A 121,896-nucleotide genomic window follows, 5' to 3' on the forward strand; every position below is an offset into this window, starting at 1 on the left:
AACCATCATCTTTCCTTGTTTTCGCCTGGTTTAGTTTGGTTGAGGAAAAGGAGAGTCTGCCTTTCCAAGGATCTGGTTTGGGTTTTTTCCCTCATCAATATTCTGGAATGAAAGAGTTTCATTGCACATTACTGATGTCTCATCATGGTCTTTTTCTATTCAGGGAAAAATCTGTGACTTCTGGACAGCCTAGGACAGCTAATAATCAAAGAGTTGTGTATTTACTTGTTCTGTTTGTTTAATGTGATATAAAAGTATTTATACTGTAGTACTTTTATTTATATTATTTATATTATTTATATTTATATTTATACCATGGCAGACATGACGGAGAAGGCGATCACAGCCTACTCAAGTCTGTATATACTTTACACATAAAACCTGTCAAAGCCAATAAGAATCAGTAAATCCCCTCTCAAAGCATCCATTACTGACACACATTGCAGTTGTATTTAAAATTGAGACACACTAGATATCAAAGGGTGCCAAAAATAATGGTTATTCTTCAAGTTTCTTATATTTTTGATGTATAAAACCTGAAAGCATTTGCCATGCCACAAGGTAAATTCTGACAAAAATCAGTCAGAAACACAAGGCCTCACCTGAAGTTTAGTTATCTCCTATCAAGGCACTTTATAAATAAAGGTAACTTTTAAACAAATCACAGTAACAGAAATGAAACCACATTTCACAGCAAAAGCTTACTGCAGTGATTCTTGAGAAACCCTTGAATATACATGTCTGCTCATACTTGGCACCTTTCAGCACCAATAACAGCAATCATCATGCTAACTTTAAAGAAGCCAGCTCAGGAACCTGTGACAGTCTAGACAGTCACACAGCTCAGCAGGACCTCACTTTCTTAAACATTGCTCCCTTAAAGCTTTTAGAAACTACATAATTACTGTACTTTAGCAAACACATTGCCACCACATGACACTGCTACTAACAGTGGACTCCTGGCCAATAAATAAAGTTTGTAAGTTGATATACAAGTCAACATACAAAACAAGCAATAACATCCACCTTCATCTTTTTACACTACAAGTTATTTTCAAGGTAAATACTACTGGTAGCGAGTTAACAGATAATTATGCCAAATATACAATGGTGTTTATAGAAACTGTAACAGCGAATGATACACCCAAGATACTTTAGGTGAATGTCTAGAACAATGCATGCCAGAGCAAGGAAGGCTCTCTGAGAAGGAGTAATGGGGAAATAACACCTCTGTCAAAGGAATACTTATTTTTACTAGTAGTAGTTGCTCTTTGTAAGATCTAATTATAAATACAAAGTTTCCCCATTTCTTTCAGTAGGTTCCAATCTCTCTTGAAGCCTGCCAAAAGCATCTACAAATTATAAATTATTAATCCCGAGAAAAAACAATGTGCCAGTCGTTTTGACTGTTCTGTTATTGCAAATCTGATGCTCTTTTGAAAATATACTAAAAGTTGAGTACGTCATTTCCAGTCAATTTGCATTAGTAATCTCTTTCACTTCTCTTTCATTGGAAAAAATATCTCCAGAATACAAGTAATACCAGGTGAACTTTATATTTTGAAGCATATTGGGGAGACAGTTTGATCTGGGACAGTTTGATCTGAGACAATGGTAGGAGTTAACATACATCATTAAAGTGTCACTGATATATCTCACATAAAAAAAAAAAATTTCATCTGCCTTGGTCTTATTCTCACAAATACTTAAGCCATTTATAACATGATATTGGAATTTTTTCTGCAGTCTCATGATGTCTCTTTTTAAAGAAGATGGGCCTTCTGAAACATTGCTTGATTTTTTTCTGATCACATCAGTCAAAGACAAGCTATTAACCCTCCCTAGAAACGTGTCCCCCCAAATAGAAGGAACTACCTCAAATTAAAAAAAAAAAAAAATCATAAAAATTGCACTTGCTAGAAAAATACTTCTGAACACTCAGTATGTCGGAAATACTCCTTCCTATATTCATATATCACATCATGTCTTTCAAAACCCATATCTATATTAACAATTCAGAAGAACTGTCTTCCTTAATTCTAGATAAAAATAATCACAGCAGCTAGAGCCAAAACCAGCTAGTGGGTCACCAACTAATCATGTCCCTGACAATACTTAAGTTTGTTCTTGTGGATGTTACCTGTTGACCAGACTCAGTAACATAACATAGAAATCTTTATGTTAATCTTCATGTTCTTTTGACTGTATGCCAAAGCATACAGTCTTTCCCATCTCCTAATACTTCAGTTTCAGTTTTTCACTGCTAACAACTTCAGTCTCCCTTATCTTTTGAAATTTTAATTTTCTGTTAAGATCTGAATTACATGTATTCTAGTCAAGAAAAATAAATTAAGATGAAAACATTACCTGTTATCACCTCCCTTTCTGAGGACAATACAAATTTGGCTGATGTTATTAAACTGCTAATTCTGAGTCTTACTTTCAGTGTGCAACAGTGTTAAAATAAACCACAGGTGTCCATCATTTGATTTAATGCTTCTATTTCATTAGATGATAATACCTGTAGAATTTTGCTTATTAATGCTTCCCATCTTGAGATGGGATTATTAGAAGAAGCATTTTGTCTCAATATGGTACCAAGCACAATAGGCCTCCCTCCATAATCTGTGGCTACTGTGAAATTACTACAGTCTTTTTTAATTAATTATGGTGAGCAAGATGTTTGTGTATTCTCCCTTTGAATGTTATTACTAGATATCCTTAAAGTAGCTCCTAATGACCAAAGCCAGGCTGAGTTCTATTGTGGCAGGTGCTGAACAAGTAAGTAATTAAGCAATTTTCAGATGGATTTGCTGGGGGTTCCAGCTTCTTTGTATTGAATTCTAGAAGTATTTCCCTGTATTAAGTGATTAATTTATGTGCACAATTTATAATACAGTTTTGCTATATTGAGAAAATGCTATCAGAACAAAGTAATCCCCCTCAACAAAGTGAAATATCCTTTCATTACCTGTCTCAATGATAATAATCTAGGTAAATATTATTTTGGCATTTGTCATGACCTAAAGATCAATAACAGCGTCCTTACTTCACCCAAGGTTCAACAAATCTGTACGTATTACAGGTTGGATTACTTACCCAGAACTCCACTGGTGGTGTTTTAGGTTGTGATTTAGTATTGGTTATTGTTAATAAACTTTGTTACAGTGTGCTTTCTGAAAACTACATACTATTCTATAATTTCCTTTTATCTTGTGCTTTGATCTAAAATGGCATCCTAGAACATTGCCAATTCATAAATTAAAATGTTATTTGAATCATTAACAAGGCACATTGAATGATACTGTTCCTAATATCGACTTTTTGTTGAATCCTGACACTTACTTCCCCACAATTAGATTGAATAATTATTCTTTAGCTTATCATAATGAAGCCCATTAACTTTGTTTCTAATATAGAAGCAGAAGAGGGCTGTTGCCCAGCAGCCCTATTTTTAATAAAACTGAAAATTAATTTCAGTAAACTGTGGAAGGAAGAGAGGATACCAAACATAATTGCAAGCTGTTTTGGGTCAGTTTAATTGCTGAGCTGCTATTCAGGTCACTCAACTATGTCTGTATCTCATCTCTATTCACCCTTCTCTGTTTTCAGTAAAAATTGAGAGAAACCAATAGCTAAATACTTCAGCACAGTCCACGTCTTTCTTAGAACTCATTACACCTAGACATAAATGATTGCTTGCAAATTGCTGATGGCTCATGGATAAGTCAACCTGCCTTTCTTATTCACTCCCAGGAAGGTACTTCAGGAAAACCTTTAGAATCATTAAGAACAAACATTCTGCAAAAACATCTAGATTTTTACCTTGTTACTCGCTCAGAACACACTGAAAATGAGATTCATAATGTTCCAGGCACTACCAGTGAATTAATTACTCATTACATAGGTCAGCTTTTATGAGTTGTTTGTTTTTATCATTTGATTACACCATTTCCTTAGTTAGTGGTAAAATTTTTGTTAACCAATAAGCATTTCAGCAAGAAGATGTATCATTTCAGTTTACACTCTAATGAACTGATATGAAAAATTACATGTTCCAGTAATAAAATAAATTTCCATAGTGAAGACTTAATCTCACTTCATCAATACTTGATTTGTAGCAATCACAAGGATAAATATCACCATCATTAATTAAAATTATTTCCTCAGCAATGTCTCACACTTCTAGTCCGCTAACCATTATTATGTAAGAATTGCAGCCATTTCAAGGTGGTGCTTTCTGTCTAGGCAGTTCTGCTTCAGCCATCTCTTTTTGTTACACACATCACAACCTCAATGCCTGTGCCTCTTGCTGGCACTCTGGTGCTCGCTTCTTGGGGCTGGAGTCGGCATCCCGAACACGGGGTATTGGCTGTGGAAATCGCTCCCTCTCCTGGTCACTCGGCCCTCCTGCTTCCACAGTTCACAATTCCGCATTTTCCAGGTGGATCTAATCTACGTTTTTCTCCCTTCCTATCTGTTCGGTGGCCCACTGTCTGGAAGTCTAGTCAGTACTTTCGCTTTACATAAAGCAGCCTCATACATATTTTCATCGTGAGCAAGAGATATTGTCCGCATGTTTCTGCTGAGCTCAGAAAATTAAGAGAGATTTAATGGAAAGAGGAGATAGTTGGTAAAAAAAAAAAAAAAAAAAAAAAAAAAAAAAAAAAAAAAGAAAGAAAAGAAGAAAAGCCATGGCAGATAAACAAAATACTGAATGCAATAAGGAAAGGGTAGATAAAAAACGGAATACAAGAATATTAGTGCATTGACAAGATAAGACGTACAAAAGATTGCAAAGGGGACAAAGGAAATGTTTTAAAAATATTACTACAAAAAAACCACAGAGGCTAAAGAGGTATCAAAATGTGCATAAACACATTCAGTTAGGATAAACATGGAAAATACAAAAAAAAAAGCAGATACCTAGAACTGGATTCTGTGACTACACCAAGCATGTGCTTTCTACAAGGCAGTGTGAGAAATGTATGCATCCTGTGTAGTACAGGATCGTAACTGCAGGACCATCAGTTTAGATTAGGGCTGTACTGCTCCTGACCACTGACAGTTCAACCTCTCGGAAGATTACGGATAGCTGAAAATATAATTTTCCTGACATTTCTACTTTATTTCAAAAATGCTACATTAAAAAAATGCCAAAGCACACATCTGATTTCTCAGGTTAGATGTGTGAACACAGTTATGGGCACAAGTCTGCTAATGACATCTAGTTGTTCCTTCCCTTCAACACAGAAACAGTATCTTTGGCTCTTTTGTTCAGTGATGTGACACTTTAATGCCACACCACAGGTGGGTTGGTTCATGACATGCCTGTGTCCCAGGACCATTCAGAAGCATCCAGAGCCCTGACAGATGTGCTGCCTGTATACAGTCACCGATCAGGAACAGAAAACTGAAGGGCAAGTGTGTGCCTAGAAGGGACAAATCCAGTCCACAAATCTCTCCAGCTGTTCTCCTGGAGCTCTCCAAGCCTTAGCCCAGGCAGGCTCTCACTGCCTACCTTGACACGGGCAATACTCCAGGTGGGGAACGTGACTCTTTGACCCATCACTTAGCTTCTCCTTGGCACATTGCCTGGCTGTGAGAACATGCAGACCACAGAGGACTTTCTGACAGTAGTTAGATTCTTTTAGCCATCTGTTTAGATGCTTTAAATACACAATTTTACCAATGTTTTAAATGAATCCCTGTTTTCGATACAATACGAAAATATTTTCTTTCTCCTTTTTATTAATGCAGAATTACACTTTCAAGAATTCAGCTTTAAAGGACAGTAAAATGTTACAACATGCATTTCTATAGCTTTATTAACTGGACAGAGACTGTTGTAGCAAACTAAATTAGCTTGAAAAGTATAAACAGCTCTTACCACTTCACCTCACCTTACAATTGATAAGAATAATTAAATATTGTTGTGGGAGCATATAAGGATTTTACTACTTACTATTAAAATTAAAGAACAGCTTTTTATAATATTTATTATTTATACTGCATATTCATTTACAATGATTTTGCTGTGCTGCACTTTGCAAAAGGAACCACAGGTTCTTTTGTAAAGTATGAGATTGTTAATACAGAAATCAACAAATATTGTTTCTCATATGTCATTAATATTAATAATCTAACCAAAGAGGAAAAAAAAAATACATTAAAAAAAACCCTGAAACTTACACTTTCAGATCTTAGATTTCTACATCAGACAAAAAGAGTTGCTGAAGCAAGTATTTGGCACATTCTAAAACAGTGGTATCATGGACCAAAGGACAAAGCATTGGCCATTTAATATAAAATTATGATTACATGCCAACTGTTTATAGCATTGCCACTGTTATACAGTAGGATTATTTAAGAGTTACAGTCAGAGATCCAGTCACTGTCACACTCATCCCTGAAAATACACTCAAAAAAATATCACTGCACCTGCCCTGAGGATTTTCATAATATTATGTGATAAAGAGTGTACAGATCATGTTGATTGTGAAGACTATGTTGTGAAGATCTTGTTTCATGTTATTTTTGCTATATCTTGACTGACTGGACATCTACTGTGACAAAAAAAAAATATATCTATCATTTTTAGTTTGGTTGAAATAAGACAACTCAACAGAAAATTTAAGAGGGAAAAAAAATGGAAACAATTAAAAGGAAGAAAATATCCTTTTAATTAACAGGCTAACCTCTGATGCTTTCTGTGTGAATGAACAATTCTTTTAAGCTTGATAATTTTAATAAATTGAAATTAATAATGAGAAAAAAATGCAGTTTCCCACCATTTATTTGTATCTGGTATTTATGAACTCAAATATTTCTGGACGCATTTAATCTGTCTAAATCATAAAATCATAGAATCATAGAATAGTTTGGGTTGGAAGGAACCTTTAAACATCATCTAGTCCAGCCCTCTTGCAATGAGCAGGGACATCTTCAACTAGATCAGGTTGCTCAGAGCCCCGTCCAACCTGACCTTGAATCTTTCCAAGGATGGGGCATCTACCACCTCTCTGGGAAACCTGTTCCAGTGTTTCACCACCCCAATCAGAAAAAATTTCTTACTTATATCTAGTCTGAATCTACCTTCGTTTAGCTTAAAATCATTGCTCTACCATTACAGGTCCTGCTAAAAAGTTTTTCCCCGTCTTTCTTATAAACCCCTTTTAAGTACTGAAAGACCACAATAAGGTCTCACCGGAGCCTTCTCTTCCCCAGACTGAACAACCCCAGCATTTTCACCCTGTCCTCATAGCAGCAGTGGTCCGTCCCTCTGGTCATTTTTGTGACACTCCTCTGGACCCACTCCAACAGATCCATGTCCTTGCTATGTTGAGGACTCCAGAGCTGGACATAACACTGCAGGGGGGTCTCACAAGAGCAGAGTAGGGGGGCAGAATCCCCTCCCTCAACCTGCTGGCCCCGCTTCTCTTGATGCAGCCCAGGATATGGTCGACTTTTGGAGCTGTGAGTGCATACTGACAGCTCATGTCCAGCTTTTCATCTACCAGTACCCCCAAATTCAATCCCTTCATCCCCCAACCTGTACTGATACCAGGGTTGGCCATAACTCAGGTGCAGGACCTTGCACTTGGCCTTGTTAAACCTCATGGGGTCCAAATGGACCCACTTCTCAAGTTTGACCAGGTCCCTCTGGATGGCAACCTGTCCCTCAGGCGTGTTGTTGGCAAACTTGCTGAGGGTCCACTCAATCCCACTATGTCACCAATGAAGATATGAAACAGTATTGATCCCAATACAGACTCCTGAGGGACATCACTCATCACCGATCTCCATCTGTACATTGAGCCATTGACCATTACCCTCTGGATGCAATCATCCAGCCAGTTCCTCATTCATTGAACAGTCCACCCATCAAATCCATATCTCTTGAATTTAGAGAGAAGGATGTTGTGGGGGACCATATCAAAGGCCTTGCAGAAATTCAGATAGATGGCATCTGTAGCTCTTCTCTTGTTCACTGAGGCAGTCACTCTATCATAGAAGGCTACTAGGTTGGTCAGGCAGAACTTGCCCTTGGTAAAGCCATGCTGGCTGTCTCAAATCACCTCCCTGTCCTCCACGTGCCTTAGCACAGATTCTAGGAGAATCCGTTCCATGATCTTCCCAGGCACAGAGGTGAGGTTGACTGGTCAGTAGTTCCCAGTGTCCTCCTTTCTGCCCTTTTTAAAAATGGGTGCAATTCTTTTCTGTCACCTGACTGCCATGACTTTTCAAATATCACAGAGAGTGGCTTGGCAACTTCATCAGCCAATTCCCTCAGGAGTCTGGGGTGCATCTTGTTCAAGTCTCATAGAATTCTGTATGTTCAGGTTCCTCAGGTGATCACAAATCTGATCTTGTCTTACAGTGGGAGGGACTTTTCTCCCAGAGTCCCTGTCTCACAGTCCATCCACTCATGAGGTGTGGGACAAGAGGTTGCCAGTGAAGACTGAGGCAAAGAAGTTGCGTACCTCAGCCTACTCCTCCTCCATTGTTACCAGATGTGCTAACACATGTTTCCCTGGTGGATTTGTTTTCCCATGGTAGAATTCAGTAAGGTCTTTGGCTGATTATTGTGAAGTCTTTTTTAGAAATACAGAGTTGTCATAAACAAGACTCTGAGTTTAAATACTCTTTTTTTTCCAGTAGAAAATTCAAATGTAAAAGCCAAGATTATTTTTTAAAATAATGAGCATCTCTCTGCTATTTAGGTTTGAGAAATACAGTAATTTGTTAAGGAAGCTAGAGTGCCTGGATATTTGTTTTGTACCAAAGTTCATCTCTCTGTAGCAGTTTCCATATTTCAAAGTTCAAAAAATTGCTCTTTGTCCCCATACAAAACACATACAAAAACATTTTATATTTCAGGATGTGAGAATATGACTTGCTACCTTGTATAGAGATTGTAGAAATTGTTTCCTTTTAATTTTTCCTTCCCCTCCTCCTTCTTCCTTTCCTTTGTCTTCTCCTTTTCCTTCTTTTCCTTTTCTTCCTTTACATTTTTTGAATTCATTTATTTTAAAGTAACCATGATAATTAGGTCAAGTTTCACACAGAATGGGGAAAGACAGGCAAGATTTCTTGAAATTCAGTCTGCTATATCTTTTCTACCTCACACCTTTTAAAGATTCTTCTGAACAATGTCAAATATTTATCACCTGATCAGCTTGCTATAAACCCTGACATTTTTTTTGTATTTGGAAAGTCTTGTGTTTAAACCATTATAACTGAATACTATTTATTTTGGGCTCATTCAACAGTACCTGTGTCCTGAGAGACTGACAGGAAAGCACATTTATCACACTGTGGAACATAAATGACGCATATGGATAGTCAGTCAACTCTACTGGGCTAATGAAAGCTGTTTAATATCAGGATGCTGAGTACATTTTAAGTCTGGGTTTGGCAAAGCAACCAGCAGTCGGGGGAGTGAAGGCAGATGGAAATAAAACTTAACTGCAGGCAACTGTTATCTTACAGAACAGTGTGCTGCATGATCACACTCTCATTATCTTCTGTGGAATGATTTTTATCTGCAGATTTTTTCCTCACTATTAACAGCACTTATATTTTCAGTGTCTTGTTACTCATTAGAATTTTTGACACTAAGCAAAGTTCATAGCCTCAGCATAATTTAAGTTTCATGATTCAATTCATGGGCTTATTTTTTATTATATACACAGAGGAAGGAAGTTACATATGATACCAAACTGTATTACAAATTCTGCATCACCTTTGCAACTGCAGGAAGCTGTCTCTGGGAATAAGAATCCCAGGAAAGAACTTATGTTGTTCCCAGCTAGATCCTGACATACTTGGCTACTTAGTGACTTAAGTTTTAATACAGCAGTTCTTACTGATTTATTGATCTGAAGGTGGATCTTTGTCACTTTCTTCCTGAAATTATGTAATAGTCAATAGCTCTGAAGTGGGGAAGACAGTGTTCCTGTGCTTTCAGTCCTGATGAGAAGGCAGGCAGGGGAGACATCAGGCCTTTGGGAGACAGCACGGGGGACAGACCAGATCACAGTACAGTTCAAGTTCCATCTCTTTTGTGAACTGAGCAGTTTTTTCACTGTCAGGTCAGAACAAGCTTCCAGCCATGTAATTTCTGGCTGTAGGCTTCTGGGGCTACTGTAATTCCACTTTCCACTCCCTCCCCTCACCTTTTATCTTCTGCTTGCCATCGGTGTTTCATGCCAGTCACCAAGGCTTCCACCATGTCCTTCCAGAGTCCCATCAGGTCAGTCTGGCCATGGTGCTCATTTCTGACAAAGATGAGTCACAAGTTTATTTAGCTCTAAAAGGTCTCACTTTCCAGAAAGTGATATATCCCACAACATATAAAAAGCAGCTTGTTTTTTATCCATTGCCCCTGAAACATGTCAGGTCTTAGGAAAATTACAGTATTTAAAAGGTCCGTTTTTAGTTGAAGTTTTCTGTTCACACTTGGTGAGTTAAATAGAGACTCAGCAGAAAGAAAGCTTTAATGTGATGATTGAAAAGGCACTAACAGCACCACCAGCCCCTTACTCAGCAAGGCACTGGTGAAGTCACCAGGAGAAATCCCAGTGTGAGAGAATCACCTTCGAAAGCACCCTGAGCAACACACCTTGCACACCACTCTCTGTTCAGAACTGTACCTACAGCTGGCTGTGCATTTTCATCAGCAAGGATGGTCTATGTTATTCTGACCTAAGCAGATAAAGTTTTCAAAGGGATAAAACTTCATGATAAGTCTCAAGCCAATCCTTCACAGAAAATATGATGAACTATGTGTAGGAATGAAGATGCTTTCACTTCTGGTTGTTCTTATGCCTTCAGGCCCTGGCTAGAGCTACGCTCTGAAGGAATGTGGGACTTTCTCACCGTGACGGACAAGACCATCACAATCTTTTTTTTACACCAATTACAAAGAGGCAGAGAATTCTAAGACAGCTTAATTACAGTGAGATATTTCCTCATAATGTGTAAGGGTAAGACAAGTCTCAGTAACTAGTATAGGAAATCTCAAAATAACTATTTCATGATTCTTTCAGTTTCCAAAAAGTGAGGCATAAAGTGGGCTTTCTCAAAGGAATATTATTTGTATTAAGTAAAATCTAAACCCCTAGGTTTATGTTTAGCTCCTGCAGTACTTACCTAGTGCAATCTTACGGAATGACTGAAAAACAGCTGTCAAAGAGTGCTGAATACAACGTGATGTTACCATATTTTCCAATTCATGCATAAGGCTCGAAGACAAACACCATAAGGTACATGGAGACAGATTAAAAATGTAATAGTCCCATATTTCTTGAACCCAGAAACTAGCCACTCTCCTATGTCCTGAACGTGTTTGATTGCAAACAGAAGTTGTCTATAGATGACACAGATGAAACATGACAGATGAAAAGCCATCAGTAATCTTTACTGCATAAGAAGCCATGTTAGGAAGCTCAAAAGCAAAAGCACAGTTTGCACAGAAAATGCCCTGTGGATGGCAGAAGCACAAATCTCACTTTCAGAGATTTGCACAGAGTTGTTCACTACAGGAAACTGATGCCCAAAAAACTTTTTTCTGACTTTCTTTTCCTACTCATCATACTTAAAAACTGATATACTTGGCCAAATAAGAATAGCTACTTCTGCATCATTTCAGATACACTTCAGTGGAATATTAGGACTTCATTCAGTGGCCAGTGAATAAGTTCCTAGAGCCATTTGAGATGCCCTCAGGTACTGAATGTGGCTTCCAGCTGCTGCTCCAGAGGGCCATGCCATATCTGCCAGTATCATAAATATGTGAACATTTTAAGTAGCACCGAAGACATATGTGTGGGTATCTCAATCAAGACTTATATCAAAATCATGAAAAAGATGCAGAACATCAGTTTCCATGGCCAAGCAGCTATTAAAGCGCCTGCAGTTTATAATGTCCACATTATGAATCACAGAATTTTCCAAATGTTTAAGTCTAGTGCCTTGCTCAGAAACTGTGGGCACACACCTTTGCCCGTAAGCCTGCTGTGGCTTAAGCCTGAAGCGGAGATGTGTCTAAACCACATCAAAGGTGGTAAAATCGACTGCTCGGGTAGTTTGTAACATCAGTACTTCTACCTAATAAGATCATCATGATTACACAGGTGCAAATTCTTATTCACTAGCTCTGGAGGCATCCTGCTCAGTTCTGGACCAGAGAACTGTCCTTTAAGGGATCTCATTCTTCAGTGACTGCAGGGCACATAGCTGCCCTGAATCACCTCACTAAAGCAGGGAGTTTCAGCCCATCAGTTCTTAGTTTTAGGAAACCAAAACCTGTTAAAAGGGACTTTAACAGGTCCCTTTGTTGGGATAAGCCAAAAATTACATTTTAAGGATTACAGAAGGGCTTCCATGGCAAAAGCAGTGAGGTAACACTCAATTTATATAGAATCTGGTAACAGATAAATAACAAAAGTGAAAACATTGTTTACTGTAGTGTCTTATTATAGTACACATTTTAGATGACTACCTGATAAGAAGAGAGTTTCTGGATCTCTGTGAGATCTGGCAGGAAAATTCATAGGCATCATATTTCAGTAAGAGTAAAAATATTATGCATAATATAGCATGACTGTAGGAGGTTCTTTTGACTACAAGAGTATTTGAAGACAGTATAATGTTAGAAAAATAAAGCTTCAAAGTCCTCTATTTTGCTTTTGTATTGCTATCAAATTGCAAATACCAAGTACAACATAGCATTTGTCACACCACAATTCTAAATTCAGAAACTGAAATATAAATAATTAATTTTCCAAAAAGTAAAGCTAGAAATTACCTCCAAATTATTTATATTCTCAACTGAAACTGATATCTGAATGAAGATATTATCCTCTGAGCCCATGACAAGTAAGTTTTTCATAACTGAATATCTTAATTACTTAACTTAAACTGGAACATGTATGTAAACAAGCTAATTACAAAGTAATATAGAGATTAATTTATTGCCCATTGATTTATTATATACCAAGTTTTTTAGTTGCTAAATTCCAGCAATTTAATAGGCTAAAAATGGTTCAAAATGTTATTAAAAGAAAATTTAAAAATCATTTAATATAACTGCAAAATCTTTGTAAATCTTCGTTCATTCAAAAATACCTTGTTCATAGTATATGTCCACTTAAACAGGTTTTATAAAATTAATATTTTGATCTGTTCTCAAGGACAATGAGATACTTCAACCCAGAGTGTCTTCTAAAATGAAAAACAGATTACAATGTTTTTTTCAGTGGTCAGACAAGTTGCTTATTCTCTCTACCTTCTCTCTATTTAATATTTGTAAAATATAAGATTAAATATATCAGGCGTACATATGTTTATATAAAATAAAAATGTTGGTAAAGGCTAGACCTATTTAACGATCCTATACACTAAGCAAAATTTTCAGTTTAACAGCATAATTAATTTATTTGTATCTCAGCCTGAGAACAAGACAGTTACAGGCAGGCATTAGCACTAATGAGTGAAAGAAACTTTCACTGCTTTCCACCAATTCCTACTGAAAAAGTGAAATTGATAATTCTAGAGCGGGAATTAATTTCAGGTTGCTCTCATAAACTATGTAACACTGGAATAAAAAAATATTTGCAAAGATTTAATTTAGACAATGGTAAAACAGCAGATGATGCTGGAGTCTTATGAAAGCTGAAACATCATCAAATAGAAATTACTGTGCAGAGATTTTCAGAATGTTTGAATGACAGCAGCACTGAAAAAGACAAACTTCTTTATACCCTTTCTGAAGAATACAAAAGATATTTTTACACTTATTAGGAAATCTTATTTTTATATATATATTAAGCACTGACAAATCAGTGCCTCTCATGGGCAGGAAAATCAGGACTAATCACACAGAGATAAACTCAGTCACACCGTAGGAAATTAACAAGGATAATCTAATTTTCCCAAAAAGTGTAAGATTAAAGAAAACCCACCCCAAAAACAGCTGGGAGTGCAGTAAGACAGGACTGGAAAGAAGCTTCCAGATCTTCAAGTCCCACCACCAACTGCTGTAAGCTTCATATCATACAGCTGTACTTCAAGTTAGTTGGTGATTTTCTCCAATACTTAGGAAGCTCTTCCAGTAATCTCTCTGGTGGAACAACTACAACTTTTTAATTTCCACCCTAAATTTCTTAATGGCAAATTCATACCAATTTTTTTTACATACATCTTCTAGGCTGTAAAACTGTCATAATCTTTTATTGCCTCACAGAACACCTATCAAGAAAAACTTTTCTCAGCATTTGTTTTGCTGAACTGAGTAAGCAAAGCTCTTTCTGTCTTCCCATAAGGCAGGCTCTATCCATTTTGATCACCACAGTATTACTTCTTGGTGCTCACTGTAGCCCAAATTTATTTCTTGAAAAAAAAAAAAAAAAAAAAAAAAAGGATTACTACAACTATCTGTATTATTTCAAGTAAAGAATTACCAGAGCACCGATATTCCCCTGTATGTACTGGAAATACACCCATAGTCCAAGTCACAAGTTGTCTTTTCAGAGCTACATCACACTGACAATGCACAAACATCCTGTGACCAATTAGTATACTCCAATACTTCTCCTCTTTATTGCTTCCATTTGATGAGTCCTCAGCTGATAGCAGAAATTCTTAGCAGCAGTCTCCAAGTGCATAACCTTGCACATTATTCATCTGAATCGCATTAGTTTTCCACTTCCCTAATAACCAACGTTGTAAAGTTCTTTCTTAATATTCTTTGCAAATTCAGCCTCAATTTAAACAGTTTTTATTCCTGCTCTACATTCTAAGAAATAATTTTATTTGCTGATCGGTATGTTTTAATTCATTTCTGTTCTTTTCTATTCCTTTTAGCTATTAATGTATTTCTAAAATTCTTCTATGAGTAACTATCCATTTAGGTCTGGCATTATTTCTGGAAGTCTTTTCCTCCTTAGTTATAAATTCTTGGTATGTTAAACAAATGTAAATTCCATTTCAGTTATCCACTCCATTCAAATTTCTGACCAGTTCAGACTGGTTGAGTTATCACTGCAGTTTCTCTAGCTTATCTAAGCTCACTTTTCAAGTCAAGCACTTTACTTGAAGACATACTTTTATTTGTCTTTCCATTTAATCTAAACGGAATCAACTTAATCAAAATCCCTGATCAAAATTTACAATGACTGACTTAACTGTAATGTCCTTATTATTTACCCAAACTAAATATAAAATAGTACAAAACCCTCTTCAAAGGGTTGTCGATGTATTTTTACATCTCTGCTTAGTGTAAAATACTCGTTGGTCCTTGAAGATCCCTGAAATTCCCTTTCCCATGCGATTTGTACAATTCTTTGTGTACACGCATGTTCTCTTCCATCCCTTTTAGTCCTACAGATCATAAATTCTTTGAAACTGGGCCACTGTGGAGAAAAAGAAAATGTGCTTTTCCCTTTAGCTAGGTAAATAGTATGTTCTCCTAAGTTATGGGAAATGTGAGATGAATAAGCGAGTTTTACAGAGATGTGACCTTAGGTCTCTTTTCTGTATTAGTACTCTTTTAGGAACTAGTTCCTAACAGGTGATAAACAGAACACATCTAATAAACTTCACTGACCTTACTCATTTGTAGAACGTGGCTTTTTTATAGTGTTTCTTTTATCCTACCTCAAGGTAGCGGGATTCCTTGATCAGCAGGATTTTGAAGCACAGAGAGGATCCCTGCATGCAAAACAGTTCTGGGTTCCACTCCAGGGAACGAGTACCCACAAGTTAAGAAAATTATATTAAGAATTACTTTATTAGATCTAGTGCCAAGTGGCTTAAAAAATGTTTTGCCTATGTCTAATACAGCTTATGACCACACACAGCAATTTTAGACTGATTGGATAATTTTTAAAAAAGGAGCAAAAGGGAAGTAAATGATTAGTGAACTGATGGATATTCTGTATAGGCTTTAGATTTCTTATTGGAGTATGACAAGCTTTACAAACCAGATTTGAAACCTTAAGCGAAAATAAAAAACATTATCTCGAAGGGAAAGGGGAAGAAATGTAGCTTTCTTTCAATTATTTTGTAATAGGAAAAGATCTTCAGTGATAAGTTAAATTGAAAAACAGGGTGTATTTCTGAAAGGAAAATAAAATGCAAAAAGGTTATCATCTCCATATAGTGAAATGTTATGCTTTACGGTTATTGTAATGCCTAGTGTTAGCAAAGCTTTTCCAACAATGAATCCTACAGTTGTGCTGGGTTTGTGTGGTGACGTTCTGGTCATGGGGGAGGGGGCTACAGCAGTGGCCCCCTTGTGAGAAGCTTCTCGAAGCTCCCCAGGCTCCAAGTCAGACCCACCTCTGGCCAGGGCCGAGCCAGTCAGCGGCGATGGCTGCGCCTCTTTGAAAATGTACTGAAGAAGGGGAGCCTGGGAGGGGGTTGGGGGCTTGTGAGGAGTTACGAGAAGGACACCTATGTGAACACCCAGGTCAGTAGAAGGAAGGAGGAGGAAAGGGGAAAGGTTTGCTGAAGCAGAGACCCCTCTATCCTGTGATGAGATGGCAGAGCTGCCCACCTTGACACCCATGAAGGTCACCAGTGGAATTTGATCTGAAGCCTGCAGAGGACCCCATGCCACAACAGGCATCTCCGCTTAAAGGAGGCCGCAACTCTGAGGAAAGAAGCAGCCCCCGCTGTTGTGGTTCGGCACTGGGAGGACTGCAACATGCAGGGGTGACCCGAGCTGGATCAGCTGGATAACGGCTGCATCCCGTGGGGAAGGCTCACGCTGAAGAAGGTTCATGGAAGACAGTCTTCTGTGAGAGGGGAGCCCCATGGAGCAGGGGAGGGATGTGCGGCGTTCACCCCACCTCCTGAGCAGGAAGGAGCGGCGAGCTGACTGTAACCCCCATCCCCTGCCCCTGCGCTGCTGGGGGAGGAGGGAGAGAGATGGGGAGCAGAGCTGAGCCCGGGAAGAAGGGAGGGGTGGGGAGAGGTGTTTTTTTGGATGTGGTGGCTCTTCTCACCATCCTACCTTGTCTGTTAAGTGTTGTCTTTGCTAGTGTTTGGATCAGTGATTGTTTTCTTCCCCCCAATCAGCCTGTCTTTTGCCTGTAATGGGTGAGCCATACCTCCCTGTCCTTATCTCGATTCTGAGCCTTTTTGCTTCCTTTTCTCCTTCCCAGAGCTATGGAGGATGGAATGATTGGAAGGCTGGGTGTTGCTCAGTTGCCTTCTGGGCTCAAACTATGACCACAGTGAAGGGTAAAACATGCCAGTGTAGCTCACTGGGCTTCTCCTAACACAATGCTCTTCAGGTATGCAAGCTGCTTAGAAAACAAATGGGTAATAGCAACAATAAATTTCTCCCTGTGCTCAGCATCCAGTCCTGAAAGTTCCAGCCAATGGCATTGATTTCTTCACTCATTTCTCCTAATGCTCCCTCTCTGGCCATTTTCTAAGGTACATTTCTGCAGCACAGATGACCAAATAATAGTTATGCAGGTCTTGGAGACAGCCCCAGCTGATGGGGACAGCCCAGTGTGTCAGAAGACCAGGGATTATGGAACTGGGATAATGCCTAGGGCAGTCATTAGTGCACTATGGAGTATCTGGAGAAAATGTAATGTCTTTTATTGGAGATGTGTTTTGGTAAAGAAAGAAACTCTACAGGAGTGAAAGTCACGTCATCCATTTTCCTAGGATTATCTTAAGAATTTCCTAAGGATTATTTTTTCCAGCTTCATCAACACTATTGGCAAGGAAAATGGCATGTCCCTGCTGTGGCTATTGCAATACACCACCACCTGTTAGAAGTGTTCAGAGAGCACCTGTGAGCTGGATATACTATCCGTGTGCCATGGTCATAAAAATATTATGTGCCACTGCCCATGCACAAATCATACCACCACTGCAGTGTGTTTCGATGTTCACTGTTGCACTGCATACAGCCTTCGATATAGAATTTCTGCTATACCATACTTGTCTCACAACAGCAAGTCAAAAATACTCTCTGATTTACTGTGTGTCGCTTTGGTACTTCCCCTTGGACTACTCACCATAGTCTCAAGGGACTATCCCAGTAAAAAGCACTGCACAGATATTCTGCCTTGGAATTAACTTCTGCACCAGGCTGTCATGTATCCGAAAGCAACGGCACAAGCAATATCCATTTACCTTCTTAGTGATCACTTTACCCACTCTTAACCTTGCACTGGCCAGCTGCGCTATCCTCATCCTGTGACTTACAAACACTCTCCATTAGACAATGTTACAGTTATTTAAACTGTTGGCATCACACTCTTGTTTGAAAACTTTTCACATGAATAGGACTCCAAATAGTAGCAACTGAATAAACCTATGATTCCTCCGAAGAAACAACAGATTAAGTAATTCTACCATTATAAGGCAGTCTGTTAGAATAACAGGGTAGTGAAGAGCAAAAATTAGCAAAAAATTCAGGTAACAGCACTGACAAAAAAAATTGCAGTAGTGTACTTCCGCATCCATGAGAGCGCAAATCCTGCAGTGAGTCCTACATCATCCAAAATAGCTGCCCGATGGCAAAACCTTCTCTTGACCTACAGAAAACATATGTTGACATGCAAGAAAAATCACAGAAATTAGATATCATAATTGTAGGAGAGACTGTGAAATGGAGGCTTCAGTGTTTCAAACCACGTCCACAGACCAAAAAGTGGGAAGACTCTTAATTTTTTTTTCCTCAGCCTTTCTTATATTCACAGTGCTGTAATCACCTGGTCGCCTCCTGTGTTTGAGGTGGAGCAACTATTATTAGTTGATTGTCAGCTAGAAGCACGTTAGCTCCTGATCAAGTCAGAGTGTCATCACAAAAGGTCAAAAGACTACTGAGGTGGAAACACAACCCATCTAGTTGACCATCTTTTATTCACCACCTAGGTGTAGATGCTCACCAGTAAGGGACCTGCGATGCTGCTCTTTGCTCTCTGTTGCCCAGTCTTCAAAGTCTGCCCTGCCTTTTCTCCTATTCAGCCCTGCATGATATGCAGCAATTCCCTACAGAGGTTTAAGAGTTTACTTCATTCACCCCCCCTCACAACTCACACACCCCTCACACAACCCCACCCCCAATTTAATTTAGAGCTTCCTCTTCGCTCTTGCTGCCTACTAAAATACTCAGGGGCTCCTGATGACGCCCTGCCCTGTATGCGACTGCTCACCGACGCTTGTCGGTCCCTCTGATATCCCTGGCCCCAGTCTTTGACCGTGAGCTCTCTGGGTCCGGGCTTGTTCCTCGGGCCTGGAGGAACATATTTTTTTTTGTCCCAACTGGTATTGAAAAGTTTCCATTCAGTTCCCTGTGATGCAGCCCCGCGCCCCCTCACCCTTCTCACAGCTTCCCTCCGGGGCCGACCCCCCCCCCCCCCCCCCCCCCGGCTACATCTCTGCCAGTCAGGAGGGGCCGTGCCACCCTCAGGCCTCGCCACGGCGCAGGCTGGCGCGGCCGCTGCCCCCTTCCCCGGCGGCAGGCGGGCCGGCCCGCAGCGGCGGCGGGGCCCAGCCTCCCGCGGGGACGAGGGACGCGGCGGCCGCCCGGCAGGACCGGGCTGCCCCCGCCTGACTTCCGCGGCCGGCCGGGCCGGCGCGTCGCTAGCGCAGCGCTTTCCGCCGCCGTTTGTCTCCCGTCTCTTCCCGTTCGCGGGAGCAGCTGCTGCTGCGCAACCCCCCCCTTCCCCGCCCGCCCGCCCCAGCGGCGTCGCCTCCTCCTCTCAGCCTCTCGCGGCGCGGCCCGGTAAGCCGAGCGGGGCTGGGGGGGGGGGGCGCGGAGGGAGTCGCCGCCGCCGCCCGTTGGGCCGCCCCGGGCCCTGGGGCTGGGGTGCCGCCGGGCAGCGGGGCGTCGGGGGGCGGTGGCGGGGAGCGCTGAGGTGCGGACACCTGCCTGGAGCTGGGGGCTGGGGGCGGCGGGTCAGCCAGTCCCGGGGCGCCCCCGGCGCCTGCCTGAGGGGGCGCCGAAGCGCGGCGGCGGCCCCGGCTTCTCCTCAGAGTTAACTTGGCGGTGCCGCCGCCGGCGGCTGTCAGCAGCCGCAACGCCCCGGGAGCCCGCCGGCGGGCGGCTGCCGGGCCCCGCCCCGGCGGCGGGTGCCCGGCCACCGAACGGAGCCGCCCCGGCGGCGGGTGCCCGGCCACCGAACGGAGCCGGGAGGTCCCCGGGCAGCGGCGGCGGCAGCTGTGCTGCCTGGTGAGCTGCCGTCAGGAGCTCGCGTGTAGGCTGGGTCTGGGACACCGTATTCCTGCTTGTTTAGTCCTTGATTTTGTGGGACAGCTAATGTTTGTACGTGCAGGAGCGTGAAACAGGCGGTGCTGGTCTGCGCGATCTCATGCAAGGAAGAGCATACGCGCTGATCTACGGTTCTCCATTGGCCTGTTAGGTCAACGCAATCTAAACGCTCCACGCTCTCTTGCGGTATCTTGTAGACCTGTTGACTTCAGCAGCATGTAGTTGATTTTTTAGCAAGTAATACGTTGCAAGTAATATTCTTTCCCATTTTTATGTTAACTGCCTTTTAATTACATGGACTACTCCTGCTACAAGAGAAAGAGTATCACACGCTGGCCACCCTCTCTTGTCAATGAGTGGGCTGCGACAGGGAGACCGATCACACAGCTGAACTGGTAGAACAGTTCATAATCGAGCAGGAGCTGGCACAGGAGCAGATGGCACAGCCCTTCACACGTCTTACTGCTTTGCTTCTCTGGCAGCCTGGAGGCAGTTCTTTAAACTTTCTTTTCCCTCTTCCAGTCTAAATTGTTACTTTATTGAGCCACACTGGTTAAGTATCCTTTTAAAAGTGTCTCTTTAAGCAGAAAAACTTTGTGGAGATCAGAAGCTAGCAGAAAGTTTTTATGTGTACCTGAATGCCTTCCATGATTGTTTCTCTGATGAGCAAACTGTCAGCTCCTCTCTGGGAGCAGGAACTTGTGGTATGGACACTTGTTGGCTAGGACAGCTCATCCAGCTTCTCTCCACCATCCTCCTTCGAAGCTGCCACTCATCTAGTATTTTTTCAGGACTTCCAGTAACGAATACTTAAGTTTCTGTGCCCTAATTTCTCACTACAACCTAATTAGTATTGAAATCTTTATGGCTGCAGTGTTCTGAAGTGATCACATGTGACTTTTGAACAAAAACTCATTGAGAACCACCTGTCCTGCTGTACTCATTTTCTTACTGTTACGCATTTGTGAATAAGGGGCAAGCTAGTTGAAAAGAAATTCTAGACCAGGTTTTCAACAGAAATTTAGGGGTTTGTGTTTAGTTCTTCACTTTGAACATTTAAGAATTTTTTCTTAGGGTTTTACTTAATGTTTTCTAGCAGTCTTTTTGAAATAGAATTGGCCAAAACTTAATACATTTTACAGTTTGGATTATATAAGAAACTTAGATATACGCATCAAAGGGGACACGTGAGGGGATGCCAGAAGTGTCCAAAGAGTGATGAATGAACAGAAAGCTGATCAGCTCTATACCATTTCTCTGGCTGCTATGTCTGCTGCTTGATCCTTCAACTATTTTCTGTTGTTTTCTTTGTGAATAGTTCCACTAGCTTTGTGGGGTGTTGCTCATAGGTTTTCCAGACAGCGTGGGAGGAGGGGAAAAAATACAATTCCTGTTTTCTCTTCCTTTAACATACTGATGGGCATGGTAGAATATTAAAATCTTAAGGATCTCATACTGAAATTACTTAAAAATTGTTTGCTGGTGCGGAGTTGTTATTTAATCTTCCAGTGTTTCCTGCCCTTATAAATGTAAGAAACAACATTTTCAAATGTATCTAGTGAATTTTGTGTTAGTTTCCACCTTAGTAAGGCATTCCTCATTATTTTTTTTCCCTTTAAAATTTATATAATTTGTCTGGTCTACTCAGTGCTGGTAAAACCTCATTTTGAGTTCTGCGTTCAGGTTTGAACTTCGCTGTGCGAGAATAGCTGGCCCATTTGAAAGAGTTCACAAAATAGCAGTGACAGCTGAAGATCAAGAAAGCATGATCTGTGAGGACAGAGGGAAAGAACTGGATTTATTTAGCCCAAAGACAAGTCTGAAAGGGAGGTAATATGTAGTAAGTATTTAAAGTTGTAAACGTTCTTGCACAGAGGAAAAGGAGCCATTTTGTTGTCTTATTCACATCAAATAAGGGAAATTGCAAGATAATTCAGGTTAGATGTTAGGGGAAAATTTAAAATAATAGAAGATAAGGTAATTAAGTAGTCTGGGAAGGCGGTGAAATCTCCGTCAAAGGTTAGACAAATGTCTTTCAAGAAAGGGAACTGAGACTCTGACTTGGGAAGGAAGCCTTAGGACCCTCTGCTCCTGGCTTTCTGAGACTGAATCATAGAAAAATGTTTGAAGGACATAAAACAAGAGCCACAGAGGAACACAGGCTTTTTAACACTCAGAAATGTCAACATCCTATTTTAGAGGCAAACATGAGCTCACACAAAGCAACTGATCTGAAAGCAGTACAGCCACAACAAACACGGCCCAGTGCCAAACTGAAAAGGCCCACCGAGAGTGACACTATCTGGTTTCTGAGTGCCAAATTGGAATCTTTCATCTTTATGTTGGCATTTTTTTGCCGAAAGACAAAGCAAGGTGAAAACAAGATACCTTTAAATACTTTTAGATACAAAACACGACAAATAAAAACTTATTAAACTATATCCAGAACACTATGGTTTAACTGGATTTAACTATAAAAACACTTCAGAATCCTGTGCTTGTATGCTTTTGAGTTCTAGTTGAAGTTATGTACAAAACAAAATAAAAATTAATGTTTATGTGACAAATCAGAAGTGTCTCATTTGTTGTTTTCTAGCATGACACATGGAAACCTCTGAAATGTATTAGTGTGCATTTGTAGCATTTCTTCTGCCCTCTGTAAGAACTGCAAAAAGCACATACCTGCAGAATTTTAATAGACCTACAGAAGTCTTCATTTTTAAATTCTGCTAGGCCCGAAGAACTCTTCAGCCTACAGTAATATAATCTTAAAAAATATTTGCACTTTGAGGTGCTTTTTTCCATGTAGTTCACTCTCAGCATTCTAGGTTACACAAAATACAACCTATGCTTTGCAGGTTATTACATATATATTATACATTCATTTCTCTTGTGGATGTGTATTTTTAAATGAAAAGTACTTGCAAAACTAAGAAGAAACTTTTGAAGTATAGAAATAAATTTTTAAAAGCTTTTATTTTGCAGTAAAACAGTGCTTGCTTGTTAGATATTTTTCAAGCAAGGGGGATGTTTACATCCCTTCAAATGCCAGTGATCCTTAGGCTTTGTTTGCATGACTTGAACCATGTCTTTTAAATGCAGCCAGTGCCTTTATCCATCAGTTCTTTATCTGTTGGTTCAGAGGTCTATCACCAGTTGTTTTATACCCTACTCTAGAATCGTCAGCCTCAAATGAAGCAGCTGTTGAACACATAGCAAAACAGCTTTTTTCTATAACAGCATAAGGGGAACAGAATGTATACAGAGACATAAACATTTGCCATTTGAATATACAGATACAGCATATAAGGTGTGCAAGATGTGTATCACTAACTAGTATTTTAGAAAATGGGGATATGGGTGTACCTGAAAAGCACATCCAGGCTAGCCTTATGCAAGAAGTCTTTCAGTAGTTCCTGGTTGGTCTTAGATTTGAGGTTCTCACCGAGCTGTTGTAAGATTAAATTAATCCTAGAAGTGTGTTATGAAAATGCAAAGAATAAATCAATTAGAACAACTTTAAGGTGTTTGAGTGATAGAAACAAAGTCGTTACTGGTAATCATTCTTTCAGTATCCTGCGAAGTCTAATACTGCATTTGTCACAGCAAAGTGGTACACACTGCTTATAAAAATCTTTCAGAGTTAAAACAAAAAAAAAAAGTTATTTATAGAAAGGTCCAGCATTTTTATACATTCCACTTTTGAAATGTGTCTGGTACAGAAAGGAGCAGCATTGACATAGTGAGGTTAATAAAAACTTGAGAGAGATTCTGCTTAAATCAAAGCATTTGAATTGCCACATTTTTCTCATGAACAAGACAGGTTTCCAGTGTAAATTCTGCCTTTTCTGCAAGTATGTCTTCCATCATCTTTTGACTGGCCATCTTAACTTACTTTAAAATATGTTAATGGAATCTTAACAGAAGTTCATTTTAATTTATTGTGACATTGCAAGAAGAGATTTAATGTTTGCCTTAATTTCACTTTATAATCTTAGTGTGGATCTGGTTATTAAAAGCTTCATGTACACTTCAGCTAGGAGTCTAATGTATGCATACATTGTTTCTATTCTTCCTTGTCAAACTGTGTTTCAGACTCTTTACAAATATAGAAAAAGTAGGAAATCTGCGAAAGAATACCTCAGATATAAATGAAAAATAATTAATAACCTCTCTGTGTGTTTCATAGTCTTTGATTCATTCAGAAAACAAGGCAGAAAAGGCAAAGGTAGAAATGGGGAAGATGCGGAAGTCTGTATGGCTCAATAAACCAAACTGCTCTTCACACAGCCTACACTGAGGACCTCAGAGTTTATTTAGTTAGTGAAAACTAAATAAAAATTAAATTGTTGAAATAATTGCAAAATCAGATTTTTGGACTGTGGAAGAACAGAGATTCTTTTAATACTGGTTTTAAGTGTTACACCCTAGCCTCCCTTTCACTTTACCACTGTGAGTAGACATAACCCTAGCAGAGTGCTTGAGTTAAGTGTGTAGATGTAAAAAATTTTCTTATTTGTTTCATGGAGCTATCACGAGAGTAAAAACAGAAGCAGGTGGAAAGAAGAGTTGGAGGACCTTTGGAGAAAGTGTGATAAAAAGGGAAGACTTTGGAAACAGGTCAGGGAAGACTAGAGAGACATGAGAACACAGCAAGGCACAAAGGAAAATACTTGTCCTCTTCTGGTTGTCTTAATTCAGGTCTCTGTTTTACAAGGAAGTCCATTCAGGTCTGTGAAAAGCTCTGTTGCACTAGTAGTACTGATCCTCCTGCACAAAATAATGTAAGGGAGCAAGCCTCCAGGGGCACATTGAGAAAACAGTCTTTGACTTACATTGTTTTATGTTGGTGTTCATTTTTGTTATGTGGCATCATATATGTGTGTGTGTGTGTGTGTGTATTTATTGTGTAGGATAGCAATGACTTATTTCTACGGACATATTCTAGGAAAACTGGAGTTCTCTTTTGTCTAAACATTGAGGAAGTTGTGGTGTGTTTTTTTTTGTTTGTTTGTTTGTTTGTTTTTGTTGTTTTTTGTTTTGTTTTGTTTTGTTTTGTTTTTTATTTGTTGTTGTTGCTTTTGAGTTCTATATGCAACCTGGAAATAAAAACAACTGTTTTGCTTTGCTATTTAAAATGTCTAGGTGGCATGCTCAGAAAATGTTTGTAAATGAAAGTATTCATCTCCTCTGTAGTGAAGAGATTACTGATAGACTCCTGGGTTGCAAGTGGAAGGCATGCGTGGTTTCAACAAGTGACTGAATTGTGTTTTGTGATCTTTATGGATAGGCATACAGATCTGAAGAATCACAAGTTGCAATGAGCAACCAAGAGGCTGGTGTTCTACGTTGCTGGAGATGTAGAAAATATATAGCAAATTCTGTTTGCCTTGCAAAATGTCATGGAAGAGAACCGTCTGAAGTAAGTGTAGCATCTGGAGGGAGTCTGTAACTTTTTCCAGTGCCATTGACTTTAAATAAGGAGAAGTACAAGACTTGCCCTCACTTAGTAATTAACTGCCTGTGGAGATAAATACTAAAATACAACCAATTCCATAGAGAGTAATGTAAACAGTAATGCTAGAAAAGCCAAGTACACAGTGATCACCTTTATGTTCTGTGACATGAAGGCTGTTATTCATGATACATTAACCTACTAGCTTGTGTATAGTATATAGTGTTACCATTTTTCATATAAAAATGGATTCTGTTTATGACAGTTCTAATGTGGTTGTTTTTTGTTTTAATGTCTCTTGACAGAGAACTTTTTGTTTCTCAAGTGTGTTTTAAATACTAATTGCCACTGTGGTAGTTAACTGTGAATCAGATATTCCTACATCAGAAACTTTTCCTCTTCACTTTGAAAAAGTGGGGGCTAGTCTGTGCACAAAAGTAGTTCAGAAGATTATCCTGCCCTAAGTGGGGGGTTGCCCTGCCAGGCTAAAATACCACTGAGTAATTTACATCAACTTCATTAAAATAAACTGAAAAATAATCATACAGAATAAGACAATGGCAGAGTATTTCCTGCTGCTTTATAATGGCAGTTAGTAATCATAAAGAGTTAAAGTCTTTCCAGGTATGCGAAGAAGACTGTGCTTACATCTTATGATCTCGAATCAAAGCAAAAAAGCAAACAGAAGGGAAGGTCTTGACCTTTTTTATTAATGCACTAGAAATGCAACAACATTCTTTTTGGCACTGGAGAATGGTATAATCAGTAGAGGTAGAAACAAAGTGGGATTTGTTTTGAGATCCTGCTATAATTAGTATTATTAATAAACCCCATTTTAATCACTCTGCTTGCAGACCTTGAGGTTCTGGAATATTTTTCATGCTTTATACTTGAGGAATTTTTATTCTGTGCATGGTTTGAAGCAGTTTTTTGGGGTGGGGAAACTTCAACTCCTTTAATGGAAAAAAAGCAGTGAAAAGAAGGAGGTATCTCTGCCTGGACCCCATGGTGGAGCTTTTAATTGCCAGTGGAGATCCACCATCATTGTGCACAAGACTGAAGTAGCTGCTTCTCAAATTATGTAGATAGCAGATAGAAAAACATAATTATATGCTACTTCCTGATCACTGGGAGGCAAAGTTTGTACTGTGATGAGAAGAATAACGTTTTCAGTATGTTAGCTTTCCCTTATGAATTTTAGACCTTCAGTCAAAGATGTAGCTGAAATATGAGTAAAAGAGGGAAATCTCAGAACAAATCTTAAAACCAAATGTTGAAGTTACAAATGCAGTGTGAACACTTTATGTCAGAATTATATCCAAGTTGAAGTACAGGTACTCTCCACAGTTAGGAGGAAGATGATAGCATCTTGTCTGCTGTCATTACCTGGAGAATTTCTAAAAGCTTCTGTCTTCTGTGTATAGCCCCACTTTCAATTTTCAGCATAATGCACCTTATTGCTGTGAGTTTCATAACATAGGAGTCAGTGATTTTCCATATTCATAAATTTGAATAACTGATTTTAAGACTTTAACACTCACCAGAGTTTCCTTATATTTTTAGTCATCTTTATAACTTCACTGACATTCTAAACCATATTAAAATATTTATTACACTTGTATCACTTCTGTACTAAAAGATGGCTAGGTAGTTATTTTATTATCAGTTAGTGAAATGCTAGAGTTTTTTAGATTTTATTTTTTCTTCAGTTGGTCATATCATTGCAGTAAAAACTCAGAAGTTGCTAAGAGTCCCTGGTTTCTCTGCTATTTATTCTAACAAGCGTTAGAAAATGAATTTAAAACTATTTGTGTCATAATTGTACAGTGCTGACCACAGTCTTCATATAAGCTAGAACTTAAATTTTCTTGTCTTTACTAGAAAATTGTACCATCTGATAGTGCTTCTGAAATCAATTTCCGAATATAGTTGGAAGATCAGCAATTACAGACTTTCTGTTCTTGTAAACAAAACAAAACCACCTCCAAACGCCTCCGTCTTCACAGTAGAGTCTGTCCAATGTCCTTAAATTCAGAAATAGAAAATTATTGACAGCATCTACCTGATTTTTAGCTTAGAGAATGCACCAACATCTTTATCATTTGTTAATTAAATATTTACTGAATTTGGAAAGCTGACTTCTGGCTATATTAAAACAAAAAAAAACCTTACATGAATGTTGAATATCAAAACAATAATTATTTTTTTAACAGTCATCGCAACCTTCAGCTGCTGCTCAGGGGTCTTGCAATGTATGGCATGTGAACTTAGGAGCCATTCCAGAGTGGGTGAAGTGTATCATTGAAAAGGTACATCTTTTTTTGTTTGCATCTTTATCATTCAAAATGTGTAATAAGTAAGGGGAACAAATTTCAAGGGCACTTTTCTGTCAAGGTCCACATATATTACAGATATCTTCTAACTGACAGAATTTTTCTCAGTAACTTCTACCATTACCATTTACAGAGGCTTTTTTCCCTCTTAAATGTTTGGTTTTTTTTTTTTTTTTTACGTATGCCTAAAACCTACAATGATAAATTATGTTCCTGCCCATTTATAGATGAATATATTTATGTTTGTCCAAATAACTGTCATGGTCACCTCTGAGTATTTTGTCAATGCTTAAAATTATATGTATTATCTAGGCTTTGGGTTTTGGTTTGTCTTAATCATCGTATCCTGCAGTACTAACACATATGTTGGCAGTGACAGTAAGAAGCATGTTTCTCCATAAAACTGGACTGCGTTTTTTTTAAGAGATCAGTTGTTGGACTATGATGTGATGTCTTTTATATTTAATGTGCTATTATGTCATATGAGTAGAAAGTTACCTTCCTACAAATTCAAAGGTCTGATGACAAGCCAGTGTCACTACTTTTGATTACAAACCATCTTGTAACTTTCCTGTTGTTCTGATTGCTTCTCTTTGAGTTATTTTGGGTCTAGAAGTTAATGTTGTTGCATAGGTATAGTAAGCAGAAACAGTGCTTCACTTTTACCCTGTGGTTTTTCTCTGATGAGACTTTGATTTTGAGAGGCAAATGATATCTGCATTTCTTTCTGCTTAGACTTCAGTGTCTGAGTTTTAGTATATTGCAAGTAACTTCTGATCTAAGCAAATATACCCTGAAAATTATGCACAAAGAAAAAAATTATGACTGTAAAACTAAACATTAAGAAATTAAGAAAATTTGTTTAATCTTCCTTCATTGTTTTTCTCTATGTTTTATTTTGTTAAACATTCAATAAACTCTTTTAAAAATTAATGATCTCTTATACTTAAGTAGTCCATGACAGAATGGTGTATCTGTTTCAGAAACATTAATCTGGGGGGGTGAGGGGGGTGGGGTGGTGTGTGTGTGAAAATTAGGAGTGATGAGGTATTTACTCATTTTACAAAATTGCCTAATCTTGAATGCCTGATCATAAGGATGCAGTCTTTTACAGTACTTTGCACTTTACATTATTTCAGTAAAATTGGATTCAGTAGTGATACTAATATTATTCTTTTCACCTTTAGCTGTAAATGGCCAGTCTTCTGCAAAACCTAGAAGCTCAGGTTGGAAACCCGGGAAATACAAAACCCATAGACTGCTCAGAAAAGGTTTAACATACTTGCTAAAGATTGCAGAGGAGCAATGATCCTCTGGTGGCAGAGGCAGAGAATTTAGTTCTCTATGAAGACCTTCAATATCTTAGCGTTCATTTTGTCCTTTAATATCCTGGGAACTCTTGCTTTGTTCGCTTCTGACTTCTCTGTAAAGATCCTATGGGTTTATGTATAAATGTGTGGGTTTTTTAAACAATTCTGACTTATCCCCAGATCCTCCTGGGCTCTGAATAATTTTGTGATCATGTGCTATTTTCTCCTGTGTGACTCCTGAATCAAAGGCTAAATCATTTTATATAAGCACAAAGTCTATTTGCAGGCTGTAAAAACCCACTGCTTCCCAGCCAGTTCTTTTCTGCCATCTGTCCCTGTTCTTAACCAATCTCATTGGGTTTCTTGCACACATTAATGTATAGATAATCGTCAATAATCATAAATATCTAGCTGGTGCTGCTAGTGACCTTTATGACCTACATTTTTTTTTCCCCTTCACTTATCACTTGTTTTAGCCTCTTTGACTAACCCTTCCCAGTTTTTCCTCTCTATGCAGTCCATCATTAAATCTGTGTACCCTCAGCTCCTTTTCAGATCTTGTTGATTTTCCCCCTACCACCTCCTCCACTAGTAGGCTGTTACTTCTACTGAGTCAATGCTTCCACAGCCCGTTGCCAAACTCATGCTAAATCAGTTCCCAACTGCCTTGTCCTGCATCACTTCTCCCAATCTGTGTGCACACAGGACCAAAGATGTCCTTTTTCTTCCCTACCATCTCTTGCATTCCTATTTTTGCCAGGTTCCCAGCCTTCTTACCTAACCATCATGATTCTCTCCTCCTCTACATTTGGAGATCCGGGTTACTATTCAATAGTGCCTGAGTGCCAGAAAGACTCACTGAAGGTACTTTTCCCTGAATTTTAGTGCCTAGCTCATGGCATCTGAGAGATGGGAGCGTGGGAAACTTACAGTAAGTCTCTGAACCAGCTGAATTATTTGGGAATGGCATGTACACGTGTTGGTCTGCCTTATAAACAGAAAGACTGTGCATGTTCAAGGAATTTTAAGAGATTTGAAAGCCTTTGGGCATAGGTAAACCGAGATATTTTTTCTCTTAAATTAAAATCATGTCCAGATTTAAACAGATTCTCATAGATGCAATGAAAGGCACATCTTTGATACTTTTGAAATTTTGAGGTTTTAACCCATAAGGCTGAAGTAAGTTTCTCAAAGAAGTGTTTTCAGAACTTTTTCTAGCATTTCATATAAAAGATAACCTTTTTTTCTGCAGGAGTTTTTTTTCTGAAACTGCAACACTATTTTTTTTTTTACTGAAACTTTTTGAAGCTTTCAATCAAACATCAGTCATGGTATCCTCTTCCCAAACTACCTTGGACATTTACAGCTGAAAGCAATGTTTTAAAAAGAAATGTTGGGCAGCTTTTGTATTCCTGGCTCAACCCAACTTAAGGCACACTAGTGAGTAATGTGTGACTGGAGTTGATAATGCTTCTCATCTGAGCTTTGATCCTACAAACTTTAATCCTCAAAAATGTTTTTGCTGACAGATGAACATATTTACTGAAAATACTAATAGTTGTGCAAATATGTAGGAGTTTATAGATCTTTGATATGTATTTTCTTTTGAAAAAGTACTTTTAGGATTGAAATGAAATTCATAGAATTACAAATAATGAAAATAACTCACTCCTTATAGGTAGAGTATTAAGGATTTGTCATGGTATCTGCACACAGATTATGTTGTAATACTACATACACAACATACAAGTACTATTTCAAGCTTTCATGGAGTAAGCAAAGTAAAAAGCTATATTCTCTTTTTAAGAAATCTGCTTCCACTGTAGTTAGTATGCAAGAAATGTATCAGCACTCAGAAGACTCAGCTGAGAAACTGTGCTTGCCAATTCCAGATTAACATGGTAAACTGATTTCACTGCTTTAAACGCTCTAATGTTTTTGTTGGTGTTGCGACATTATTCTATCTATGTACAAACTGTAAGCATATTTCAAAGCCCCTACTTTTTGAAACATGTATTCTAGATTTCTTAGAATTAGTTACTACTGCAGCAAGAAGTTCTGGCCAGAACATTATTTATGGTGGATATTCTTTCTGCTGTGAAGTCTCTTTTATTGTGTTTGAAAAACAAAAAGTAAACCCTTTTATTCAAGGAGAAAAAGTAACTCTAGTAATGATTTCTTAATATTTTATTTACAATTAATGTGTTTGGTGTTGTTTTTTTTTTTTTATTTTCTTGTCAATAGGCACAGTGGACAATTGGAAAACTGGACTGTCTGTTCTGTGAGGCCTGCTTAGGGGGCTTTAACTTTGTTTGCAACACAAAGTGTTCCTGTGGACAGTTAGTAAATATACATTTCTGCAAAAGTTGCACTGACTATCAGCCAGCTTTCTCTGTTAAATTAGCAAAATCATCAGGAAAACACTTACCTCTCCTCAAAATTCAGGCTGGTTTTAGCAAGGAAGCCTGCCATGAAGTGGTAACTGCAACTTTGGAAATCAAAAATCAAGCACTTTCATACATGGCCAGAAATAATAATGGTACTGGCAGATTAACAGAAGCACTTTGTCTAGAAGTAAGAGCTCCCAGATTTGAGATGAAAAGTAAAAAACTTCCCTTAAAGGCGTTAAATCAAAAAAGAAATCTTTCTGCTTCCTATCCTGTGAATGATGCATGCACTGTAAAACCTTTTCAAAGAAGATCACGTAGCTTGGACTTAAATATCAGAGAGCGACTTGTTTTGTTACCTGCCTTATATGAAACTTGCAGTATGGGGACAATTTACCACAGACAAAATGAAAATCCACCTGTTTACACACGACGTGGCTTGCAATTAGAGTCCAATGTGAAAGAAGTTAGTTCTTTTCAGGACCTATATAGTTCCAGTGCTGACAAACTACAAAAAAGTTTTCGAGTTACTTCCTTTACCACATTACTACATAGAGAAAGAGAAAGTGACTGTGATTTTGAAGCTACTGGACAATCTTCTGGGAGTGCCATTGCTGATGGGTCAACTTTTGTGATGAACCTTTCTTCACCTACACGTGCTGCAGAAGAGGAACAGTACATCACACCTGTTGGTCTTGTGCATCCTGCGAGTATTTCCTTCAACCAAAAGCTGAATAAAAGAGAAAGAAACAAGTTGAAAAGCTTGAGGAGAAAACAAAGAAGGCGAGAACGGTGGCTACAGAAGCAAGTAGGTGTTTAAAATTAATTATGCTACCTTTTTGGTAAAGCTTGGCTTGCTTTTATAAATCATTCTGACTTTTTTTTAAATGCTGTCTTTTAATACTGGTTTAATGTGGTACTGTCTGGAGTCAGGTGCCCAGCAAAGAAGGATTTATGACCTCTTCCTAAATGTAGTTCAACCCAATCAGTTTTTTTCTGTGTAAAATTATACTTTGGTGGGTATATATAACTAGTTTCTGTTGGCCTTCTTATTATTTTAATAATAAATTTGAAGTGGGAAAAATGCAGTAAAATTTAATCAGTGTGATTAAAGGAAAACTAAGCATTCAAACCTTCTAAATGAGAAACCCTTGCATTTCAGGTTTTCCTAACTTTTAAGTAATGGCATTTTGAGTTAACTTCACAGTTAAGAAAAATTATGTTTTAAAAGATGTTTGCATTTATTATTTATTGTAACACAGATATTTTTCTTTGAGTAAAGAATTGATTGTTGCTATTTAAGATATTAGTCATTAGTAGGTAAATATTTTGTCTACAAATGTAACAGAAGTGTTACATATTCTTATCAGTTATACAACTATGGCTTCCTTCTTCAAACCATCCAAAGCAGAACAGAATTAAAAACCATAGATGGTCATGCAATTTTTTGGGGGGGGGGGAGGAGAGAAAAACCAAGACTGTATCTAGAAATTAGTAACACAGTTTTTGTTTGCTCTTGAAATTCAGTAGAAAGACTAATGATATGTATGCCTTTAAAAGAAAATTTCTCGTCATAAAATTCCTGCTACAAAATACTGTGCAGCCGGCAAGAGCAAGTATACTAACTCTCATCAGAGTAGCTTGTAATCAAGAAATCATTCCTACTTTGTGTAGGCATGTCATTGTGATAATCTTGGAATATTGCACAGATGAAGTGTAGTGACATGTAAAGCTCGTGTAAGCCTTATTTCATATTTTTTTTTAATGTCATTGCTTTACATTTTATAGTAGTGAAGTCTACTTTAATATTTATGCCTTATAGAGAAATACTAAACTTGTTTAAATGGACTGTGCTTAGGTTGGCTATTAAATTGTTTTCACTGATTTGTATTTAGTGCAGTAGGGTATATAGGACCAATAGTTCATGTATGGCTCTTTCATTAGTGCTTTGTACCAAAATGATTTCTACCCTTAGTATTCTGATGTCCTTATACAGTTCCACTCTGGTCAGGTACCAAATGACTTCAAGCTATTTCCTACATACGGTCTACAGAGACTTTAGAATATAGTACAGAATTGAAGCAGAGCAGTGAATTGAGGATTGAGAGAGAGTCTGTCTCTGATTTAAATGTAAGAACCAGCTTGAAAATGCGATGGGTCTAGCACATATTATGAGAATTTTTGGTATGGCGTGCATATATTCTTTTGTCTTGGGGAATGTTTTTTCTTTTGTTTAAAGGAAGATTTAAATTGACATAGTGATATTTTGAAAACTTATTTTGTAACATGCTTCTCTGAAACTGAGAGGAAATAACCTTTCTGAATCTGAATGTCTTAATATTGAATACTTGTTTTCTAATAAGTCTAAAGATTCTTAGGTGTCTGAGTCCCTAAAATCGCTTCAAAAATTCCAGGCCTCATTGTTTCTGTTAAATGAAATGATGATGAAAAAGCACAGTATATATGAACATCTGCATAGTCATGTCATCTGCAGTCTCTCCAGCCACTTTAATCTTTGTTAGATGTTACTTTCAAGAATTAAATGTTGTACAAATATTCCGAATTTTTGATAGCTAAGAAAGAAAAATATACTTTCAGATCTTTTTTGTGTTAAACCATGCTTAATCAGTTCCTACGTTATTTTTAAGTTTCATATAACAAATGATACACAGTTGTTAAATATGGTACGTCTAATCAGTAAGCATACAGTTTGCAAAGTACAAAAAATTTAAAAATATGTAAAATAAATCATCTGGTTTCAAGTAGTAGTTTTGAGGGGAAGACATTTTGGTTTTGCATTAATTTCTTTAACTTTGGTCAAAGTCTGTGATCATGGTGTGGAATATTTAAACAGGACTACTTCTCAGACTCTGTCAAGCAGCACATGTGGCTAGTGCAGCTGTGTTTCCCACTGCTGTAGTATCCTGACATGAAAATGTGGGTCTAGAAAAATGCATCCTTTGTACAGCCTGACATGCTGCAAAAGGGGATGCTCCTCTGCCACACACTCCTTTTTGTGGTTACTCCCCTCCCATGTGCCAGTCTAGGTATCCTTCCTTTTCTTGCAAGTTCCACTTGCTGGCCTTTTTCTTCAGTGTTCTGACACCCCTCTTTGTAAATGTGCATTTTATTACAGTGGTACTTACAATAGGAAGCTGATCATGGTACTTTGTATCCATGAATTCCAGCATACTTACCATGTATGCTTAATCAGTCAAGTAGCAAAACTTAAGAAAGAGAAAAAGCATAAACCTCTGAGCAAATAGAGTGAAAGAATTTTGATAAATGACAATGGGAAGTATTTAATTTAAGTGCTCTTTTAAGAAGTACTTCCATGCAACAGAACCCTGATGTGAAGTGAATCTCTTCCAAGCTCTCTCTGTTAATGGTACTGTGCATCTCATTTTTATCTTTAATTAAAGCTTTTCTGGAGAGCTCTCTGACAGAGCAGACCTGTTCAGACTCCAATTGCTCTGTAAATGCATAAGCTGCTTCTCTAAGTTTGTCAAACGTTTTTTCTGTCTTGCATTAAGCCAAAATGTGCCCATAAGCATTGTGTTACGGCGGAATGCACTCTTATTAGTTAAATTATATAAACCTTGGATTGTAAATTGGAGCAATCCTGTGAGCTCCTGGTCCACACTTGCTGCCAGAGGCCAGTGCTGCTGCAGGCTCTGTGGTGTCGGTGCGGGACTGAGCTGGCCAGCTAACAGTAGAGGGACCCAAGGTTCCTCTCTCTGCTCTGCATGGGAAAGATCTTAATGCCTGTGAGGGGGATACTTGCATTTTGTGTATGTGTGCATGCACACTTTTGTTTGGGGGATATTTTTAGGTTTCTGGTATATTGTTAGGGTGTAATAATAACTGCATAAGTTTAGGAATTGCCAATATTAATAATAGTTCTTGTTATTGTTGCTATAGCTAAGAAGATTAAGTATTTCCGTTATAAATTCCCTTTTGTGTATATCTTTCTGTATGTTTGAATTGTTTGCTAATGTCTGAAGCTTGTAATAATTTCTGACAGATCTCAGACGTAAGTACCACTTGAGGTTCCATTAGTTTTGTTTTATTTAATTTCTCTTCACAAATATTTTACACAGAAGACTATGTAGCCAGCTTCAGAACTGCAGTATCCTCTTGGAAATTATCCTGATCCATCAGAAAAAAATACTGCTGGCTTTTTTGCTTCATTTTGTAGCTTGACACTTCAACAGTTCTTCTGTATTTGTCTCACAAAGGTGACTAGTGGTCATTTTCCATGAAGTGAGTTTGCTTTCATGCTCCCAGTGTTAATCTGAACTACAGATAAACAGGCTTGCTGCAGGGTGTTACACCTGCATCTTGTTTATGGGCAAAGAAGAAACACACATTGTGCATATAAAGCAAATAATTTATTTTTCATGTAACTGAAATCTTAAGAGTGTGATTATTGTTAGTCCAGATTTAATTGTTAAAGAAAAGAGAAATGTATTATTGTCATTGAGACTGTTACATGCACTCATTTGTTTCTCTCCACTTCCTGCAATTCTGCCCATGACCCTCCACCTTGGGATCTGAGGGCTGGCAGCAGCCCTTGGGGTCTGGTGGGGGGGCATGTTACTACAGCTTGCCAGCCTCTGGAGTCCTTTGCTGGGAGTAATATGATGTTCATGTTGATGGTTTCTTTTTCTTTACTCCAGAATACCTTTGCTCTTTCTTCACTGGTTTGCAGCTTCATGCTACATCCAAATTACCTTATGTGGTGCCTTTTATATATATAAGATGCAGTTTCTTTGTTCTCTTACCCTTAAAACCAATTCTGTTCAGGCCCAAGTCTGCATTTCTGTAACAGACCCCTGGGAAGTTGCACATAACTGTTGTGGTCGCCAGTGCCAACCCAGTGCCCCATCTGATGTGAGCCCATGCTTGTACTCCTCTGTGTTGCATCCTGGGTCTCCATTTGTCAAGGCCTCTCTTATCTTTAGTAGGCCTGTATTTCTTTGCACTACATCATTGTATTAGAGTTGTAAATATGCCATTCTACATGGAATAACCGCTGTCAGTAGTTGTACATCTGGTCAAATTGAGAAGTTGCTGTCATAGCTGAACCAAGTCAAACCAAGCAGCAGGCTGGGCGAGGGAAGTTCAGCCTGAGCAACCATGGCCAGCCTCAGCCCTGAGGCCTGGCAAGTTTAGTGCAAGTGTTGCAACTGTTCCTAGCAGCAGCAATACTGCATTACAGGGCTACGTGGTTACAAGAAGCAGTAATCTTTTTTAACTAGCTAATACAAGGAGGGGAGGAATTTTGGCCATGAGAAGCTTCTGGGCCAAAGCTTGTATATCTTTGCTTTTGCTTTGGCTGTAACTATTGTTACTACATGGTGAATTTTGTAATTAGGGGATTAATTCTGTCACTGATTATAAACTGGATTAACAAGAAGTTATTAAGAATGATGGATTCATGCCCAAATGCATGACTTACCTTTGTTAAATCTGCTACTTCATGTGCCATGCCACAATTGGTAGTTAGTATGCTAAGAAGAGGCAATGGTTTTCACTTTTTGTGCTTTTCTAGCATCCTGGTAATGTGTAGTTTTTCTGAATAGAGACACACAAAGTCTCAAAATGCAACCACCTCTACCTGAAATAGTAATGTTGTACTGGTAATGCTACAACCCTGAGGATCAACAGCTGGTATAAGGTGCCATGCCATGGATAAGCTCCTGATCCATCCTTGCAGAGATTGTATCTTGCTGGACAAAAGCAACACAAGAAAAGCTGAGCCCAGTGAAGTGAGTTACATAATTTATTGTTGACTGACAAAAAAAGTGTTTTTTTTTTAATAAATAACATACTATCGTTGCTGTTGTTCCAAGGTTATATTGATTGCTATTCCAATAAATTATTGATGAACAGCCTAGAACTATAAACTGTAAGTATTAGAAACTATTTTTTTAGATTTTCTAGACCACAGACAACTTAGATCATAACAATTTTTGAGACTTCCTGTCCCTCAGCTAAGACAGACAGTGACGGGTTCACATGTTAGTGGTTGCAATCACAAATAGAACTTTCCTGCACAAAGCAGATAAGCAGGCACTTATTTATTCCAGTGCTGGGGAGCATGGGCGATAGCTCCACCAAAGACGTGTTCCCCGACAGGTACAAAGCACAGCATATTTATACACTTTCTCAGCAGTCATGGTTACATAACATCAACAACATTCATAAAGTTTAATTTGACCTTAATAATGATTGGCTTTCAGTTATCTCACGTTACATATATTCCTATTCTACATAAATCATTGGTCATCTCTACCGATTGATTTGAATAGAATGAGGGGAGGGTAATGATTAGCATATTCATGTTATTTCCTGGAAATCATTATCATATGCAGGTGTCTCTAACACATGCGTGGTTACACTGGACGGGGGTCCTCTGGTGGTGGTCAATAGTCTTCATTACTGTGTCCACTGACTGAGCTCCATCCTTGCACATGCTCATTTCATCTTTGGCCAATACTTCTTCTTTGGCCAGTCTTCCCAACCAAACCCAGTCTCTTCTGGTACCTATTGTTTCAACTCAAGATCCATAACCAGTACCCATTGTTTTGATTCAGAGCCCATGGCAATTCTTATAGTGTTCAAGGCACACACCATAGTAGCTACCTATTCCTAAGTGTCTTATTGTGCTTTATATTCTCATAGCTGCTATAACTCCATTTTAAAATCAAAGTTGTATTCTCAACTACAATCAGAATAATATTCTAGGATTCAAGCTATTTTATTAAGGTCACTGCAACACACGGGTGTAGGTTGCAAAGCTGTGCAGTCAGTTGCATCCCATAATTTCGGCGTGGTTTCTTATTACACAGATAGAGTGGAGACCAGTCTAAATTGCAGTTATATGAGATGACTCGTGGCAGATAAACATCAAAGTTCAACAATGGTTGAGCAATGAGCAAGAATACAAGAGTACTTTGTATTTATGAGATGTACTGTTTATTATCAGAACAACCTCATCAAATACACAGTAAGAGATTTTAAGATGAGACTTTACATAAGAAAAGCATGTGTTATAAATTTTACAGAATTTTATGCTCCAGGACAGTAGTCCTTCACTTCTACAAATTGTTACTGATTCAGTGACTATAAGAATTTGAGTAAGTTTTATATTTCTAATTGGTTTTCATAGTACTAAACTCTCTGAATACATATAAACTGAGGTAGATTAAATGCTGATGCATGGAAATTTAATTAGAGTGCAGGCATTTTTTTCAGGAAAAAATAAATTTCTAACATCTGGGAGAATTAAAGCTCCATGTATCTATGAATGTTTCTCATCCGTGACCCCCCTTTAAAGTTTATGATATCCACCTTCTAAGCATTTTTTTTTTCCTCATGTCTGCATTTGGGAGAAAATAATGCTATCTGAAAATATTTTTTTTTCTTTACACTTCTGCTATTTTAAGTAAAGCTACAGGCAGTCACTGAGAAGTAGAAGTCACTGTACGCATCAAAAAGATGTCACACAGAATAGATTTCATACAAACTTACTGTTTCTGAAGTTGATAAGCCATCAGTGATTCTAGCAGAAAATGGGAAAATTAAATTAGCAAATTAGTGGAATGAATTATTATATGTAATACTGCAAAATACTGAAAAGGTGTTGTATAGTAGCTGCATTTCAGAATTAAATGCAAGGAAAGCTAGCCTCTACTGTTACAGCTGAAGAAGCTGGCAGTTTTTTGGGCATATGAATGTCTTTCTCACATCCAAAGTACAAACCTATACCAATAAGTAAAATAAAACAAAAGTTTCCTATGTTATGATCTAACACCTTTATGGCTGTAAAGCTGTGACAACATGTATTTTTTAAAGCTAGCTATTGCCAAGATTTCATTTGATACAGTGATTTTTCTGATATTATGTGCTTCCCTAATGTTTTCTATCAACACCTAAATTGAAATTATTACACATCAGAAGGGAGAGGTTTCCTTTATAGATGACTTAGCTAAAAACATGCTTCACATTTAATACAGTTTAGAATTATGGGGGATGGGAAGTTTGTGTGTTTTCTTTTTTAATTTTCTTTCCAGAGTATATCTGATTTTTGTAAAGACTGTTAGAAATCTGTCAGTTTCCATTACTGGTAATTTGCAGTGAAGCTTCTAATTTTTTCATGTTTCATTTGAGCGTTAGATCTGATGTGTTCTTTCTAAGACTGAAGACTGAAGTATGAACAAGAAAACGTTTGGACATAGTGAACATGAAGAAAAGAAACATTCTGATTCAGTAACACTGTCACATTTTTGAAAATGCAATCGGTCAGAAAGAAACATACTCATCTTCATTAAGTAAGGCTTCTTCCCCACAGTCTTTACAAAAGAAATCCAACAGTTTGAAAAAAGGTTAATCAAATCTTAATCTTTTGTAGCACAGTAAGTTGAAAAATTTTACATGATCTTATTTTCATATTTTGTACATCTCATGTACAGAGGCCTTGTGCTAGTTTTACTAATCAATTTTGTATGATTAATAAAACTATGTAGAATCAAATAAATATTTGACATTATGAACACTTACCCAAAGAAATAAATCATTTGGTACTTCTCCCAAATTTTAATGTCATTATCTATTTCATTTATATTTTGTTCAGTAGCTTTTAAAAGCTGTTTTGAGTTTTGATTGTGATTTAGTCTTTTTGCTAAAGTGCATTGCTAATACAGATTCTGAAGCAAATTGCAAATAATTAGCTAGAAGCTTGAGAACTAAAATGTAATCTTAGCTAAGGGGACTGAGAGGAAGCAACTGGTGAAGAAAGGTGATTCTCTAATTCTTCCATAAGTGCAAAAATTTAAATTCATGGTTTGGTAAAAACTGTATAGAAATGAAGAAATATCTAAGAAAAAAAAATGGGGTAAGAAAAAACAGTTCCGTAGACTTCTTAAAAAAGTAAAATTATAAGATCCAAATAGATCTAATTTAGAATATCTCAGCGTCCATTTGCAGATTAGAATTATTATGTCTCAGGAAGAGGCGAGCTAGAATTACAGTGCAACTTTGAAATGCACTTTACTGGAAAAACAAAACTCCAACTGTGCTTACTCCACTATTATTCTTGTCATGTTAGTTTTCATGCAAAGCAATCCCTGGTTTAAGAAAATAAGTCATTGAAAGCTATTTATTTCATAAGAAACAAAGGAAAGAATGTTCATTAAAACATGAAAAAAGGCTTGACTTGCAAACATGGTGAAAAAACATTAAATAGTGAAAGAAACTGCAATGTGGAGTGTTACATTCAGTGGGCTTCCTGAATTGGAATAGATAATTAGATAATTTTTGAGCGTTCTGACTGTTTTCCAGTTGGATATAGCAAGTTTTTTGTAAAAAAAAAAAAAAAAAGTATATGATTAGAACAAAACCTTACAGCTGAGATTCTGGAAAAAGGTAAAGACTGGTCGCCAGTCATTAACAGGGAAACAAGTTTACATTTTTCCTTTTTGTATGTTTCCTCAATGTTTTTTACTCTGTTTGTTCCTTTCAGTCACAATTTATGGTGTGGTAAGTTTTATCTTTATGTAACTGATCATATTTAGGAAATTTTAGGAAGCTAGGTAAACACAGGAGTTTCTTAAGTTCTCTAATATGGGAAATGCTGCATATGAACTTTGCAAAAAGAAGAAATACCAGTCATAAAAACAAAAATCCGTTGAAACCAAGCCCCATGGTAGCAGACCTGCCAGCACTGGCACATCCAGAAGCAGCATGTCATAGATAGGACCTCATGTTCTTCAGTCAGATTAATTTGTTTATATTCCTCAAGTGTGTTGCATATCAAATATACTTAATTTATGATACCTGTTAAGATCACAGAGACTTAAATTTGCACCTTACAGAAGCAGATACTATTAAGTATATTCTTCCCTGTTAGCAGCAGAGTTGGCAGATTTTCTGTGGTTTAGAGAACTACTTCTTTGTTTTATTGACAACATCAGAAAAGTAGAGTTCTAGAATTGCAAAGAGAAAAATGTAGCATTGCGTATAAACAATTGTATATGGTTTTTATTTTTCGCATTTTTTCCAGGTGTTAGGTGGGTTCAGTGCTCAATCTTACTTGTTACAAAATAGGTGAGGTTGTATGAAAAGATATGTATTGTTTGAAGGTTAGATACAGGCAGACATGGTAGTTCCTTTTGCCTGCGTAATGACACAGCTTGTACTGTTAAGTAGTGCTCTCGTTGATGTAAATCCAAAATCCAGACTGAAATTAAAATGTTAATTATGTTACAGTAAAGAGAAATACTGATTTTGGTATACCAGCAAACTGAATTTTGGTTTTATACATTACAAAAAATGCAGAACAGAAACAGATTCCTTCCGGATGATCAAATCTCTTCTACAGGGAACTACTAAACTGAAAAGCAGAACACCATTTTTGTAGTTGCTCTGACAATATGTTGTTGTTTCCCTCTGCAGCACAGCACAAGAGACCAATCTGGTTTCTAAAAGTAAGCTGTTTTAGGGGGATATAAATAATGCATTAGAAATACTACTAGATAAGTCTTTCTGGATTGAAATCTATTAATCTATGGAATATATCCGTATTTAGAATGGCATTAACTCTGTGGATGTCTGTCTCCTGGATTTCCTTTGTTTTTAGAGTATCCCATTTCCTTTTAGCTTAAAGTATAAATGTAGCATTGACTGGTGCACTGAAACTATTTTTATACAAATGTGTGAGCAGTACTGAATTTTAGTGACATATGATGGAAACTACAGTATGTGACCCACCACAGTGGGGACAGAATGTGATGAGGATCTCCTGGGATTTACTTGATCCACTATTAGTAAAATATAATCTCGAGCCACGGCAGGAGGTGGTTGCTCAGCCAGAGCACTGGGATGGGCTCACAGTTGTTCTCCACATACTCTCTAGATTAAACTTCTGTAAAACCTGTCTTGGGAAATACAGTGGAAGATCTTACTGAATTTTATCTCTAACAGCACGTTATATGAATTCTCTGTTTCACTTTATCTATACCCCTATTTCATCACCGTCAGCTACAAAGATACATTTTTCTCTTGCTACTAACACAGATTTTGTTCAGCATTTTGTATCTCAACTAATCCAGTGATCTTGTTAGATGAGATTCCGAGTATCTGTTTAACTGTCATAAGTTTCTCTACCAAATTGTCCCCCGGTGCTCTTGGCAGCAGTTTGCCTCTTTTTGCCCTTCTATGCACCACACATGGTACAATAACAAAAGGCTTTGGACTACTGCAGTCACTTTTTTGAAGTCTTGTGCGTTTTTTCATCATCTTATCTTCAATTTCTTGTTTGTGCTCTAAGACAAATTTTCTTCCTACTTGTCTTACATCAGTCTTCAGTCATTTTTCAGATATGGGTGTGCATGTTTTGTGGGCTTTATTTTTGCATGCAGTATGCTTTTTATCATAATGTATTGCAGGTAGAGTTCAATTGCTCAAATAATTTTTCATTAAAAGCAGGCAGAAAGTGGGATTTTGAGCACAATGGAAGAAAACAATTGTTACACCTCAAAATGTATACTGTAAAAACTGTTGGTCAGTGTTTTCCTAGCCGTATAGATTATACACAGAATATGTACTAAAATGGTACATTTTAGTGCCATAGGTATTGAAATCTCTGCAGCAAGACGCCTCAACTAGTAAACTATGGCCCAAATGTAGCTCACATGTCACCTTCTGAAGTCCTTTGTGCCCCAGAGCCTAGTTTGTAAGAGGTACTTTCTGTGTGGTGAGGGAAGAGACCTGACACAGACAAAGCTGGAAGTTTGCTGTCAGACTCTGGATTTTGAGTCCAAAAGTGAGACTGCTTAGCCTAAGAAAGTAGAGGAAATACACGTCTTTTTCTTCAGCTGTCTGTTGTCATGCTCCTGCTGTGTTGGATAGAACTGCAGCTGGAGGTGGAAGAAGAACAAAAGGTAGTGAAGCCAGAGTGCAAATGCATATACCTTCCCTGCATCTACTGTGCTTTGTTTTGAAGCTGAACTGCAAAGAAAGGGGAGTGGGATGAAGCAGAGCAGGCTCTCTGGCGGCTACAACTTCTTACATACACACAAGTGAAATCTAAGAAGTAGGAAATAGAGACAGAGTGGTGCCTGTCAACTCACTCTTAGATTTGGATGTTGAAGAAAGAGGCCAGGAACTTGGGGGGGCGGTGGGGTGAGGGAGTGGGGGGGAGTGGTGTAACACAGAATGGAGAGCATATTGTATTCACTTGGCTCTATGTTTCTACTTTTAAGAAAGAGGTAAGTTAAGACATATTAGTTAAAAACCAATTGTGGCCATTTCCATGGTTTATCCATGAACATCTTCTGTATTTTCCTGTGATCTTAGGAATTCTCTAAGGAAAGCCCCCTAGTTTAGTATGGAGCAATAATGTTGAACTTTTTTGTGCTTATGAAATTTTTGTGGTTAGTGTCAAATTTATTCAGAAAAACCTGGTGCTTTGACAAAATTTTGTTTCCACAAAAATTCGTTCTGAAGTGCAAGTTTTTTATCAGTGCTAAATTTAGAGTGCTGATTTAGAGCCTGCTGTTGTCTCTATGGGACATTCTTCTAGAAGCTCACTAAGAGCTCAAGGTCCCTGATACTTTATGGGATGATCCTTTTGACAAGTTTACAAACCAAGCTAGATTTTTGGCACAAGACAGAGCAAAAGGTATGATGTCTGTACTATCCTAGATCTTGTTCTGCAAGGTTTCTACTAGTGACTTTGTTTAGGCTGTCCTGTCAGAATTGTGCAGTGGACTTCTGACTGAACCAGAACTTTTCAGGAATTAGGTTTTGCTTTTTCCAAGTAAGAGCAGCAAGGAATGTATATGACTCAGTCATATGCTATTGCAGCATAGTTTTATGAATGACTTTCTGGTCAATTTGCACAGTTCTTTGTTCAAAATACCAACACAGAACCACATGGCAGTGCCAAAATATGTCGGTATCTAATTATCTTTTTAGTTTAAATGGTAGTGTGAGTAGGCAGTGTACACAGTGGTTTCGTGTTACAATGGGTGAAGAGGAATCCCCATACAATTCTGGCCACAATGGTCTACTTCCCTTGTCTTATCTGACTCCACAGTGCCCCAGTCTGGAGAGGAAAAAAAGGCAAAAACTAAATAGTTCTTTATTGATTTTTCTGCCACATCAGCTCATGCTGGGCTCAGTAGGTTGCTGCAGCCAGCATAAGAGTATAGTTGGAACTGTGTAGTTGGAGGTAAAGAACTGTTAGCAGATAGATCAGCTGAGCTGTAATGTGAAAGCATGGCTTTGTACTTGTTATTTTTGCTGACTATTCATTTGTTTCATATTTTAACAATCCTGCTAGAAAATGTGCCAATTCTAGCATTCTGGTCATTTGCAGTCATACTGTTTCATATCAGTAAATCATTTTCACTTGATGGATGTTTCTTATGATGACTATAACAAAGTAATTTTTTTCAGTGGAAATGTATGAGACATTATCCAGAACTGATTTGCTGCACGTAATCACAGTGTATTGATACCATGATTCTATAATGTGAAAATAAAAACTGATCCAACTTTATCTTCATAATATTTTAAGATGGACTTTTGTATCTGCTTTGGAGCTTTTGTAGCCTTACATATTTAATGTATTTAATAATCCATACTTAAATCATTAATTATTCTGACCTAACACATCCACTGATATATTGCTTTACGGTATAGTCAGGGAATTTGTATTTTGGTTCTGTAGCACCCTGTAACTTCTATGTGAGTAACTCCTATAGGAATTACTGGGTTTAGGGTTTTTTTTTGAGAAGGACTGCTTTTTCAGCAGCAGAATCTGAAACATCATTCAAAAAATTAAGAACTTTGAAAGTAAATGTTCTCCTATGTGATATACAAAATCTTAAAATATTTGGGTGGGCTGGGATGGGGAGGACCAGTACTGTGTAAAGAAGCATGTACTGATTCTTATTTAAGTAGGATCAGTCTCAGTAATTATGCAGTGCCATTTACATGGGGGAATTTGTAAGAGATATTAATAAATTATTTCTTTTTTTTTTAAATTCTGAATGGGCAAATGTGAAACCTCAGTTCATATTTCTGTTCCACTTCTGTACTGAAAAGTAATTGACAGTGATCATTTTACAAAGCAAGAACAGCCTGCCAATCTAGTTATGTACAGCCCTCTTTCCATAAAGTACTAAGCCTATTCTTGGGTTAAAAAATAGACGTGGTAACAGATAGCAAAAGTGCAGTGCAAACTATGTATCTGGTGACTCTAGTGTTTTCTAAGAAGCTAACGTATCTAATTTTGTGGGGTACATTTTAATTTCCTCCCAGTAATGCAAGGACAATGAATAGGAGCATCCTACCTAGTAATTGTGCCTGTGTGGCCTCTGTGCTGATAACATTGGATAACCAAAGTCTGATGATATACCCTGAAGTTGAACTTAGTCCTCAATTGGTTCTAGGAAGGGTATATATTCATGCTTATGTTTGTCTCTACTTGTGTGCTAATTGTAGCCTGAGTGGACATGGCAGTACATCATAAACATACTTTCAATTAACTACTCTCTACAAGTATTTTTAAAACTAACATGAGATTACAGAAGTTACTGTGTTTTTATCATCTGGTAGGAGAAAAAGGTCCAGCCATGTGTTAGAGAACTTCAGTCAGTGGCATTTTAATTTTATCTCTGCAGAAAATTTATAATGCCATGTCAGAATTTCTGAAAATTAAAAATATGCTCTGAAAAAGATAATGTGTTCTGGGAATACTAGCATAGCTTTAGCTATTGCACTGCCTCATTAATAACAATTTTGTTACATGGTAACATGCTGTACTCTTGTATTCTAGCAAGCAATGAGAGTGTTTTTCCTGCTGTTGTTTTTTTTCTTAGGAATAAAAGGTTTCCAAAACATGATCCACTGCAGTAAGCACATTGATAAATTAGCAAAAGGTATTTTTCAACACTGCAGAGTTACCATAAAATATTGCTCTAGCAATGATGCCAAATATGTGGATACCAACAATTACACGATTGAAAGTAAAAGTTTTCCCAGTATATTAAGGCTAATTCTTGTGCTTGATTCATTCTCTCCCTAAGGAGGACTTGGTTTAGCTTTGCTCCATCATACTGCATTAGATATTCCTATACAAATTATTTTATAGTCTTCTTTCCAGTAGTGTTGTTTTGGAAAAGACTGCTCTATATCTAAACAATAACCATCATCAGAAATGATTTGGACCCAACAAATTATATTACTTCTTGAGGTACATAAGCTTGCTTATTCTAGTCACAAATTGGAAGAAAGAACATCACATTCTGGAAGGACAGAAATGAAGTTAGGTGTAGAAATGTACCAGTGTACATTCACACTAAATACACAGTCATGGTGCCTAAGAGCGTAAGAACTGTAAGAGCTCCCTATAAAAACTGCTATACTGTTTGTTTTAAATATTGCTAAATTCATGCCAAACCATTTGGTTTGTAAGCAACATTCTGTTTAGTGTGTAGCTTTTCTGTAGAAGTGATTTATAGCATTTTCAATGAAAGCTTTAGAAGGTGGAGTATCTTAGCATCTTTATTTGTTTTAGAGAACTTCAGAAGGGTTAGATGTTTTTCTGTGTAGGTAAGCTCAATAATCCCTGCCTCAAGGGCATGCAGTTTACTTTCAGTAATGATTCAGTGGAAGAGAGCAGCCAACTAGAATGGTGAAGATCAGCTGAAGGAAAGAATAAAAACTGGAGAAATAAAATTAAATGCTCAACAACACCTTGCATACGAAGAAGCACATGACCAACTGAATTTAGTTAACAAAATTAGAAATAAATAGTGTATTATTTACTCACTGTGGCTGAAATAGGTGCTATGGAGACTAATGGTTAGACAGTCCAGGAAGGTTACAGTAGGAGAAAATGTTTTCAGTGACTTGTGGGAGAAAAAAGACACGCTATGGGGAGGCTAGAAACACTGACAGACCAGAAGCTGTAAGATAAAATATCTGCCTGTGAGATAAGGTAGATTAGGTGTGCTAATTCAAATTCAGATTTGATTTGATGCAAAACTAAGCATGTCACATATTCCAGGCAGAGTTTTTCCTTTGAGAATGCTGGGCACAGCATAGGTACTTCTTCTAGAGCACTAAGAATACAGGGATACTTCAAGGGATGGAAATGATGAAAAATCCAAGTAAATGGATTCTTTAACCATGCTGAAAGGGATCTTCAGTTGTTGCATAGTTGATCATTCTGGATCTGGCCTGGCCAATGCTGAACTTGTGTCGTATAAGCTTGTTTCGAGGAGCAAACTGAGTTGTACAGGTGTTCCTGAGTTCTTTTTGCTGTCCTCTCCAGCATCACAGGACGACTAGTGTGAACACACTGAGGGCTACATACAAGTTGATTCCACAGTTTGCACTGTCAAGAAAGAGCATGACAGAGTAAAAACAGATGTCCCAGAAACAGATAGCTGCCCATGAAGAATGCAAGATTAGTCCATATCAGAATGGTAGCAGACTGTGGCTAGTGATTTTTCATTATATATTTCCAGTATTACAGTGTTATAAAAGCCTAAATTTCAACCAGCAATGATATGTTTGCTTTGCAAGGCATTTGGGATATTCTTGTTTTCTTAAATGACCACCTTAACCAATTGCAAGAATTTCCTTTTGTATAAAAATATGTATGTATATATGTAAGTATATGCCTGATGAAAATCACAAATCATCTCTGATTTGAAAGATCACGATCTTACATACTATTTTTCTCAGTTGGGTTAAAAGCTGCTGCATTGATTGTGGTATTATGGAGCAGTCTGAAGTACTTAGTTTCATTTGGCAGGTAAAATAGTTTTTAATTGATTATGTACAAAAAGTTACAGATGATTTCACAGAGCTGTTATCTGCATTTTAAAGATGCTAATGAATATTTAATGCTGAGTATGCATAAATTAGTATGCTCGAAAACAGAGCATAATCTGAAACTAAAAATACACATTTGACAAAAGGACAGTTCTGTGAAAACAGTCTTTTATAAAAATCAGAAGTAGTTAAGGGGCTCTAGTTCAGGTAACAGATTTCACATTTTAAGAGATGAGTTGTTTGCTGGCTAACTGTTGAAAATGGCTTTGGAATAAGGTGTTTTGTTTGAAGCGTTAATTAATTGGCAAATAACATTTGTCAAGGTGGGTAGAATGGATTCACACTTTACAGTAGCTGTCTAGAAATGCAGTTTCTATTGGTAACATAAATTGTTCTGATGTGCTGAAAACTGAGGTTAAACCAGGTATGCTTAGACCTGGAGAGTAGATGTAGTAATTGTGTCCTCTGAATACTTTTTCTGGATTTTTGACCAGAATATCTTGATGATCAAGAATTCCAGCTCTATCACAAGGAAATATGTTAGATTGCCATATGAAAATTTTAATGTGTACAGCTACACATTTTGTGAAATCGATATCTGAGGGTTTTTTCCATTATAAAGTTCAGGATCTTGACCTCTAATCTCATTTGATACAAGCGAAATGCTGAACGGTGGTATCTGTTCTGTAAATGAGTGTGGTGAAAAAATGAGATGCCAGCATCTGTTTCAAGTTAGGGTGTATACCTTTTAAACTTCTGGAAAATTGTCCTTTTGAAATAGCTAGAAAAGTGTAGTATTCAGGTTGTCAGATGATGTGCTTACCCTGTAAATGCAGAAAATTAAATGTTCTTCTTTTGAAAAATAAGGCCAAAGTTATATTCTAAAGAAACTATTTGTCAAAGGCAATGTCTTGGCTCCTTTCTTTTCAAAGTAGCATTCCTACCATGACAGAGGTAGGAAAGATTTGGTTTTTATACCATCAGATTTGAGTTTCGTTTGTACTGCATTTAGGCACTTAGAAAGTCACCAGTCATTGGAGACCTATGACACCTAGAGATGAAGTCGGAAGAATGTTTTGGCATTAATTTCTCAGATTCTGGTTTGATGGGTCATCTTTGCCTTTCAGGATGTCGTGGTTTAGGCCTGGTTGGCAGCCAACCACAATGCAGCAGCTCTCTCTCCCTTCCCCTCCGGCAATGCGAAGGGACAGAGAGCCAGGTTTGGGGTTCAAGATAGGACTGGGATGGGGAAAAATTCCCCTTTATGATCATGAGCAGAGGGCAGACTCGTTAGGGGAAGAAAAAAAGAACATACATTTATTACAGACACTAACAACACATATCAGAGTAGGACAGTGAGAAGCATTGCCACATCTTGAGAACACCTTCCCCCCACCCATCCCTTCTTCCCGGGCTCAGCTCTGCTCCCGATATCTCTACCTCCTCCCCCAGTGGCACAGGGGCAGGGAATGGGGGGTGCAGTCATCTTTGGTGAGGGGAGTGTCCGGAACTTGTTCCTCCTGCTCCATCATGGTCCCCCTCTCACAGGAGACAGTCCTCCACAAACTTTCTCCAACATGAGTCCCTCCCACGGGCCACAGCGTTCCCCACACTTCTCCGTCATGGGTCACCAACTTCCTCCGACTGGATTCCCTCCCACGGGCTGCAGCCCTTCCCGAGCTGCTCCGGCATGGGACTCCCCCGCATGCTGCAATCCTCCCAGCTCTGAATTACAGCAGTGGGACTACTTTTTCCCATGAGACCCCGGCCTTCTTTGGGCACAGAATCTTGATCATGCAAGCAGAAGCAACAGGCCATAAATCACTGTCTGCTCCACCGTAGATCTTCATGGGTGTCAGGGGGGGCCGCCCTGCCGTCTCCCCACAGGATACAGGGGGGTCTCTGCTCTGGCACACCTCCCCCCTCCTTTCTTCCTCCGTTCCTCCACTGACCTTGGTGTTCACGCAGCTGCAGCAACTCCTCCTCACAAGTCCGACTGCCCGTCACCACGTCCCTTCTTAAATACGTTATCGCAGAGGCGCAGCTGATGGGCTCAATTTCCCAAACAGAGGCGGAGCTGACGTGGAGCTGGGGGAGCTTCGAGAAGCTTCTCACAGGGGTCTGCCCCTATAGCCCCCTCCCCTGCCACCAAAAAACTCCACCACTCACTCAACCCAGGACACAGGAGTAGCCTAATGACTAGATTTGGTGTCAGGAAGAAATTTTTCACACAGGTTGAACTAGTGAAATCATGTATGCATTACAGAACTCTGGATGAGTTCATAGTTTCCTTCCCAGTATTATCTGTCATTGATTTTCTTCCTCTTAGTTTGCTAGGTTGTTAGTTTTGCTTTTGCATTTCAGTACAAATCTAAAACTTGTTTCAGGATGCTGGAATGGGGTTTAGGTTTTGTGGCTGTGGAGAAGGCACAGCCTCCTGTCCTTTAAGCACAATTTTTACAATACTGGGCTCAGTGATCAGGATAGTCTTTTGGTGTCATTTTGTATTATTCTGAGACCTTCAGCCACTGCAATTTCCACATTGCGCTAGTTTGAATATACCTGGGTCAGGCACTGAGACATACTGAGTACCTTTGTAATTGCTGAAAGAGGGCCAAGGAGTCATCCTCTGACATGAAGCCTCATGGCCCTGGTCCTCTCAGTCTGCTTAGAGCTCACTCCCCCCAGAGCACACCAGTTGTGTCCATCCTGCAAATCAATCACTTGGCTCTGGATCAGAGCCCCAGATGGTTCTCTGCAGTCTGAAGATGTAATCAGGTCTTGGATATCTCCCTTGTCAGGTTGAAGTGGCTGTATACGCTACAGCATAACAACATGGTGATTTTTACAGCATAAAACTATGAGTAGGTATTGCATGTCTAAGAGTATGGTCTGAGCATACAGGATAATATTTGGGTTGCAAAACCTGAAGATGTATAAAGATGTATGCAAAACCTTGTATAAAGGAAGATGTGTCATTCTCCCCTTTCCCATATACCACAGTTCCTCCTACAAAAAATATTTTTTTTTGCTTAGCTATTCTTTATTGCTATCTGTTCTTCTACTTGTAAGCTAATCCTGGCATAAGTAATATATGTATGCAGAATGTAGTGCTTCTAAGCACTTCTCACGTGTGTAAGATACAATATAATTTCATCGAATCATAGAATGGTTTGGGTTGGAAGGGACCTTAAGGACCATCTAGTCCCAACCCCCTGCCATGGGCAGGGACACCTGCCACTAGACCAGGTCACTCAAAGTCCAGCCTGGCCTTGAACAGGCAGGGGGCAGCCACAGCTTCTCTGGGCAACCTGTGCCAGTGCCTCACCACCCTCACAGGAAAGAATTTCTTCCTTATATCTAATCTAAATATGCCCTCTTTCAGTTTAAAACTGTTGCCCTCATCCTATCGCTACACTCCTTGACAAGGAGTCCCTCCCTATCGTTCCTGTAGGCCCCCCCATAAGTACTGGAAGGCTGCTATAATGTCTTCCCAGAGCCTTCTCTTCTCCAGACTGAACAACCTCAACTCTCTTAGCTTGTCTTCAGAGGAGAGATGCTGCAGCCCCTGATCATCTTTGTGGCCTCCTCTGGATGCGCTCAAGCAGGTTATTCTTATGTTGGGGGCCCCAGTGCTGGACACAGCACTGCAGGGGGGGTCTCACTAGAGCAGAGTAGAGGGGCAGAATCATCTCCCTCAACCTGCTGGCCACACTGCTCTTGAAGCAGCTCAGGATAAGGTTGCATTTCTGGACTGTGAGTGCACATTGCCAGCACATGTCCAGCTTTTCATCTGCCATCACCCCCAAGTCCTTTTCCTCAGAGCTGCTCTCAGTCCACTCATTGCCCAGCTGGTATCCATGTTTGGGATTGCCCAGACCTTGCACTTGGCCTTGTTGAACTTCATGAGGTTTGCACTGGTCCACCTCTACAGTCTGTCAAGGTCCCCCTGAATGGCATCCCTTCCCTCCAGCATGTTGACCACACCACACAGCCTGGTGTCATCTGCGAACTTGCTTAATCCCACTGTCCATGTTCCTGACAAAGTTGTTAAACAGCACTGGTCCCAACACCAACCCCTGAGGAACACCACTTGTCACTGCTCTCCACTTGGACATCGAGCCATTGACCACAACTCTCTGAGTGCAGCCACCCAGACAATTCCTTATCCATTGAGTGGTCCATCTGTCAAATCCATGTCACTCCAGTTTAGAGACAAGGATGTCATGCAGCAGGACAGTGTCAAATGCTTCGACTTTTTTAGAACTAGTAATAACTTCAAAGTAATATTTTGATTTTGCAAAAACTAAAAAACCTAACTTTGCATTTTTCAGTAACTTTCTTAGAAGCTGTCTAATATTTTCAAAAACTAATGTGAATGTTGTCTGTTGACTTCTTTATGCTGACATTTTATACTGATTATATAAAGTTATCTGGTAAGCTTGTATATTTTGAAATGGGAGCACACTGTATAAAATGAGGTTATATGGACTTCTTTTTTGTTTAGCAAACTAATACTCGGTTGATGGATAGTTTCACTACTCTGAGATTATTTTAGAAATACTTGGAAATAATAAATCATTCTTTATACATAGGAGTTTACACATGCTGCTTTCTAACACTTATCAAAATTACTTTTGTAGTATATAGTATTTCATTTCAGTCTGCCTCTCCCAGAATGTGGAAGTACAGTTTAACTCTGTAGATTTTACTGCAAATATTATGTTAAAAGATAGTTTTCACAATTTCTTGTTGTTTTTAAAGGTGGATGATTATGTTTATGAGATACTGAATTAAGAACAACATTTAGGGGGGCTTATGTTGTTTTATGTAAAAATTATAGAAGTAAAATCTAACTGGGTTTTATTACATTTTAGTATTGGTTTAGGCTGCTTATAAGATTTTTTAAAATAAAATTTTAAAGTGCTTAATATGAAGTGGTCTCTTCTGGCATTTTAAAAATAACTGTTGAATCTCCAAGTTTACATATGGTAAAGTAAGGAGCAGTGTGAATGCACTGTTATTGTAGGCTGAAGAACTAGTAAAAGCTTGTGTACATCTTTTACATTAGTACACAGAGAAAAATATATAATGTTTTCTTATATTCTTTAATTGTATACTTATCCTCCACAGTTATGTAACAGGTGACTTGGTTTTTTTTTTTTTTTTTTTTCTTTTTAAATAAAGTTATTTTGTAATCTGTATGTTTCTTTATTCCTGACAATGTACAGTCTTTGGAAGAATAATTAATCACTTTCTTAGTAATACCTGCTCAGTACCTTCAGGGCTGTGGTGGGCTGACCCCAGCCCACAGCCAAACACCCACCCAGCCTCTCGCTCACTTGTCTCGCCCACAGGTTCGGGGAGAAATAGAAGGAAGGCGAGAAGACTCATGGATTGAGATAGTGAGAGTTTAATGGGGAAAGTAAAAGCTGTCTGTGCAAGCAAAGCAAAGAGCGGAATTTATTCACTCCTTCCTATCAGCAGGCAGACGTTCAGCTGCTTTCTGGGAAGCAGGGTCTCGGCACACATAATGGTTGCTTGCACAGGGAAGTGTCGTGACCACAGACATCCCACCTTCCTTCTCATCTCCCTGAGGATTTATTGCAGAGTGTGACATCCTGTCGTATGGGGCAGCTGTCTTGGCTATATCCGCTCCCAACCTCAAGCCCACCTGCAGCCTGCTTGTGGTGGTGGGGAGAAAGGAAGCATTGACACTGTGCAAGCACTGTTCAGCCATAGCCAAAACACTGGTGTGTTACCAGCACTGCTTCGGTCACAGATATAAAGCACAGCCAGATACTGGCTGCTGTGAAGGACTTTCTTGTCTCTCTCATTGGTAGTTGTTTATTGACACATCTTTGTGCTTTTCTCTGCATTTTCATCCCAGCAGCATCTCCAGTTCCCAGCTGTGTCTGTTTCACTGCCATTTCATACTCAATGTATCCATTAAATGATCTGTGGTTGAATGACTAAAGTTGACAGTGATGGACTTCAGAGCTAAGACTGCACTCAGGCTTAAGAAGGGCAGAGTTTGCATCACTGAGTTTTTCTTCCAGGTTGTCTCCATCAGTTAAATTTTATTACTTTTGAAGGTTTGTCTGCAGAATGAAGGCTAAGAACTTCTTTTTAGTAACAAAATGTTGGGTGCTAGAGGATTTGAATTTGCCATGTGCAGTCTAAGTATTTGTGCTGGTTGTACCCTTCACAAAGACTTTATGTCAGATCTTCTGCTTGAGGACTTTATCTTGCATCCTTTAAGACCCAAAATAAAGTCCTAGACTCCCACTGAATGCACTGTGAAAGCCATAACATGAGAATTATGTAGCCTAACAAGTTTTAGTCTTTTTAAGATAGGCAGGTCCTTGAACAATGTAAAAGTTAGCTTTGTTGCTCCAAACATGCCCTGCTTTTGCCTGAGTTATTGACATAAATAATACATCTAACAATGATCACATTTTATCAGCTACAGACTTACATTAAGGAGGCAGCCAACCCAACACAATCAAACTAAATGGCATTGGTTCTTTGTGTTCTTCACTGTATTGGGTCTTTTGTCTTTGCATGTAACATTTCCTCATTAGAAAATACTTTCTCCGTTCTGCTAAACTAGGACATAGGATGCTGCCCACATTAAGGAAATTAAAATTAGTAGCTAACATTGGAAAGTTTCCAAGAACTAACTTGAGAGTCCTGAATTACAGAGGGTGCTCTTGTGTGAGATCTGTCCTCTGCTGAAGTCCAGTGAGATTATTTTGATAGTTTCTCCTTTTTCCACCCCCCACTGTTTTACTAGATGCAAAGTAGGAATTAGTGTTCTTTCTTACTGTCAGCATAGATAATGAAAGATAAATCCATCTTAATCTAACATGTTAATAGTAGTGGGCAGTGTTAGAAATCTATTGAATTTTTTAAAAAGGGGATATATATACAGAATACAGTGCTTTAACAGGAAAATAATTTGCAGTTCATTTTGCATCATTTAGAGCACTGAGTCTGAAATAACCCATTCAGATGTCCATTTTTTCCGTGTGTATATTTTGAACTGTTCTTTACATGAAAACACTGTAAACTATATGTTCCAGTGTTGTTCATATTTCTGTAAATTTCCAAACTTTTATACCGTTTTAATGTCAGTCTTGCAAGGACTTTCAGGCTGTCACCAGTGAAATTTTTGAGATGCCTCATCTACGGATGATTAATTGATTTGTATGTTGGCTACCACAGTCAGATCTGAGTATTCATTTTGTCATATATCTGAGTTGGTTCAAATGCAGAAAGTATACTTAGCAGTGTACTCACTTCTGTAAATGCAGTTCTCTTGAGACTTTTAATGAGTGCATATGTCAGTTTTGCTGCATGAGCAGTTAAACTTTTTAGATAAGGTGTACCAGTGCTAAGATAAATTCAAAAGTTTGAGACCTATTTTAGATATGAGAAGATGATCATGTTTAAGGGCTTTTTTTCTGGACTACTTTTTGAAAAAAATATTAACCCTTAATTACAAATTTTGCCTGCATCAAAGGATCACAAATAATATTTTATGGTAAAGTTGCTTTTGTTGAAAGACAAATAACTGCTAAGACTTACCTATACCTCCCTTTATATCATAAAATTTGTAACTACAACAGTACATTTTTAAATACAAATTTTTTAGGGTAGTGGTTCTGAATGAATGCATGCTATATTGCTGCAATAAATTCCTGGTAGCCTGCTTAGTCTTCTTATCTAATGCTGCAAAGCAAAGTCATGTCCAGGTGACTTCAGTGGGATATTGACTTCACCCTATTGTTTACCAAAGCACCAGAAGTACAGTGGCTTTAAAATGCACTGTTACAATTACAGAAGGTTTTGTGCATTTTATAAATTTATACTTTCTGTTTGGTGGAGTTAAATCGCTTTGTTTCCTGTAGTCTCATCCTATACTGTATTTCAGTTCTTCAGTAAAATAAATTAATTCTGTCCTATTGACTTATTCCCTTCATATCCTCTTGGGTCTTGAAAGATATGGGCCAACAAGCTTTTGGAATTAGTGAAGAATCCCAGTGGGCATTGTTTGTGCTTCTTAACACTGAAAATTTTCATATGTAACATGGCTTCGAAGTGAATTCTTCCTATCAGAAGTTGTCCTAATGTCTGAGTATGATTCTTTTGGTTGACCCTAAAAAGTACTGTTTGACTGAAGCAGTATATTCCCAGTAAATTCAGTAACAAAAAAAAACAGTGTGAAGTTTATTTCACTATACCAAGTATACTTTTTTTTAACCTAGTCTTTATTTGGCTACTGATTCTGTTTGACTAGTGAATTCTTCAGATACTGGCTAATTGGTTAGTTAAATATCAAAATTATTTGCTTTAATTCTCTGTCTCTATGTGCTCAGTGTTGCAGCCAAAAGTATGAGCATTGTTTTAAAATTCTATTTCTTATTATTTTATGTCTGCTATACTTTGTTGGAGTGCTAAAATTATGTTTGAACATTTCCTTCTTACTCTTTTTTTAGCAGTTTCAGATATCCAGACACTACAGCTGTGCTTGAGAATTCGTTGCTTTCTTTATTAGTAGTTAGAAAATCGTGCTCCCTGTATGTTCTAGTTGACCATAATTTTCTGTAAATCTTAGGGAAGTCAGTAGGTGAAATGGGAGCCCCTGAACACCCTTGTAAAGGACCTTCAAGAAAACTGACCTAACCAATCTGAATGATAGCTTCAGTAAAAGCTGATGAAGATTTCCATGGCAATTTAGCTATAGAGATTGTCACTATTCTAGGACCAAATTTGTCCATTGAGGTTTTTCCCCTTTTTTATAGGTGATCTTTTATTAGCCACTGTCATTTACCAAAGTATTTTTGTTCTTTTTGTAAGGAAGCTTTATAATTTTAATTATTTGTGCATATAAGCAGAATGGTAAGGAACAAAGTTAGATGGAGCTCTGTTTGGAGGTGAACATAGATTAAATGTATTTGCCGCATAAAATTACCAAGAAATTGGAATTCTTCAATTATAACAGAATGTGTTGGAGTAGTTTCAGCTTCTGAAGATGATGTGATTAAAATACTGCAATAAAGTTTATGTTACAGTGTAATCTATTCACAAGGTTAGAAGCACAATTTCTTTTTACAAATATTTTATCAAAAGAAAAATTTGTAGGTAAAAATGAGAACACAAAGAGCAATTCTGTACAGATCCCTTAATGAAATATATTGCTGTTTTATATTTTGCTAATGATAGAAAGATAATTCCAGGTTACTGTACAGTATGAATGCCAATGCTACAAGAAAGACACAAAATATACCCAAATAAAAGAACACCCATGGTAGCAGAATCATAATTTAGGTGCATTTTCTCAGAAATAAACTTTTGTTTCCACTGTCCTACACAGCTAATCAGAATGTTTATTCATTTGATTAGGGCAAGAAGACCAATTCTCCACCCACCCACCAAAACAGTAATTTCTTTTGGTTGAGCTTTGCAACAGCAGTGCTCTATGGTGGCCCTTCCCCTGACTTGTCTTTGTGTCCTCACATACCCTCTGAAGAGAGAAACGTGGGCACCTGCCTCCCGGCAGGTCCTTTGTCGCTTACCCCCTGGGTCAGAGAAGACAAACTATGTTCAGTCACATCATCTTGCAACAGTGGATCTTGTCAAGAGTGAGGCTAATGTTACAGGGATTGGATCACAGCTTAGTAACTGGCAATGAGGCTGCATTGGAAGATTGTTGTCTAGGTTGTTCTAAGCAAGAAGTCTAATTCTGCTTCCTAAATGTTGCCTATATCAAAGTACTCTGAAATGCTGAGCAGAAGACAAGTTCTGTTATGTCCTCATACAGCTCATTCTTCACAGAACTTTTTCTGCCACTTCTGTCGTCTGCAGGACTGTATTCCCTTTACACAAAGACAAGAGAAATTTTGAAATAAATTCCTGTGCAAATATAGTCAAGTGCTTATTTCTTAATAATACACTTCAATAAAATTTCATCAGCAATGCAATTAGAAAAGAAAATCTTCTAGATTTGCTGTTCTTTTGATTTTTCTGATCCAAAATTCTAGTCTTGTAGCAACATGTTGTTTAAACAGAAACTTAGGACATAATAATTATCAGAGTAGCATATGTATATATCTATAACAACTTCATGACAGTTAAAGTGGTGTCACATATCATGCCTATCCCACCGCCAGTAGGTGAAGAGATTTCTGTACAGGAGAAGGGGACAGCTAGCAGAGCTTATCAAAAGATACTGTTATCAGTTTGCTGCTTAAAATTCGTAAAGCTTCAATTTGTGGACCATCTAGATGCTTTGTAAGGTTTATGTTTTAAACAAGCTATTGCAAAGGAAATGGTGTTTAAGAAGTCATGGTCAAGGGTGAATGATCTGGGATTTTTTTTGTCTGTATGTTCTCTGTTACATGGTTACCAATTATGTTGTGGTTGCTTGCTTTTTGCTACTAATTATATTTATAGTCAGTTACAGACTTCAGCACAGTAATTGTTGTTACAGACTTCAGCACAGTTTTTCTGTTGGTGAGTATGTCGCACCAACATTAATAGTTGCATCCTACTTTTTTAATCCAGGCAGAGAAATGTGAAATAGTAGATGTTCAGCTCAATTTTTCTATTTCAGCATCCTGTCATTCCAAAGAAAAGCTTTAAAATCTCTGATTTTTTGGGGGGGATGGATTTTCATATTTGGTTTCTGGTTTGTGAGACACTTCACTGAAGGAAAATCTGCAGTACTAAACTGTAGCAGAGAGAAAAGATTGAAATTGTCAGAGGTCATTATTCAGACCCCTCAAGGCTTTTGTAGGAAGGCGCATGAGAAGTGTTGCCGCCCTAAAATTTAAAATGGCCTCACCATCTTCATAAATAACTTCTGGGAAAAATGAAATAGAATGCAATATGCTGCTTATACAACACAGAAAATTCATATCTTGCATTAAATAAATTCTGACTGTTGTAATACCTGTTCAGGGAATGGTTTGCTCTGTGTGAAATATTAATGGAAGTGTATATGAAATTACTAGTTAATACAGAAATGTTCGTGCATGCATACAAGATTTTTCACTTATACCAAGAAATAAAAAATAAGCAATAATTTCTGCTCTCCTTATTGGACAGAAAAGATTTGGGTAACAGCAGCTTATATCAGATATCTGGAAAGAGGATTTATTTAAGTATCAGTGTACTGACAGCTGACCCCTTTGAAGCCATCCATGTTCAGCACTTTCAGACCTAGGCATCCACTGGTTAAATTTGAGGAAAAGAAGCTTTTGCAGTTTGGATGACTTCAGATATGACTGAATAAAATGCCAAAGAAAGAAAGTAGTGCTTATTGCTGACAGCTGCCGTCACAGAACCATAATTTGTAATAATATTTCAGATAAATTTTCTGATAAAATATCATAAATAATAAGAGTTGAGAGATTTGTTGACCAAACTGAGCATCTAGATATTTGTCAGAAAAGCAATATATGGAATGGTTGGATTGCATTTTGTTACTGCAGATCCACCTGGATTTTTTTTTTTAAACAATGCAGGATCGAATTTCAATGTCACTCACCAAAGGTTGCATGAAAATAAGAAAAAAAAGGGACTTATTTTTTATTGTTGCTCCATGAAGGCATCTGAAGCACTTTTGTATCTTGATGGTTTATTATAATTTTGCATTACAATATCTACTACAGATGGATTACAAACTGCAAGTTTTACTGAGTCAGAGTAACTATGTAATCAAAATGGAGAAAAAGATTTTCTTCTTGTTGATGACTCATTGAGTCTTAACCTTAAATAATTTTTTATTTCCAAAGTGTCATTTACAACTTATAGAAAATCTCCAGAAAGGCAGTAACAGTTCTGTAGGAAATCAAACAAATTTGGACTTCTTGCAAATTTGTAGTAATGGAAAATCTGCCATAATTTTCCTCACTTTGTGAAGTAAAAACATAGATTTATATACTACAGTGATTTGTTTGTTTGCATTTTATGGAAAAAATGTATATGATTTTTTCAAGTAATCCCAGAACTGCATAAGAAGTGAATTCAAATATTTGATTCTGATGAATTTAGGATTGTTCAGTAGTGATCTTACCAGATATTAAAAAATTAAGCAACAGTGATGAAATCCGATTACCTAAGTTTCTTAGATATAGTCTTCTTTGGAACCCTTTACTTTTCTTTATTTTCCTTCAGTGTAAGTAAATGTTGCACTTTAAACACTGCTTAGAGATGGAGTCTATTTATGTAATGAATAATTAAAATGGAGTTTATGAAACTTGGCCAAGACCCTTTAAATAGGTGGCCTGATTGTTCAGAGCAAGGTGATCACTCAGTTGCTCCATCCAGATAAGGAAACTTTTGAAAACTGGGACAATCATTTAATTGTCTAAATATAGTTTTAGGTTCCTAATTTTAGGGAAACTTATTTTAAAGCAATTCATCTCACTAGGTGAATCCTTTTTTTACTGTAATATGTCACAAATTATGCCTTGAATGTGGAAGCAGAGGGTACTTGCAGTTTCTTAAATCTAGGACCTCCTGTTTGTATCTTGATTTTGGGGTGAGAGGTAGGCGTGTCCCAGCCTAATGAAAAGGACAATCTGGGCACCCAGCCCAGACAGAAGGATATCACGTTCAACAAGTTCCCAGCTGAAGGGTCAGAGTTGGGCATATTATAATGTGCATGCAGGTGAATACAGATAGAGGCGCAGTTAATTTGTTTGTGTTAAATACCTCCCTTGAGTCATAGTTGTGATGATCTTATCTAAATTACCTTCTATCTGATGAATAAAAAGCAAGAACTTTCTCACTTTTGCCCCAGCCTGTATTGGAAATCTGTTATTATTGCATTAATAAAATTTGAGTGATCATGTAGCCACCACAATTAATGACTGAAAGGAAGGTCATGCTTACATAATACTACTAAGGAATTTGTGTAAAATGTCTTTAAATAAAGACATTTTTGGAAAAGCCTGTGATGAGAGTTCAGTAAACACATCATTCTGTCCAGAACAATAGTAAGTCTTCTATGACTGTATCTAGCAGCCAAAACCCCCATGTAACTCTCATTGTGTTGATCTTTTGATAACTTAGCAGGCAAATCTGTGCGGTTGCTGTAGACTATATGAGCAGAGGGAACTGTAACTTGGAGCTGGCAAAGCCCAGGAACAGTGAGGCTTTGGTAGGAAACTTATAATCTGTAGATTGATGTTGTTATTTTTAAAGCTGTGTTCTAGAAGTGGAGATACACTGAGTTATAAACAGTTCGCCATTGCTGTTCAAAACAGGAATGGACCTCCATCTTTGACTAGCATGTTTCCCATGTTATCTACTCCACTTTCTGCTGTATAGTGGTGGGGAAGAGACCTATTTCAATGGTAAGAGTAAGTGTTCTGCACAAAAGGGCCCTTTGTACGCTGTCAACTCAGATTGTGTCATGCATTACTGTAAATTGCTTAGGCTTCTGCTGAATGATAAGAAGAATTTCAGATGCGTTGTTTCATACACTGTATTTATACAAAGCTGAAAATATTTCAGCACTGTTCCAGACATTCTTTTCCAGACATTTTGTTATGAGTATTTTCCCTAACAGAGTAATAGTATATACATTCACACAAAGCCTAGAAGTAGAATGGAAAAATAAATGCACACAGTTGTCTGCAATTTCAGTGCTGCAAATCTCTTTGTTAACATTGAAAGATAGGCTATTTCTACAGGTACAACAATATTTCAACAGAAAAAATGTATTGATTCTCTAGCTCTTTACCTATGTGAATTGTCAGGACTCTGTCTTTTTACCATGTGCCAGAACAACTACTATCTTGTACTAGAGAGTAGTTGTACTCCCGTTTTACTAGAGAATAGCGCTCTTCAGATGCAGGTAGCAACTGCTTTAATCTAATTAACAGAAGGCAATCTTTGTACTTGAAGCATGTTTTACTTCTTCAGGACTATAATTTAACCTTGCAGTCCAAATATGTCTGCAAACCTCAGCAGTATGTTTAGCACACACGTTACTGCCAGTTCTACATCATGTCAGTTTCTAAAACGCAAGGGAGATCTGTAATACCAAAAGGAGGAACAATACTCTCCCTTTTTCCACTACAACTTCTGTAAAAAGAAAGAAGTTGTAAAAAAGGGAAACATTTTCCTTGCGTGGGATTCACACCAGAAGGGCCAACACAACCTTTTACCTGTTGTTTAGACACTGCATCAAGACTCTAGGAGATTCATAGAAGTTTCTGTAGGCCTCTGCAAATTGATTTTCTTCCTCTTTGCTTGAAATCTCAGTTACAATAAAGATGAATGATTATTAATATTTGCTTTATTGGTGGGTGTAGTGACATTAAAAACTCTGCCTGGATTCTCTACTCTGCATACTTATTTTTAGTGTGAAGCTTCATTTGTCAACTGAGCTATAATGATTACATCATTCTCTTAAATGCCTGAATAAATAATGTGTGTGTTTTATTAAACACAAAATCAAAATAAAAATGTAGATAAGCTTGTAACATGGCACTTATTTCTTATATACTAGTTCAGGGGTGGGTATAAATAGTAAAGCATTAAGATGATGGTGGTTCAAGTATTTTGAGTAATATATATTCCAGTGGCCTCTTTCTGAATTAATCTTGATAATTAAATTAATTATTTTAGTAGGAATAATACTCTGTGATAAGTCAGTGAAGTAACTGCCATGATCTTAAAGAGATCTTCATAAAAGCTGTGTTTACAGATGTTCCTTAAACAATAAATAGAATTCTGCTAAGAGAAATTTCCAAGAGGTTAATAATAACTAGAGCTGCCAGTTTAGATGTATATCCCAAAAGCTTAAAGGCAGAATTACTCCACAGAAGGAACTGCAGAGGTTAACCAAATTGCATAACAAAAAATGTTTAAATAATTTCAAACGCATCTTAACAAAAAATTGAAATATATAAGATGCTTGGAAAGGAAGGGGGTATATACATAATACCCATGTACAACGTCTAATACAAGGAATTTTGAGTTCTCTGTGGCCTTTTTCAACCCGATTAAAACAGTATGAATCAGCAATACAAGAAAGCAGTCATTATTCTAGTTCTGTAAAGTGTGTACAGGAATAAAAAGAAAAAATGTTAGATAGTTTTTTTCTCCTTTATCTGTTCTTCTGAGTTTTGTTTTTCACTTCTTTCACAAAATAAGCCTTTATCGCCTTACATAAGTAAGATGAAAGATCTGCCAAAGTAACAATATTTCAGTGAAAAAAACTGGTTAACTTGCCATGTATCAAGGCATTTTATAAATGTATTTTTCTTAAGGTACTGTAGTTATGTCCTCAATTTGTCCTTTTACTTTAAGGAAATAATATTAGCAGTGCATTTAACTAATATTAAATAATATTTGACATTAAAAGGCTACTAAAATTACTACAGTTCTGTAACTCTCAATTAATCTCTTAACTGGAGGTTTAAAAAATGCTCTAAATAATATTAATTAATTAATTTGATTTGAACAATCAGATTAAATAAATATACCCTGTAAAACTTTACATTCATTTTAAGTCATGTTTTTGTTGTTTCTTTGCAATACTTTTAGGTCTATGAAAGTCAGATATTGTCAGATTGCCTTGTTATTTTTTTAATATAACTGCTTCTCCAAAGAAGAGGAATGCAGGCTGAAGCTACTTAGGCTTCAGTGAAGTGCCCTTGTACAAGGATGGGCTTTATGTACTGTAGAGTGCTGAATTAATCCATCCATTTCAGTGCTACTACTATCTCTTAGTTAACTTCTGTCTGCAAGTGGGCTGTAATAGTTATACACTGGCAAACAGCCTCCTGTGGGCTTTGCACTCAGTGTCTTTTACCTACTCCATTAACTTACAGGACATGAGATTAGCTATTTTGAAAAAAATAGTCTGCATCTGTAGCCTGTAAGTGGTGGAGAGTTTATCATACTGATAATATATTTAAATTGTTATAGCTCTCACTTCAATTTTGTGGCTTATTTTTAGTTTGAAGTGTTAATTATATCTGTAAGATATGGCATCTTATTATTCCTTTTTATGGTAGTTTTTTAAAAATGAAGTTGATTTCATTCCTTTGCCTTCTGTTGTAGGATATATTTTAGGCTTTTATATGTTTTTGTTGTGCCCTCTCTGGTTTTCAATGTCAGTTTTAAATTGTAGATGTTCAAACTTGGGTATATTTGTTATTGTAGAAGAGATCTCAGTAATAACCTGTACAGAATTTCAAGAGAGCCTTTAAAAACAGTAGGTAGCAAGAGAAAAAATTCCTTTTGGTCAAGCACAAGCTATATTCTTCCACTGGTTTTCTATATCCACATTATGAAGGTGTCCTGGCATTCAATACTCGAAGATATTTTTTTTCCTTACAAGGCTCCATAGAATTGACAGGTTTTCATTTCCCTACATCTTCCATTGGTCAGGCCTTTGCTTTGCTCATGATGTGAATAGTCTCATCAAAGGAGCAACATCACATAGGTTAAATGAAATGCATAATTCCATGGCTCTGGGCACTTCTTGCTTACTAGTCATAAGGAATGGTTTCCAGTACAGGTGCTCCAGACGGTGTTTGTCAGCACTGAAGCAAGGCCCTGTGTCCATGCACATCAGTTGCATAGCTTCTAGTACCAAGTTATCCCAAGTGTTTCCACCTGGGACCAAAAAAATTGTGTTCTTTCCTATCTCCTTCTGTATGCTTCAACAGTATGTTCAAGGTGACTTTTCCAGGACAACGTATGAGAAGACTTACTTATATTTCAGGGTGCACAACACAACATCTTTTTTTTCCTGAGAAGAGTAGTGAACTTGGAGCAATTCTCAAAGATTGGTTGACTGTGCACAGCCTTGTCAGCACCTTTGATTCTTGCTCTGAATTGTGTCTTACTGCATCCGAACAAAAGAAAACAGTACTAGTGCCAGCTCACACATTAGTGTTCATAACTAACAAGCATTATTTGCTCTCTATGAGCATCTCATCTTCAGGCTATTGGCTCATTGTTTTAATTTCTAGCGTCTTTTATGTACGCTATCCAGTTTTTCTGCATGCATTTCAATTGATGGCTAGCAGACTTGGACCTTGTAATGATTCACTTGTGATTTATGCAAAGGCAGCCACCTAGTCAAGTGCAAACAGCACTGTGCAGAACTTCATGCGTTTATCATAGCTCAGTAGGTTGGCAGTAGTACAAAGTCACAGCAGGCAAGTACCAGAAATTTTAATGCATGTTAGAGAAAATAAATTCAGCTAGCCAGACAAATTGTGATGAATTGCACTCATGAAGTGCTCAGATACTAAAATAATAGACTGGATAATTGTCTTAGGCAGGAGTATGATAAACTCATAGAGTTATTGACCTGGCTCTGTTTTTAACATGTAATATTTGAATACAGTAAACATTAAAAACTTGATACTTAATTTTCTCAACTATGGCCCTATGCATAATAATTTGACTAGATAAGAAATTTCATTTGTTTGTGTTGTTCACTATGACATCATTCAGGAATAAGAAAAGATTGTAGTAATACTATTGTAGTTATCATTACCTAAAGATATAAACAATTAGAGATTGATAAAGATAAGTTAGTATGTGTACATATATTTGATCAAACAAATGAAAACAAGCATATTTGATTAGGCAAATTGTTAAAAGTGTGGAAAAAACAAAGTTTGGAGGGTCAAACACTTTTCAGGTCTGAAAAGCAGGAGCCTTCATGAATAAACATGACCTCAGAATAACCTTTAGTAACTTCAATAGAGAGGGAAAGGGAATTAGAGTGTTAAGGAGTATATCATCTCTGAGAAGCAAGAAGACAGGTAATTTATTTTCTCTAGAACACAAAAGAGGCCAAGTAGAGGTTAGAGTGCATATATCTGTTGAGAGTATTCTGATTTTCACTTTCATTCTATTCATTTATTGTTGTTTCTTTAGAGTCCCATATACAAGAAGTATAGGTGTCCTATTAGTAGTTGACTTAGAAGCCCTGGTCGGCAAAGCACTTAACCACACAAGATGAACAACTCCACTTTCTAAAGCTACTTCTAAATGACAGAGAATAAAAAACAAAACAAAACACAAAAAAAAAAAAAAACAACCAACCAAATAACAACAAAAAAAAAACACAACACAAAACAAAACACTGTTAGCTTTAAACAAAAGTTTTCTCAAACAAAAATGAAGAAAATGTCCTTTAGTTGCTTCTCCTTGACCAATTTATCCAACCCAAATGCTGCACAGAGGGTCTAAATGGAGGATGTGGCAGTCAGTAGCTCCAGAGAGATGTTTAGGCTGCTTTGCTCTGCTTTGAAGTTTTAGGCTTGCCTGTGGATTTTTCTGAAATATTGTATGGAGAGAAATGTAGAGTGCAGGAAGTTCAGACTGATTTACTGATTTGTACAGATATTTAACCCATAGGCATTGGCACCTCTGCCCTATTATGATTTATATGCTTCAACCTTAGGTTTGCCAGACACCTGAAAAGATGCCCTTTTCCATTCATCATACCAGTCAACCAAAACAGAGTGCTCAAAAGCATACAAACCCTCATGGATCTTATGGCCTGATTTGGAAGAACTTCTGCTAGTTTAGCTAGTAAAGATTTTTGGTAAGGTTTTTCCTACATTTTAAAATTGGACTTGAATTTATTTTCTGAGTTTTCTTTTTAAACTCCATAAAAAGTCACCAATTTAATCTGCAGAAATTAGGCTAGATAAATTCTGTTCAAAGCAACAAAGCACCTGCAGACTTGTCCATAGTGATAGCACCCATTTCAGTCTCTCTACTCAATCTAGCTGCCAATTTCTATGCAATTTTCAGGAAGCCAGTGTACCTGAGGTCAAAACCCTTATGTCAGTTTTGGTTACAATTGTCTAATGGGTTCAGAAGCTGTTGTAGGATGACCTGACAGATGGATAGACATGTCACTCCCATAAGCTGCATTTCTGTTGGAAATTAGGGTAAATGTACTGATTTTTTTTTTTTTTTTCTAGCAGCAACCAAGAAGTATTTATTTCTTTTCGATCCATTTCTGTACAAAACAGGTTCTATATTCATCCTTTTAAACTTTTTCAGACCTACGGTGTATGGTTCTGATTACATAGTATAACTGAAGCCTCAAAGTCTATTTTAGAGCTGCAAATCACTGTAGATTTATTTATGTACAGCTTACAAATAGTGTAGAACAGATGACCAAGAGGCAGCTTCCAAGAGAAAAAAGGAGAATATGCATACTGCACTCTTTCAAAATGTGGGGTGTGTGAATGTGCAGGAAATCAGGTCTTCCTCCTGGTTTGTAAGGGTGAAAATGTGGCTTCTTGAGCCTCCCACACCACTGTGCCCCTTTTCAGGTACTGTTTGAGGTACTGCTCATGTAAGAAAACTGAAGAGACTAGTTTTATCCACCTTTACATGAAGCATGGAAGAACAGAAAGAAATTTTTTCCCCTTCTAACTAGTCTATGTAACATCTAACAGATATGTATTCTGATCACCACATATGTCAGTATCTTTTAGTAAGGAAGTACTGGAAAAGATTATCATTGTCTAGTGGAGCATGTAGTCACCATTATGTTACAAATGCAGTCTGGAATGGGATCTCCACAGTTTTATGGCAAGGATGAATAACCTTTCTCATTTTAAGAGAACTTTTGGATGTGTGAGGTGGGCCACACACTAATAATGAATCTGTCTTGTTTCCCCAGTCTCTGTTCCACAGGACTCTTCATCATTCTTACACAATTTTCTGCACTATCTTGTGCTATTTAATGCTCAGCCATTTCACAGTGCATATTACTATTCAGGCCAGCATCTCACACTGCTAGGTGTTTCTCTAGTCCTCCATCCTGCACAGCACTATGCTGCTTAGCACATCCCATCCCAGACTATACAGATTATTTCTCGTTCTTAGTACCACAGCACTGCCAAGCACTCCCCTGAAAATGTCATGTCCGTGTCAAATGGCTTATCCCTGACTCTTGTTTTCACATTGATTTCATTTAGATGGGGAGAGTCTATGGGATTCTTTTATTTTAATTCTTGCTTAGTAGAAGAATATATCCCTATAAGGCATTTAGATTCTTCTGCTGCTGTCATTTCAGGGCAATTTATTGGTACAATTATTATATGCTAATAGTAAGTCAACTACTAACTAACTTGGAGTTGTGTTTGCATGGATGAAGCACACCCAGGCATCCTTAGGCTTTCATTCTTCTGTTTAAAAAATTAAATATATGGAAAGCTTTCTCTAATGTTTACTTAATTTCCAGGCCCTTTAAAAAAATCCAACTTTGATCATGGTCTTTGCTAGATTAATATTTCTATGAAATACAGTTTTATGTACATTTCCAAGTTTTATTTCACACAGATATCTTTGCAAGATAATCATGTGAAATATAGAACTGATTCCTTTTCTTGGTCATTATTCCCTTTAACTGTGGACATTTTTGAACTTACAACGCATTCTAAATTTGTTTGTTTAGAATAAGGGGGTTTGCAAATTTTTTTTCATAGTTTGGCATCTTGGGGTAAATGTTATATGTGCTTTATTTAGTTTTATCACTTTTCCGATCATACTTTCAGATTTTACTCTGAACCTCCTTTTACTGGTAGCATACGTATAGAATCTTTCCTTGTTAGTGTCTATGTCCACTAGTCCTAGGCCTTTCACAAGATTATATGTAAATCTTACATTAAATATCATGTCGTTCTTTCATGCATGTGTTCTCTCTGAATGTGGGAGTAAATCACATACTTTCACATAGTCCAACCAAACTACATTAGACTCCTTGTTAGTTAGCATTCTTTATAGGCTTTTCAAGCAGAAGCTGATCCTCTATTCCTTTCTTTTTTTCTGTTAACATCCTTCTTCCATCCAACCAGAGAAATATCAGGGGTTACCATTAGGTGATACAGTCAGTATTAGCAGTTCCCAGGTGACTTGGGAAGATGGAAACTTTTGAAGGCTCTTTCTTTCATCTCTTAGGATTAATAGTTTTGCTTTTAAGGTTTTACTATTAGTATTTGGCAATCTTTTACTCCCATCACTGTCTTTGATGTCTACATGGTCTTTCTCAATTTTGTCTGTATTATAATTCTGCAAGAACAACATTCAGGTATAGACTTGTAAAGCTCTCAAACACCGAAGGTCTGGCTCTAGTTGGAACACATAGGCACTGCTTAATTGTAAATGAAAAACAATGCTTGTTTAAATTAGTATGCATTAGCTTCTTGCATAAGGACGTTGCTCTGATTTTAGCTTTGCAGTACTAAATGATGCCATATGCCTAGATAGGTCTTTTGAGAAGGGGTTCAAAGCTGTAGAAAAGACAGCTCTTCCTCTGATCCACCAAGCAAATTACTCTTAACTAGAGTCTAGTTTCCACATTAGAATAATTTTGATCTACTTGCAATTGTCTCTGAGATTCTCCAGTTTGTGCATCTTACTATGATTACAAACCTATCTCAGAACCAACTATACCCTTGATTCCTCATCCATTTTGCCTCTAGCTTCCTCATTTACTTAACTGGATCATGCAAGATGTTTAACTTGCAGCCAGTAAGACAGGCAACTCCTCAATACACAATGTCTGTTTCATTTCTGCTCAGTACTCATCAAAACTAGACAACAGAAGCTTGCTCCCCTTCTCAACCTACCTGTCTTTTGGTTTTGTTCTAGCTTTTAATTACGACTTTGTCCTTACACAGAATCATAGAATGATAAAATTATTCAGGTTGGAAAAGACCTTTAAGGTCATCAAGTCCAACCATTAACCTATCACTGACAAGTTCACATGACTGGGTTGAAGGTGGTCTGTCATTGTCATAATGCATTAGTGTTTCCTAATTTCTGCTGAATTCATCTCTATCATTTCTCAAGTCAGGCTACTTTCCTCAATTTCTGTGCCAAGTTATTTTCACTTTTTATCAAAGAAATGGTAATATGAAGCTTCCTTCATTCTAAAATAATCTAGCTGTGATCAACTCACAATTCCCTTTTTGCCATTCTGTTCTGGTGCATGTTGTGCTGTAAATGTAGAAACAGTCTGGGTTAAACAATGTTACTGATTAGTTGTCATATAGTGCTACTCTAACACTCTCTTCTGCAGCATGGAGCTGGAAGTAACCAGCTGTTACTGTCTGGGTCTTGTTTCGCTAGAAGGTAGAGAAGCTAGAAGGTAGTCCCAGCCAGACCTGCACTGGCTGCTTGTCAGTACAGCCTCATTGCCTCTGCAGTAAATTTCAGTACACACTGAAGTTTTTTGGGCCCAGCTCAAGTCTGTCATGGAGAAAATCAACCTGAGATAAGTGCTACAAGAGCCACACTGTTATTGATGCTTAGGTTTGCACAAGAGTTTACATTTAGACATCATGCTAAACCCAGACTGTCTCCGTGTGTTTGTCACAGCAGGCCAGAATTTATAAGCCCTCTTGGCACCTGGTATTCTGGAGAGTTCAATGCAAAGGTTGAGCTGGGCTGGCAGGATGAGTGCTTACCCCCAGAACTGATAAATTCTGGATAAATACATCTGCTCTGTATTTTTAAATGCATTTCACAGTAGCCACACTGTTGGGGCTTACTCACTATTTGCAAAATGCAGTATCCCAGGTAGAAGAGGACGATCATAAGAGACCACAGAAATCCAAACCAGTAAGCTGTACATATAATCATCTCTGAAACAGATCTAGAGACTCCCATCTCTACAGTAGGCACAAAATAACAATTGTCATTAAAATTTGGTGTACCAGTAACAGTCAGTGGCTGTCTGCTGTGACCTATCAGTGCCAAAAGTGGCCTGTGTAATATGCAACTAGTGGGTATGCAACCTAGATGCAAACCAAGCAACTGCTCTAGCACAGAGTAGTATTTATTGGGTAGAAATGCATCAATAATAGGTCAGTAATAAGTGTCTGGAAGGACATGCAAGACTAGTGTTGGAGGAGTAGCAAAGAGGTAGGTACAGAGCAGTGGTTAAGCAAGGAGCACGAGGATACTAAGTATGGATACTGGAGTCTGCAGGAAGTCACTGATACACTTAAACTGCAATAATTAGTCAAGGATTGGGAGTTTAAAACAAAGGGCATGAGAGAAGAGTTTTGATTCTCATCAGTGTCTGACACCCTTCTGTCTTGGTTGTTTCCTGGTGGGTCTCCTGGTTATTGGGCTATGCTGGGTTCTGTTAGTTGTGAAACATGATGGATAGAGGAGCTAGAGCAAAGTCAGTGCCTTTTGTGTGGCTCTCATAGAGATGAAAAAAAGTATTTTTTTCTTTAAGCCAATAACCCTGGCCACCATTAGTATAAAATCTTCAGATTACATTGAAAGGTTTAGTCATCTCACAAGAGCAAAGCAGGAGCCTGTCAGTATACACAAGTTATTACACTCATATCATGTGTACACTATTTGGGAGGTCCAGCTATGTCTTGCTAGAAATATATCAGTGCAAGGAAATTTGGAGCATACATGCAGGCAAAAATCAGTTACCAAAGATACTAGAGGTTCCTAGACTTTCTGCTCTAAGGTTTAGATTCTGCATTGTAGTAATAAAGCTGTGGCTTGTTTCAAACTGTGAGTCTTTATTCTTGCTGAAACATGCCCTTCATAAATTACCTTTCAAAGGCAGAACAATCCACAGTTTATTTTTAGAGATTTTTGTTTGGTTTTGCCTTTCTTGGCAAAGTAGCCAGGTATTTGGCAATGAAGTTACAAATGAATTGTTAAAATTCCCTTTAAAAGAATAAATCTGATCATAGAACAGTTTTACTCAGCCTTTTGGTTTTGTTATTTCCTTTTACTGTCTCATGATTTTTGTTCTCCTTTCCCACACGGTGCTTGTTGTGACATTCCTGTCTTATCAGTATGTTTCATCATCTCATTAAAAGTAACCTGTATTAAAAATTAAGAATATCACCAGTGTGTACCAACTTTTTAAGTGTTATTTAAAGTCACTTTCCTGCTGACTGGTTTATCGAAAATAGTTGTGAGCTGAGCTGTGAAAAGATGTTTTTGTTTTCTTTTTCTCCTTGCAGACTGCAGATGATAACCTGCATACAGATGATGAGCATGAACTCAGAGGAGACAAAGAAAGCTATCTCTGTGCAGTGTGCCTGGATGTTTATTTCAATCCTTACATGTGCTACCCATGCCACCACATCTTCTGTGAACCTTGCTTAAGGATGCTTGCCAAAGACAATCCAGCCAGCACTCCATGTCCACTGTGTCGCACTACAATTGCCAGAGTCTTTTTCCAAACAGGTATAAAAATGCAAGTTTTTAAAATACAGAAAAATATTTGCAGCTTTACTTCCAGTATTTCTGGTCTGAATAAATATGTAGTTAAAATTATAGTAAAACCTTGCTAACCAAATATAGTCATAAGAAGAAGAAAGAAAGAATAATATGTGATGGGCCACATCCAAAATGCATACAGAACAAAATTTGGTGAAGTTAATCCACTGTAAGGTTTTATTTGCATTTAACTCTTCCTAGGACTATTCCACATAGGCTTTCTTCAGTTGCAAGGAACTGTTCTGGGTGCATATTTTAAAACTTCTTGATTTTTGAAGTGAGGTTATAATATTTTGCATTTCATTGGTTTCCTCTTGCTGTCATGGTTGGAGCTCAGAGGGCAACTGCGCACCACACAGCCACTCACTCCCCACTTCCCCTCCAGCACTGAGAAGGGGAAAATAGGCCAGGCTTGGGATTTGAGATAGGACTAGGGGGGGCAAATCACCCATTATGGTCATAGACAAAAGGCAGTTGTGTTAGGGGAAGAAAAAAACCCCATAATTTATTACAGACACTAGCAACAACACTTAGCAGAGTAGGACAGTGAGAAGCATTGCCACATCTTGAGAACACCTTCCCCCCACCCCTCCCTTCTTCCCGGGCTCAGCTCTGCTCCCGATATCTCTACCGCCTCCCCCCAGTGACACAGGGGCAGGGAATGGGGGGTGCAGTCAGTGTTGCAGCTTCTTCTGTCTTTGGGGCGGGGCGGGTGGAGAAGAAACTTCTGGAATTTCTTGCCCCTGCTCCAGCATGGTCCCCCTCTCACAGGAGACAGTCCTCCACAAACTTTCTCCGACTTGAGTCCCTCCCACGGGCTGCAGCATTCCCCACACTGCTCCATTGTGGGTCACTAACTTTTTCTCACTGGATTCCCTCCCACAGCTGCAGCCCTTCCCAAGCTGCTCCAGCGTGGGACACCCCCGCATGCTGCAATCCTCCCAGCGCTGCTTCTTCCCCAGGGTCCTGGCTGGCTGCAGGTGCTGCCACCTTAAATATCCATTTGAGGCCCCTCACAGGCCATAAATCAACGTCTGCTCCACCGTAGATTTTCATGGGTGTTGAGGGGGGCCGCCCTGCTGTCTCACCACAGGATACAGGGGGGTCTCTGCTCCGGCACACCTCCCCCCTCCTTTCTTCCTCCGTTCCTCCACTGACCTTGGTGTTCACGCAGCTGCAGCAACTCCTCCTCACAAGTCCAACCTCTCCTCACCACGTCCTTTCTTAAATACGTTATTGCAGAGGCGCAGCTGATGGGCTCAGCCTTGGTGCAGAGATGGGGCTCACTTGGAGCCAGGGGAGCTTTAAGAAGCTTCTCGCTGGGGGTCACCGCTGTAGCCCCCTCCCCTGCTACTGAAAAACCTCACCATTCACTGAAACCCAGGACACTTGTTAAATCATCACAAAGTCCAAACATAATAAACATTTTCTCAAAATGTCCTACCAGAAAAGTATTTTTAAAATTACTAACTTAATGACTCAAAAAAATATATTATTTTCTTGGATTTATGGCTTTAATTTAGCTACAAGTGAAAATAAAGGCTGGCAGAACTACAGAAGCCTCCTAACCTTGTTTTTAAATTCTCCCTTCCTGACCCCTTATGCCCTCATCTCTACTGTTCCTGAGTTTCAGCAGTAGGAAAACATGGTGGGTAAGGGCTGTTCAATGTCAGAAAGGGTACAGGGATAGGAAGAGGGTAAGTAGTGCTGTAAATGGGATACCTGGAACAGCATGAGTCAGTCTTTTATGCCTGGAGCTTGAAAAGGTAAATTCAAGCACCATTGATAAAATTGCACTGTGGTATTGAGAGCTAGGCCCTTTATAGCATGTAAACTGTGCACAGACAGGTCACAAAGTAGTGGAAATGACTGAGCCATGCTGGAGTGTTTGTTCATTTTTGCATGATGCAGAGATCTTGCAGCAGTCCTCTTTAAACTGGGAGAGCGCTGTGGTGATAACAGGTTGGGGGTGCAGAATAAAGTATGATTTCATATTGATCAGCAGAGCTGCCCAGTTTCTATTTCTGGTTGCGCACAGACTCTTCCTCTGCACAAGCACAACTTCGTATGATTTGATGGCAGACCGGTTCAAGGAACTGACTGGATGAAATAAGAACTCACTTGGGTGGGAAGAAGGCATTTTCAGACAAACTAATTGCCCCACTATAGTTCACTGTGGAGCTGCTGGTGGCCAGGGATAGGGACTGACAGTGTCAGCACTGCAGCAGAGGAAATGGATGGAAAGCTGCAGCCTGAGGTCTCTCAGCACCCTGCCTGTCTGGTATATAGAAGTTTCAAGCTGTTCTCATTTAATTTGCTCAATGTTTGATGCTCCTTTGGATTTGAAGTACAGATGAAGTGTGTTTCACAAATAGAGAATTAGTTTTAGGTTTAGGGCTATTTAAATTTCTAAAAAGCTATTTAACAGGTTTGCTGCAGTAAAATACTACTAGGAGAGTGCAAAGAGGGAATATAGATGCTTGCTAAAAAGTATTTGCAAAACTTTTGAACACATTTAAAGTACTGCTGCTTAAGTGAAATATTACCAGGAGTATTTGTAGCCTCTGAATTCTTAATATACAATCTGTAAAAATATCTGATGGGAGGGAATGAAGAAGAGGGAGACAGACTCTTCACAGTGGTGCCCACTGACAGTACAAGAGGCAGTGGGCACAAATTGAAACACATGAAAATGCATATGAACACAAGAAAACATATTTTTTCTGTGAGTGTGGTTAAACAGAATGCCTAGAGAGGCTGTGGAGTCTCCATCTGTGGACATACTCAGATCCCAACCAGACACACTCCTGGGCAATCTGATGTAGCTGACCCTGCTTGAGCAGGGTGAGTTGGACTAGTTGATCTCAAGACATCGCTTACAACCTAACCCGTTCTGTGGAAATATTAGAAAGGTATGTATTTTTTTTGAGGAAAAGGGTTTGTGTGGCTAAAGTGTAAATACAGTGTCATAAATAGGTAAACAGAGAGTCTACTGTAAATAGAGAGCCATAACAATATATGTGTTTAATACTGACAACTTCTGATAAGAGAAATCCATACAGTTTTACAGCAGCTATTTGTATATTGCTTTTCATTGTATAGCCATATATGCTTGATTTATCAATATTTGAAAATAGATACACTAAATTTACTTTGGTTTATTATACTTATATTAAGAAAAATATTTTGTAATTTCCCAGTGTATAATGTATTGAGCAGCTTTTAAATATGCCAAGAAATATTGGTGATGATATCATATCATAAGAGAAATTATTAAAATCAACACATTAAGGAAGATGGATAGTGCTAGACCAATGTAAGGGGTAGTAAATATGTTTTTTTTACTCAAGAGATTTATTAAGCCTCTTAAATTTATGCTAAAGTCTCTGCTGTTACAGGTTTATGCAGCTAGCAGAGCAAAGTTGCTAGTGTTCTTTACATATTTCTCTAACACTACAGCTGGGATATCTTATTTCCCTCACTCTGGATACTTTCTGCAGCTTTCCTTTTGTATAACTGCATTTTATTTTACAAAGATATCTCCAAAAGAAAACATTTAAGGATATATTCAGAAGTTCACTTTTTAGCTTGTACAGTTTTGCAAACTGAACATAACTGCAACACAACACTGTATGCAACATGTCAAAAAAGGTTGAAAGCTAACAGGTCAATTATCCACTAATTATGAAGAAAAAGAGTGCTTAACCCAGAGCTACAAAGCCAGATGTGAGCAATGAGTATACTTCCTCTGGCCTAATGATCAAGTGAGACTTTTCTACTGATTCCTTTGAGAGGGAGTTCCAGTCCAGATGGGTTGCTCTGATGGTGTCTGCCATGCATTCCCATCTTTCTTAAAGGCTTTCTTAAAAGGCCTTCTCCCATCAGGACAGATCGACGTCTGGTCAGATGATACTGGGCCCAGGATACATCTAAGAAATCATCTTTTGAACTGATGGCAGCATCCCACTTCAAGTAACTCTGTCTTTTAAATGCCTGTCTTATCAGGGGACAGAGTGACCCAGGGATTGGCTTCTATGCTTCCATTCATATAAAGTTTCATTTATGTTAAGTGTTTCCAAGACGGGCCAGATCTGGCACTCATGTACAATAAATCCACCACTTTGGAGAAACACAGATTCAATTTAGTGGTTGTGCACAGGAGGTCCAGGAATGTGGCAGGGAAAGGGTCACTCACATACAGAAAGGCAAGTGGCCAGGCCAGCCTGAGAGGATCTTCCATTAAAGCCTAACCAAGCAACCACCTAAAAGTCAGTAAGAGTTATCACCACTGCCTTTTCTGAAAAACAGGAATTAAATGCCTCACCAGACGTTTCAGTGTTTAAATCTGGACAATGAAGTTGAAAGAACTGAGTCGATTTTTATGGCCATTAAAAGGAAACTAAAATATTCTCTGTTGGTGCTGTGAGAGGCAGAGTCTCATCAGAGGCTATTTCTCTGAATCTGAATAGTACTTAATCCAAATGTGTTCAGTAGCATAAAAAGCTCTTATATAAAATTTAAAACCATTAGTGAAAAGCACACAGCTTATTTCTCTTACATTTAGGAGAGAAAATGACCTCTTTCCCTTCACTGACAGAGGTTTATGGATGCTATTCTCACATAATGAGATAGGAGGATTTGGAGATTTCTGTACTCTGCGTGTGTTGTGTAGCCTCATTCCACCTGTGTTCTGACATGGTGAAATACAGGATAATTTTTGGAATAAGACCAACATATTTTTTTTGTGCTTCAAATCTGCTAATGCCTTCCTCTTACATAAAAAAAAAGCTAGTGCAAGTAAAGGGCATTTGGAATTTTTTCCTCCTTCTGGAACCTGCTCACAAAAAGCTTAACTTTATCAAATTTGCCAGAGAAAAAAATTGATATTTTCGTAAAATACTGATTATTGAAAAAGTATGTACAGTTGCAGTGAACCAGGTAATAATAATACATAAGCCTTTTCAAAGATCTGTGAAAGGCTTGTTCTTTCTTTTAAGGTACAGAAGGAATTATGGTAGCAGCTGCTATAATTAGTATTTATCTGGAGAAATGGTGATTTGAAGGGCCAAAATGGGAGGATTTTGAAGTTTTCCCTGTTAGCTACCAGTTTGGCAACTCTGTTATCAGCAGATCACTCCTTTTCTGTGGCAGGAAAATATGGTTATTTTTAAATTGCTTTCCAGTGTTGTATTGCTATGGATAGGTTAGTTTCAGAGTTTTGAGTTGCAGTCCATGCAGATATTTCCCCAGATTATATCCCAAGAAGCTGATGATTTCTTGAGATTAGTAAATTATGTCAACTCTTGCAGTGTCTCATTAATCATTCTACAAATGTGTTCTTAATTACTGTTAATCTCCAATATTTTAAAAAATCTCAAAAAAATGTTTCAGACTTTTCCCCTCTCGTTGCATTACTGACTGCTACTGAGATGGTGTTAAACAAAAACAAATACGAACTGAGAAGTAATACTGTAGTCAGTTTTATGGGTGTCATTTTCATTCACAGAGGTCACCACAGTTTTGTGACTTAAATAGCCTTATTTATTGTGCACTTCATTTCACTAGAATTTGACATCACCTTTTCTAAATGCTTTTTTTCAGAGGAACAGAATCAAAACAGCGTGTTTAAGACTTGTTCTTGATATATCTGGAAATGCTTGGGTTTATGTGATTTTAAAACAATTTAAGAGATGTTACAATCAGAAAAATGATTATACAGTACATAAGGCATTTTTATTTTCTAGTATAAATGTATGCAGATGATTGCTATATTTATAGCATTGATGTCTACATTCTTTCCCATTAAACATTGTAGAACTGAACAACTCTACCAAATCTTTTTTCCCTGCGGAATATTTGAAGTTAAAAGAAAATTTTCAAAAATCAAATTCTGCAAAATGGCCTCTACCAAGCTGCAAGAAAGCCTTCAGAGTTTTTGAAGGTAAGTTTTTAAATTTTTCCCTAAACTTCACTGAGTTTTGAGTATAATATTTGTAAATAAGTGTCTAGCTGATTACATGCCATAGGAAATCAGAGATGCATAATTATTCAAGTATAGCTGAGTTAAATTCTCCTGGGTCACTCATACACAGTTCTCTGAATCTAAAGATAAACTGCAAATTATAAACAGACAATTTGTGTGCATACCTTTTTATTTATTCTTAAACCTTTAATTTTGTGCACGTTATCAGGATAATTGTATGTAGTTTCCTGTTTGGCAAAAACTGTGTCTGCATAGTGGAATAAAGAAAATTACTCAGGGAAAGAAGTTACTAGTTCTGAGCGTGGTCAATAAAGACCTCTCCAAAAAAAAATCAAAATCAGTCTCTTATGAAAGAAATCATGCCAAAAATTTGAATAATATCATGCTGTTATGTATTGCTTTTTTTATACATATGAAATGGAGTAAAGGGTATGGGTGTTTTAGCTTTGTTTTCTGCTTATTATATGAAGAAAGCTTAGTCTTATTGTTACTACTTTAACACTTAAACATTTCCATGGTTATTAACTGGTTGTTAACTGAAAAACATTTAAGTTAGACTACTGAAATGTGGGATTAACTGTTTACTCATGTTTCCCTGTTTTCAGTCAAATGGCCTTTCTTCACCAGGCCTCATCGAGCTTTACTTACATAGTTACTTTCTGTACTTCTGATTCTTGCTAGCAGATATATTTTTCCTGTTTGTAAAAATTTGTAATAATAGTTTGCTTCTAAAAGTATGTGGGAAAAAAAAAAAAAAAAAACAGGACATCCTTTTAATATTACTTTTATGAGTCTACCCAGGCCTTTTTACAGGTCAAATTTAATAAATTCTGGTCCTCCAGTTACAAAACTGTGTCAGACAAGGTCATGATTTGATGCTGAAAATAACAAGAAATGTTCCTAACTATCAACAGTGAGCAGACTTGAGAAGTTTGAGGACTGGTGGATCATCTCTGGTGTTACTCAGAGGGGAAGCTGTTGGCAGGAAAAACATCGATGTGTATTTCTTTCCTGTAACAGCAGGAATGTAACAGCCTGATAAGATGTTAAAGTTGCAGAAGGCAAATTACAAAGAATGAGAAGAACAACAGAGTGGGTACATGAGTAGAGCGACTGGAGTGAATAGGTGTATGATTACAGTGCTTAGAAAGCAATGAAAGCACGTAGTTTTCAATGTGAGAATAAGCGCCTCTTCATAAGATAATACTGCATTGCCAAAGAAGAAATTCCGCGTCCCTGTTAGAAATGCATATGCTCTTTTGTCTAGTTCATATCCAGCAGGCTCAGTGGCCACTGAGAATCTAGCAGCTCTTTTCAAACATTGTATGATTCCAGTTTTCTATTTGACAAAACCTATTCCACAATATTATTTTAACACTCCAGACATAAAAATGGTGAATTTTGAACAGTAAACCACTCCTTAGAGATGCTAGACCTGATAAAATCAGAGCTCAGAATTAGATTGCTATGTAAGGAGAGAAAGATGGATGTTGAGAAGCCTGTATAATATAGAAGATTTATCAGTTTGAACTAATTTAGACTTTCTGAACACTGCAGGACTGCTAGATAAGAATCTTTTATTTTTCTTTACTTTTTTTCCTGAACTGATGCACAAAGCCAAACAGATTTTGTAATCAATATGCGAGTTTTCTTTCATATGAGAATTTCCATGAGGATTGTAAAATTAACTTCTAACTAAAAGAAGACTCCAAACATCCATAGGTTTTGAGTTTCTATACAAAAAGTAAGAAACCTCAGCACTGTAGCACTTACGTGCTTTCAAGCTGATTAAAATTGCACCGGAGTAGCTTGTCCGTATACTGCACTGTATTTTTTTCCAGTTAAAATCATTATCAGAACTCCCATTTGTTTCATAAACATTACATACGGCATTGCTCTGTATATGGTATGCTCTATTTAATCAAAGGTAGGTTAATGATAAAATAGAAATGCTATTCAAGAAAGCAAGCCAATCTTGTTTTACCATTCAGATTTTTAGTATATGTGAAAGCTAACGAGTTAATTTTAAATATTTGTATAAAATGTTTTCTGGTTTATTTGAGATAAACAAAGATACTACCTTAGTTCTTGTTTTGTGTACTGATAACTTTTAAAAAATGTAATCACACAACAGAAATAACATCTCAAACAATGGTTTCTTTAAACAGATTTAAAAATAAATAAATAGTGTAGTTTGAATAGGATAGTTAAATAGCAAATATGCTCAACTGGATCTTGTTATATATTTATACTTTAATAACATCATAAGTGTAGCCTTTGCATGCCATTAAATTGGAGTTGCATTCTGTAAACACTGTACAGTCACAGACAGTTCACAAACTAAGGGCAAGTCTCCAAAAATAATTTCATACCAGAAATGTGGACTAAAAGTGGTACAGATAATTTAAATTGAAAATATGATGTTTAATGTAACAATGACTTTGGTGCAGTCAAATACCAAAATTAAAAAAACAGACTGAGATAGTGTACAGGGCATAAAAGGATTATTTTGAAAGCTTCTTCATAAATCTTCAATAGAAATGCATTGAAGAGGCCAGAGATACAGGATAGAGTAGTCAAAATAGTGATGGTAATGTTGTAAAGAGGTGCTGTCTGTCTGCATACAGAAGAAGGTTGTAGATACACCTGAAGACAAGTACGTCGCTAGGTGTTCAGAAAGAGAGAGGGGGATCATGAAACCTCTGAGTTACAACCCTTGGTGACTATTTCAAGATATAATTATTCCTAGGCCAATGGGAAATTCCCTCCAACTGTTCTTATGCTAATGTTTTTATTTAAAATACGATGATTAAGTTGAGAGCAGGAAGGCCTATTTAGAAATAAAGTAATTCTTTTTACCCGTTTTTTTGAAATGCTTTACCTAGAAAACATTCCCCCGATGTTGCATACAGTGAAACCTATGCTAGTTCTTTATTGATCTCATCTGTTTAGTTACTTAATAAAAAGCTATTGTCTACTGCATCAATCAAGGATGGCAAGATACAGTGGTTTTAACACCTGCTAATACCAGTGGAAATTCCTTTCACCTCAGTAGGTCACATCTGCCATGTCCTTTTACGTAATCATTCTCTAGAGAAAAGGGTGCACAATTTCATGTGTATTTTTAAAAAGAATAAATGTTGTGAAAGCTTTAATAATACTTGTTGATATATTTTGGGGGTTTTTTGTCTTTAAAATTGGGGTACAACACTTTAAAATCTACTTTCCTGAGTCAAGATTCTTGTTACCGTCATTTCATTTATACAGACAATAAAGGAAAGATGTTAGCAGCTGTGAAAATATGCAGCTGTAAAATTACCTCAACTAGGTTTTAAATACATACTTCTGTGTTTAAAAGGAAGAAGAAAATGATGTTGGTTTTCAAGTTTCTGATGCTGTGATCTAATGAGTAGAGAAACAAAAGAGGTGTTACTGAAAATAGAGGGCACATCGTTGACTTTTTTATTTTATGAAGAGTAATGCTTGAGTATAAGAAGTCTCTCAGAATAGTTCTTATATTGAGCTATTTTTCCTACTATTCCATCCTTCCTTAATGCACTTTTTTCTTTCAGTTAATTTCCTTACTTCCTCATTTCTTTGTTTTAAGTTGCTTGTTCCTTTGTCATACTACTCAAGACTGCAGTTGTGGGACCATGCAATGCTTCTTCACCAGAAGGCTTTCCTTTTTTAGCCAATATCAGATTCTTCAGTATAGCTTGTGGAATCACAAAAAGCTAATGTGCACATGTGCATTTCTCACAATATGAATTTACAATCTGCAGTTTTCACAGTAAGTGAATTTTCTCAGAGACACACATTTTTGGGAAGTGATGTCTTTGAGCATCTGTTATGTGTAAAGTACACTAAGACAGAAAGCACAGAATCCAAGCACTGTTGGTTGAGTGTGTCTTAGGTCAGTTCAACTGATGGCAACTTTGTCATTTTGCTGATTTGTCAGCACTTGGACCCTAACACTTGCACCTGTTTTCCTTGCCCAAAAGTCCTTTCAGCTCCATCAGGTCACTGGTGAGAAACACGAGACTGATCTCTTGATTCCAGGGTCCCAGGGTCACAGCTGTGCTCTAACTAGCCTTCAAGCCTTCACTTCTGCAATTCACCAAGCAGAAATGAATCTGAAAGAAAAACAAAATAAAAAGGAGGGAGAACTTTAAGGTACAGAGGTCAGTGCCACAGAAATGTCTTAAGCTTCAGCCCTGTTAGCACTGCCACTTTCTGTCCCTCCTGTTTTGCTAACAGCATTAGTACAAAGCATTGTGTAAGTATGAATAGCCTTGTTTATCTTTCAAGCTGTTTTGCAGAGGCTGTTCTTCAGAGACTTCTTCAGAGCCACAGTCCCATTAGAAAAGATATTTCATAGCCTTTTCTCAGTCTTGAAGACTGCATCCAGAGCTAGTCTGTGTAGGAGGGTGATACACCTCTCAGAAATTATGGCTGCTCAGTCATCTTTATTTGTTCATCAGAGCATTGGAGGGAATCAACTTCTAGCGAGTCTGTATGTGTCCTCAGGATTCCTTGTTTCCATTTAACCATGATATTATAAGACTGATATACCAGTAATATTGAAAGCTAAAATTATGCAACACCAAGGGTTGTGATAGAATGGCCATGGCAAAAAAAAAAGCATGGTATAACCTTTCTCTGTGTATTTCTTGACATGTCCCTGAATGGATATTAGATTGGCATCTTTAGTTCTGCGTAGGGAAACAAGTGTTCATACTGATTGGTAAGACAAACTAAGAACATTTTAGACCTCTTACACAGCCATGGTCCCACAACTGTACCAGAGGGACCCAGATGAACTTGTAGTAGTTAGAGATACCGTGTTTTCCATCCTGCAGCTTACAAATTCCAAAAGTCTTTTAGGAAGGTTCTTTTTTCAAGATGATTGAAAAAACAAAGCTGTGTTCAGGATAAGAGGGAAAGTCCTCTCATCCACTAATACCTGGTTAAAATATACCAAGCAAGGGATGGAAATAAATGATTCATTTTTCTCACTGGAGGAACATTAGCGGTGTAGTCCTATATGGGTATATGGTACAGTTTGTACTATCCAGCATATTTGTTACTAGAAATGGAGGTGATAATGTTTGTTTACAGTACTGAAATATTTGGGATAATAAAAATGAAAACCAAGTGCAAGCAGTCGCAGAAGACTGTCATGGTACTGAGTGATCTTCAGCAATGTTTACATTGTTTTGCCTTTCATCACAAAAGGAGGTAGTAAACTAGAAGGGTACAGAGAAGATAAATAAGTAAATATGTAGACTACAATGCTTCAGCCAGAACAAGAGATGACTAAAGAGGGAGGATGATAGAGGTAAATAAACAATGAGAGGCATGGCAGAAGTGAATGGGCTGCTATTCACGGTCTCATAATAAAAGAACTAGAGGACATTAAATAAAATTAGAATTACTGGAGAACATGGGTTCAAATAATGGCAGATTCCAGGAAGAAAAATGCAGTAAAGTGTATTAAACTCAGATACCGCATTTGCCTGTGGAGATCCTTGAACTGCAAGTCCATGAGAGCTGAGAGCATACCAGGAAACTATTGCAATATGCTTTCCCTGTCCTTATGTTCTTTCCTTGCCATTCACCAATTCCTCATTGTTTGACCTTGTCAGAGAAAGAATGATAAGGTAGGAAGACTTTTAGTCTATTCTTAGTATGTCTGTTCTTATGAGATATCCTACAATTTGATGACAATGGTATCTTCTGTTACAATTTTGACTTGGGCATTGTAAAAAGATTTTATGTATTTATCAAATAAGATTACATAAATTTTACTATTTGCCCTCTAACGACAGTTGAGAACAATAAATAATCCTAGTTAGACCACCCTATGTAAACTTCGGATTACTAACTTTTTGAAGTGGTAGTCTTTCATCACAGAATCTGCTTACAGCATAAAATATCTCTTGGTCTTAAATTTTTATGTTTTGTGTAAGATTCTGCTGAGACTAGTTCAGGTTATGATGGATCTCTATGAACAAGTGGAAGCAAAAATGCCTTCTGTCTTCATCACTGGCAGGAATTAGCAAGTGTCTTCCAATCAGTGTTAGTGGAAGTGGGGAATGATCCTTGCCAGCTATGCCAAATAAACCAACAAAAATATAGATTATGGCCACTGAACAATGACCAGTAAAATTGGTTATATTCCTAACTAGCTGTGAACTAATTATGTTTAGTAAAGGTTATATCGGACATGCATCCCCAGCACACTCCTCTGGTATACACATAGCACTGAAATGCACTGTATAGGAGAGCAGCTTATACTGAAGAAGCCCCTAAAGTTTCTCAACTCTGCTGGTGTAAACACATCTTACCTTGAAAGTTAAGTTTGCCTGGTGTTCCATCTTTTGAATCAATGACTCATAGAAATCCTATTTAGTATAAGAACAAAGAATTTTTGGCTGAGAATAAATTGTAGAGAAACCAGTTGGCTTCATCACTATCAGTAGGTTAACAGAGAATAAAGTAGGATGAACATGTACATTGTTTCTGCTACCTAATATGCTCATGATTTCTCTTTCATACATCTGTACCAGTCACACAGATAGATCCACACCATTCCAAAATCTGGACATGAACCTGGGTTCAGTTTGATCCTAGAGCACTTATTGGGTAGAAAACGGCTAGGATTTCTGGAGGAATATGGTACTTGCATGCATAGTTATAAAAAGTGAGGCAACATTTTTGGGGCGAGACGGAATTTTGGAGACTCCTAAAAATGAAAACAAAAGCTGAAATATAAATTTGATGCAGGTCAAAAGAGTAAGTATGAAAGTACTCAAGGTGACGTGTGAGAATAATAAGCAATAAAAGATAATCGTATTTTTATTAGATGAGAACAGGTTAAGCATACCTTCTCAAAGAAGCCACATATAAGCAAACAGCAGAGTAAAGTCAGGAGGCTTTTGTTGAATCTCTTAGCTGAGTAAAGATGGATGCTTGAAATGGCATCACAGAAAAAAAAAATATTTTTAATTTTCAGTTCTACATATATAAATGCTTTTCAGACAGCTCTTTCCAGAGAACCTTGGTCAGCTTCCTAAAAACTGGTTAAGTACTGTCAGCATCAGAAAACTTTCAGTTCAGAAAAACTATACCAGCTTTCTCAAGATATGGTCTTGTTCTTCGTATTTTTTGTTCTCTGGAGGAATTAATATTTCTTTAGTTTGCTCGGATGGGAAGTAGGAATTTGAGGGTTCACATTAGCTGAAACCAAACATGAATTTGTTCGAAGATCATGGCATGGTTCCAAGATAGGTCATTCACCACTTTCTATGGAGGAATTAAGGGAAGCATGCTGCCAGACAGCTAGATTTGCAAATAAACGAAATGCTTTCTGTAGATGCATGCAGCCTTTTCTTTCAGAGCGGTGTGGTGAGGCCCTGCCATGCCTATCTTGTGTATTCCCTCTGACCTTTGCTGTCAGACTGACCCTGTCTTAAGACAAGTCAAGCCAATTCATGAAGGCAAGAAATAAGCACCTAAAGATAATTGAACAGTATGTGAAGTAGCATTCCCACTAAAGACAAGCATCAATATGAGATCTTTTTTAATGCTATTATATACTTAGTCATCATGAGCTATTATATTAAGCCTACCTATAAATATCAATAGCTTTGCCTCTACATATTTTGTATGGTAGCAGTCAGAACGAAGGGAGCCTGAGGGGGTGTAAGTGGTTAAGGAAGAAAGGGAAGAATGAAACTAGAGGGAGGTGCTGCCGTTACAACGATATGATACAAAAGGATGAAGGCTTTTATGATGATAATTTAGCAAGAGTTGCTGACAGCTGAAACATATTTGATCAGCTAGGAAGATGACAAATGTAAAGAAAACATAAACTTGCAACATGTTCTATGATAAAAAGTAGGAACAACAGAAGAGGATCTTGATGGTGAATAGAGTTCAAGACCCTAGTAAGAGATTTAGTGAAGGGACAGTGGAAGAGAAATGGAAAATAGATTAAAAATTTATAAGAAGACTCATGTAGTCAGAATATTCTGAATACTTTGTAAAATTATTTTTTCATATAGATTATTGTTGCACATACCACAGAAAGTTAAATGCTTCAGGTTGCTGTTTGTGATTCCCTGGTGTCCTGGGTTGAGTGAGTGGTGGAGTTTTTTGGTGGCAAGGGAGGGGGCTATAGGGGCAGCCCCCTGTGAGAAGCTTCTCGAAGCTCCCCCAGCTCCATGTCAGCTCCACTTCCGTTTGGGAAATTGAGCCAATCGGCTGCGCCTCTGCGATAACATATTTAAGAAGGGACGTGGTGACGGGCAGTGGGACTTGTGAGGAGGAGTTGCAGCAGCTGCGTGAACACCAAGGTCAGTGGAGGAACGGAGGAAGAAAGAAGGGGAGAGGTATGCCGGAGCAGAGACCCCCCTGTATCCTGTGGTGAGATGGCAGGGCGGCCCCCCTGCCACCCATGAAGATCTACGGTGGAGCAGACATTGATTTGTGGCCTGTTGTTCCTGCTCGGATGATCAAGGTGCTGTGCCCGAAGAAGGCCGGGGTCTCATGGGAAAAGGTAGCCCTGCTGCTGTAATTCAGCGCTGGGAGGATTGCAGCATGCGGGGGAGTCCCACGCCGGAGCAGCTCGGGAAGGGCTGCAGCTGTGGGAGGGACTCCAGTCGGAGGAAGTTGGTGACCCATGACGGAGCAGTGTGGGGAATGCTGCGGCCCATGGGAGGAATTCAAGTCGGAGAAAGTTTGTGGAGGACTGTCTCCTGTGAGAGGGGGACCACGATGGAACAGGAAGAACAAGTTTCGGACACTCCCCTCACCAAAGATGAAGGAAGTGGCAGCACTGACTGCACCCCCCATTCCCTCCCCCTGTGCCACTGGGGGAGGAGTTAGAGATATCGGGAGCAGAGCTGAGCCCGGGAAGAAGGGATGGGTGGGGGGAAGGTGTTCTCAAGATGTGACAATGCTTCTCACTGTCCTACTCTGTTATGTGTTGTCAGTGTCTGTAATAAATGTATGTTCTTTTTTTCTTCCCCTAACAAGTCTGCCTTTTGCTCGTGATCATAAAAGGGGGATTTTTCCCCATCCCAGTCCTATCTTGAACCCCAAACCTGGCTCTCTGTCCCTTCTCATTGCCGGAGGGGAAGGGAGAGAGAGCTGCTGCGTTGTGGTTGGCTGCCAACCAGGCCTAAACTATAACACCTGGTTTTCATTGGCTGCACTGTCATGGCAAGGAGAGTTGTCCACAAGTCAAAATCACTGTTAAGATACAGTTTATCTACATGCAAATGTGATCAAAAGTGATTACAAATCTCCATCTTAAAGGCAAATGTATGAAAGTTACCCTAACTGTAATATGTATGTCATCAATATAGATGTAGAAAACTTACCTTTAAAATTAAAGGAAGACATTTTATGGCCTAGAAGGTATGCACACTGTGCATTTAGATCGGTGACATGACATCAGAGGGAGACCATGCAGCTTTATTTTTTGGTATCAGTCATCAAGACTATATGGATTGCAGTCAGAATAGCTATAGTGAAGATGAGGGCAGTTAAAGAAACCAATACTTCGTTTATTCACAGAGCTAGTTTGTGTCCTGAAAAGCAAGGACATGCATTTCAATTACTGCATATTATTTTTATTTCATCTGTATATGATTTTTATTTCATCACCATTGACTGAATTTTGAAATAAAGTGGTTTTAAAGTAGGAGAGTAGTTTTGCTATAAATCATTTTAAAAAGCTGTTAAACGATGTCCTGCCTGTTTAGTACTTCGTGTGTAATGGTATAGGGGAAGAAAAAAGAGCAAACAAATAATTCATTTGGTTACTTAAAAAAAAATCTGCTTGCAGGCTGGCTATCAAAATTAATTCATGGCTTCCACAGTCAAATGACTTTTACATTCTGAAATGTTAATTACTCCTGTTTTAATATGCATCCCAGTGCTTAAACTAGCCAATTAGCTTGTATTTGTGAGTATTGATAATTATGGAATATTCACAGACATTTGGACAGAATATGTTTTCTAAGCTCATTCTGCCCTCCCACTATCCTCTTGCTTCTTGAGTCATTTACTTTCAGGGAAATAAACAGCCCAAGATAGAACACATGAGTTGTTCTAGTTTTGCTTTGAATTTATGAGAGGGACTGGGCACAGTAGTTGTTGAATATAGATTTCATAATTAATAAATTAGCAAAATTGTTAGTTATGCAAAATAGTCAGTGTAAAATACGTATGCATGCATTTAATATGGCTTTATGCATGTTAATCATTTTTAAAGCTTTCTCATCTTCTTTTCCAATAATACGATTGTTTTATAAGATATACTAGCTAACTTTATGGTTCATGTTTTAATCAGTAAAAGCTGAATTGTTAGTCTATAAAATAGCAAGGGGTATTTTAACCTTCACACATTTTTAGTTGGTTATTTGCTTAATAATCAGAATGTCATTGTTAATTTATGGCAGGGGCACTATATTTATATCTTAAAATCCAAATTAATGGTAGGAACATGCAAAAAACTTTATAAATAATCCAGTGAGCTATATTTCTACAGAAAAAAATCTCATCTTGATTTCCTACCCACAGTAAAACTGTCAGATCTCTTTGTCAACTGTAAATATTTGTAATTTTGAGTGAATGAATTTACAGTATTTCACAGAAGAAAAAAACTTAAAATGAAAAGTTGCCTCCTCTCTGTCCTGAATGCCTGAGAGCTGTTAATTGTAGTGATTAACAATAAACGGTCCAAAAAATTCAAGTATGACTTTTATGTATTGATATGCAGTATACAGCCTGAAATCTTGAACTTACTTTCGTTCTATATTTCTGTAGAAAAAGTCAGAGAAATGCTATAAAAAACATAAATAGATGTTCATATTTATAATCTTGAAAATAATATGGAAAGTTAGATCAGTAGGAAATAAATATTTTTAGGAACTGTAATTGCTACAAGAACTTGTATGAATTATTTTAGTGTTTATTTTTTTTTCTTTCAATTGCTAAGTGATTTCTGATTCATTTGTGTATATTATCTTCCCAGATAGATGTAGGATTTAGGAAGTTTTAAGCGAGTAGGCGTGATTCTTAGATATAAGTGCCAATAGTTATACTGATCAGCAAGAAGCATTATTTGCCTGGTGGCAAAACTGAACTGCAGTTTTTATAAGCTCTTTGCTTCGACAGATTACCACATTTTGGGATTTCTGCATAGTTTTGTCTGTAGCATGATGTTCTTTTTCTTATGTCAAATGCCTGATGAAAGTCACAAAACAAAAAGCTAGCTCTAACATTGGAGAACAGTGGTTCCTAACCACTCTGCCTTATAAAAAAGAGTGCCCCTTATGCAGTTAAATCTTGTGTCTCATACGAAAGGCTTCAGGACATGTCTTTTTCAGATTTTGACAGTTATTAGTTGCTTTTCTAGACCCTTCGCAGACAACATTCTTTGACATCTTGAAAAGGAGTTACTGCGTATTCCACAATAAATTGCCTGCATGCTGCTGATTGGTTCGTGTACAGAAGGACTCTGTTATCGTATGCACAGTGGATTCAATAAATCGCATATTATGCATGTGCAAATAACTGCTTACACACCACTTACCTCTCTGGGACTGTCACAGATTTCAACATTTATACCAAAAGCCCTGCAGAAGTCCTAGAGCTAATAAGATAGACATCATAGTGAATATAAAAATAGTTTCAGACTATGTCCAGTTTAAGTACTTTTTACATCCAGATTTTCTAAAGCCCAGCTGCTAGCAGAAAGTAGTACTTGGATTTTGGGAATAGAAAAAGAATGGAGATATTTAGTCCATCATGTAAGTTTAGTCAAACATGGATATAAAGCGCTGGCAGCCAGTGGGAGCCCATAGGTGAAATCAGAAGGGCAAGAGTAGAGAAATATTCAGAGAGCAGTGAGAAAGTGAGAGGAAGGTAGGAGTAGGATAGCAAGGGAGGTTTGGGAAGATGATTGGACTTTACAGTGAGGAAGGCCTTAAAAAGTGATGGTAGAAGTTTTAGTGTAGGAAAGCTGAAGGTTCTGGTGTGCATCCTGGGACAAGAGGAGTTTGGAATTTAAATGCTTTCTCTAGAAAAAAAATGAGATTTTTAACTTCTGAGACAGTAGGTGTGTGGATCTGAAATATCTGAGGTAGGAGAGAATGGAAGTTCAAGCTTTTCATGCAGGAGGAGGAGAAAAGCTAAAACCCTGGATCTGAGAAGGGTGGTGGTTGTGCTGGCGACGGAACTGGATACTTTGGGTACTTGAGTTTGGTGGAGAGCTTGAGACTGAGTTAGAGCTTGGGACATGAGATCAGAAGTCAGTGGGACATGCTTGCAGGCATTCACACAGAATAAGTTCCACCCTCTCATAAACTTCTTTAGCAATATTTACTTTTTTATTTTTTGGAAATACAGATCTCACAGCTAATTTTAACTAGAAAATCTTGCAATTTAGCTATTATTTTAGCATAACCAGAATATGATACCACATGCTGTGCATATGGGGGAAGACTGGTGTCTATGCAAGAAGTTCGGGATGATACCTCATTTGTGAAAGCAGTATAGAAACACTGTATCCTTGAAAAAAGCCCAGAATGCTGGGAAATTTTGGCCCATTTATTCATGCTGTCATCAGTTCTGCAGATGACAACAAATTGGAGGACCGGCTGGTAGACTCAGCAGTGGGGCTGCTATTCAGAGACACTGAGACAGGCTGGAGAAATGGAGTGAAACAGTAAAGCAGGTGCTTCGGCAGATAAGGTTCCATTCAGCAGGCCATGTAAAAAGAAAACCAGCCCAAGGTAGAAGATGGAAAATATGGTGTAAAAGAGCATCTGGCAAACTACATTGGGTAGTTGGAATCCCACAGCAGTCTGTGTAGTTCAGAACATTCAAATGGGACTTGGAAAAGTGATATATATACAGCTGATAAAGTTTATTAGTGATATTAAATTATTCAGTTTGCTGATGATAGTAAATATGAATTTGACAGCTAACAGTTCTCTTGATCAGTGATCTCGAGGAGGCAACAGGATGCACTCTGTCAGGTCTGCAGAGGACAACAAATCAGAGAACAGGTTGATAGACTCAGCAGCAGGGCGGCCATTCAGGGAGACCTAGGCAGGCTGGAGAAATGTGCTGAAAGGAACCTTGTGAAATTTAGCAAGGACAAATGATGAGTCCTGCACCTGGGAAGGAGGAGCCCCTGGCAATGAGACAGGTTGGGCACTGACAGCCTGGGGAGCAACTCTCTGGAAAGGACCTGGGTGTCCTGATGGAGAGCAGGCTGTGCATGAGCTGGCAGTGTGCTCTGGCAGCAAGGAAAGTCAACAGCATTCTGGGCTTTATGAACAACATGATGGATGAACAGCAGTGAACGAGGGAAATTTTTATCCCCTACTGCTCAGCAGACCACATTTAAAATACGGCAGTTTTGCCCAGCCCACAATATAGGAAAGACAGCAATAAATTGGAGCAGGTTTAGCAGAGGGACATCAGGATGCTCAGGGGCCTGGAGCACCTGACCTGTGAGGAGAGGCTGAAGGAACTGGCTTGTTCAGTCTGGAGAAGGATAGGCTTTGAGGAGGATCTCCAGGCAGCCTTACCATAACTGGAAGAAGACCACCAAGAGGACAGACCAGCTCTTCACAGTGGTGCATGGTAGGAGAGTGAGCGATAATGGATATGAGAGCTTCAGACTGCAAGTACAAAAGCACTTGCACTGTGAGGACAGTCAAGTGGTGGAGCCATTGCCCACAGAGGCTATGCAATGTCCATAATACATAATACTCATTATGATGAACTGTAAATTGGTTATTGCCACTTACAAAAACAGATCTGGGTAATACTGTGATTAGTTTTATTAAAACATTCAATGCACAGCCATAGTCAAAATGTAAGCAGGAATTACTAGGATCACAACCAAATAGAAAACATTATGTTGTCTAGATTTGTGGTGATCCCACATCTCCAATTTTGCATGCAATTTTAGATTACATCATCTCAATGAAGGATAAAGCATGGTGAAGCATAATGTGGAAAGAGTGTTCTGATGTAAGAAAACTTTTCCATATGAAGGAAATTTACAAGTTTTTTGTTTGGAAAGGATATTACAGAAGACAGATAGAGGAGGTCTGTAAAATTATGAATGGCATAAAGATGTTTTAGAGAGCATTGTTCACTGTCTCTCAGAGGCATTCTTGCATTAGCAATTATATCAGCCTTCACAGATAGGGCAAAACAATAGATGCTGAGGGCCAGATGTGCACACTTGCATTTTAGGGAACAGGGGCAACTTGCTTCCAATCCCAAGGGCTGAACTCCTATTAGTGATTGAAGCATATTACTAGAACACATCAGAGCTCTTGGATCTCATCTTCTGATTTAGTTTCACCTGAAAGGAAATCAATTTATTTGCTCTAAAACTACTCCACCAGGGGACACAATGTGCAATAACTGGAGGCAATGTGAGATCTGGATCAAAAGTATGCACAGACACATGTAAGGAAAGAAAATCCTGTCAATACCATTTTAACACACTGTTCTGGGCACAGCTTCCAAAGCACTGGGGTCCTAAGCTGCCGGGTGCTGCAAGGGCACGTACAGGAAGGTATCAGTGCATATTTGCCTTTTTTCTTACAGACTTTCAGTAACAATATCTGCTGCAGCTCATTATCAGAAAGAAGAGACTGAATCAAAATGACCTTGGTACATCTGATTACCTAAGAATACTTGTTCTTAGGTAATTTAATTTTACATGAGCACTTATAATGTAAATTGTTATTATGGCTTGCATATTATTCATTTGGGCACAGTTCTAGAGTAAAATTTTCCATCTCATATCTTATATTCTTTAGTCATAGCAAAATGGGGTCAGTCAGTTTATAAAATTGGGAGAGTATTTTAAATTGTCTGTAGTCTTATTTTGAGTATTGCTAGTACCTCAACAGGAGGTTGTAAAAACTTTGGCAAGGACACACACATGCAACAGATGTGCCTATTGATGCTCTGGTGAAATTCCTTTTTGATTTGCACATTTTAGTGGGTATAAAAGTGTGATTTGCACACAACATTGTTTTTGTTATCTAGTAACAGGTTTCCACTAACAGTCTGCCAGACTGTTGGCACTGTGCATGCATATTCATATGATTTGAGTGGAAGTTCTTGTTCAGAGTATAGCAACACAGGCATGCACAAAAAAGTTGAGTAAAATATATGTTTTAACAAATACATGCCCGTGTAGAAATTATTTAGGGATTCCATTCATCAGATAAATAGGGTTACTTTTTTAAAAAGAAGCAAATACATTAGAAGTGATGTGAAGCTCTTTCAGCTTTTCTGTTTCATAATTCAGAGCCCTACTCCATGTTGCTGTACAGTTTTTGAGGAATTCTACAGCTCTCAGTTTTTATCTGCAGATGGCTAGAATCAGATGCAGAGACATGGCTTATTTCCATTCTAGCTGGAGAGACAGACATCTGAAGGTATTTTCCTTGTCAGAATTTGTTAAAGGCGGTAGTCACAGTATGGATCATAGAGTCTGCAGTAACCTTTGTGCATGATCATACAGGGTTTCTAAATCTGATCCTTGGTTTCAGTACTGTACACAAGATTATTTGGTAACACACTTCAGGGAAAAGAAACAGTTCTTATTCTTTTTAGCCTCTGTTAAGTCCTAGAATTCAGTTTACATAATAGTTGTACTATTGACATTTTCAGCTGAAGCTTAATCAGTTTGCAGATAGTAAAAAAGAAGCTATTTCAACAACAGAATTTAAATCTATTCCACATAACTGCCTGACAACTTTGAATAGCTTTACTCACACTCAGGGAAGCCACAGGGATTACACATGATGTATAGTAAACAGTTTCTGATTGTATACATACTTATAATACAGCACCAACAATTTTTCTATGGCTTCCTACAGGAAGAGCAATTAGAGAATAGCCAACTTCCTATACTGAAACTGCTGTTCTTGAATGTAGAATTATTACATTACAAAGTTTAATCTGTGATAAACTCAGTGCAGGTTTGCCTAAGGTGAGTTGCACAGACATACAAAGCAAGGATAATATTTGTCCAAATGTCAAAACTAATGTAGCTACATGTTTGCATAATAACCTGATTATTCCTGTTGATCCCAAAACAGCCTCTAGCATTTTGTGTTATATTTACTTTCAGTATAGAAATAAGTAAGAAGAAAGCGCAGGTAACAGTCTTGACTGAGACCTTCCAGAGAGAATAATACACACTGTAAAAGGCAAGGTGAATGATACAGCATTAGTGATAACATTTAATGCCATTTGCAAATTAAATTTAGAAAGTAGAATGTAGCAATGTAGATTGAGGTTTCTACTTGACAATAATGTTTAAAAGTGTTAGAAAAGAAATTTTAAAATGCAGATTTTAAATTGAGGTAAGTTTTTAAATGAGGGTTTTTCAAGTAAATTACATCTTGGCAGAGGGATATTTAAAGAGTAACTTTTTCAGAATTTTGTTTTTGAATTACTAATGTTATTTTTCAGTAATCAAATATACTGTTTTGAATTAATGTAATTTTAAATTAACATAATCTAAAACATAACATAAATAACAAGGAGATCCATATCACACTTTAAACAGATCTTCAGTATCTTTAAGCAGACGTTTAGCTCATACACTTGCATAAAATTTTGTGATCTTATAATCGAAAGCTCTTTAGAAGCAAATCCCAGGAATTCTTTACTTTTTTTTTCCTACATGCAGTACATCATATTTAGCCATGGGGCAAGTCTTAACCCACTTGGAGTCACTGAAAACCATCATAAAATACCATCACCCTCTCAACTAGCATGAAGATTTCATGTATAGTTTCCAAAATAAGATAAATAATGTTGGAGAGATTCTGATGTATGCTAATCTAGAAACTTAGTATCTGTACGTGATAAAGTGATACAAATTGTCATTAAAACTAAAAAATAAGAAGAAATGCAATGATGTCATAATATCTAACTGTCCAAAGGAAGACTTCCTGTGTCTCAATAGTCTAGTCAAATTTCTAAATAAAGCAGTCATTAAATGAATACAGGAATAGCAGTTTACCTATGTAATTTAGAGTCAAAAGGTCTTTGATGAACTATCTTAAAAAGGATACCAAAGAGAGAAAATACTTTTCTTTGGAAGGCATGGAAACAAGTGTGCTGTAAAAGTTCTGGGCAAAATATTAATTCAGAAAAAAATACAGAGAAACAGTCAATATCCACCACTGATAATGGAAAAATACTGAAATTCCAGCAAAGTTCTGTATTAAGACACTTTTTAAAAAAGTATTTCTCAATTACCTTAAATAAGACCTGAGAATCTTAAAATGAAAATTACTGGCATGTGAACACCAATTATAGACAATTATTTGTATTAGTCAAAACGAGAAGACTGAAGAACTTCAAGGAGGCTTAATTAAGGTGGACTAGAAGACAGCACGATCGTAAATTAAAACTGAAGAGCACATGCTGAGTCACACTGGTGTGCAGTGGTGCACACTGAAAGAGACACTTCCTGACCGCCTTGGGACTCCAAAAGCTATGATGTCAGTGCAGAGGAGAAGAGTCTGGGCAGCTCAGTAAAGACCTGTTTTCCGAAATCAAAGAATGCATCATAAAGATTCAGTTACCTGAAAACGGAACAAAAATCCAGACCAGTATGTCTGCTTTCCCTCCTTGTCCTTCATCGGAGCAGGACAGATCTCCCACCTTTGCAGCATAGCTCCCAGCCTCTTTCCTGTCCCACAACCTGCTAACACAGCTGCACAGACTCTTCTTTAACCTCATATCTTGACATATACAAGAACTATGTTCCTACAGTACTTCTCTTACTACAAAGAGAGGTCAGGGGAGGAATAAAGAGGAAGGACCTTTTGTCAGGACCCCACACTCAAGCCATTCTTGGAGTTACAGGATTTTTACTTCCACTTGAAAGGCTGTGTTTGCATCTGCCTATATATTTTTAAGGTATTATCAGCATAGAAACAGTAGTTCAAAAATTGCATTGTAACCTAATATGTATCATACAGAGACATAATATTAAAGCAAGCAGGATTTATTTAGAAGAGTGTTTTGAAAAAAAAAAATTCGAATACTAGAATTAGGAATTAAAATGTATTTGCACTGTTGAACTAAGTGTGTACACATACGGATGTGTCTCAATTACTGAAGAATTCAGCTGAGTAGGTTTAGGGAATCCAGAGATTAGTTACTGAAGAGATTAATTACAATATATAGAGCCTTTCACTTCTAGACCACTGAATCAAATTCAGTGGAAGAAGACTCCAAAAGAGAGATTTCATATATCTGGGTAACATAGGCAGGTATCATTGTTTTACTTTATTAGAGAGTAACAAATCCAAACAAACAAATGTAATATTTTCTAGACATGGGAAACAGAGTTACTTCTTAAATCTCAAAATCAAGTCCACAGAGAGCTTCTCATCCAACAAAGTGAGGAAACATGGCAGTGAGGTCTGAGATTTCCTGCTTCCATCTGTCCTGTAAATAACTGAGGGAAGGAGGGTTAATTTTTTTTTTTTTCCCCCCAATCTGATTGGTTTTATAAAGATTTTTACCTCCTAGTCTGTTTTTCAGCAGGTTTTCAAAGACGCTCAGCTACTGTAACAAGGAGGCATTTTCCACATGCTGCTCACAGGATGGACTACATGGACTTTGAGGATGATAGCCGTGGATGGCGGTTTGATATGGACATGGTGATAATCTACATTTATTCAGTCAACTGGGTAATAGGATTTATTGTGTTCTGTTTTCTTTGTTATTTCTTTTTCCCTTTTTAGTCTGTAGTAATCACAGTTAAGGAGAACAGAAGTCATGTGAACCACAATAATGTGAATGGAAAAAAATTGAAGAAGGCAAACTGATACGGTATTTTTATCAGTCAGAATTGTAATGGACTGCATCAAGCATGCTGTGAGGCTATTTGATACTTCTGCTATGTGTGACAAAGTACTTGAGTTTGGTTCCAAATATAATGTGAAATCCAGATGATACTTCATTCAGTGGGAGTTTGGCCTTGATTTTAGTAGCAACAGGATTTACCCCTAATGTATAAAATAATTACTCTGTAGAAATATAGAATACTGCTTGTTCTTAGGGGAGTTCTGTGTACTACAACAGAATATGATCCACGGAGTGATTTTGGGGCTTGACTCATGTTGACAAAGTTTTCTTATTCATTGGTGCTTCAATTCCTCACACATAAAATCAATAAAGATGCTTCCCATTTGTAGTCAGATCTTTTGGGAACAGGAGATTATAATCACTGTGGTGCTGCTGCATGCATTATATAGACATTCAGTAGAGCTATTTCAAAGGTATTAATCCAAATCCTGGAAAATTTTGATAATTGATACCTGTCATCATTCTACTGTGGAGATGTGCTGTACACAGTGCCTGAAAGTTTGAGCCTATTAACCAGAAAGAGAAATGATACTGCACAGTGTGCTGACAGTTCATCTTTTCAGCAAATGGCAGTTAGAAGAAGTCGACTAGCAACCCCAAGTTCCACATATTAAAGGGACTGGTTTTGTGCAGATTCCCAGCGTAGCACTGTACCTTTTTTTTTACCCATCCAGATGAGTCTGTTTGCATCCAGCAAGACAGCTAATGGAAGGCAAGCAGCAGGCCTGCTGGCTGTGATGCTGTGAGACACTAACCCCAGTAAATATTGGAGAATGAAGCATTCTCCAGTGTAAGAAATCAGTATCATTATTAAATTGCGGTAGCGATTTGAAGATACTCTCAAGTGTGGGCTCACCAGGACTATGTGTCTCCAGGGAGATCATGTAAGAGAACATAGTATTTATTTGCACCTTTCATATGAAACAATTCTAAAGCACTTTATAGTTATTCTATATATAGATTGCTGAGTTACAGTACCAAACTGCAGCCAGTTCAGCAATCATTCCATACTTGCTGCTTTACACAGCATTTTCAAATGAAAGAGCATCTATTAAATTATAAAAAAAGATACTAGAAACTGTTGCAGGAATCAGGTGCTGCAGAACGGTACGAGGTAGTTCAAGGGCTTACTTTCCAGGAACGAACAAGGAAGTTTTTATTTATAAGGGCATGACCCTGGAAAGTACACTGGTTTCATCTAGAAGAGTATGTGAGTATATGTATGTAGTCCCTCTGGTATCAGGATTTGTGTGGGAGACCTGTGGTTTTTCAGTAGGTGGTGTACTCCCCTGTTCTAGCAAAGAACAAGGAAAAATGTGTTGTGGAAGGTGCCATCTGCCAAATATGATAGAGTGGAATGAATTCAGGGGTTTTATTAAGCATGTGCTTATGCTTCTTTACCAGAGCAAGGCCAGTATGGTCAGCCTCTTACAGTCTATAAAGTGATCAGGACCAGAAACTTTCGCTTAATGTGAAAAACAACAGTAAATCAGCTACTAATATTTAGTTTTCTTACAAGCTGCATAAAATAAACTCTGTTTAAATATATGTGTAGAATTAAAAATTACAAGTCTAACTACACTGATTGGACTAAATAACTTTTGCCATCTTTTTTTAATATACGCAAATTTAAGGAGATACAGTTATTGAAATTCACCATCACCATGTAGTCGTGGCTGTGACAGAAATGCATTTTCAGCAATTACAGTATATCTAGTTGTTTTGTCTCTCCCTAAAGGTGATTGATGCTATTACTGGTGGCATTAGGCATAATGTTTTCAAAACTTTTCAGTTTGTAGTAAAGCACTTGGTGAATTTCCATTTTTGTATTGATACAAACAAGTCTTTTAAAAGCTAGGGGTTTTAGGTCATAGGCTTATGTTTTGCTACATGAAGATGTGTAGGTCTGTATGCTCAAATATTATCAATATTTTTAAACATTTTTCTCATCTATGCCAGGACTGGGATTCTAACTGAAATTTTTGTTATGTGTCTAATCTTATGAATTTACTTGCTCCTATCTCAGCAAAGAGAGGGACTGATTCACCTTCTGATCTCAGAAAATACTAAAATAAAAAAGATGTCAGGAAAAATTAACTTAGCTGACATAGTTTGAAATTCCAGTAATAATGTAATTTAAAATTATTTAACTAGGATAGCTGATAAAGCAATATCCTTAAGTGAATATTCCAAAATATACTGAGACATCAGAAACATACTATAGGTACTAACTAATTATATAAGAAAAAGTTACTTACATCATTTTTAATAGCATGTTGCCATGGTTTTATTCTGAAAAAGGCAACAAGAGAGAGTAAAAAACCCAGTGTAATGTTATCCCCTTTTGTACATTTATAGCAAGAATTGATGGCTGAGGTGGCTGCATTTTCCTAAATTTAGCAGGAGTGACAATTTTGTATGGCATTTCTAACGGCGTAACTCTACCTTTCATTGAGGCCTAAACAATAAACTGTTTCTTGGGCTATATTAATTTACTTCATATTGGTTGTTATTAATTCCAGGGAACAGTTAGTTTAAAGGATTACAAATGTACATAATAAAAACTGTTGCAACTCTGAGAGACATCCTCCACAGGAAAACACCTAAAAAGCCTAGAGTGGAGGCACTTTTTTTTTTTGTCCTATATTGCCTTTTTGAGATACATACTTTTGTAAAAATACAGTAACAATCCAAACGCTCAAATTTGGTTTTCCTTGAAAACCTGTAAAATGCTGTTGACATCTATGAGAGCAAGAGCAGGTCCTTTGTAAGCAATTTTCTGATTGAATTGACCCTGTTCTGCCAGGTTGTCTTTCTTATCTACAATAGTATTAGAATGCTTGCAATAAAATTTGAATTGTTTGTAATATTTTGCAGTCATTTCACTAGATTTTGCTTGATGGAATTAAATTTTAATATATTTTTCAATCAGTGTCTTGTTTGTCATCCTGTCTATTCTGTTTCTGCTTGGGGTGCAGCTAGAATTTGTTGAATTTTTTTACTACTGTGGTTAACTCTTTTCATACTAGCAGCCTTTTCTTTGTTTTAGTACTTTTCAGGAAACAGTCAGCTTTTGTCAGAAATCATCTTGGAACAATATATGGATCTTAACACATTCTGATAATGAAGAATACTTTGTGCTGGTGCTGTTAGTCCAGACTGATTAACTGTTGAAGGCAGCAGAAATCCATGACAAGACTAAGTTTGTCACTGACAGGCAAAGGGACTTTTTGCACACTCAGTAGTGTATGAGTTTCTTGCCTAGCAGTAGGTATGTTTGTAGCCCTTCTACCTGCCAAAGGTCCAGTCATCTTGCTTCCATCACACAATTTAAAAAAAAAAAAAAATCCCAAGCAATAGCTGAACAGGGAGTAGCTAGTGTGAAGCACCATGGATTCTTGCACAGCTGTGTACCTGCCCACAGAAGCTGACGTCTAAGATAAGCCTTTACCAGTACACTGCATACACACCTGAAATATTCACCATATGTCAACAACAGCATTACCAGTTTCTGATATTGAGATGGAAAAGGATGATGAAGAAGCAGAGTTTAGGGTTTTTTTGTTGTTGTTATTCTTAGAGAAAAGTAGTGCTTGATAACATGAAACTCTGGGAGGAAGAGAAGCTATTGTAGCTATCAAGTGACAAGTAGCTGTTTTGATGATGTACAGTGTTTATTTTGTGGATGTGTCTTTTGTTCTCAGCAATCCTGACCACTTCATAACTGTGGGAAGCACAGTCGCCTCTGGGGAATCCCAGGTCTGTGCAAGGGGAGTCGCAGGTGGACAGAAAAGGCGAAGATGGGACACCAAGAGCATTCTGCTGGTGTCCAGCCCTGCACCCAGGAAGATGCTGAGAGAAAGGAGGCAAGATATGCTGTGGCTTGCTCTGGGCTAGATGTAGAGCAAGAAAACAAGCTCTCCTTAGAGATGCCCTTTATTTAGCAGAAAGTGCTGAGACAGACAATGAGGTAGATTTAAAACTGGCTGTACAGCCAAGCTCGGCGGGTTTTGACCAGTGTCATGAAGTCTACCTGGAGGCAAGTAACTAGTGCTGTACGCCAGGGTCCAAAACTGGGTCCTGTTCTGTTCATCATCCTCATTAATGATCTGGATGATGAGACAGAGCATAACCTCAACCAGTTTCAGAGGACAGACCTGGGAGAAGTGGCTGATATGTCAGAGAGTCCAGTGGGACCTTGACAGGCTAGAGAAATGGACTGAAAGGGACCTCATGCAGTTCCACAAGCAGAAGAGCAAAGTCTTACACCTGGAAACAGCCCCATGCCCCAGTACATGCTAGGGGTCACCCAGCTGGAAAACAGCTCTGCAGAAAAGAACCTGGAGGTCCTGGTGAACACCAAGTTGAATGTGAGCCACCAGTGCTGACAATTGCTTGTGTCAAGAAGGCTAATGCTATCCTGGGATGCATTAGGTGGAGTGTGGCCAGCAGTTTAAGGGAAACTGTCCTTCCCCTCTACTCAGCTCTGGTGAGGCCACGCCTGGAGTGCTGTGTCCAGTGCTGGGCTCCCCTGTACAACAGAGATACAGAGCTACTAGAGAGAGTCAAACAAATGGCCATTAAGATGATTAAGGGACTGGAGCATCTCTCATATGAATGATTCTGTGAAGTCATCACTCAACACTTATCAGGCTGAGGACTAGAAAAAGTGGATCCTTCAATAATGGGCAAATAAACCAGAAAGTTCTGAGTGGACCATCATGGTGTCCTTCAATAACACAAGGCAGTACAATGCTGGAAGAACTTGGCCCATATTTATGTCCATTTTTGTTCTTTCCTATACATATCTGTAATTCTCTGGCTGGAACAATTTTTTTATTTTTCTCTCACTGATGTCTTGAGTCAATGCAGCCAATCTCTGGGTACCAATTCAAACTTTAAGGGGTTATCTTTTTTCCTACTTACTGAAATCTGTTGTTGCAGTCCTCCGTAAAGTTCAGAAGAATACTTCAGTAAGAATCACAAGAAATCTAGTTGTATTATTCCAGTACGAGTCATCTTACTGTCAGAAGTAGTTATTCAGAATTTATTATTTAAACTTTTTAATTATTATTTAAATTTCAGAGTCTAAAATCTGAATTTTTAGAGGTAAGTGTTTGAATTCAAATTTCCAAAAGCACCTCCTAATTTTGGGTGCCTCAGTTTAGCATTCCTGATAAGACACCTTCCTTCTAAAGGGACCTGATGCAGAACTGAAGGTCACCTTTCTTCAGATCAGGTTCTTTAGGATTTCTTATGTTGGGAGCCAAAGCCTGATAAACCTTAAATACACCTATTTATGATGGACTTCAGCAATGATCCAGATCCCAGCAGAATCAATGCAAGCCATCATTGTAAAGATTTAGTTTTATATATAACTGCTACGGAATTTTTGTCTTACAAACTTTTTTCATCACTGTAAAACATATTCTGATGGAATTTCTGAAATGAGTTTTCAGAATTTCTTGTGGCACAAGCAAGTTCAAATTTTATGTTTACTTACATTTGATTACTCTATGACTAAAAGTAAACTAAACCTCCAGTGTCAAACATGTTATGATTTTTTTGTTGCTGTGATGTAATCTTGGAAAATATATACTATCAAAATTAACTTAAAATATAACTTAGTTAAAATGACAAGTTAAAAGTAACTGAATAATAATCTACTTCATTCTTCATCAAACATTTTCTTCAGTTGAAATATTTCTACATTTCCAGTAAGACATTAAAATATAATCCTATTAGAAAGTACTTTCTATTGTTATTCTGTGGAAATTTAAACATATAAGGTAATCTTTAATTTAGGACATTTCACTTTTATTATATTTTTACAATGATTTCTTATTTAAAAAAAAAGAAAAACTTGCTAAAAGACTGAGAGCATATGTAATCCCATATTGTGATTTCACTAAAATTATTTTATTAGAGACAGATCCTACAGGACAAACTTCATCTCTGATACACACTGGAGAAAATGTGCTAAATTAAGCTGACAGATTTGATCTGAGGAATGCTCCTGGGCAGGTCAGCAGGTTGGCACTGTAGAACAAAAAGCTCAGGGCACACTTCTCAGGGAAAGGCTCCCAGCAGGCCAAAGTTACACAGGAGACCAAATGGCTTTCCTCGCTCTGTGAATGCTGCGCAGGGCACCCTACATGGGGGGATACACCGTCTCCACTGGCACTTCAGGGTCAGATTTCCTCCTCTCATGCACAGGTGTCCCATGCAAGTCCTTGGGAGTTATCCAGGGCATCTGATGGCAGACACTGATTTTCCTTTTCTTCTTCATTTAAACATTCCTGAATATTGCTGGTTTTCTTAAGGACTTTTGCTTGACCTGTGGCTGCTGAACCCTACCCAAAGGAGGCATGATGTGTTATTATTTTTCATTAATTTTTGCCCTTTGGGTCTACCCTTCCATTCCAATCAGTTGATGTGCTGAGGCAGGACATAGACCCCTGGAACTCTGAACTTATATCCAGGTAAGAATCTGTGGCCTAATTTATTTTGCAGCCTTTAATGAAAATTGTGGCAAACGTAAACAGATAGAACATATATAAACCTGCCAAAGAAGTTCACAAAGCACTTTGTAGCACTAGATATAAACAAAACCGCAAGGATGTTTCAAAGTGACTTTTGGGTCCTGGTATAGAAGTTATCTACAAAAGGATTCTAGGAGCCAGAGCATGGCATAAAATTTGGAAGAACTCCTTCAGCTTCATGCCCTGAACATTCCAATACTAATTTACAAGTGAAATAAAACTGTTCCCATGATTTCTAGATTGATGTTACAATACAAGTGATACATATCAACGTTATATTGTATTAGTGATGGCTTATTTAAACTTACAGTTTGGTTTTAGGATGAGAAGACTGCAGTAATTATACTCTGACTTTTCACTAGATATCATTTTGAATTAATAATAATCTACTTCATTTGCTATCAAACATTTTCCATCAAACATTTTCAAAATTCAGTTGAGATATTTCTACATTTCCAGTAAGGCATTAAAATGTAATCAGGCAATCACTTAAAATATACTCCACATGTAATCTTTTATCCTCAAACAAGACAGTGAAGCAGAAAAAGTAAACGCCACCAATAAAAAGATCATGGTAAGTCATTTGATATTGATACAAGCATTAAAAATTAATTATTTAAAATCATTTTTACTCTGTCATAAAAAAAAAAGCATTATAATGCCAATCATATAATGTACTCCACTGTTTCTGAGCTGAAGAATGAAATTCAGACTGAGCAGAAAGGAAATCTGGTGTAGCCTCACTGTATTACCTGTATAAAACAAAGAATGTTAGATATTGACATAAAAACCTAGATTACCATCCTGTTCAATGAAAAGTGAAAAATAATACTTTAAAGAATCCTATTTAATCCCAATCTCCCTAAAATAATCCTGGTTTTGGGGGTATTAACTCTTCATGTAACTAGTTTGCTAGCCAGGAAATATTTAGCCTTCTAATCAAAGTGGGAAAATAACTACAATTCACAAAAGCCTGTCCTTAATCCATGCAGATTATAAATCCTTGGGGATGTACATGATTTCAGAATTCATTACCAGTCATAGCATGGCATCTGATGGTGCCTGAAAGACAGGGCGTTCCAATTAGAAACATATGAGGTAAAAATGTGTTTGCCTTGCAGATGGCTCTAGCTAGCTAATGTATGCATTTCAGCTGCCAGAAGTTAAACTAGTTCTAAAATAATTTGAATTAGACTTCAGGGGAAAAAGATTATGCTAATTTTCTTTTATCAAGCAGAGAATGTTTGGAAGAAGTTAATGTTACAGGGAATTTATACCCTATCTGGTTCCATCTTAAAGAACTGGACCCCACATTTTATCTTTTTAAAGAGTTGTGAATTAAATGAACATAGAAGTTAATAATTAGCTGTGTCGTTACAGATTTTTTTCCAGTGCATATAGTGCAGTTTTACAGGAACAGCAATTGCATGACCTACAAAATTTTCTGATGGTTTTGTATTAAATTCTCCTATGAGTTAAGGCCCCCAAACTCATTTGTCATCTAGACTGTGACTTAAATCTTAAACTACAAAAATGACATAATGGAATTAAATTACCAAGACGTACTGGTATTTTTCTTTAATTGTGATTAAGACAGGAATATAGTGTAATGATACCAATAACATGTATCGAGATACCCTTCTCTTTCCTTATTTATTATTCCTAAAGTGCCTTATTTTCAGAGTGATTTACAGGTCAAATTCTCGTTATTTTTAATCTCTAAAAACAAGTTCTTCCAAACTTCCATTTTCCATGAAGAGTCTAGTAGCAACAATGTTCAATGTGCAAAGCACTTAAGGCTTCTCAAGTGAAAGGCACTTTTACAAGCACAAGATGATACCTAAATGCAAGTATTACAGTGTTAATCCAACAGGTTAACACATTTTTTTGGCAACAGTAACTAAATTATCATTATTATCATAATTTAAATCAAAGGACAGCCAAATTAAACATGCATAGCTTGTGTAGATACTAACTAAATTCTTTATTGAATTAAAAAAGATGACTTAGCATACATATACTGCTTTACAGGAACTTTAACGTTAAGTTTTTCAGGATTTGTCTGTGGCCCACCAGTAAAAAGGAGATTTCTGGAAGATTCCCACTAGCCATCTTGTATGGCTTAGCTAAGTACCCTTAACAGGAAAAGGAGAAAATGTCTAAAACTTTAAATAATACAGATAGCAAATTGTTTTGGGCAACAAGATATAAATCACAATGTGATTTATTAAGCATTTTTCTGTTTTGTTGCTCACAAGAGCGATGAGTTTATTTCACGTCTAAGCTTTTTAACAAATACAAATAAAGCAATCTAGTAGTTATTTCACAAAGAGACAAGAAACCTTCCCATTGTTAGCATTGTCAGTGGTCATCAATGTGATCATAGCAGTCATACAACTTTTTTTGTACAAAAGGATGCTCATGAAGAATGTTGAGCTGTCTCTTTGAAAAACACTATAAGCATAATTCAGCATTGTATTAGAAAAACAACACAATTGTGGTACATGTTGAATACAAAAAAAATCTTTTAAAATGTATTGAAATCACTCACTTTTTAGATATTAATAATAAGTGGATTTCAAAAGCAGGGTAACAAATTATTTCAAACATAGCAAACGGTATTATATTTTTATAAAATCGTCAAATGCAACAACTGCGTTTCTGTGTTTCATTTCTGTTTCTTCTTGAAAGGTAAAGCAGTGAGTCCAACCACTGCACAGCAACTGAGTCACAGTGTATCTACAATCAAGGACTTGAAGAAGAAAATGTCATAGAGTCATAGAATGGTTTGGGTTGGAAAGGACCTTAGAGACCATCTAGTCCCAACCCCCCTGCCACGGGCAGGGCACCTTCCACCAGCCCAGGTTGCTCCCAGCCCCGTCCAACCTGGCCTTGAACCCTTCCAGGCAGGGGGCAGCCACAGCTGCTCTGGGCACCCTGTGCCAGGGCCTCACCACCCTCACAGGGAAGAATTTCTTCCTTAGATCTAATCTAAATCTGCCCTCTTTCAGTTTAAAATTGTTACCCCAAGTCCTATCACTACATGTCCTTGTAACAAGTCCTAGTCCTTGTCAAATCCTAGAAAAAAGAGTCTTCCAGACAGGTAAGGATGAAGTCCTGATTCAGCAAGGAAAGTTGTTCACCAGCCCCTTGTTTCTGACCTACTCTTATGGATAAATCCAGTCTCTCACTAGTCATTTTTCTGTACCGCTGCAGCAGCCATACTGCACCTGAAATTGCTGTGCTCTACTCCTCTTTTAGTTCAGGAATCTTCACATGGCCTAGAGCCAGCATAGCTGGCTGTATGCAGTGCCACTTGGCATTAGGAAATCATGCAGATGGCAGGGAGCATAGTCAGATGACACTTCAAACTGCCCATGCGCTGCCAGAACAGGCTCTAGGTGACTGTAAAAAAGGGGAGATTGAGTGGCTGCAGCTTTCCAAATATTTCTCCCTTATTCCCAGGAAGGAACTGTGACGTAGAATTAATTAGCCCTATGCTTTCCAAAGGTCCTGGACACCTAACTCCCCTTTGAAGAGCAGTATCTGATATGTATGATACATGTGCTTATCACTGATCATGGTAATCTTTTTCTACAGTTTAGTGGCTAGAGCACTTACAGGAAAAGGGTTCAAACATGTCCTCCTAGAATGAAAAATTCCCTTGTCCACAGCAAATGCCCTAAGCCCAGGGTAAGTATGTAGGCATGTGAGGGGGCAGCAACACATTACTGTTAAGTGAAAGAAAGATACTATATTACAGTGGGACTCGATGATCTTAAAGGTCTTTTCCAACCTAAATGATTCTATGATTCTACCTGAATTTAAATACATTATTAAGTGCAGAAGATAGACTTTCTAAGTTCCTATTTCACAGAAATTTAAGTTACATGCCTTAGTTGGGGGTATATGAGAGAAGGGGAAAAGAGGCAAATGTTAGTCTTGGATATGCCCTTCACATTTCAGGAGTTGTTTCCCTCAGTCACCATATGACTATGGTGAATCCCATTCTCCTGCATCTAATCTTCTCTCTTCTAGATAAAGGGCATTCTTTTTAAGTCCTATTATAAATTTCAGTTCCTCTGGTAAATGCCTAATTTGAAGACCCATGTTGATACAGTGATCCCTTTCTAATCGTAATCCTTCATAAATCCGGCTCCTAGAAGAAAACTGTTGTTTGTACTTCTGGAAAAAAAGAAAAACATCTCAATGTGCTAAAAGCAGCAACAGCTTGATGAGGCAACTTTCAGTACATTCTGCAAGGTTCGGTAAAAATTAAATACAAGTTAAATGCAGCTAAAACCACGGTGTATTTAAAATCACTTAAAATTTAATTAATACAATAGTATATATGAATGTGCTTACTAGGTTTTTTTATATGTTACTGTATATAGGGAAAAGGTATAGTTCTAGTACTAAGCATATTAAAGCCACAGTATTTCAGAGAAAATACCTAATTGAAACTGAAGATACTTCTCTTTTGAACAGTCGTGAGGAAAAATATTGGGGTGATGAGTGCGTTGAGAGCAGTCCTGCAGAACAGGACTTGGGGGTGCTGGTAGATGAGAAGCTGGATATGAGCCAGCAACGTGCACTGGCACCACAGAAAGCCAGCTGTATCCTGGGCTGCATCAAGAGAAGCCTAACCAGCAGGCTGAGGGAGGGGATTCTGCCCCTCTACTCTGCTCTCGTGAGACCCCACCCGCAGTGCTGGGTCCAGCTCTGGAGCCCCAACAAGGACAAGAACCTGTTCGATCAAGTCCAAAGGAGGCCACAAAGATGCTCAGGGGGCTGGAGCACCTCCTGTGTGAGAACAGGCTGAGAGAGTTGGGGTTGTTCAGCCTGGACAAGGGAAGGTTCTGGGGAGAGCTTCGAGCGGCCTCACAGTGCTTAAAGGGGGTACAGGAAAGATGGGGAGGGACTCTTTATCTGGGGGTGTAGTGATAGGAGAAGGGGTAACAGTTTTAAACTGAAAGAGGGCAGATTTAGATTACATGTAAGGAAGAAATTCTTCCCTGTGCGGGTGGTGAGGCACTAGCACAGGTTGCCCAGAGCAGCTGTGGCTGCCCCCTCCCTGGAAGGGCTCAAGGCCAGGTTGGACGGGGCTTTGAGCAACCTGGTCTGGTGGAAGGTGACCCTGCCTATGGCAGGGGGTTGGGACTAGGTGGTCTTTAAGATCCCTTCCAACCCAAACCATTCTATGATTCTATTGGAATAAATATTTTCCCTTTCTATGTCAATTTATACCAGTTGTCTAAGCATCCTCCTGCAATTATTACTGTAACCTATATAAACTTTATTATGATTGTACTTGCTATTTTTATATTAGAAATTGGAAGATTTCTCATTCATTTTTATATTGGCAAATAAATTTCTAATATTATAAGCAAATTTATATATGCTGCCACTTTCAAGTATTGGACGGCAAAATTAATTGAATTTTTCTTCGATAATATTTAAACAAGAATAGGAAAAATGGTTTAATAAAACCACTAGCAGATGTCAGTTACAAAATATCTGAACATTTGTTTCTCAAGTTTTAAAAAATCTTTTTCAAAAACCAAGAAAGTATGTTTCTCTTGTCAGATAACCACAGAATCATAGAATCATAGAATGGGTGAATGCAAAAAATTTTCAGTATTTATTTCAAATGTTTATGACAATGAAATTTTAAATTTTAATGGAGGAAAAAAGACAAAATAACACCTAACATAATTATGATGAAATTAAGAAATTGGTGTTTGACTAACAGTTTATAGGAAATGCAGCTTTTAGGTACTGTATTAACCTTGGTACTGTTTATCACATTCAGAGGCAGAGCTGCAGTCCTTGCTGAGAGCCATAGAGAACATGTGTGAAACCTCCTCTCTTACCATGCTGAGTTGTCATGGGTGTTCATTTTCTGGGAAATGTGACAAATCCTTCCTTCTATAGCAGACACTACATTTACTGATATTTTTTTAACTGTGATTTCTTCAAAGGCTTGGGGCAAATTCAAAAAATGCTAAAATAAAGTTTATATAGGTATATAAAATATTATTTTAAAATAGAATAAAAATAATTCTATTAACTACTGATCATTTAAACAAATGTTAATCTGATTGTATGGTAACTGATATATTTAATGAACCCTTTAAACCCCAGGTTTTTATTATAACCTATAATTTTGATAAATAATCCAACTTCATGGATGACAAAGACCATGACAGTGGAATTACTGTTTGTTCAATTTTTTGTAGGATGAACTATTCATTACTAGATCTCTACTTTCAATCACAGAATCATAGAATGGTTTGGGTTTGAAGGGACCTTAAGGACCATCCAGCTCCAACCCCCCTGCCATGGGCAGGGACACCTTCCCCCAGACCAGGTTGCTCAAAGCCCCGTCCAACCTGGCCTTGAACCCTTCCAGGGAGGGGGCAGCCACAGCTGCTCTGGGCACCCTGTGCCAGTGCCTCACCACCCTCACAGGAAAGAATTTCTTCCTTATCACTAATCTAAATCTGCCCTCTTTTGGTTTAAAAATGTTACCCCTCGTGCTATCGCTACAGCCCCTGACAGAGTCCCTCCCCATCTTTCCTGTAGCCCCCTTTAAGCACTGGAAGGACACTGTAAGCTCTCCCCCGAGCCTTCCCTTGTCCAGGCTGAACATGCCCAACTCTCTCATCCTGGCCACACACGGGAGCTGCTCCAGCCCCCTGAGCATCTTTGTGGCCTCTGGACCAGCTGGAGTAGGTCTGTGTCCTTCTTATACTGGGGCCCCAGTGCTGAACACAGCACTGCAGGGGGGTCTCATAAAGGTGGAGTAGAGGAAGAGAATCCCCTTGCTGGCCACACTGCTCTTGATGCAGCCCAGGATAATCTCAAGCAGATGAGTTGAAGATAAAAGTTCAGTTTCAAATTAACTACTACTGCTTTTTGCTAGGGATTTCTTACATGCCAGTTACACACAGTGCTGTTTTAAGACTTTGGCCCTCAAATCCACAGCTTGAAAGAGGATCTTAACAGTAGTCTTATATCTCCTACCTGTTCCTTCAGAAATACCATTAACACACCACACAATTAGTTCACTAAAGATCTATGTATGTGCAAGTCTAATGCCTTGGGTGCACACATGCATGTACTGCTTAGGAGATTTTCAAAGATTAAAAACTTTGATCCATAGACAGAGAACAGTACACATATTGTTCAAAGTGAGTGTGATGATCAAGTGTTCTAATAGAAGGAAGTCATCAGTGAGTTTGAATAGTATGACAATGAGAGGAGAGAGGGAGAATCATGAAAGAGAGTAATTTAATTTTATGTGTGAGGAGAAAGAGTTTAAATATGATGCATGGTAAGGAGGGAGCAAGTATGGTATTCAAACAGGGGGAATAACCTTGCTTGACCTGTATGCCTGTATCAGGGATCTCATTAAAGTGACCTAGCCCACTGTTCTCTTGAGCCATTTAAAGTAATGTGGGGGTTGTATTAGCTTTGGACAGGCTGTGAATAATATGACTCTTTCCTGCACCCAGCATGTGCACTGCAGCAGGATTAATAAGGAAAGTTAAGGAAGACATCAATTAGGCCACTTTTATTATCCATCAAAAGATACTTGTGCTTTGAGTAGGTCTAACAGAAAAAAGGTGACATTTTTTCACTGGCTTTTCAAAGAGAGAAAAAATGAGAATAAAGCAATTCCCACAGCTGTACTGAGATAAAGAGGCATAGCCAGTGAACCTGAGGGAAGATGCTGAAATAAAAGATTTAGAAGGAAAATGAGGAACTTCCATTTCTCACTGAACTTTGAGACATCTATTTTCATCAGAAATTAGATCATCATTGCATTACCTCGAGCTCTTCATTGTGATATGCTAATAGTGTTTCTAGGTTTTGTTCTGTGGCTTTGACCTGATTTCCTTCATACTTTCTCCAAACAAAGACATCTATTCCCAATAGAATTTCTGAAACCTTTGCAGACATGAGGTTACAAATTACTCTGGCAAAATTACAAATAGAAGATTTTAGCTAATGTGAGTGCTTTGAGACAGACTTTTTTGTGCTTTTCAGCACCATTCATAGGAGCATGTGACCATTTGTCTGCTTAAGTAATTTAGATCTGTGAAAATGGTTTCAATTATCTTTGCTTTTCACACCATTCTGAGGATCAAAAGTATGTGTGTAACAGATGCTTATCCCATAATGTCAGGTAGACTTCCCTATCCTATTCTGGAAAAGATTAAAACATATTTAGTATTGCATCTACTACTAAGTGACTTCTTACACCATATTCTGCATTTCTTCTCTGTGAAGTAATAAATATTTCTAAATAAGAACCATCATTGCAAGTTCACAAGGTGAGACATCTGATATCAATAAAATACAGCATCTTATTCACAGTCCTTTGGGTGTAAGAAAAATTGATCAAGATGCAAGACAACCAGTATTAGAACATGCCATAAACTGTTCATTTAAGTGCAAAATGTAGATGATAAAGAATAATAATTGACTTATTGAGGGGTTTATATGTCTTTAACTAAAGGAGAACTGCTTTCTGGATTATTAACATGGTTTTTACTCACTGTCTTAAAATACCTGTAAGTAAATTTAATTTTTCAGCTTTTTCTTCTGCATTTCAAACCTGGGAAAGCGGCATAGTTTATTGGTATGAAAATAAGAAGAATATATTTCAGCCTGTAAGAAGAATAGTTGTCAATATCTCTTTCGGAGAAGACCTTTAAGTTACTATTGCAGTCATCTAAAGAATTCCTTAGATCAACATCTGTCTCTTCTCATAAGTAAATAGAGTTTTGCAAGAAACGGCTTTATTCAAGCATCACTAAGAAAAACCTTGTCCTGGGTTTGAGTGAGTGCTGGGGTTCTTTGATAGCAGGGGAGGGGGATATAGGGGCGGCCCCCTGTGAGAAGCTTCTTGAAGCTCCCCCAGCTCCAAGTCAGCTCCACTTCTGTTTGGGAAATTGAGCCAACCAGCTGCGCCTCTGTGATAATGTATTTAAGAAGGGACGTGGTGACGAGCAGTGGGACTTGTGAGGAGGAGTTGCTGCAGCTGCGTGAACACCAAGGTCAGTGGAGGAACGGAGGAAGAAAGGAGGGGGGAGGTGTGCCGGAGCAGAGACCCCCCTGTATCCTGTGGGGAGATGGCAGGGCGGCCCCCCCCTGCCACCCATGGAGATCTGCAGTGGAGCAGATGCTGACATGTGGTCTGTGGGGGGCCCCATGTTATCTCAGGTGACTTTCCAAAGGAGGGTGGGATCCTGTGGGAAGAAGCAGCCCCCACTGTAGTTCAGCACTTGGAGGACTGCAGCATGCAGGGGTTTCCAACACTAGAGCAGCTCAGGAAGGGCTGCAGCCTGTGGGAGGGACTCACATTGGAGGAAGTTTGTGGAGGACTGTCTCCTGTGAGAGAGGGACCACACTGGAGCAGGGGCAAGAAGTTCCAGAATTTCTCCCCCATCAAAATGGAAGAAGCAGCAACAATGATTGCATGCCCATCCCTGTCCCCTGCACCACTGTGGGGAGGAAAGGAGGTAGAGATATTGAGAGCAGAGCTGGGCCCAAGAAGAAAGGAGGGGTCAGAGAAGGTGTTTTCAAGATGTGGTAATGCTTCTCACTGTCCTACTCTGTCTGTTAAGTGTTGTCTGTATTAAATTTATGTTATTTTTAATTTCCCCTAACAAGTCTGTCTTTTGCCCCTGACCAATAATGGGTGGTTCATTCTTCCCTGTCCTATCTTGAATCCCAAGCCTTTGCTGATTTTCTCCTACTCAGTGCTGGGAGGGAAGGGAAGAGTGAGTGGCTGTGTGGTGCTCAGTTGCCCTCTGAGCTCAAACTACAACAAACAGAAATACCCTGAAGGGCCTCATTCGTGGCTGTAAAGAATAAAATCTTAGGTGGGATTTTTCAGATCTGCTCAAGTAAACCAGGAATTAAAACGCACATATCCCACTTTTATCTCAGATATATCAAAGCTGAAGGGGGTCTCCCAATAACAATATGGTCTCAGCTGCCTTTAAAACCTTTCTTTTCATATTGAAGTTATTTTAAACTAATTCCAACTTTTGTAACCATGTAAAACACAGTACAACAAAACTTCTGCCACCGGTGCCTGTAGGAGATAGAGTGATACAATCTTTGCTCTCTCCAGACATTCATAGGTGTTTATGAGATGTTTATGAGAGGCTAAGAAAGAAAGGGAGATAGATGGTGATGGTGCCAGGATGTATCAGTAAACCTATCTCCTGCAAAAATAGTTGCGTACAGACTCTTTGTGAAGGTAAAGAGGGGACTTTATCAGAAAGGTTTTTGTCCCTTGAAAGCCTTATGTGCTAAACCCAAAACCTCTGTATGTTAAATCCACTTCCCTACAAGGGAACTAGAATTTCAAAACAGAGTTTGACATCCTTAAGAGTCTTTTCTACCTCCTCCATTTTCATACACCTTCAGAAACACATCTCTACACGCCTGCAGGAATGATCACCCCAAAATGATCAACTGTGAATAATCTGTGAAGCAGCTTGTATCTGAGGAAGTATTACCATATTCATAAAGTAGCAGCTCTGTGGACTTATGGGGTTGGGTAGCCGGAATCTGTCAGAAATTTTTCCTGCCTTTTCTCAGCTGCACTCTGGTAAAGTTCACGTAGGCTAATGTCCTAGTATATTGTCTTTTGTGTATTACATAGCTTTGTTTGAAATTTTCAAATTCCCAGTAAACTGGATGGTTAAAAGATGACCAAAAAAACCAGGTCTCCGAGACCAATAAATAGTCGCATTCTCATATATAACAGTTCTGTAAATGTATGCATTTAAATGCCTATTTCAATATTGCTTTGAACTATAAGGTTGCAAAACCATTAGTAATAAAATTATTCAATTTTTGGTTTGGTAAGAATTTTTTATTCATTGGAAAAGTGAGTTGAAATTGCTTGGAGCTACCTTCTTAAATAACTTCCAGATTGAGCATGTACATTTTGCATGCAAATAAGACTGAGAGATTGTGGCTACAAATAGCTATACTTAATTTGAATATGCAAAAATAGTATTTGCATGTATGAACTTTACTAGAAGACAAGTAAGAGAGTTTAAAAAACAGGCTTGATATCTGTGTTTTCTTCTGCAGGAATATTTATCAAACTAAGGACACATAGGAATATCAGTAAATGAACAAATTTGAGAACTGATGAAGGAAGAAATGGAAAAGAATCAAATTATAATCCACTAAACTCACATAATTAAGCAATCAATCAGATTGTACTTTGTGGAAATAAAGCTTCACAAGTATGAATAATAACAATAAACTTATCACAACTTACATTAGCCAAGTATTTCTTAATGATAAGTTGGTAGACCTTGCTTTCCTTCAGATACAATCCTTGATTTTTTTTACTGAGGCTCCTACAGTTCTGTGCCCGGGTTCTGCATCTGGATGAGGGCCAAATTCTATTCCTGCTACCTGAGGAAATCTGGAAGTTAAGAAGACAAATACTGCATAAGAAAAGGGAATAAATCAAATTAATGAACCATTCAGAACAATGCAGTGAGACCCAGACTCGGAGCAAAAAACACATTGCTCTTATAATAACAAGATTAGTAAGATCATACTTGCACCAAATATCCTACAATTATAAGGGTATTTGAGGCAGCAGCTGTTACTTTTCTTGCCAACAGTCCAGAACTGTTCATCTATGTTAAAACACTACCAAATGAAAGGTATATGTTTTCATCCCAGTTTTTATATTTGCATAATATTGTAATAATATTAGAAATATTTCTATTAAGTAATTATCATACTTTGTATAATTATGACACAAGGTTTTTTATATTATCAGCATTAAGTGAAATGGTATGAAAAATTTTAAGTGTCTAAGATGACTAATATTTTCATACACATGTAGAACTGATGGGATAATCACTCTACAGACTTTCTATCAAGAGCTGGGTATCTGAAAAACTCCTTTTAAAATGCTTCCAATAGTTGTCTCCCTGGAATTCTGTCTACTAGCAGTGGATCTACAACAGTGAGAATAGCAAAAAGATCATCTATAGTAAAATCCTATGCTGGGTATACTCAGTTTAAACAAAGTGAATGTACAAGATCATAACAGAAAATAATGACATTTCCTTTAGGATTTTTCTTCCATAAACATTTGGCTAAATAATAGATTTTCTTGTTGAAAAGTTTGAGGTTAGCTGTGGTTTGAGGTTATGCTAAATAAAAAAGAATGTGCGCTAAGAAATTGTGCAAATAACAGTAATGTATGAGTTGATACTGCAAAGATATATACACATACTTAACATCATGTGCAGTAAGCAGTCCTAGAAATTTAAGCAAATGTTGACTTAATGACTTCTATAGTTAAAGATATGTTGTTTGTTTGTTTGTTTGTTTTTTTAATATTGCATACATGGGTAGATGGAGAAGACAAATCTCAATCATAATCCCTTCCGTCATGAAATAATGATAAAGCCAACTTAAAACCAAAGCCATCTGGACACCAGGTAGAATAGTGGTTTTAAAAAACAAAGAAACAAACACAAAACACAGTATAGAGTAAGTATTAGCTAGAAAGAACAGGAAAATGGAGATCTCAACAACACAAAAATTTATTTTATATGAAGACTTGTAGAAGCTTTCATTTTTTAAGTAGTTTGGTAGCATTTTGATTTAAAGCATATGTGGCAAAGCCAATTGCTCTGCAGATTTAGTAAGATCAAGGTTTTATATATGGGAAATTTGTTCTCAAATTGCTTCTTATTTGATTGAGGAGCGGAAATAATTGCAAAAATATGTTGCATTCAAGTCTACAACCAGGATTTCACCCAAGCTATTTTGTCTTATTAAAGTACTGCTGTACTTTAAGCACCATTCTTCATTGTTAATACATTTGCTCTACAAACACAATATGCTTGATTCCTGCCTTCGATTCCATGGGCTTTAAAAGTAAAAACAAACAAACAAACAAAAAAAAAAAAAAAAAAAAACAACCAAACACAGAGACAGAGAATGTACAGAAAAGTAGATCTCTTAATGGGACTCACCAATACAATCTAACCTATATATACCAATTTTAAAATTATTTCTCATAAGACTATGTGTTCATATATGCACTAGTATGTATGTCACTGTACTTCAGTCATGACGTGAGGCAGTTACGTGATTAGTTCATACGTTAACATGCTGATATTTTCAGTATGTGTACTGATATATGAAGCATTAAGATTTACTTTTACAAATTTTTTGCTAATTTTAGGTTCCTAATTTCTTCAGAGGTTTCTTTTCCTCTGATATAACTATCTTTGAATGGTTTTTTGTGTTACAAATCCCTGACTTCTAGATTTGTTCTTACTCAGATATTTTGGAAGGGCTAATACGAACTAAATAAAGACACATTTCCAAGGTTAAATATAAACATATTCAAAACATTCTGGGTTACCAAAAATATTTAAAACAATTACAGGAAGTAGCTAGTGTTACATCAACATAAGCAGCTTCTAGTATTGCATGATCTGTAAGATCTCCTAGACTGCTTTCTGCTCCTCTCACAGTATTTATAGAACCATCTAATTCTGTGTCAGCTGGACAAACAACTACTTCTAAAAGATGCTGAATAATAAGATTTGCAATATGCATATTTGCAACAGCCATTCCTTAATTCTAGAAATCTCTTTCAAAAACCAGATGTTTTATACCTTTCAGTAGAAAATTAAAAACATGAAAAATGTGCATTATCCCTTCAGTCCCATAAATCTGAATAGACATATAAAAATCCGTTTGTTTTGTCCTTATTTAATAACAATGCTTCTAAAGCCACCTAGCTTCCACTCTACATCTATGCTTATGAGGATTTTAACAATACCAACAAAGCTACAAAATACTTCTCTGGAGTTTATCTAAGCCAGGGGAATTCCAGCCTAGCATTTCTTCTTACTGTATCTGATATAAATGATTTGCAGATAGTGACAGTGGACAGCAGAAGCGATCAACAACTGCTGCAAGATGATAAACTTGAGACATTCCCACAAAAGTAATAAATACAATTCTATTCATCATTGTCCTTGGGAAGAAAGCTTGATGGACTGCAAGAGGTGACTCTGCAGGTGACTGAATTAGGGGAGCTTATTCTCAAGCAGGGAATCAGTTCTCCAATGCAAAAGATATCTGGGATTTTACTTGCGGGCTTTGAAATGTCAAAATTACCCCTTTTTTGTTCCATGTCGCTTTTGCAGAGGGGAAGGTAAAATGATTCAAATGATTGTACTAAACCCTATAAGAAGATTGAGAAGAATTCAGACAGAATTTGAGAATACAAGATAACAGCTGATAACCATATACATCAACAGATTCTAGCTTGTTGGTTAAATCCATTCATGGAACCATCATCACCCATGTGCATTTCCTGAGCAATTTTCCTGTTTATTCTCCCAGTTAAATGTTCTAAACAAATTCACTTATGGTCAGCAACAGAACCGTTTCTGCAGTTTAAAGACAGATCATTAAATCATTAAAGACAATCAGGGATTGCAATCAACTTCACAGTCAACCTAACCGTAACAGTCTCAAAATTTTACTGTGATCTATTAGTTTTTAGTGTCTCTTGTGAATACCAATGATATAATTAAAACTGTCTTGTGATCTCCAGGGTCCCCTCAGGAGCAGAGAATGTAGCAGATGCCATGCTACTACAGCATGGCAAAGACTGCTTTATAGGAATGTACCTGTGCTTGACTGTAAGTGGTATCAGTGCTGCGTATCAGAGAAAATAGCTTACTTAAATTTAATATTTTGTCAGAAATATATTATTCACAGTAGGAATGCAATATGCAACTCAAGAGCAGTAGCCACATAAGGCACTTAAGTATAAAGCTCTAGAGATTGCAGTGTCACAGTAGTATTACTAATAAATATCTGTAATAAAGGAAATTCTTATGGATGGTAATCTTTCAATTAGAAATTCCCATCATCCATCCTAACAAACAGATTGTTATTGAATGCTGCATTTTTTCACTCTGTCACTGCTTCTAGCTGTTGGACGAGTAGCTATGTCAAGGATAAATTAATTCATATTAATCCATATACCATTAATATAATTCATACGCCAAATAATTCTTACACTATACCAACTAATTCTGTCAAGAATTCAGGAAGTCACACACAGAAGGATGTCAAGGCTGCTGTATTTTACAACAGCTTTACTGTATTCTGCAGATACAGTAATATTTTAGAATGGAACTGGATAAATGACAAGATTTCTAAATGTCATTTTCATAGGTGAGTTTAAAACTAAGTTTGATAAAGTGCTGTCTTTTAATAATCAACTCATGGATGCACCAGAGTAAGCTTCCATTAAAAATTCAATTGACACAATCAAAAAAAAAAGGCCACATTCCTCTCAGTTCTGTTCACAGAAGTCAAGTTGTACCAGGAAGAAATATGGATCTCATTTCAAGACAGGAAGGCAAACTAATTCACAAATTCCTGTTAAAAAGAAATCTAATCTGTACTTACAAAAGCAGGCCATGGCCACAATGTAAACACAGTATAACTAATTACACCTAGAATAATATGGAATATAGGACACAGTGCATTTACAGCTTCCCACCCCCTAAATTCAGACTCAGATATGGAGTCAGGATGCAGCCCTACATCCAGGAATATGGAGATGCTTTCTGGTCCAATATGATTGATATGGCCATGGAAAATAGTTGTTGTTTTTTAATAAATTTGAACTTAATTCTTATTAGCTGTTTATTTTCTGAATAAATCATTAATAAAATCATACCGGCCTGAAGGTTCTGAGTATACTCACTGATCACTGATTTTATACATAAATCTTTTTCTGGATTTCCCAGAATGTCAGCTCTTTGAAAATGATACTGAAAGGATGAACCAAAGTTTCTTTTTTTTTTTTTTTGAGAAATTTCTAAACTTAGACTTTTTCCATAAAGCATGTCCCATTAATCTTTTTTATTTCATAATCATTATCATGGCCAACTAGTATCAGGTCTGCTCCATGGATATTCTATGCAAGTCTGACACTTCATTTCTGTCATAAACTGTGATAAGCTCTGCTCCTTCTGCTTTAAGTTTTGCAGATGTTTCATTAGCTGCTTTCATATAACCTGTATAGTTTAGGTTAATTTGTTTATAGTAGTGAAGGTATCTGGCCTGCTAACCCAATTTTTATACTATTCCATTTAACTATTTTTTTCAGCTGTGCTGTGACCTAACAGTTGCAAAGTAAATCTGTTGTATACATTACAGAGGTAACCTGGAATACTGCCTTTGTTGTATATATTCTTCCAGAATTTCCAACACCAAAATCAAATTCATAGTTCCCTACACCTATATTCAGAAAGTAATTTTTTAAAGTTAATACAAATAACTGTGAATTTTAGCCAAATGCTGCTTTTATGTATCATTTACCATGAGGTAGATATTGAGGAAAAGTACACTTTACCTTGTCCTTAAAATAAACCCAGTAGGGAGGACTTAGTCCATCTATTCTTTATAGCAAATAAGCTGGATCATTTTTTTTGCAGCACTCATAGATACACACAATTGTAAAGGACACTTTTGTGCATCTATTACTTTCAATTCACAAGTTATCTAAGTTAAAACAATCATAAATCATCCTTATGAGAGCATTTTTTTCTGAATGGTCAAGAAAAAAGTTTGCACTTAATGCCAAGCCATATAGCTGAGGTAAAAAAAAATGTATCTCAGCTTAGCATGGTATTATTTTCTGTATTAAACATTAAGTGATATGGGGGAAAGAAAAAAATCTTTCTCTGTAGCCTACAGAAAGCATTAAATAGTGTAACAGTAGGCATTAAGAAATACTGGCCACGATGTTCTCAAATCTGTGTGTTACAGAATCCTACATAAAGGCAGAACTAAGTGCACTTTTGGTTCAAATCCTGGACCTGCTACTTGTGTGCTGGATGCTGAGCTGCTTCTGTAAGAGATTTAATTGCTAAGAGCAAAATCCCACATACTTAAACTTGAAATAATACTAGCATGAGAAGGAGGACTATTTAATACAAAAGTGACTGCTAGTTATGTACACAGGCAGATTTTTATGGATACAACCACTTATGGTACTTTCCCTTGAAAAAGATGATTTTTTCATGTTTCATGCTTGTTTTGTATAACATGATTGTTACACATTCTTGTTTTGGAGTATATGTAAAACAGGAGCAGAAATCAAATTTGATTATAAGGAATTTCCTAAAAATTAACTAGCCTCTGAGATTTGCAAAAGAGTAACCAAAAATAGTAAGGACTGAAAAAAGACTTCATCCTTCCACCCAACTAAATCCACAGCTGAAAGGACAAATATGTTTGGAAACACAAAGCAAAATAAACAAACAAACAAAAAGCCATAAAGAGAAAGAACCATCTACTTGACATATTTTTTCTTTCCCTTTTTGGCTCATAAGAAGACTTGTGCCGGCTTAGCAACCCTAAACAACCTTTGCTTATATGGATAGTTGCCAAACAAACTAGCCTGTGTTTCACAATTTCCTGGGTTACTGCACTGCTGTTTTCAGCAGCCAGTTTTGTT

At 37.7% G+C, this 121,896-nt stretch overlaps 1 protein-coding gene across 2 annotated transcripts; it reads left to right on the forward strand.

The window, feature by feature from the left end:
- Positions 1–19,575: 19,575 nt before the first annotated feature.
- On the forward strand, positions 19,576–100,675 carry RNF180 (ring finger protein 180). 2 transcript variants are annotated; one of them, XM_042804916.1, is made up of 7 exons: positions 19,576–19,759; positions 25,536–25,667; positions 27,914–28,009; positions 31,588–32,538; positions 72,599–72,824; positions 78,673–78,798; positions 97,462–100,675. In XM_042804916.1, exons 2-7 carry the CDS (start codon positions 25,566–25,568, stop codon positions 97,662–97,664), a joined length of 1,704 nt encoding a protein of 567 aa, XP_042660850.1. In that variant the 5' UTR covers positions 19,576–19,759; positions 25,536–25,565; the 3' UTR covers positions 97,665–100,675. The 2 variants fall into 2 exon arrangements, with proteins under 2 accessions (XP_042660850.1, XP_042660851.1); XM_042804917.1 differs by having other exon boundaries at positions 97,465–100,675.
- The last annotated feature ends 21,221 nt before the right edge of the window (positions 100,676–121,896 follow it).

Source organism: Tyto alba, unplaced genomic scaffold (assembly GCF_018691265.1).
Source record: "Tyto alba isolate M040663 unplaced genomic scaffold, T.alba_DEE_v4.0 Super-Scaffold_42, whole genome shotgun sequence".
Lineage (NCBI taxonomy): Eukaryota > Metazoa > Chordata > Aves > Strigiformes > Tytonidae > Tyto > Tyto alba.

Coding starts and splice junctions, on each gene's coding strand:
- RNF180 (XM_042804916.1), top strand. CDS start 25,566: ATGAGCAACCAAGAGGCTGGTGTTCTACGTTGCTGGAGATGTAGAAAA. Junction 25,668..27,913: donor ATGGAAGAGAACCGTCTGAA/GTAAGTGTAGCA, acceptor TTTTTTTAACAG/TCATCGCAACCTTCAGCTGC. Junction 72,825..78,672: donor CAGAGTCTTTTTCCAAACAG/GTATAAAAATGC, acceptor TAAACATTGTAG/AACTGAACAACTCTACCAAA.